Below are 144179 nucleotides of genomic sequence, written 5' to 3' on the forward strand. Positions count from 1 at the left end.
TTTTAGATCGACAAACTGTACTGTATATGATTTCTATTCAAACTGAAAGTAGGCTAGCCGCTGCAGTTTTCAAAGCAAAACTGTGACATTTCATTCACGGACGCTCTTCGATCAGCAGTGTTAAACCTGGAAGCGCATATACTTAATTGCCGGCAACCCACCAAAATAAAAGCTCACTGATTTTAAGTTTGAAAATGATAAATTCAAATAATAATAATCATATGGTAAAATATTAGGATTTTATTTTTAAGTTTACTATAAAATAATTGTATTTGTGTGTAATACTCCCCTTTTTATTTTAAAATAAGTATTATCACCTGATTATTTAGTTTATTTGATCTAAAAAAAACCTTGCAATAATATTATCACTATTAATTTATTTTTTATAGTTATATTTTATGGGTCACTATACATGCTGTGGCCCATGTGAGGACCAAACCAAATCTCTAGGTTCTCATATGAGAACCAGGCTGAAAAACTTATGTGCACCCCTGCAAATGGGGAATCTAATAAATCCAGACTAATAAAGCCATACTTTACATTAAATGTTCCTTATGCAAATTGCATATTTAAAGCTGCAGTCCGTAAGTTTTTCCTGTTGTCACCATCTCTGTTTGAAAACCTGGAATTGCAGCTGTGTGCGGAATTATCTTCCTTGTGTGGGTTGTACTCTGGCACGGCTTCAGCGCAGATGAATCCAATGTTTTGAGGTGAAGGTGTGGATGTTTACTGTACTTCACAATCACAGATTCTAGCCTGTGTCTTGGAATATATGACCAAATGAGAATTTTCACAGTATATTGCCATCTGAACAAGTAAATAACAAGTCTGCTACGTTTGTTCTGCCCAACTGAGGAAAAAAAGCATTACCATAAATCGTGCTTCCAATGGTGATTTAATCTAAAGATCAGTTAGCTCATATCGCATCAAACCGTGCAAAGAATTATTATTGCTATACTTTATTCTCAAATTATAAATGTTAACAACATCAGCATTGCATGACTGAGTATAGTGTGTATTATCATTTCAATTTCTGTACAGTCTAATATCTAGTTGTCATGCCATTCGAATTTCATATTAAGAAATTCTTTTAACCCAAAAAGCAAACTATGCTCCCTCCAAACGGGTTTTCTTTAAAATACAAATTTTATGTAATCTCAGACTATCTGTAATCAGAAGCACATTTAAAACTGGAATATAATTTAGTTTCATAAATGCATAATTCTTTCTGGATTACAATCCGCCATTAAAAATGATACATTTAATTATTCCAGCTGCTGTGAGAAAAGGGAAGTGGTGTGTGGCCAAGTATGGTGACCCATACTTGGAATTAGTGCTCTGCATTTAACCCATCCAAGTGTACACACAGCAGTGAACACACACCCGGAGCAGTGGGCAGCCAATGCTGCGGCGCCCGGGGAGCAGTCGGGGGTTCGGTGCCTTGCTCAAGGGTCTCACCTCAGTCGTGGTATTGAGGGTGGAGAGAGTGTTGGTTATTCACTCCCCCACCTACAATCCCTGCTGGACCTGAGACTCGAACCCACGACTTTCGGGTTACAAGTCCAACTCTCTATCCATTAGGCCACGAAAAGGCTAAACGATCTGCAGGATCCTTGCATACGATAGCCTATTAGCCGGGACAACTTCTTTTATGTTTACAGACGTGACCTTATGACGCAGTGCCATGCTTGAATTTCCCGCGAAAACCTACCCATACCACTCAAATTAGAAAACATTATTATAAGCTAACCGTTGTGAATCAGGCTAAAGTAAGGCGATAGTTTTGAACACTGGTTGGTTATGTACTTGCTGAAATATTGATTTCGAAGAATTTTTAACCAAAAAAAGTTACGAACTGTAGCTTTAAGTTTACATTTTTTTTCTTTAAGCATTCTGTCTTAAGCATTCATTCTGTCTAGTTTTTGTACATGTTCCTCCGGTTTCACAGACCAGGCTTGAGCCTAATCCCAGACTAAAATCTAAGTCGAACCCGTTTCAACTAAAAGAAGACTGCTCTGACTGATCTTAAAATATATCAGTGCCTTTTTTTTTGTCTCAAAATGCACACCAGTAATGTTTTTTTCTAAGACACATTTATAAAAATTACTTAATGACCTAATCCTGGTTTAGTCTAAGCCCTGTCTGTGAAACCGGGCCATAAAGGTACAAATGGAGACTATAAATCCAAAGGAATGTTTTACAAATGGGTTATATATTGGTGTCCTATGACTTTTTGAAATGAATCAATATGCATATCCCATGTTTTCCCATTTCACTTGTTCTTTTTTGACTGCTGCAATTATAAATCTTCTTGACTGTATAATTAAAATTATACAATAGTATCTGAATTTTGATGGCATTTATTGATTTTGCTAATGCTATAATTTGTACTTTTTTATACTCTATTTCTCCAAAGCAGCAGTTTTTAATAAGTGTTTACAGCTGGGAATGTCAAATACTGTCATACATGTGATGCACAGGTTCACAAGATTGTTTGCTGCTCTTTTCAGTGTAGTATATAATTTTCAACTGCTATTTAAATTTTGGAAATGCTTACAATTTTGACAACTTGTCTCTCTTCATCTGATACAGAATGCCAAATGTTCATCCTCTGAGTAAAAGAAACTCGTTTGGCTCTGAAATATTTCCGTCTTTTGTCATATTGAACGTTTGGATTGGTTTATTTGCAGATGTAAATATGGCAGCGGAGAGACGACAGAATAAAGCCAGGTCAAGCCCTCCACGCAGGTAAAGTATCGTTGGGATTTTTGCTAATGAAGACGACCTCTATCGAGAATTTTGGTAAACGTTTTTCCCTCCACAATGGAATTCATCGAAAGTTCTAAAATGCATAAATATCGTTGAGTGCACAAAAACGGTTCGGTCTATATTTCTCGCGGCTCTTCGGATTTTAGTTTGTTCTATTTATTTTCTATCCCTTTTCATCACTTTTAGTGGTGTAAGAATTAACTGAAATAAAGTTGAAAGGGTCATTTGAGTACGTTTCCCTTGGTGTGTCTTTGTCTAAACGGTGTGTTACTCAATCTGTTCACTTACTATGCACAGTTTTTCGAAATCGTCCACTGACATTCGCTACTTCCTGCTGGAGTCTTCGACACTCCAATTAACACTCACTTCAGAAGCTTGTTTAATATTAAAATGCATTGAAACATTAACAAAAACCCAATTATTTAATGTACTCAAGTGGGATGGAAACAGTTAAAACTAATTTAAGCAGTTCATTCAATTGTTGGATGTTATTTATTTTTGGAGGTTGGTGTTCCAGTCAATTCATCGTCACCACCTCAAAGAAAATGAGACTAATTATTTTGCGGTCGTGGAACAGTGCGGTTAATTGTGTTGGTTTATCTTAAAGCGGTTTTAATATTAAAAACTTGTGTTGCTTGCTTAAATACAAACACAAAATAATAAAGCTGACAAAATGTAATAAAAGTGCATTTTTATCCTGAAACCTGCTGTTCATTTTTCTTTAATTTGATTTTTGTAAACTAACGGATGGACCCTGGTTTTCATGGTTACTTCAAAAGATAATGTTCAACATCTTTCCCATGACATTCATTTTTGGAGAGCTATATTCGGAGTTCGCAAAGGTACATTTTATAAGAGAAATGACTTGAATTTTGCGACTGGCAAGATTAATTTTCGGCGCTACTCTCTTGTCTGTGGTCTCTGGCAACAGGACTTTGAAAAAAAAAAAAACTCTAAAAAGCACTTGATTTTTCTGGTAAAAATTTATATTTGCGTACAGAGTTCTTTGTTTTTACCATTTCACTAACATAATGTCTTAAGTACTTGATGGTAAAATTCTTTTAGCGAGTTGTCTAATAGAGTTGTTATTTTTGGGGGTTAAGTGTTTAGTTGGCATGTGTTGATTGAGTGTATTTTGTCTGTTCAGGCCAGCCAGCTCTTACGGGGACAGTCGAGAGCCCCGTCCCCGTTCTCGGTCCCCGGTGCATGGGCGAGATTCTCGAGACCACCGGGACAGTCGAGAGATGAGGAGTGATAGCCGTGAGCCGCGTCCCGGTCCACCTCGGGAGCATGATGCTAGAGGGCCGCCTGATGAGCGATACAGGGGGCCAGAGAGCAGGGAGAAAGATCCTTCCTACAGGTGCACTACAATGCATTTGAGCTCCTTTGCAGTTGTGCATTTATAGCTCTTGTTTTCCTGTGTTGTAACATCATCTAAACAACATTACTGTGCTTCCACAGAGATGAAGGGTATGATCGTTATTACCGTGGAGAGTATGACTATTATCGGAAGAAAGAGGAGCCGTACCCTGAGCGCTACAGGGAACCCTGGAACGGCAGGAGAGAGTCTGAGGGTTGGTTGAATTGTTTACAACCATAATATAAAGCGGACTTATTTCATAAAAAAATTAATCCTATTTTAAAGCTTAATAATTTTTTGCATTGTGACCGGAGTTATTAATTAAATTCATTTAAAAACATTTGTTACTTGAAATGATAGTTAACTGGAAAAAAAAAAAAACTAATTTAAACTAGTTGCAATATTTTAAAACCAAAAATAATAAAAATGACAAACAATTACTAAAACTAACTGTAATAGTGAAAACGGATATATAAAATTAAAATAAAACTGTAATATCAAAAGGTACTAAAAATATATATTTTTTTTAGAATAAACACTTATTCTTCCAAAGTTCTGTTATGCCCCTGAATATTTTTTTCTTCTAATTAAATAAGCAATAATAAGGCAGTAGAAAAAAATACTGCTGTAACACGTGTTATTTTTGCATTAAGATTGTGAATTTTGTGTGTGTGAATGAAAATATCACACTGCAAAAATCTTAAAAATCCTGTTCAATTCAATAAAATGAAATGTTATCTAAATGGAGTTTCTCCCAAGTACTGGTTACACTATTTGCGGTAGCACTAATGCTCTAACAGTCATTGTCAGCAGCATTGGTAATTCAGTTGGGTTAGTTTAAAGCAAACCAAAGTTTCACATGCACAGTATTTTGGTTGCAGAGGAGGAGTATATGTGAAAACTGTTTGGTGTTTGGCTCTGAATTTACAGAGGAGCGGGTGCGTCCTGAAGAGCGCCGGAGAAACGAACTTTACCGGCAATATTATGAAGAGCTGCAGAGGCGCTATGATGCTGAGAGACCAGTGGACTGTTCCGTCATAGTCGTCAACAAGCTGCAAAAGTGAGTCCTGTGACTATTCTTGAAGGCGGATTAAAACATCAATTGTTTTCTTGGAGAACTTGTTACATTTTCTGCTCCGTGTTTGTGTGCAGGGAATATGCAGAGACTGTGGGCAGGAAGGTTCGGGATCTGGGTATGGTGGTGGATCTCATCTTCCTGAATACAGAAGTGTCGTTGACCCAAGCTCTGGAGGATGTGAGTCGGGCTCGTACACCTTTTGCCATCATCATCACCCAGCAGCACCAAGTACACCGTTCCTGTACAGTCAACATCCTCTTTGGGACTCCGCAAGGTATGTGCCCTTCCACAAAGAGTTGATAATTTAAGACCGTTTACTTGCTCATCAGCTTTAAGCTGGGGAAATCCAATGCAATTAAACGCCACAACTACTCAAAACCAGCCCAGTGTAGGGGTGTGCGATATTGAAAAAAAACAAATCCCTATATTTTTAGGATTTTTTTCGATGACGATATTTTGCCAAGTGTGTTATTTTGCTGATATCTGACTAACGTGTGGGCATCTTTTGAATCAAATTGTTACATTTAATCAGTCAATTAGCATAATAAGACATTCAGGCTGTTACCAAACAAATGAAACCAGTATCAACAAAATGAATCTTTGCAGAAGTTGCATCTGAAGTGGCGTTTGTTTAATGCAGCTCAGAGGGACATGGAGTGCTTCAACCTGCAGTTACAAATGCATAATGTTTTGATATTTTAAACATAAAACATTGAATACTGATATTTGAAATTTATTTTAAAATGAAAAGATACTTTGAATGTAAAATTAAAATCGCCAGTAGGTGGCAGCTGTTAACAAGCGAGTCAGGATGAGTCAGTGCTGTAGCTGTTTGGAATTATTTTTTGTTGGCGAAGTGAAGTAAAAACAGGCAATATGGTGTCTAAAACTTAAGTCTCTTAATATTAACATTGATTTTATACAACAGTTCAATAAACACATCACATCACATTTGTAATCATGCTTATATTTGAAGAAAAAAACTGTTTTAACCACATGAAATGATATATATATATATATATATATATATATATATATATATATATATATATATATATATATATATATATATATATATATATATATATATATAAAATATACACACACTCACCGGCCACTTTATTAGGTACACCTGTTCAACTGCTTGGTAACACAAATTGATAATCAGCCAATCACATGGCAGCAACTCGGTGCATTTAAGCATCTAGATGTGGTGAAGACGACTTGCTGAAGTTCAAACCGAGCATCAGAATGGGGAAGAAAGGGGATTTAAGTGACTTTGAACGTGGAATGGATGTTGGTGCCATATGGGCTGGTCTGAGTATTTCAAAAACTGATGATCTACTGGGATTCACTCACAACCATCTCTAGGGTTTACAGAGAATGGTCTGAAAAAGAGAAACTATCCAGTGAGCAGCAGTTGTGTGACGAAAATGCCTTGTTGATGTCAGGAGAATGGGCAGACTGGTTAGAGATGATACAGAGGCAACAGTAACTCAAATAACCAATCGTTACAACCAAGGTATGCAGAATGCCATCTCTGAACGCACAACACGTCGAACCCTGAAGCAGCTGGGCTACAGGAGTAGAAGACCACACCGGGTGCCGCTCTGGTCGGCTAAGAACAGGAAACAGAGGCTACAATTCACACAGGCTCACCAAAATTGGACAATAGAAGTTTGGAAAAACGTTGCCTGGTCTGATGAGTCTCGATTTCTGCTGCGACATTCAGATGGTAGAGTCAGAATTTGGCCTAAAGAACATGAAAGTATGGATCCATCCTGCCTTCACAATGGTTCAGGCTGCTGGTGGTGGTCTAATGGTGTGGGGGATATTTTCTTGGCACACTTTGGGCCCCTTAGTACCAGCTGAGCATTGTTTAAACGCCACAGCCTACCTGAGTATTGTTGCTGACCTTGTCCATCCCTTTATGACTACAGTGTACCCATCTTCTGATGGCTACTTCCAGCAGGATAATGCACCATGTCCCAAAGCTCAAATCATCTCAGACTGGTTTCTTGAACATGACAATGAGTTCACTTTACTCAAATGGCCTCCACAGTCACCAGATCTCAATCCAATAGAGCACCTTTGGGATGTGGTGGAACGGAAGATTCGCATCATCGATGTGCAGTGAAAGAACACACTCTAAATGCGCACGCGCCCTAGTCGCCCTAGACTTCATCACGTAATGTAAGCGTGCACTCCATAGGTGTTCTGTTTGGCTTTTGCAAAATACTGTCAAATTGCACATCGTTGAAAAAACAATTGATATTATCGCAGACGATATATATCGCACACCCCTAGCCCAGTGTTGATATGTGATTGCAGTACAATGTTTCAGATGTTTGCACAGCCCTATATAAGATAATCAACATTTTAGATGACCACAGTATACTCTTGTTGCAGAGCACAGAAACATGCCCATGCAGGATGCCATGGTGCTGGTGGCCCACAACTTTGACTCCTTTAAAGTTGAACACCGTGCTAAAGAAAGGGATGAGATCGCGAGGAAGGCAGCCAAGATGGCAGATGAGGTGTTGATGAGGGAACCTGACAGAGAGGGTCACCCTGCCTCCGTTCTGACCCACATCACGCTGCTGTCCGAGGGCAGGTAGGTCAACAAATACTAGCATTCAAAAGTGTTTGGTCTGTACGATTATTATTTTTGTTTAGGTAAATCTGCATTTATTTGATCAAAAATACATTAAAATGCTTAAATATTTGAATATATTTTAAAATGTAATTTATTCCTGTGATGCAAAGATACATTTACAGCATCAATATGGGCTGTTCACACCGAGATGCAGCCCTCAGGAGTGTTTTTTAAAAAAGCGCAACACAGAATGACTCTACTATGTTGCCATCAAAAAAAAAAAAGATATGCGTGTGTATATGTAGATGTCTCATGAGTGACTGCTTCTATGGGCTGTGCTATGTAAGCCATCTGCCATTTTTGGAAGGGTCTGCGAACCCTCGAGCGCAAGTTGACTGTGTCTACTAGGGGTGTCGAAATTAATAATTTCTACAATGCATCGTGTTGCAGATGAGGATGATTCGGTATCGGTTCAGTAATAGACCATAACCGATTATAGCATACTGATGCTTTTCTGACTTCATTTAACCAACTACTTTAAAAGCCGACATCTGGGCACATTTCGGCTTTTATGCACAACCTGGTAAGCACGACCTGGAGAAGACGCGCTGTGTGTAAATCATGTCACGCACAAATAAAATATGCAGGGGGTAATACCACTAACTCGAGAAACCACATCAGCCGTTTTTACCCTTAGCTGTTAACACCTGTCAGTGCAAAGGTGGACCCAGTTCAGCCAAAAATGATACATTCAAGAAGCTTGCTTTCTTTGAGCAGGTGAAATTATAGGTTCAGTTCATATATCTGACTGCTTGTATTTATTGACAAAATTGTATACATGAAGTAAAATTGAATATTGAGGAAGCAGTGCATCGTGATATCAAATTCACCCGAATGTCACTCTTTTGGAAGTGATATTGATGAGCGGGGTGGCATGTAAAAGTTGAAATTTTTAACTTGAATACGCTGCAGAAAACACTAGATGCGAGCCCAGCAGTCAAACACGTCCATTTAGCATGCGTTTAAACAACAATGGAAAAGTAGCACATTGGAATGAAAAAACGCATTCTGTATAAACAGACCCAGTTTTCAGAGTCACACGATCCTTCAGAAATCATTCTAATTTGCTGAATTTTTAAAAAAAATTAACCAATGTTGACTTTTTCCTCTTGTAGAAATACATTATGAATACAAAGTTCAAAAGAACTGCATTTATTTGAAATGGAAATCTTTTGTAACATTATAAATGCCTTTGTCACTTCTGATCAATTGAATGCAGCCTTGCTAAATAAAAGTATAAAATATTACTAACTTGGGACTGTTAAGTGGTTTTTTTTGGTAACGTTTTTATTTAATAGCTGGAAAATATTTTAAATGGCGTTCACTTAAAGATCATGCCATTTGTTTTAATTTCGCTTAATTCAAATACGTCTTCAGTAGCATTTTTTTTTTTTTTCTTTTGCCGCATTATTGAAATTGGCATTGAAACTGGTGTTAAGTGTCAAATATAATGGATCATCTTTGCATCTCTCAGGTTTATGACTCCAGAGGAGTTGGCCAGGCTGATTGACTATCTGAGAGACAAACGTGATCGTCTTGTCCGAGGCAGTACTGACACCGGTAACTCCATTAGGTGTTTTAAACTCAAGTGTTGTATTACGCTTTACCCATCAAGATTTACCCTTCACTGTTTTTGTTCTCTCTAGTCGCACACCCTCCACCAGCGACCCTCGAGCCGTCTCAGGCTACACAGCCTCTATCTGCTTCAGCTCAGCCCGCATACACCAGCCTGCCCCTTCATTCCACCCACCTGACCCCTGCGTCCGCCCCCACCGCCGCCAACCAACAGCAGGAGCTCCAGGCTAAGATCCTCAGCATCTTCAACAGCGGCACGTCTTCAGTGTCCAGCCCTGTTCCAGCATCCCAAACGCAGGGTTACTCTTCCAGCCTCGGCCCTCAGACCGCCGGACTCCAGTCTTCTCATGCTGCCTCCACTGCCACCGGCATGCCCAAAATCGCTGCCGTCCAGCCGCAGAGCAGCATGATGAACCCTCGGCTTGCTTTGAGGCCTCCTGGCGCTCGAATGGCCGGGCCGACAGGCGCCCAAAGACCGGCGGTCACCACAGGCACTGGCATCAACTTTGATAACCCCAGCGTGCAGAAAGCCTTGGATACACTCATCCAGAGCGGACCCATTAACCACTTGGTGAATATGGGATCTGTGGGTCAAGGGACCCGGTCAGCACAGGGAATGGGTCAAAGCATGGATCCATCGCCCATGTCCCATTATTCCCGCCATTACTGAAATTAATAGATCTGAATCGAGAAGTTGGCATTGCTCTGAATTATCATAAATTATTATTTTTTTGCTCCTGTGTAATTTGTGATAATAAAGAGTTTTCTGTGAAGTCATAGTTTTCTGGTTTTACGGTTTATTTTATTTTTTACTCTGTGTAAGACGAAACCTTTACAGAGCATGATTGATTGTCTAATGCATCAATAAATAAGAGCATTTCTGTTGTTTTATATGGAATTGGTGCATTGTAGATACCAGCCAACTTCTGACTTAATAAATTCATTTTTAGATAAAGAAATTTCTGTCTCTCTTGAATTTGTTTCTTCAGAATAGTTGTGTCCTACCAAAATTTCCCCCAATTTGCAGTCTGGGCGCAAAGTTGTGGAAGAAGGCAAAGGCGGTTTACAGATTTTGTGGAGTTGAAGGTGACATTTCACAGAAAGTCATGTAGTGTATGATGGGCACAGATTGCTTTTTTAAGCTTCAGACTATGAATTTTAGACATGTTTGATATTTTAAAACCGATTTTAATTTGTCATGCGTCTACTGCATTCTTAGAATAAAGCTTTATTGGCATTGATGGTTCCATGATGAACTTTTAACCCACTCCTGCACCCACTCATCTGTAAATTCAGAACCAAACACTTAGCAAACCCCACCACTGGAAATTATGCAAACTTTCTCTGCACTCTTAAAAATAAAGGTTCTTCATTGGCATTGATGGTTCCATAAAGAACCTTTAACGTCCATGGAATCAATTCCACAAATGGTTCTTTATAGTGGGTTAAGGTTCTTAAGATCATTAAAATGTTCTTCAAACTAAGGGAAAAAAATGGTTAACTGTTCCTGAAAGGTGCTTTGAGAAACCCAAAATGGTTTTTCTATTGTATTGCTGCGAAAACCTCTAAGTTATTTTATTTTTAAGTGTATAGCAACAAGGTGCTTGTTTGTTGAGCGTTCAGAACAACTTAAGTTTAATAACGAGATTTTCTTTGCAGCATTTTTCTAATTGGCAAGTGTATGATGCTTAGTGTTTTAAAATCTGTTCAGATTCCAGCATGTTCTTTCAGGTCAATCAAAGTTTTTGCTTGGTATTCATGCTGCAGAAATAGCAAGCCATACTGTGTGCATGCAATACCCAAGACGACATGCTATATTTTCCTAAATTTATCCTATAAAACAGAGCATGCTGAGCTGGAAACTCAGCTCAGTGAAATATGAGTTGCTCTAAAATCCTGCTTGACCTTATATTAAATGGCTGTGATTGATTGGCATTGTGCACCATTTTCACTTTTGTTGCTGGAAATTATGCCTGGTTTATATTAAATGCCAAATTCAACTTTGTTGTTTAAAGGTAACCAAAAATTGGCAACATTAATTAAAACACTATTACTAGAGTGTGAATCTGTTTAAACAAATATAAACAATATTTAGTTCACAGAGGAAGATCTCAACACTTACTGTCTTTGCCCCAAAATCCAGCCACAAACGCTCTTTAGGAAGGCCAGAGGACTTCTGTGAACACTTTCCAGTGACATCTTGAATCGATTGACTTTACACCAATAAACAAAGAAATACTTCAAAAGAACTGACTTTAAGAAATGTTTCAGATTCCCCAACATGAGAGGGAACTGGGTTTAAGATGGTTAACTAGTCAACAGTGAGGTTTACTGGTTAGTCTAGACGTTTGTTTCGATATTTTCAGCAATTCCAGTGCTTTAGCTGACAGCTTTCACAGTAAAACCTCAGAAAAGTAATTAATTCACAGCCAGTTCAAGTCATGTGCTGCGTCCCAATGTGCCTACTTATACTACGCCCTTAAAGTGTGTACTCTTTTGGTGAAGTAAAAGTACACACTTTTGAGTGTGTAGTAGAAGAGTAGGCAAGCTTTGGGACATACTAGGACATCACACACCTGTTACACGCACCTTATCACTGTAAACTGGCCTGTCAATCATCCTGTCACTGTTAACATCCTTTCATTTCATACCGTATTAGAGAGAAAAAAGTAGCTGGTTGGTCTTTCATGCTGAGAACTCTGCTCATATTTTCTGCATAATGATGCATTTAAAAGTTAACGACCAAATGGATGGGACTTTTGGCATACTCTTTTCAACATACTATGCTTTGGGACACACTTATTTTAATCTCACATACTATTTAGGATGATAGTATGAACATTGGGACGCAGGGATGGAGTCTCTACTAATGAGCTGATGATATTAATCAGGTGTGTGCTAAAAAAATCACATCCAAAATGTGGTGTGTTGAAGAATCTCAGGAGCAGGACTGAGATTTTGAGCCTTTTAAAACCTGCTCGGAATGAAGACTCAATCATAGGATCCGTAATAAAATGGTATTCGTTTATTGCATTTTGTGCTGACAAATCTATAAAATGGAATGGGAGTTTTGCAGAAGCCATAGAGATAAAGCATTTGAAATGTAAGATAAAACTACATTATTTTCTTTATGTACCATGAAACACAATAGATAATACTCATTATTTATCTTTTTAAAATATTCAACTTACACTGACACAAAAAATAAACACCTCAACACTAACTAGTTCTGCTATATTTACAGGACCCACCTCCACCCTTGCCTGTGGTCCCAGATCTGCTGTGTGTCACTGCACACACACACACACAACTGAAAAACACACAGGAACACACTACATGGCAATATGACCATTAACCCTGAAACGCACAAAGAAAAGAAAAAGAAAAATCGCCTTTTCTCCACTACATTCCCTTTCAAATGTTCATACAAAATGTTTTCAATTCAAATGAATCAAAAACAAGCCTGAGGGATTCAGTCATTTTCTATGTAAAACTAATGTTCTGATCTAGAATTAACTGCACTATTGTTTACAAACCGTGAAATCAGTGAATTGCCTAAAGCGAGCTATTCAATAAATCACATTTTTGCCTTTCAGAGAAGCAAAGCCAAGACAAAGTGGGATTTTGTTTGTACATTTTTCTTATAGTCGTCTCGGATTGTTTACTTCAGCAATATCCAACAATCGCAGTTGTGCTGTAATAAAGCAATAAGCCATGCAATCTGCTTTTCCAATCAAATTAGTTGGGAACAACTCAATGTTTTTAAAAAATTAAATTGGGCATATGCATTTTCAGTGAGCAACACTGACATTTTATATTTTAGTGAATATTTTTAATCCTTTCAGCTTAATTGGAATGTTTGAAATTGGCCGTATAATTAAAAAATAGATTATTTTGTTTAATAAAATAATGATTAAATATATATTTAATCATTATTTCTCAAAATATATACATTTTTTGCATTTTTTATTTTTGTTAACCTATAGCTGCCAATTTGTGTATTTAAGGCATGTGTACAAACCAGTGTAAATAATGATTTTACTGCTAAACAAAACAAACCCTCAAGTTTCTTTTTAATTCATTCAGAATGACAGTTTGAAATAGACTAAACACACCCAGGTTAACAAATAACTTTGGTAATCAGTTCTTTAAATATATGAACTCAGTGATACTTATCTCGTACTTATCTGAACGCCATCAGTTCGTAGCAGTGAATGAAGAGATATCATATCGATCACAAGTGCAGTACGGAGTACCTCAAGGCTCAGTACTAGGACCGTTACTTTTCACACTTTACATGTTACCCTTGGGAGATATTATCAGGAGACATGGTGTTAGCTTTCTCTGTTCTGCTGATGATACTCAGCTCTATATTTCTTCGAGGCCCTGTGAAACACACCAAATTGAGAAACTAACGGAATGCATAGTCGATATAAAATACTGGATGACAAGTAACTTCTTACTGCTAAATTCTGAAAAAACAGAGGTGTTAATTATCAGACCTAAAAACCCCAAATGTAATAACCTAGAACACTATCCACCCAAACTCTGGAACAATCTACCTAATACTGTTCTGGTATTAGGTAGAGTTTAAATCTAGATTAAAGACACATTTCTTTAACCTGGCTTACACATAACACACTAATACACTTCTATTATTCAAATCCGTATAATTCAAATAATTAATGCAGCCTAACAAAAGGATTGTTAGGCTGCATTAATTAGATCAAACGGAACCGGGAACACTCCCCATAACACATGATGTACTCGTTACATCATAAGAGGAATGGCATCTACGCTGATATTTGTCTGTTTCTATACTGTTTCTCAGTCCGTGTCCGGATCAGATGGTGGATCGGCGCCGGGAGATGATGAATGAGCCCCGGGGATATATCCCCAGTCACTGCAGTCACCAGATCCAGTCCGTATCCAGATCAGATGGTGGATCAGCACCCAGAGACGACCTCTACAGCCCTGAACGTCAGCGGAGACCAGGACACCGAGATGAGCGCCAGAGACAGATCCCCAGTGAGGACCCCGCCACTTAGACAGCCATCGGGAAAGACCACTGGAACCAACTGAGCCCTTACAATCTGACACTGCTGCAGTTTGGAATTGAACTGCTGGTTCGTTTGGCCAGAGGAGAACTGGCCCCCCGACTGAGCCTGGTTTCTCCCAAGGTTTTTTTCTCCATTCTGTCACCGATGGAGTTTTGGTTCCTTGCCGCTTTCGCCTCTGGCTTGCTTAGTTGGGGACACTTCATTTCCAGCGATATCGTCGACCTGATTGCAGACACTATTTAAACTGAACTGAGCTGGATGATGACATCACTGAATTCAATAATGAAATGCCTTTAACTGAAAGTCTTTTTTTTAATCTTTTCATTTTACATTATTGACACACTATTTTCCTTTTTTGATATTGTGCAGTTGCTTTGACACAATTTACATTGTTAAAAGTGCTATATAAATAAAGGTGACTTGACTTGATAACTGTAGTAAAAGCAAAATGGTCTTTGTCTTGGCTATAAACTACCTATAGTAAAAATAGACCCCTTTAACCAATCAATATCCATTCACACTAAGATAGTTGATCTAAAGAAACCGTTGTGCACAAGAACACCAAACATCTGGTAAAAATAACACATTTACAATTAAATAACTGAAATAAACTGGCATGAACGTAATACTGTATATCACAAAACATTTAAATATTTATATATATTTATATATCAGCTTGGTCAGGATAATGTGCATGCGTTGAACAGGACAACGGACCCAGGTCCTGGCTCTATATCAACTGCTTCAGATTTCAACATTTGGACTTTGACAGAGTTTCACATGGTCATTGTTCACATGCATGAAGAGCTGAACTGTTTTTTTTTTTTTCTTAACGAAGTTACTGGAATGTCAAGAAAAGGTGGCCTCAGAGGTAAATGTCATGGGAGTAAACTCTCAAAAATAAAGGTTTGACAGTCTAATCCCTTTTTAAACTATAGTCTGGTGCTTAATAAAACCTAGAAAGCAAAACTGATCTGATCTGAAGAACCTGTAGAAAACATCAATAACTTTTTCATACAGCAAGAACCTAAAATGCAGCAAGCAACCTTCAATTTCTGAGAGTAGGATTAATAAAATGAAGTAAGATTCCCTTTTTTTTTTTGGAGAACATCCAATGGCGTGGGTCAGAACCAAGTACAGACTGTTATTTAGAGCCCTTTTTTGTTTCTGAGATGTGTCGAACGCCTCGATATTCCTTGGCGAAGGAATACACAATTTCTTTTTTGCTACACATAAGCCAGGTATTCATCGTGAGATACCGAAGAAAGGAAATGATTGTGAATGTGTCCACTGTCAGTTTGAATAGAGCCAAGCCCAGCAGTGGAAGCGCTTGTTTATAGTCTTTTTATACGGTGATCACATCGAAACAGTGCTTGTAGGTTCGGAACGATGTAGGGAGTGAAAAGTGGGAGGAATGGAGATGTTACCACATCAACTCGGTGATTCGTATTAGAAATATATCTTCTTTTTTTCTTTTTTTTTTACATCTACTTATACTCTTTTCGTCATTAATTACAAGAAATGCTAGAAATTCATGCCAAATAAACAGCAAACACACATTTTTTGTTTTGTTTTCTAGCATAATAAAATCAATCTTCAGGTATTATGTTACCGCAGTGAGCAAAACTCTGTCCGGTCTGCAATAACTTGGCCGAACGGCAGATGCAGTACACACTCTCGCCGCTAGAGGCATCAGCGCTGAAATGGATCTGGCATGCTCACGATTCTGGCAACTCAATCGTCACTGTCACCATGGACGTAAATAACGTTATAAAGTGCATTTCTATCTCAGCCACCATAGAACAGATGTGACGCACACTCTAGCATACGAAGCGTGCCGATGAACTCTACGAGAAGCAGACTCGTGTGCGAACTAGCAACTAAAAAATACACCATACGTACCGTTTCCAGTGGAAATCAATATTGCACGTTACCGTTAAAAACAAAAAATATTTTTTTTCGGTGTGTACTAAAAGCATCCTAATAAACACATCAGGGAACAACGACCCTGTAGCTACAGTGTTTCAAGAGCGATATTATGTACAAAACAAAAAACAACAACACAGTATCCCGCTAATCTAAGTTTACACGTAAGAACATTTTGCCATTGAGTCGCGACAACAATCTGAAAAAGCTGCCTTGACATTTTCCTAGGAACCGTTCTTTTCACATTACGAAAATCACATTTTTCCAACACACACCATGCAAACGAAGCGTATCGTAAGTGGTTTGTTAAAAACATCGTTGAGTGAACTAATTGTCGAAACGTCATCAGAGGCTCAGTCTACGCAGGCAGTATTGTTAAAAAATACGTCGCGTTTCGACGCACGTTTTGTTCAGATTCAGTGAACGTTGTCGTCACTTTAAGTTATCACTTTTAACAGAAAATAAACTAAATAAAACATGATAAAGCTGATTACATAAGGCTGAAGTCGTTTTCGATGCAAACGCCAGAACTGTTATGCAATCTTAGCGTCAGCACCTCCCCCCGTAAATATACCTTTAAATATTTAATCTTTCGCTTTATGTACACGCACAATCCATATCTATTCATACACTAGCAGCAGCATTCATCTTATGAGAGGTTTTCCCATGTGTAAACATAAAATAATCTGTAATATCTTCATAAACTACTAATTTACCAGTGAGATTGAAGTTATATATATTTATCTATATATTTGTGTTTATATATATATAAATGTATATATGCAGTTGTTGTTATTTCTGCTAAAAAAAGACTGTATAAAATAGCCTATATCTCTACAAAAATAAATAATGCAATGAATATATGATTTCCCAATTTCACATATGCTCTCAAAAATACACTTTCTGATCTACTTATCTATGATCAAAACATAATTTTGCAAACAATCTTGGGTTAATTTTGCATCTGAAATCTCATTTTGTTATTTGGCTAATGCATTACGGTCACGCTGCATAGAGTTCAGATTTCCATTATGCTTTATAACAACTCAATTTAATTCGGTGTTCACGTCACGTCAGAATTACCGTAATTACCAAACGACAAACGAGAATCTATTCTGAGCTGTTTATGGACCCAGAAATGATTAGTAACTATAGTGACGCCCAAAATGGATCCATATGCTGCTTTGTTGATAATGACAGCAATCTACTTTTTTAAAATCACACAAATTCACTTCTTACAACAGCACAGTAACACAAAATCACATCTCAAAGAAAGCGTGCGAGTTGAGCTGTAGCTTAAACTGCTGAAGCCGCTGCGATGCTTTTATGTAAAGTCGAGCAATTAAATAATTCAGAGTTTCCAACTTTGATATGAAGTTAAAGAAATCAAGTTTCAAAGTCAGAAACTCTGAGGTGAGTGCAGCATTTGTGTTTAAAGTGACATTGTTTGTTATCAATATTAGTTTCTATTGACAATTCACATTTTCTTTCACATGGCACGAGTGAAATCGAAGTTTGGCAATACAATCAGATACCATAATGCTCCATATATAGCTCCGTGACATTTCTGGTGTAATATAATATAGATTTTGTCTATGATATAGCTAATTCATACAGATTTGTCTGTAAATGCAACAAACATAGAGGTTTTCTTTATAGCAAAATGGGAAAAAAGAAAGAAATGGGCAACTTCCATTTGCTCAAGGATGCAGCTCGCTCATTCGCTCATGCAAACACACACACATTCATTTAATGAATCCACAGACTCATTAAATCATTTGTTACACAGTGGCTGTCAGTGCAGGTTGAGTGCTTGTTGAGGAGGGGAGTTTCGGTACCGTAGTACACTTCAAGCCGCCGTAGTGAAGCCTGTAGCCACCTAAAACACCCTGACCCTGTAAGACAACAGCGTTTCTTCACCAGAATCTTCGGTTATTTCACAATAAAAATACTACACTGATATTTAATAATGCCTTATACACTATTTACACTTCGGAGTGGCTGAGTACTTTTTTCAATGTTTTTTTTTTCATGTTCTTTCTCTAATTACAGTGTCGGTTGCACCGATAGACTATCACTCGCTGCTTTGCTGTCAAACAGCAAGTCGCACACCCTGCCAGCCTTGTTTTTTGGCACATATTGTGACTGTATTTGGCAGGGGGATAGCTAGGAACAAATAAAAACATGGAGGAGGTTGATGAGACAAAACAAACAAACAACAACAGATCTTTGTGCAGAGGAACCCGCTTAAAGTCAACGTGAAATGCTGCTCGCAAACCATTTTGCTTCCGTAATGCAAGCATTCAGAAAGAGAAGCAAAAAATGCACAAGAGATTTGATTGGGTGTTGAAAAATAAGAGTTTTCAGGAGCTATTTTTATATTTTGATTATAAAAACAAACTTTTTTCTTCGGAATAACATGCGCCGAAGCTTACATACATAAATAAGTAAATAGGTCTAAGTTGCATTTCACGTTGACTTTAAGCTTCACATTTCATAGTTCATATTATAGTATTAACTCATTATTAATTCACATTTAACCAATCTGCAGACCGAAAGGATCAAACCATCAAAATCTTTTCCCAAGGTTGTCAAGTCTTTACCAGAGCAGAAGTATTTCACAGCATCTCTGGTGTAGTTTTGAACTCCGATTCCTTGACTTTGCACATTCTGTTCTGGATCCTCTTCCTCAAAACAAATAAATAAAAACAAATCAAGCCCAACCCACCCGCTTCTCCTGATTGGGTGAGAGCGGTGACTGACAGATGATGTAGGAAAGCTACAGCAGACGGGGCATTGAACAAATACCCACTGACATCAACAGTGCACTTCATTGAACAGTAAAGTGTGGATCATGTCCATCATGAACGAGAGTAACGCCTAGAGCGATGTTTGGCAAACCAGTAGAACGACATTTTCTGTTGGATGAATGAAGCTGGTTGATTGAAGGGGATTCTGGGATATTGCTTGGGCCACACTGGGGAAGGAACGCAAATGGGGTGGGATGACGTCGACTAGTTTCTTAAGAGTAGATAGTGATGACCTCACGACCTCCACCACGCACGAGGAGGACCCGGTTGAGACCTTCAGTTAGAACCTCCATGAATTCCATGTCTGATTGACAGAGTCAAGGAAATGAGAGCTGTAAAAGATATGAAACAGACATGCAGATGCGTACTACTCGCACTACTTTTGCAGTATGTACTATATATGGTGAACAGTATGTAAAAAATGTTTTTTTAAAGAAGTGTCATGCTCACCAAGGCTGTATTTATTTGGTCAAAAATACAGTAAAATCCGTAATATTGTGAAATATGATTACAATTTCAAATAGTTGGTTTCTGTTTGAATATACTGTAAATGTAATTTATTACTCTGAGTCAAAGCTGTATTTTCAGCATCATTACTCCAGTCTTCAGTGTCACATGATCCTTCAGAAATCATTCTATCATGCTGATTTGCTGCATATAAGAATCATATTATTAGTATTGAAGTATTATTACTTATTATTAGTGTTGAAAACATTTTTGTGGAAACTGGGATACATTTTTATTTTCAGCACAGCATTTTAAAGATCACTTTTGAGTAATTTAATGCATCCTCATTTCCTTCATTAGATTAACTTTTGAACAGTGGTGTATTTGCATAGTTTCCCATAATGCAATGGACTCGATGTGACCATTTAAAATCTTTCTTGACTCATTATTGGTTTGGTCTACCAAAAATTTAGAATTTTTACACCAAACTGGAATAATACAAATAATGAAAGTCATAATAATTTTCTAAATGACAACAATGAGACAATGTAACACTAAAAAATGATCAGGATACAGTTCTCGTCGCCGCTCCTGTTTTTGGGTGGTCCGGGCATGTTGAGCAGGACTAGTTTGGCCTCCTGGGATTTCTTAACAATGACTTCGTTGAGTCTGAGTGCAGTGTGCATGCGCCTCACGTTGGACTGGTTTCTGAAAACAAAACCATCATCAACCATAAGCTCATAAACATTCATCAACATCAGCGAGTGTGGATGTGTGCATCGCTGTCTGAGATACTCACAGATTTTCCCACTCTCTGTGGCGTGACAGAGAAAGAATGAAAGACGAGTGTAAATGTGTGCAATGCAAAACTGAACCTAAATTCAAACCTTAGCAAATATCTATTTTAAATGGGTGCATGCTGCACTCACGGTTTCATGTTGAAGAGGTCTTTGATGGCCTCTGGTGTCGTAGCTCCTACAGGTTTGGCCTGCTCTCCATCACACTTCGCCTCGGTCCATGTCATCTGAACAGCTGTGCCGGGGGTCTCGGCGTCTGCGCTGGGGGACTGCGGTGTGGCCGGGGTCGGCGGGTTGGTACTCTTGTCATGAATGAGCTGTTCCTGTTGGGACGGGGACACAGGGACAGACTGAGAGGGCAGGACCGGTACATACGCACATATGGAGAATGTCAGGGCAAAAGAGAAGGAAAAGAAAACGTTAATGATCAGATTAAAAGAATTTCAAATGAAAATAAATATTTAAATGATAAATAATAGTAATAATAAATCATAAATTATTATGAAATAAAAATAAACAAATAATCACAACAATAATAACAAATGAGATTATGATCACAATGGAAATGACAATGCTTTATTATGAATAATATGAAATAAATCATTATTAAATTAAAATAATTATTAGAAATGTATTTTTATTTATTGACGATTATTTTCATTTTAATTATATTTCACTGTATTTCATTAGATTTATTACAATCACAATGAAACTGACCATGCATTATAATGAATAACATTAAATAAATCAATGAAAATAAAATAATTAATAAATATAAAACTAAGTAATTTAAAGTAATTTATTTATTTTAATTATATTTCATTGTTTTGACTTTTAGAATTAAATTAAAATACAAGTTAAAAATAAAACAAATTAATATTTAATTAAAATATTTTTTTATTTTAAAAATAAAATCCAAATCAATTAAAAACAATTAATACAAACTAAATGATTAAAATGTAATTTCTTATAAATAAAAATATTGAAAATAAATAACTTTTGAGAGAGAGAGAGAGAGAGAGAGAGAGAGAGAGAGAGAGAGAGATGGATACTGCCGTGTCCATTACTCTGAAAGGCATCACAAAAACACAGATATCAGACAAGACAGTCAAGCTGAGATCACAGCATGTTCAACACAAGCGACGTGGCTGTTATTGGCATGTAAAATGAAAACAGTAAAGCCATTGATTTGTTTCTGTGATATCTGAAGACACGATATCTCCTGGCTCGGTCGGTCATGCAGTACCTCCTCTTCTGGTTTCTCCTCTTTGCTGCTGGCCGCCGGTTCCTCTGTCACACTCAGCTGGGTCGTGACGGCGGCCGGGTTCTTACGGCGGATCGACCCGCGAGAGCTGTCAGTGATGCTCTGGATCTGAAGGGAGAGGAACGATGGGAATATTAATGAGAGGCGAGGCCCCGCCTACAAGCACCGATGTCATGCATAATGAGGTTCAACGTGCAGCCTTGCAGTACAACTGTATTTGTATCCTGTGATGTAATATTATTAAAATATTATTATATTCCATAAAGTACAGAGAAATACATAAAGTATTTTAACTCTTTAAAATTAAATGTATCCAGCCCCAAAAAAAAAAATGCTGCATTTATGCTTTCTAAACTTTTAAAATTGACTGACCACTTTTGTTATTAACATAACTTTGATGCACAAGTTTGTAGAGTAGCATGTCTGATCATAAGTACAGGTTGATGGTGAATGTTGTACCTCACGTTCACGCTCAGTCTTGGTGAGGTTGATCTGCTTCAGGATCTGAGATCTCTGCTCCATCACCAGGGTCTTCTCATAAGTGTACGCTGAGATATCACTGTCATGCTGAAGATACAGGAGAGAGATGCATATAGATGCTATAGTTTTCAGTAATTATCTGAGTTACTCACAGAACTGTACAGAAACAGTGAGAAAACAAGGAAAATATAGTCTATAATTATGGAATAGCTGATCCAAATATACATTTTTGTCATCATCTGCAGCTACTTTTTCTGGAAATGGAATGAAATTTCTGAAATTAAAAAAACAATAAAAAGCAAAACAAAAGTAGCGGCAAATGATGACATTTCTCTGTCTCTCTCAATTAAATTCAATTCAATTCAATTCAATATTGCTTTATTGGCATGACTGTAAAAAATACAATATTGCCAAAGCTTGAAATATATGTGGAGAAATATAATAACAATGAAAATATCAAAATAATAGAATAAAAAACATTATAACAATATAAACTTAAATAAACAGTGTAACAAATAAGAACTTGTGTGAACATTTCATACCACAGTGTTTAACATATAAACACACACAGGCTGAGGGTCACTGTGGTGGACAGTAGGGAAACACACCGAGGTCAGACATATTACACACATTACACTTTACCTGCTGTCTCTCAGGCTGTGGCACGCACACACACACACACACACGCGTTCACCTGCTGTCTCTCAGGCTGTGGCACACACACACACACACACGCACACACACGCACACACACACACACGTTCACCTGCTGTCTCTCAGGCTGTGGCACACACACGCACACGCACACACACACACACACACACACACGTTCACCTGCTGTCTCTCAGGCTGTGGCGCACACACACACACACACGCACACACACACACACACACACACACACACACACACACACACACGTTCACCTGCTGTCTCTCAGACTGTGGCACGTCCACACATATCTCGCTGCCAGTGCTGCTGTCTGTCCCTCTCCTAGTATTATCTTTATTTGTTCCTCTTCAGTCATGGCTGTAAAGTTCTTTATGATGTTTGTGAATTTGTTGATGTATACGTCTCTGATTGATTTAAATTGGTAACAGTGAAGTAGGAAGTGTGTCTCTGTCTCACAGTGAACACACACTCTTTGCTCTCTGGGTAAGCAGCTCTTTCTGTGTCTGCCGGTCTCGATGGCTAGTCTGTGCTCACTGAGCCTGTACTTGCTCAGGATCTGTCTCTGCTTTGTGTCTCTAACACTCTGGAGATATTCTTCTAATTCATAATTTAATTTTATTTAGAGTTGTAATTTACTTTGTGTTTTGGTTTCTTGATCCCAATGTTTCAGATATATATTTTCAGATTGTTTGATAATTTGATGTTTAGGTGAGAATCAGTGCGCTCTCTCTCTATATATAAATAATATATATTATATAATACATTAATATATATATATTATTATTTTTAAATTAAATATATGTATATTTATGTATAATATAATACACACACACACACACACACACACAAATAAATATTTTTCTTTTTTTCTTTTTAAAGTTGTTCAAATGAAGTTCTTAGCAATGCATATTACTATTCAAAAAATAAGTTTTGATATATTTATGGTAAGAAATTTACTAAATATCTTCATGGAACATGATCTTTACTTAATGTCCAAATGATTTCTGGTATAAAAGAAAAATCAATAATTTTGACCCATATAATGTATTTTTGGCTATTTCTACAAATATACCCCAGCGATTTAAGACTGGTTTTGTGCTCCAGGGTCACATATTGATTGAAATATTAAATATACCTCCCTAGTTAATTTCTGACCTTGATCTCTCACCTTCCTTTCACACAAACCCTGTAAGGTTTTCAACTTTTCAACTTAAACATCATCCTGTTTCTCTCTCAAAGCTGCTTTTGAATGCTAGTAGTACAAGTATAACGGTGAGCGGATGCATTACCATCTCCACCACCTCCACTGCGGCGTCTATGCGCAGGTGATACAGGAAGGTTGTCAGATCCTTCTTCATCTGGATGCTGTTATCGTCCATCTGGGCCACGGTGAAGATGCGCATCTTGCACTTCCTCCACACCTACAGAACATCATCCACAGATGTCAACACATGAGCTACAGTGCCTTAACTATAACGTCCTTCTGACAGAATCGAAGACTTAAAGCATGTACCTTGTGCTGGCGGAGGAGGAAGGGCAGCAGCATCAGCATGCCTCCATCATGAACGATCCACCACACGTCAATGTGACCCTCTGTGAAACGCTCTCCGTTTGACGGGAAGGCCGAGACGTTCTTGGGCACCAGCAGGGCTTTACTGGCAGCGGTGGTTTCTCTTACCAGCTCTGTAATGAAGACACGTTTATATTTATTATTTACGCTTATGAATACAGTGTATTATTTCTGAAGGATCATGTGACACTGAAGACTGGAGTAATGATGCTGAAAATACAGCTTCACATCACAGGAATATATTACATTGTACAATATATTCAAATTGTTATTTTAAAGTGTAATAATATTTCACAATATTGTGTATTTAACAACACATTTATGAGCATCAGACACTTCTTGATATTTAAATGAAAAATAAACTAATTAAAAAATATTACTGATACCAAACTTTTAAACAGTAATATGTGCAATATATAATATATACATAATATATAATATTTATATATTTTACGTGCATGAATATATATTATATATATATACAGTATATTGTTTTTATATGTGACCCAGGACCACAAAACCAGTCATAAGTAGCACAGGTATATTTGTAGCAATAGCCAATATTGTATGGGTCAAAATTATCGATTTTATCAAAATTATTTGGATAACTTTAAAAGCGATTTTCTCAATATTTTGATTTTTTTGCACCCTCAGATTCCAGATATTCAAATAGTTGTATCTCAGACAAATATCCTAACAAACCATACATCAATGGAAAGCTTATTTATTCAGCCTTCAGATGATGTACAAATCTCAATTTCAATAAATGGATCCTTATGACTGGTTTTGTGGTCCAGGGTGGGGTCACATATTTTACAAATTTATCCAACAAAAGGGCCATATCATTTGGATTTGCACTATATAAACCATTTTCTTGTTGAAGTTTCAGTAAAAGTCATTATATTGTCAAATATACAATTACTGGGACATAAATTCATTCATATTGAGATATAAGATATTGTTGATCCCGCTCATCCTTAATCGATTGTATTTACACAGAATCAATACTCGAGATCAGCTGATAATTAAACACTTGTATTCAGCAGCACTGTCTATTTCTGTGACTATTTTGGGATCCATTCCAAATCAGATGAATTAAATCATCGCTTGTTTTTTCAAATCCACAAGTGAACATCTGTGGTGTGAGACGTGAAGCTGCACCTGCTCAGTCTGGCTGCTTTAGAGCTTCAGTTTAGCTGTGATAACACAGAACAGACTCGCACCAACACATATGATGCAATGACTTTAACAGCAGCCGCAGCGCAGAGCAGCGTGTTAAACCTTACATACTGACTCAAGAGGTGTAAATCCAATCTCACAAAGCCAGAGGAAAATTATACAGCTCAGTTATGTTTTATATAGCAACTCTGTCTCAGATATATCTCCTCAAATTGGCACAAATGAGTCAATAGTTTTCATACAGTGAGAGTACAGAGCTATGAAATGAATGAGAAAAGCAGCTAAGATTATTGCTTGAGTTTATATTAATTTTGATTACAGACTATTTACAGGTATTTTTGAACACAATCTGACCAAAGTTTTGAACCTACGAGAAGGAGCAACATCTCCAAAGTCCACTTCATCTCATTGCTGTTTGGGATAAACTATAAAAGAGATCTCATTTGGGATTCTTTCCAACAGTCTTAAAAATAAAAGTTCATGTCCAAGTTTGATGTCATAGAGGAAACATTTTTGGTTCCTTTCCAGTAAACAGTTCTTCTAACAATTAAATGATCTTTAATGGCATTGCTTTTTTTCTCCATTGCAGAAACAAGCTTCATTTGAACATTTTAACTGTTTAAATGTTCACTGAAAAGTTATTTTGGGAACCAAAAATGTTTATTCTATGACATCACTGTGAAAACCACCTTTTGAAACCTTATTTTTTAAGAGTGTAGTTTGAGGAACATTCTTCCAAGCTCTAAAGACCTCTTGTTCACTATAAAGAACATTGTGAGGAAAGTAAAGGTTCTTCATGGAATCTTCAATGCCAATATAGAACCTTTAAATGAGAAGAAATGTCACTCACCAATGAAGTTTCTCCAGCTCCGATGATCCTCGGCCTGTTTCCAGTTACGCGGCCAGCAGGCCAGAACGGTGTTGTGTTGAAGACCTCCCAACCCTCCGGCCTGGACCAAATGTGACGTGGCGTCCCTCATGTTAGAAGAAATGACCACCTGACAGAAACCCTTCACCTTCTCCGCCTCCATGAGCTTCCTCAGAGACTTTGAGACACAAAACAAAGTATTATAACACATAAATAGCAAGATTAAGTTCCAACGTATGCTGTCTGAGCAGGTAGTTCACTAGCCATGCTGTGTTTGTGTGAATGTCACCTGTTCAGTCTGCTGTCCTTGAGGATGGTTTTCCAGGTAGGTTCCCTCCAGAGCTGTGCCCACGATGGTCAGACCCTTCCCAGCCTTCAGCTGACTGGTCAGAGACAGCAAACGCGGCTGCTCCACGTTCAGCTCAGAATCCATGTTGACCAGGACTAGTATCTGGGGTCTGAGGAGAAAGAATAAAACAGGAGAGAATAGTGTCAAAACTTGAGCAATAAGACCAGTAACATAAATACTGTACCTTTAAAATTCAGCACAAATATATCTAAATATAAATATATAGAACATAAATATCCAAATAATTAAAAATATGAATACAAAGAAACATGTATAAAAATATTCATATATAATTAAAAATACATACGTTTAAAATAAGTATATATTTATTGTCTAATAAAATATAACAAATACATATTTACATATTAAGTATAATCATATAATTATGAATAGGTATATTACATAAATAATACACCCACACCCACAAATTAAATCAAATATATTTTATGTAATTATATCAATAGTTGTATTAGCAGTTTTGATTTTAACTTTAGTTTTTAATGTTATAGCAACTTTTACTGTTTAAAATTTTTTTTTACTTCAACATATTTTATTCCAGTTAGCTGACCAAAAAACATTTCCATTTAGCTTTGCATTTAATATATTTATTTTATTTTTTATATATTTTAATTTATTTCAGCCTATGTCTATTGATGAAAAAAACTATTAATATAAATATATAAATGATACAATTATATACAGTGTTTATAAAAGTATTATTATAATTCATATATACGTGATTTGTATTTTTCTTCACCTCCAGTTCTTGGTGTGCGGTGGTCCCTCTTCCAACCTTATGAGGGCGAAGCGGGCCGCGCTGAGAGACAGACCTCTTATTCCATCACCCCATTCCTTCTCTGCCCTGTCAGCACAGACACACACACACACGTCTTTTTCACACACTCTGTTCAGAATGCCATTCTAACATTTTATTTTCACTATATCTGCATTCACAGAAGCTGTTTTATGTTTCTGCCAGTGAGTGTCCACCCTCCACACCAAAGGCGTCACAGATGTCTTGCAGATGCACACAGGGATATGCGTTTTCTTTTAATAAATTTCACATTGGCTGCATATGACGTTACTTATTACTTATCAGAGCTGTTGAATTTGGAAATTCACATCAGAGTCCATGCCAAGTCAGCATGCTTCTGACTTGATAAAACCAAATAATTCACATGTAAGATGTAATCAGATGCACAAGTAAACCGGATGAAATCCTTGTACATGAAGTAGAGATGTTTGCTCTAACTGTTGCTACACATTTACAGAAGAAATTAATTAATGTCCTGTTAATTTTTCCCAACTTGAATGCATACTGCCATATAAATAAATTATTCATGGAAGTATGAAATAAATAGTCAATACCATAAATAACAACAACGTTTACTTTTAAAAAAAAAATGTATCACTGGCTGATTTTGGGAATGGAACGAATGAAACTCCGGTAAGCCCAATAAGACATTTGTGTGTATTACGACCTGATGTGAGATCCACTAATAAGAGCAACGGATATTTTAATTGGTTCATATTAATAGAGAGTATCTTGTGCTTTTCCATGAGTGCTCATGCCTATGTCTGCAGTATATTGTATATGTCTATTGTTTTGCATACTATCTTTTGGATTGCATGCAAAACCTTGATGATCTAGTACATGTGCTGAGTACTGTATCCCACAATGCAATGCACACAATTTGACCTTGCAGTTTGACTCATTTTTTGACTCAGATTAGTCTAAAATGATGACGATGACGTATGCATACTGCTATTTACATTGTTTCTGTTTGTAAGAATACAGTATATACTGCACAGTATGCAGTAAGAATTCAAATCCGCACACAGCCTCAGACTCCATAATCCTGCCGCCAATTTTCTCCTCGTCTTTAATTTCCGGCGACAGACTCGGGTCACTGTTCGCCTTGACTCTGGAAGTGTTTCCAAAGGAAAGGCACTAAACTAATCAAATCCTGGAGCAGATTTTAGCTGTTCTTGGCCGGCCGGATTACGAGGGATCTAAAAATCCTGACAGGTCAAACGCCTGAAACTCAATTCTAATCCATCTCTTGGTTTTCCGGCCCGCCGGTCTCCCCTGACTCCGGGTCACAAGCCACTTACCCTCGGAACTCGATATACTTGTAGATACAGCTGGCGATTCCCATGGCAATGATGGCGTAGTACCAAGAACAGATGAACATGAGCGAGAGACAAAGGCTCATGCCAAGGAAGGATAGAGTCCTGTTGGAAAAGAGGAAGGCAAATATTAGAGTACAAATACGAGTAAAGCCACAGCAAACGGCAAGACGCGGTGCTCTGGAGCTCACCAGTGGTAGAACTTGAATCGTGGTCTCCAGTTGGGCGTTCTGAGCAGAGTCTGAACAGCACAGGCCAGATTCACAAACATGTAGCACATGAGGAAAAACCTGCAAACACAAGAGAGAAACAAACACGACAACATTGAGAAACAGAAACGGAAACCCGGGATTATGGCTCAAATGTTTGGATCACGCTTAAAATGTCTGATTGTTATAGTAAGAAAATATCGAATTAAATAACATGTATTGAAAAAAAAATTGCCCAAACACAGTTTTCAAGCAAAATGAAGACAGTATTTCTTAGTTTTTTTGTTTAGTGGATCATGTTGATAGTTAATACAGCAATATTGTTAACTAAAACTAAACCATAAACTACTAAAAATCAGTTTGGTTAATTTAAATAAAATATTGTTAAGTATTATTTAAATACTATTATAGTATTTAATAATATTTAGAATTAGCTTTTATTTTCATATTTTCCATTTTCTGTTTAAATTTTGTTCATCATTTGTTCAATCATTTATGTTTGTTAAATATATCAATATGTCTATTGTATATAATATGAATACAATTTGATAAGATAATTACATTAATAGTTAATTAATATTTATATTAACAGTTTTAATTAAAAAAATTTTTACGTTTCAGTTATTTTTTTATATATATGTGTGTCTTTTTGAAATATTTTTATTTACTTTTAATTTATTTGTTATTTTAGTCTAAGTTTTAATCATTTTAATTCTTCAGCATATTATATTCCAGTAATCTGACATAACCAAAATTTAAATATAAATTAGAAATGTTGCCTTCATGTAATTTTTTATATTTATATTTTATATCAATTTTATTTCAACGGACAAAAGCATTTTTGAATAGTTTTAATTTCAGATAACAATAACAACACTGATGAATGCTACTTTATTTTAAAACTGTATTATCTAATGCAATGACTATGTCATTTTTATGTGTGATTTGTGATTTTCTGAGGCTGTTGTATATCTGTATCGTCTCTTACATGGAGAGAATCGGAGCGACGTTATCCAGAGAAGCGATGAGAATTCCAATCTCACAGATACATGCGGTCAGGAGCAACGCCCAGGTGGGCTCCCCGTTTGCTTTTCCATGACCAAACACCTGCAACACACACACACACACACACACACACACACACACACACACACACACACACATAAATGCCCATGAAGAGCTAAACACACGGTCGGAGCTGGCAGCTCTTGGCCAGAATAAGTTACAATGTGAATCTGACTTTATGCTGAAAGACTAAACACTCATCACACGTGTGCACACTCACTCTGAGGAACGGCACGATGCCGTCTCGAGCGATGGCCTGCATGAGACGCGGAGCGCCCGTCAAGCTCTGAAGCCCCGCACCGCAGGTGGAGAAGAAGGAGCCGAAGACGATGACCCAGGGCGACGGCCACGCCAGTGTCCCGATCACCAGATTCCCCCTGACCGCCTCACCAAACCTGAGATGCACAAACATGCACACAAAGCACTATGCTGCCACTCAATAGTTTGGGGTTTTATTCAGCAAGGATGCATTAAATTAATCAAATGACAGTAAAGACATGTATGATGTTACAAAAGATTTCAATTTCAAATAAATGCTGTTCTTTTGAACTTTCTCTTCATCAAAGAATCCTGAAAATAAAAATATATCACAGTTTCCCCAAAAATGTTTTCAACATTGATAATAATCAGAAATGTTTCTTGCTATTAGAATGAATTCTGAAGGATCACGTGACACTGAAGACTGGAGTAATGATCCTGAAAATTCAGCTTTAATCACAGAAATAAATTATATTTTAAAATATATTAAAATATTTTTTTTTAAACTGTAGTAATATTTCACAACATTAGTGTTTTTACTGTATTTTTGTTCAAATAAATGCATCCTTGCTGAGAACAAGAGACTTCTTTTAAAAACATTAATAATCTAAGCAACCCTAAACATTTAAATGCTAGTGTACTGTATTTTTCATGAACTAACTCATGTGACAAGAGGCATTTTAAACACATAACATACTTATCCCTCAGCACCGTTCCCTCGATGCAGGCACCAAACAGAATCACGCTGGACATGTCTGAACACTTCAGTTAAAGAACACTGTTTTTGGATAAACATGTAACTGTAGCAGAAGCTTTGATTGTTTCTAAGTCTTTTAGCTTCTCCACAGAGTGATTACTAGGCTTACATAATGTATAGCTATTAGAACTGAGAAGACTGACTCATTTTAGTGAATCGGTTCACTTGGACAGTTCGCTCCAATGCCCTGCTTCAAAGACTTACCAAATATCCCACAGAATTAGTTTGTAATAAACTTTATTTTGCCAGACTCTTTGCAAACTGATTTGATTAAATCACTAAAATGAGTCATGTGATATCTGATCACTAGTGTGTATCATAATAAACTGTATTGCAGGAGGGTGTTATATCAGATCCTGTCCACCAGGTGGAGTGCTGTGTGTGTTTCTCTATGAGAGGATACAGATGATGGAGGTGGTGGTGATGGCCAGGATGGTGCCGATGGGAATGGACTTCTGGGCATCCTGCAAATCACCAGATCGGTTTGATCCAGCCATGATACCTGTTCAAAACAAGACAGAGCATAGAATGGGTGGCATGTTTCTTTACAACATCATTCCCGGTTATTTCATACACTGTAAAAGAAAAAGAAAAGTTGAGCAAACTTAAAAGTTTAAGGCAACCAGCTTCAGCAGATTTGTGAGTTTTCTAAACTTATTTTTTTAGGAATTTTTTTAGTTTTCTCATCGTTTTGTTGTATAAACTTAAAACGAGAAGTTGAAAAAACTCAAAAACCTGTTGAAGCTGGTTGTCTTAAAATTATTATTATTTTTTTTTATAGTGCTGTAAAAAAAATCTAAAGTTGAGAGAACTTAAATGTTTAAGGCAACCAGCTTCAGCAGATTTTTGAGCTTTCTCTACTTGTTGTTTTAAGTTTATTCAACAAAAAGTTGAGAACTCAAAAATCTGCTGAAGCTGGTTGCCTTAAACATTTAAGTTTGCCCAACTTTTTTTTTTTTTTTTTTTTACAGTGTAGTTTTGATGACTTGTATTCTAAAATGTGGAAAATCCAGACTTTTTATAAACTTTTAAACAGAAATATCCATTAGTGTCATTTAAAGTTCCATTTTAACCTTTCGATTGCAAAACAAATGTATTCATAGTGGACAAAATATTTAAAAAATGTTCTTTAAATTAAAAAAATGTTTCTAAAAAGGAAGATTCCTCAGGAAAACGGTTCTTTTTTGACATCGCTGTGAAAAGCCCCCCTTTAATTTAAGAACGTAGAATATTCTTATGCATTCTGATCCACGAGGGCAATTTTCACAATCATAAATGATGGATGAGACCAGGGCTGTCAAGAGAAAACTCTACCTGTCACGGAGGGGAAGTAGATGCCCACCAGCATGGTAAAGAAGGAGGTGATGTCTGCGAGCACGTAGCGGTTGGTGTTGGTCGGTATGGAATCGGGTTCGACTGCGGCGGGTAATCCCACTTTCTCAATAAAAGAAGCCTTATCCATATAATTCCCAAAGAGATTCTCTGGAAGAGAGAAATAGGGAAACAAAGCGAGAGAATATGAGAAATGTGTACATTTATTTACTTGTTCAGATCATTAACACTAAATATGAGCAATATTAATAGCAATGGTAAGCAGACACAGAGGAAAAGTTTGAATTGGAAAAAAAATAAACTTTATTTTAATATCCTCATACAAAAGTTCATAGACAAAAGTGAATATCTTCTGTAGGCTCACTAGCATTCAATAGTTTGGGGTCAGTTTTAATGTTTGTGAAACAAGTTTCTTAGGCTCATCATCCAATATGGAATTTTTTATTTTTTTTTTCTAGCCAAAATATATTTAAATATATGCTAAATATATGTTGTAAACAGTGAAACTCAATTAAAATGCATTTTTGAAATAAAAAAAATCATATAAATATATTTCAATTAATTTTAGTGGCACGAAAATACATTTCTAGTCTTACAGTAGCCTATGTTTAGGCTCTATTAATTTTTTATTTTTATTCAAATGTGTTAGGCAATAAAAAGATTTTCTTCAGTGGTGAATGTTTTTTAAGGGAGTCTCTTCTGCTCATCAAGGCTGTATTAATTCGATCAAAAATACAGAAAAAACAGTAATATTGTGAAATCTTATTGCAATTTCTAATATTGGTTTCCTATTTTAATATACTTTCAAATAGAATTTACTCCAGTCTTCCTTACTCCAGTCTTTGTCACATGATCCTTCAGAAATCATTCTAATATGCTGATTTATTATGAGTGTTGAAACTGTTGTGCTGCTTAATATTGTTTTTTGGAACGTGATACTTTTGTCTTTGATCCTTTGATGAACACAAAGCTAAAAAGAGCAGCATTTGTTCAAAATAGAAATCTTTTCTAACCATATACGTCTTTACAATTATTTTTATTTAACACATCCCCTCCTGAATAAAAATATTCATTGCTTAAAAAAAGAAAGAAAAACTGTACTGACCCCAAACTTTTGAATAGCATTGAATCTTGTAACATAACATTTCTTTTTTTAAATAAATGCTGTTCTTTTTAACTTTTTATTAATCAGAGTACCCTAAACAAAATATCACAGGTCCCGAAAAAAAATGAAGCAGAATAACTGTTACAGTTGTAAACCAAAGAGGGAAAACACGACAAGGCAGGCAGGACTTTACTTGCGAAGATCAACGAAGGGTGTAACACATATAATCACAGACACAAACTGAACAGAAAGGATGACTTAAATAGTGCAGCTGATGAGGGATGAACAGGTGACGGAAATTAACTAATCAAGGCTAATGATCAAATGAATACTAAACAGAACAGGAACAAAACCAAATAAGGAAACCCAGGAACAGATAGAAAAACCAGAAAAATATAGAACCAAAGTCCAAACTCCTAACAACAACGGGTTCCAACATTGATTATAAATCAGCATATTAGAATGATCTCTGAAGGCTGGAGTAATGATGCTGAAAATTCAGCTTTGATCACAGAAATCAAAAATATTTTAAATAATTTTAAAATATATTAAAATAGAAAACTGTTATTTTCAGTTGCAATAATATTTCACAAAATAACAGTTTTTTCCTGTATTTTTATACAGCCTTGATGAGCAAAAAAAAAAACACCTCAGGTTACGCATTCCTCGAAGGAACGAGACTCTGCGTCCAGTAAGACGCTTTGGGGAACGTCTCCAGCGTGAGCGGCTCTGAATATCATGTGTAATCAGGCCAAATGATGGGTGAGACGTCACAGGCGGTGTGACGTAATGACCAGCTGGTATAAAAGCACGTCCGATGCAGCCGGCATCAGCTTCAAGGAATGAAGCAATACGCTGGCAGGGATGCAGGAGGTGTGGCACCGAGACGCAGCATCTCATTCCTTCCAGGAACCAGGGTTACATACGTAACCTGAGGCGTTCCTCTTCAGGAACTCGAGCCACGTCCGGTAAGACGCTTTGGGGAACAAGATGCCCACGCTGCCAGACTTCCAAGTCCCTGCCCTGTGTGTATCCCTCAGGAGCACGACGAGGGCGAGAGAATGGAAGAGCCTGGAGTGGCCCACATATCGAGGCCATAAAACCTGACAAAGGACACCTGTGAGAAAGGCCTTGGAGGCCGCCACACTCCGAGTTGAATGAGCTCTGAATCCCATCGGCGAGGGGAGCTGAGAGGACTCAAAAGAAATGTTAATGGCATCCACAATCCATCGGCTGAGGGTCTGCTTTGTAACCTTTCTTAGGGGGACCATAGCAAGCTAGCAATTGGCCTGCCTTTCTCCAAAGGGCAGCTTTGTGGACATATGCAATTGTGCTTTTGCTGGTCAGGCTCCCGAAAAGGAGGAGGACAGAAAGCCTGTATTACTATAGGCTGTGGTGCTGAGGAGGGGACCTTCATAACATACCCTGTTCTAGGGTATAGAAAGGTTTTGGCCATGCCGGGCGCAAAGTCCAAATGAGTAGGGGCCACTGAGAGGGCCTGAAGATACACTCTCTTTAGAGAAGATATCGCCAACAGAAATGTAGTCTTTAGAGTGAGATGGCGATCAGAAATCTCCTCGATAACCGCCAGGTCCCAAGATGGCACACTCTCCAGATTTCCTGCACCGCATCTGGGTGAAGCATCCATTCTCCGGGCCTCGGCCCCCGTCTCGACAGGACGTCTGCCCCCATATTGAGATGCCCAGGGATATATACCGCTCTCAATGAGCGGAGTCTCCCTAGGGCCCACACAAAGATCTGGCGTGCCAGCCTGTCACGGGGGCACGAGCGCAGACCGCCTTGGTGGTTGATATAAGCGACCACAGATGTGTTGTTGGTGCGCACCAACACATGGTGATCTCTCAGGTCTGGGAGGAAATACTTTAGTGCATGCAGCATGGCCAGCATCTCTAGGCAATTGATATGCCACGTGAGATGGCGACCACTTCACAGACTGCGGGCAGGGTGGCCACTCATGACCGCTCCCCAACCGGTGAGGGACGCGTACCCCTTGCCTATCAGCTTTGAGGTTGTACGCAACAACTTGGAAGGCAAGGACGGAACCTTTAGAGACGACGCAACGTCAGGGGACAGATAGCTCTGTTCCACCCGAGGCATCGCTCTATAACCCTTTATAACCGCAATCATTCAATCCCCCCACATTACCGTAGTAATCTGAAGAGGGGATGAAGATGCGGGCCAAAAAGGGTCTTGTCCACGACCTCGACACCTCGTTGTGGAGATCGGGGAAGAACGGCAGGCTCCGTGTTGGAGATGATCACTTCGCTCGCAGAAAGCGTTCATCCAGTCTGCTTGTCTGCGACTCAGCTTGCTTCTCGACCAGCCAGTCGATCTTTAACTTGGCCACAGCAGGAGTCATCACCTCCAACAGCTCCTCATACTGGGGTGACTGAGGGGGCGGAGCCTCGGCGCGCTCTACATCAACCTCCTCAGAGGAAGATAAGAGAAGCGTCGAGTCCATTCCCCAAGAAGAAGTAACTGTCGAGCGGAGCCGACCGTGCGTGCACCGCTCCCAAGCAGACCACGCACAAATCATGTGTATCACCTGGGACCATGTAGCGTCCGCAGAGAGGAACACATGATCTAAAACGTGAGCTGCTCTCGCCCTCTTTCTTAGCGCGATCGATTAAATATCTCTTTGACATACCCGTCTTTCGGATGAGACGTTAAACCGAGGTCCTGACTCTCTGTGGTCATTAAAAATCCCATGGCACTTCTCGTAAAGAGTAGGGGTGTAACCCCGGTGTCCAGGTCAAATTCCCTCTACTGGCCCTTGTCTATCTAATAATCCCCATACACTTGATTGGCTCTATGACTCTCTCTCCTCTCCACCTGTAGCTGGTGTGTGGTGAGCGCACTGGCGCCGTTGTAGTGTGGCTGCCGTCGCATCATCCAAGTGGATGCTGCACACTGGTGGTGGTAGAGGAGAGACATGATTGTAAAGCGCTTAGGGTGTACAGCAATACACAATAAAGCGCTATATAAATGCATCATTCATTCACTCATTCATACTGCTTTCTTTTTTGTATGCAAAAAGATAAAATTGACCTTATGTGGAGCTTATAAAGTGGGAGGACAGACAACACTAAATAAGACTCACAAAACAGAAAGTATGGACAACACACACAGAACGCTTTTGCTGAATGACAAAAATGTGCTTTTATACCAGCTGGTCATTACGTCACCCCGCCCGTGACATCTCGCCCATCATTTGGACTGATTACACATGATATTCAGAGCCGCTCACGCTGGAGACGTTCCCCAAAGCGTCTTACCGGACGCAGCTCGAGTTCCTGAAGAGGAACTTCTTTAAAAAACATTTAAAAATCTTACTGATCCCAAACATTTGAGCGGCAGTGTATGTGAATGTTTTTTCTTGGACTGAAATATATGGAGGGAAAAATATATGTTTAAATGCTTTAATATATATATATATATACATTAATTAATATATTTTATATTAATTGAATTTGCATAAATATATTTTGAAAAATATTTTAGCAAATATATTTGTGGCAATTTTTTTTGCATATTCTAAAATATACAAAATAGTTTGAAAATATGTATTTTTGCTGTATGGCTGCATTTATAAAACCTGTAATGCTGTGAAATATTCTTATCATTTCAAATAACTATTTTCTATTTAAAAATATTTAAAAATTTATTTTATTTCTATGATCAAAGCTGAATTTCCTTCGTTCTAATATGCTGATTTGCTGCTCAAGAAACATTTCTTATTGTGAATGTTGAAAACATTTGAGCTTTTGATGAATAGAAAGTAAAAAAAACTGCATTTATTTGAATTTTTATTTGTAACATTATAAAAGTCACTTTTAATCTGTTTGCAATGCATTCTTGCAGAATAAAAGTGTTAATTAATTTATTTCCCAAAAAAAAAAACATATTACTGACCCTTTTCACCCAAAAACATGGTTATGACTATGATGTCATTTTGTGGCTGTATTTACCGCGCAGAATGCCACTCATAACTCCGGGGATTCCCTGCATTTCCGTGATGTTGTTGTTGGCGAAATAGCTGTCGCAGGTGGCGTTCAGGAACTCGGAGTCGCAGAAGAGCCGCCAGAGTTTGGTGGTGACCGTGGCATTTTCTCTCTCGATGACCTTCGCGCACACATCGAAGCCTTTCCAAATCAGAGTCCGGTTTCCCAGCACACATACTCTGTGGAAATCATTTCAAACTTAATCATTTCTAAAGGACAAAAAAACCCCAGCTTCAATTAGATATTAGGGGTCGATATGTGTTTTTTCAGGGCCGATGCCGATTATTACAGATCAAGTAAACCGCTAGGGCTGCACGATTAATCGAGTGCGATTGTCATGCGTATCTTTCAGTGTAGCACGGTTCTGTGATCAGTAGTAAATCTCCATCCAAAGGCCAGAGGCCGCTCTCATGCTGAAACTCCAAATATGCCCTGCAGAAGAAAGATAATGCACGTCGTTCCAGGGTTGTGGCTAGAAGGGATATTTCTGCTTCAAGAAACTAACAATGAAGGAGTAAGTTTACTGACAAGCTACGCAAAACCGCTTTCATAATTGCAGACGTTTTAATTGCGCAATTATGAAATCGATGAAATCGTTCTGCGATTATGAAAGCAGTTTGTGTAGCTTGTCAATGAACTACGGCTCTGTGTAGTAAATGCTGTTCCAACTGAACCCGCATCTGTATACCATCGAGCCTTTACCCAGCAAGTTTGAGTCGTTTATAGCGTGCATTTCAAAAAAGCAACATGTGCCAAACATCTTTCCAAGCATGAGAAGCATTTAAGAACCTCTTGTCTCATAAAATATCACATTTAATAACATGTTTTTATTCCATCGTACAGCCCTACCGACAACCGATATTTTGAACTGATATTTTTGTCTGGTGTAAAAATGAAAATTAATGTAAAAATTAAGAATAACAAAGGCTCTGACAATAACATTCTTTAAATGCTTTTCCATTATATTATTGGCAAATCGGTTTAGAAAATGACTGATACCAATAACCATAAAAATTCTTAATATCTGCACCGATAATTGGCCAGGCCAGTACTCAGTCGACCCCTATTAGATATCTGATATATGTGATTGTAATATTTGAGGCACATACGGGAAGATCGGAGGCTCGAAGGCGGTTTTGATCACTCCGGCGTAGACGGCGAGGATCGAGCAGATGACGCAGGCGAGGAAGACGAGTGCCAGCTTGTTCACGTACTTCACTCCTACAAACACCACAATGGCCATGAAGCTGAGCACCAGCGTGCCGTAAACACGCATGTTGTTCAGCATGGCGGCTTCGGCCTCGGCTCCCTCCAGACCCTCCATCTTAAAAATAGCTGCTTGCGGTACGATGTAAACCTGCGATAGGAGGAGAAAATAAGGTGGAAGGAGGAAAAATGAATTAAAAGGATAAAAGGGAATCAAAAAGAACAAAAATAATTAGGCCTGCCAATCAATATTCTGTGATAAAATAATTTTTGTCAGACTTTATGGACTTTCATGTTTAGGCATTCCGTCATCATTATTTTACTTTTTGCTTCTTAAACTGCCTCTCTGAGAATAAATTACCTATAAAGGTGTATGTCAAATTAAATTTTGTGTAAGTTTAGCTAAAAACTTCTGAAGCCATATGCCTTCTGCCATTTTATACTGTAATTGCTTTTCTGACAAAAAATGGTTCAGATCATCATTTCAAACCAAACAATATCCAAATGGACTATATTTGACATTAATCTTTCCAACAAGACTTAAAAGGTTATTGTTTTATTATATATTTATTTTTTATGTTATATACTTGTTCATAACAGAATCTGAACAGTCAAATATAATACAGAAACAAGATTGGGGAGGGTTAAAGGTGAGAATATCAGAAAAAGAGTGTACAAATGATAAAAACAAACCTCATCAAACAAACAAGATGAATCTAAAAATAAGCAAAAAACTACAAACAGAGCCAAAGAATAGCAAACAGACAAAGAGGGACAAAATAATGAGAGATGACTGAGATTCACAATGACACAGGCAGTAAAACGGACTAGCGCGAGTTCATTTCTACAAGCGCTAATTGAACTAGTCAAGCATGGAATTAATAGTGCAAATGGACTGCCATTAGTTCTTATTTGAGACCTGACCAAAATTATATTCAATGCCATAAACTTTTGGGTGCATATGCGCTGTTTTACCGCTCTAAGCACAATACATTGCATCGTTCATTAAACTGTTTCATCTTTTCCCCTTTATATGAAGGATAAAAGTGAGAAATTATTGGGAATCTTACGCAACCTGTCAAGATGTCTGGGTCATAATTCACCCCAAAAAAGAAATATATGTTATATTGTTATATTCCACTTTAGAAAAAAAGCATCTCATCTCATCTAAATGATCTTTAAATGAAAATATGCTTAATTGCCTCAAAAAGAAAAAAATCTGTTCCAAAAAATGTATGAAAAATATAATTTATTTAAATTTTTTTGTTTTTTTCAGGACATTTTCACATGACCCAGACATTTTTTCAGATGTTTCACCCATTTTATGCCATTAAATAAATGCTGTATAATATTAAATAAAAATCGGTATGCCATATAAACCATAAAGTCTTTAAAACAATTTATAGAATACGTTATATTATATTATTATTTTCCACTTTAGAAAAAAGCTTCTTATCTAAATGATCTTTAAATTAAAATATGTTTTAAAAAAATGTTCCTAAAAATGAATGAAAAACATATTCACATGACCAGAATTATTATTATTTTATTTTTTATAAGATTCTGTCTTTAAATAAATATTATATAATAGTATAAACAAATTAAATATATTTTTAAAAATGTTATCAATAATTTTATTTATATTTTTAAAAAAGTTTAAATATTTACATATTTATGATGATTATTATTATATTTTCATCAACGGTGGTGCTCCCTCAGGATTCAGAGCTCTTCATAGACTGTGTGTGATCTGCATGTGGGAAGCAAATAAGTGCTGTTCAACTGCTGAAACACACACATGATCAGCTAGTCGCTATGGTGACCTGTTAATTTTTATAATATCTGCTGGGCTACACAATACGGCTTTAATCTCAAAGTGCCGGCTCACTTTAAATAGACGACTTAGTGTCCTTCTGAACCGTAGGTTGGATAAAATTGTCACTCAAATCAGCACGTCGCTGACCTGCCGACCTCTGAGCGCAGGGAAGATTTTGCATGAACAATGGGAGCTAAGCCTATGTTCCCCCAGAAGAGAGAATTAACCCACAAGTCAGACACACTGGAGCCCCGACCAGCAATGCAATAAGAAATACATGAGCAGCTGAGAACACGTGTGTTAAAACACAAGATGAAGCTCGAAGGACACACTAGCGGTGCAATTAAACGCAGAGTCTGCATAATTACTTAATTACTCGCTCTAAGAGGAGGGGAGGAAAGCAGGACGAGAGAGAGAGAGAGATACAATGAAAGACTGATGAACAAGAAGAAATGAAATCAACTTTTTAAAAATGCATCTAGACACACATGATTTCAGTGTTTTTGTGTAACATCCTGGCTACTGTGATGTCTTGATCAAGTTGATTTTTAAAGGCCGTTTAGAACGGGTCCTTCACTGCCAGTGATGTTGTGTGCGTGCATTTAAAGAATAAAAGTCTTTAGATAAAGTTATTTTAGTTCATCCTCATGTCATCCCAAATCCATATTTAGACTTTGCTTCTCTCATGGAGAACAAAAAGAGAAGTTTAGCTGAATGTCCATGCTGCACAAAATAATAGCCTACAGTGACCAGTGTGCCAACAAGATCTCAAAAAGACAAAAAGCATCATAAAAGTACTCCATTCAACTTATGCTTTATATTAAAACGTTTTCTGAAGCCATGCAAGAGTAGTGAGAGAAACAGATTAAAAGTCTGAACCCTCATTCAGGTTCAAGTACCCTTTCATCAAAACCAAAGCAGAAATGTGTTCTTTTTAAAGCGATAGTCAGTTTTGGTTCCATTGACTTAAATTGTATTTTTTGTCCATGCAATGGAAGTAAATGGGAATCAAAACAGTTTGGGTTTCCAACATTCTTCAAAATATTATTTTATTAACTTAACATTAAAATTAATAAATGCTGTGTATAAGTATTGTTCATGTTAACTAATATAGTTTAATGCTAACAAATTAAACCTTGTTATAAATTGTTACCAAACATACCACATACCTCATTTTATAGGCTATAACAAAACAAAATCATAATCTTTAAAGTACTGCATGTTCTGTGATGCACCAAGTTTTAATATGCAGAAGCATGAATGAGATTTGACAGCTATGCCGGAGGGCAAGTTGGATGGACTGCTTTTTATGCTTCATTTATTCACTTTATTTCATGGTGCTCCTGAACACAGCATACATTCATTGTACAAAAGCGTGCAGTGTGAACATTCAAAGTTGTTTTTTCATTTGGTTTATACAGGTTTGGAATGACATGAATGAGTAATTGACAGTATTTCAATTAATACTTTAAATATTCTTGTTTATCTATAAAACTGGACACATGACAATTACGTGTTAAAAACCAGTCTATAATCGCTTGCCCTCAGAGATACCTTCATGCAAAAATCAACTGCTAGGACTAAAACTTTTCACAGCTGTGGATCATTTATCATTGCTTTGGCACAAAATGCATTCAATGACTACATCTTTAAAAATAACATCAATTCTTTTCTTATTAGGACACAACCATCGCCAAAAAACTTTGTTTAAAACATAATACAGACTAAGACAGAATTTTGCTACATTTATACAGCAATGATATACTGAACAATATCTAAATCTTAAAGTCTTAAAAAAGAGTCAGTCTTGCATTTCATCTATACAAAAAGATAAACTTCTTGCATTTGTATAAATTATGCAAAAGAAAGCAATGTGTAATGCTACTTCTTGTAAGTCACTATTTCGCAAATAATGACAACCTTCAACCTGAGTTGATTTGAGACATGCATGAAGTGTTTTGGCACTAAGTGCATTTGAAACATGACATGTAATGCTGTGCCAGGTTAAAACGGCTGTGTGGAGAGAAAAAATGACCTAAGTATTGAGAAATGTGTTTTAGAGACTAAGTCTGTGATTCAACACACTCATAAATCACAAAGGTTGTTGATCTCACCAGCAAGATCTCGATGCAGCCCAGGATGTACATGGCTCCAGCGAAGGTGGTGCCCAAGTAGAAGCAGATGCCTACAGCTCCACCGAACTCAGGGCCCAGAGAGCGAGAGATCATGTAATAGGAGCCTCCAGCTGTTGATGCAAACAGAAAACCCTCTCAGGAATCTTCCATTTGAGGAAGTGACGATCTGCTGGGATATTACCGAAGCATTCTGATGTTGACGGCTCAGAAAAATAGCACAATACAACCCACAATTACAACTTCCTTTTTCTTGGAAAATATTAAGCATGCTTATAGAGAGGCATTTAAGCACCATAGAGATAATAGCAGCTTATTGCTGACGAACAACGGATGGGGAACCGAACCCGGCAATTTCATCTCACCTCTGCTCTCCTCCAATCAGGAGATGAGATCGAGGCGGTCATTAGGACAGGACACGCTCGGCCAATTATAAATACATAAATACATCTTTGAGGATATTGCTGTCTGCTCATTGCTTGGAGTTATTGTTGCTACGGTGACCGCTTCCTGTTGCCAAGATGACCACATGCACATGTTAAGCTCTAGCAGGAGCTTGCTTACCTGGCACAACGCCGTTTGTGGCGATGGCACTCATGGAGATGGCAGTGAGCATCGTCTAGAAGAAAACAAAGAAGGAGAGAAAACAAGTGGATTAGGTGAATACGCATATTTTAAATGCATTAGATATATAATAATGATGATGATGGATGATACATTCATTCCTAACAACAGCAACTAATTACCAACAAAAACTTGATTATGATACTAGAAAATCATGCATCATGATTTTTGAGTTTGTATACAAAATAATGACAGTTTTGTTCTCAATAGTAAAAAACAAACATTCTGATTCATGAGCAAATGATTCCTATGAATCTTTTCAAAGGGAGTCATTCAAGAAGACTGTTTTAGTTGAGTTTGAATCAATCTGATGAATCCTTCACTAAATTAACTAAGAATCAACATCTGGTTCACCTACTGAAGTGTAGATTTCATTAATTTGGCAAAAGATAGATTCCCATGAACAGGTTCTTTAAAATGAATCATTCAAAAAGACTTACAGGAGTTATCAGTTTGAATAAGTAATGAATCCATTACTAAATTACCTAACTATGGATGGACGGACGGACGGACAGACAGACAGACATACATATAGATAGATCATCTTTTAAACAGCAAAGCAGGAGACTGTGAAAGCAGGAGATCTATAGTTGTGTCAGATCGCCTTGATTAAAGCAATTTAGTAGACCTGAAAGTACCAGAATAAATCTGATCTCGTTTGAAACCTCCTCTGTCTCCTTAAAGGATGAAATGTGTCTTTATATTGCTGCACTGAGCCAAAGCAATTGTAAAACGTCCTGGAGATTAAAGCCGTCTTTAAATCGGCACCAAACTGTCTTCAGAAATGCAAATGCATTTATTTTTGAGGAAAGGGAAAGAGCTGATGCTGTCAGACTGACGCTTCTTTAGAACGTGACATGCAACATACAGACAGAAACAAATATTGTGTAATGTTTCAATAAAAAAAAGAGAGAAAGATTCTACTCTATATTTCTAGGTAGAAGAAGTACCAGCTTTTTTTGTTTGTCATTATTTGCCTTTCACTGCCACACACAAGACGTCTTGTGGCTGATTGCTTAACTGAAAATGTGAACACATACATCACTGTCAGCAAGACGTGACAGATGCGTACACATGAATACAAAACTGTGCAAATCAAAATCATTTCTCCTACACAAAAACTTTAAACTTCTCAGAAGTTTCTCCTGGGAAAAACACCCCATTAATCTCAGGAGAAACATCTGAGACAAAGTCCACGAGCTATGAAAGAGTAACCTTTGAACAATACATTCTGAGAGGATTGAAGCGTTTCAGTTCATTAGGCTTTAATCAGTGTATAATCAGCAGTTTTCTCTCTCAGACTGGTTTGATAAAACACTAATTGAGACCAAGTGTTTTATCTTGACTATAACCAAGACCCATGTGAGATCTGGTCCATTTCCACACACACACACACACACACACACACACACACACACACACACACACACACACACACACACACGTGTCCAATGGCAATTCAGAAACACTCTTCATATCATCAGAGAACTCCATATGCTAATCACATGCTGGCTGTAGCCTCTGATTGGACGATATAGGGCACCACCTGCTTTAACTAGTTTTCCCAGCCAATCACACCATCTGCCTTCAGTGGAGTGAGCCAATAATATGAGACCATGAGACTATGACAACCAACCCAAAGGCTTAGAGAAACAATTGTGAATGAATAAATGGCCCATTACCTGACAGATTACATATTGTGTAGCTGACATTTACTGAGGGATTCATGACACATCACACAGAGTTATTGTTTAATTCGGCACATCTTCCTTTTGCACAAGGATCTGAGTGTGGAACCTCATAATGGCTGTAAATGTATACATCATCAACATTTCTCTCATTTTGGCTGCCATTTTTTGGAGCTTGAGCAATGCATTCTGGGATTGCCTTGCCTGCCTTAGAATTTGGCCAATTCTCGTTAGGTTTTGGACCGGAGCCACCGTCTCAGTGTTAAGTGTTAATTTGATTACATCTACATCACTGGATACACAACAGTCAACTCATATTCATGCATTAATGCATTCCCATGAATAATTTGATAATTTCACAACCGTCATGAGCCATGAATAACCAAAGCGCTGTCTGTCATCCGCCTGTCAATATTTCTGTGCCTGCCGACTTTTTGAAAGTGGATCAATGCTGTTGTTTGTGATTCATTTCTGCATTTCTAACAGCTTCAGTCTGTCTTAAAGAGGCGAGCTTCTCCATCTCTGTGATGCATGAAAGAATCAGCGTTTTCTCCTCCTCTCCATCTGTTGCCATGAGAGACCGAATACGATGAAAAGCAAGCGACGGCCGTCTGGCAATGAGCTGGTAATTTCAGATGACATCGATAGCGTCTCGCTACTTCTAATTATGATGCATATATGCGCTCATTCAGAGAACGCAGGCGGATGTTGAGGTGTCGCTCGCACCACCCTGGACCGCTGTCGATTCTGCTGACGATGTGGATGGCCAGATAAATCACACACGCCGTTTCAAAGGCTGGAAGTCATCGAGATGCACCAGGCAAACGTCATCTGTAGCTTCATCTGCAGAAAAGTCTCTGAGGCCACTTTAACCTCGATTTGAAGCCTTCATTATCTTTGAGCGTCTCTAAAGGCTGTGGCTTTTCACATAATGTGCTTGGGTTTTAAATGAGAAAACCTCAGGGTTTAATGTATGCATTAAATTAATGCTGCTGTCAATTAAACTGCCAGTTGCCTTTCATGATTTTCAACAAGAGTGAATCTCACTAAACCTGCAACATAGTAGCAAAAGCGTTATTAACTAAAGTTAGTAAACACCTCTTGTTAATTGAAATAAAGATGAAATGCAAATGTGGGACATGTAGGGCTGTAGTCAAGTCCTCCTTTGTCGAGTCCAAGACCAGGACTATCGAGTCCGAGTCAAGACCGAGTCCAAATAGGTTCGAGTCCAAGTCAAGTCCAAGTCCAAATGAGACAGTCAAAACAGAAAAATAAAATAAAAGCATCTTCTTCAAAACCACATACTTAACTATTGATAATTCATGTGACACGAGAGACAGCATATCTTCTATTCTAAGATAATGATTTTGCATTATTATTTGTGATCTAAAAGCATGTGCAGCAACACTGTAGGATCAAATTAAGGTATTTTATTTACTTTAGGTTTAGAAATTTCACTAAAGTCACATAAGCTGAAGTGCAACTTCACATTTTCAGCATTTTTATTATACTGTAAAAATCACATTCTGGGCTTCCAATGGAAAATATTACAAAGAACAAGCAACATAAGTCTAAAAAATAAATCAACATGTTCCCATTCTTGAACTTGTTACTTGTTCTAAAGCAGGGTGTCCAAACTCAGTCCTGGAGGGCCGGGGTCCTGCAGAGTTTAGGTCCAACTTGCCTCAATACACCTGCCTGAAAGTTTCTAGTACGCTTAGATTAGCTGTTTCAGGTGTGTTTGATAAGGGTTGGAGCTGAATTCTGCAGGACACCAGCCTTAAACATTTGTAAGTTTGTTATTTTATAACAAAATATAGCATTTTATGTAAAATATAGTCTTATAGCATTTGGTGTATTCGTTTTGTTAATAAAAGTCCCATGTTTATTGCAGCAAATTTGTCTTTGTAAGTTATAGATAAGCAATTGATGCGGAATTGCCCTATTGAAAGTGAAAGTAAAATGAGCACGGGCATTTATAAGCTATATAAAAGCGAAGGAAAGTCAGGTGGAAGAGAGGGAAAACTCCAACGAACTTTGTAAAATCAAACTGTATTATGCAACTCGCTAACATTGTGTCTGTGGCCAAAATAAAAATGAATTATGCCTCTGAGCAGCGCGCACACTCGGAGCCAGGCGTATGACGCAGCCGTGCATTTACCAGGCGACCAATGGCAATGCCCGTTCTAGATGGATTGTAAATTAAACCAATTACATTACCCATTTTCCGAACAAGCGAGCCAGATTAATGGTTTTGTTTTGAAAGAGAAAAAAAAAGCATATATAGAACATTTGGCGAGTCCAATGACCAAGTCCGAGACCAAATACCAACGAGTCCAAGACAAGTCCGAGACGACAGAAAAACGTCTTGAGTCCGGACTCGAGTACTACAGCCCTAGGAACATGCAAATTCAAAATCAACGCAAATTAGATGCTTAGATGCTGTGTGCGTGTTGAAGTATGATGTCTTTATTATTCACTGTAAATGCAATGATTCATATAGGCTGAAAATATTCAGATATAAGGTGAATCTAACTAAACCTGTTAAGAACAATGCAACCCAGAATCAAAAGTAGTATTGTTATCGTTAACTAAAATTAAAACTATTAAAAAAACATTTGATTAATTCACATAAACCTGAAATTAAATAGAAATATAAATATTAGATGAGAAAATAAAAAATAAACATATGTAAACAAACCGAAATTCCAAAATAAGTTTAAGTTGAAGTATCAAACACTGAAATAAACTAATAACTACAATTACTAGCTAATACTGAAAAAAACAAAACTATTTACAAATATTCAAAAAACTAATAAAAACTACGAATTGGCACATAAAATAATTATTATGCATAACAATTAATATCGTATGAAATAAGTTTAAGTTGAAATTACTAACTGAAAACTAAAACTGGAAAAAATAAACTATTTAGTAATAAAACGTTTTAGGAAAAACCCCAAAAACTAATAAAAATGAAAACATTACTAAAAATTAAACCAAAATTAAAACTAAAAGCTAATTCACAATATTAATAAAAATGAATAACTAATTACTATATTAATTATGATTTGCAAAACAAAAATGAACCTTAATTGTAATACCATTGAAATGTTTCAAATTGTGACAGATGTCTATTGCATGCTGTGTGACTGACCGTGGAGCAGCACATGAGCACGATGATGAAGGCCTCGATGACGCCGCCGATGCCCACCATCCAGGTCATCCTGAGAAACAGAATCACACCCAGGATGTTCTGCAGGCAGGGCAGGTAGACACCCATCAGTGTTCCCATCCGCGGAGCCTGTCGAGACACACACACACACACACACACACACACACACACACACACACACACACACAGCAGTCTGTTAGTACAACATCAACATCTGATTAGATCTGTTCTGGTAATCAGGTTCATGTTTTTTGTTGTTCAGCAAACATAAGATGTTCTGTTCTCTCAACTGAAAAAACAATAATGCAACTGCTGATGTTCTGATAAACAGAGGGAGAATCATGGAAAACCTGGAAATTTTATGTAATATTAAACTTGATTTCCGAGCCAGGATAATTAATATTAATGCATAACAATAAAATCATATAGAAATGTATACAGTCTGAATAGATCTTATTTTGTGCTCAGCTCTAAAAGATTTATTGGGTTCTTTTTAAGTGCAATCTCAATAAAATGATTTTAAAAACCCTTGTCCTGTGATCACAAATTATGGAAATGGGAAGTCATTGGTCAAGAGGTCTGTGAACACTAAATCTTCTATGCTCCAGACACGAATGCGATTGTGTGCTGTTTCTTTACTGATTAATTAGACGTGCCTTTTACCTGCTGGACAATAAAACAGGGAAGCAGAGTCACGCCTAAAAATAGAATATTACAGAGATTTAGAACACCCTAACAACCACTCAGAACATCCTAGCAACCACCCAGATCACCCTAGTGACTATTCAGAACACCCTAGTAACCACTTATAACACCCTAGCAACTATACAGAACACCATATCAACCACTCAGAACATCAAAGTAACCACTCAGAATGCCCTAGCAACTATTCAGAACACCCTAGCAACCACCTAGAACACCCTAGCATCCATGCAGAATGCTAGCATGGCTGTGAGTTTTGCATGAGCAAACACCGCTCACATTTAATTCAGAATAAAGTAATACAATTATTTTTATATGATATTTTGCAACATCTTAATGAGTCACATACTGTGAAAAAGCAGCAGAGCAGAATACACCCTGTGATCATGACTCTCCTCTTCGCCAATAAACACTCACTGTCATTGTGTTTGTTGCTCGCTTCAAGGGCTTTTAAAGATCGGTAAGAACCAATCTGATATTCAGAGAGAAAGTGAGTGTGTGTGTGTGGTCGGTAATTACTAACACATAGTGAGTAAAGGTCTGATAAATGGTGAGTGTGTGCGTCTAACTACACGGCATCCAAAAACACTCAACTACGTCCCGTCCCCGTTCAAGGACATCGTCAATAAAATGCAATTATCCCAGCGACCAAAAAAGGTCAGACAGGCAAAGTCGGCTCACCAGGCTGGACGGACCCACAGCGGACAACAGTGCTGTAAGGTACAGGACAACTGCACACACACGCACACACACACACACACACACACACACACACACACACACACACACACTCTCAAGGGCTGGTGAAAGCACTTTTCAATTCACACGGTTGATTAAATGTGATCTAATGGGTGTTTGAATGAATCCCACGTGACTCTTTGGAGTTCAGACCTGAAAACATGTACTGAATAACTGAACAGTGTTCACAAACTCACCGCACTTTAGCTATCATAAGAACAGTGTGCGACAAGGCTTTTACATTTTCTAAAGGAAATATTGAGTGTTACTGTGCCAGGCTGGTGATATGTGGTCGCTAAGGTACTCTGGGTGGTTGCTAGGTGGTTTTTTGTCCCTAAATGACTCAGATCCCATCTTCAAGTGTGTGTCTGTGGGATTTTTTGCAGTGGTTTTATTGTCCAGCTTATAAAAGTCTGTAGGCAAAATATGGACATCTAACTGAGCACATAAGTGTTTATATCTGCTATTTTATAGTGCCTTTGAATATGACTCATCCAATCAGAATGAACAGCCAGAACTATATGTTTTATAAATTAGAGTTAATTACAGTAATTGTCATTAACTATTATATTTGGTAGACAATCTGACATGCTGAAAGGAGCAAAGACAATGAGAACCGCAAAGAGAGAAGATGCTTCCCTCCAGCATATTTTTATCCTTCATAACAGACTGAGAATAGGGCCCTTTTCAGATGGGAAACACACACACACACACACACACACACACACTCTCACACTCACACACACACTCACACACCAGAACAAGTCATCCGTACACTCGAAGCAACAGCAGATGGCAAACTGGGAAACAAGACTTTTAATTTAATTAACCTGAAATAAATAAGAAGACCTGAATAATGCATACCATTCAATTCAATGCATACCATTAAATTGAGCCATTCAAATGAGCAATTCTGTGTGGGATAATTTGATTTCTGAAGCAAGGATTAATTTCCGTATTAATGTAATCTAATATAATGTGGCTTTATGCATCACGTCAAAACAACGGCAATAATTACATACTACGATAAGGTCCCAAATGAAGTGAACCTCACACACCAGAAAAATATATGTGCAAGTATTAAAAATTATGCTGTTTATGAAATCTGTATAACACATAATAATATAATTTTTAAATAAATTGTAATAATTACAAAATTTATGTATTTTATTTATTTATAATTTAATGTATTAAATTATAAAATAATTAAATAAATCATTAAATAATAATAATAATGATGATAATTTTTTCATAAATAATAGTAACCTTATAATGCATTTCAACACTTGCATAAAGTTATATCTTTAAGAATATAATGAATAATTCATTTATAGAGTTCTGATGCATTACATATTTTAAAGATATAACCATGGATAAGTATGTATTATATTGCATCATAAAAGTGGTTATAGGTACTTAGGAGAGCAAAACTGATTATAAGGCATTATGAATATCTTTACAAAATCATACACAGGTTTCATATAAAGTGCTACTAAACTAAGTTTTAGTAATCTACACCAAATGCAAACAGTATATTGTATAGAGGAGGCAAACAGAAAACACTGATGTCTTCTACAGTCAGTTATGATTAATTAGGTTACTGTTCTCAGACAGACTCCGATCAATATCCACAAACACTTGAACAAACTACAAATCAAAGTAACTACAGTTTGAAGCACATCTCTGGACCAGTGAGACTCGGAAGGAAACTCAAAAACTCTAACTCGGCCCCTTGAGGATAGTTACCACCACAATTTCATTAGTTATAACATATGCCACTCGCAATGTGTCGGCCGAGCATTAAGCATGTATACGTTTGTTTTTGCCTTTAAAAACTATTTTAAATGCATACCTCATCTTAGTGTGTAGTACTTCAGGCAAAGAGCTGGCAACTTCTAAACTACTTCCCTTCTACTAAACTTTGAGAAAACATAAGATGTTTTATTTGATTTTTTATTTATTTATTTATGAGTTTTTAGACAGTTACAAAGAAGAAGAAAACAAAGCAAAACAGAAGACAAAAGCAACTTAATAATACAATAGACAAAAAAGGGGGAAATAATAGTGTGGCTTAGGAAAACAATAAAAATAGTAATCAGCATCATACAATAGAGTTTAACTGATAAAGGAAAGCAAAAAAGCTAGAACTAAGATGCAGTCTATGTCCGACAGAGAAACAGGATCCCTGACATATTGCTTGAAAGGGCCCCAAACTTTATTAAACTGGTTAGATGAGCCTCTTAAGATATTTTATTTTTATGATTTAACATCAATTCAAATAAATTAGTATTATTTAAGCAATACATTCAAGACAAAAACTACTGTAGTTGTAAAATAAAATGATTAATATGGTATGTTTGGGTATTTTCTGTGAAGTCTATTTTACTTTTATTATAATATGCAAATGTTGCCCATACTGTCCAAAATCTGTTCTTATTTTCTTGTTCTTTTCAAGATTTCAGTTAATGTTTTTTTTTTGGGTAATGATTTAGTGGATTTAGTTTTAGTTATCGATAATAACCATGGCCTGTACTTCTTTATCTTAAAGAAGTCCCTTTAAGATTTAGCAATTTTGTTTTGAGTTTTTGTTTTTTTATTTAGCTTTTGTTTTTTAAAAATATGTCTTGGTTTTAAGTTTTAGTTTTATTTAATTTTGTCATAGTTATTTTAGTCCTTTAACTTAAACTAAATGTTGCCTTGATTTTGATATTTGACTTTTTAAATTTTTTTTTATAAATATTTTATTATATTTCAGATAATGTTGATTTATTTTAAGTAAATCTTTTATAAATTTTGTTTTCGTTTTAGTTGTCGATAATAACATGACCTGTACTTCTTTATCTTAAAGAAGTTCCTTGAAGATTTTTAAGGTTTTAAAGATTTTTTAAGATTGCCTTTTTTTTTTTTTAGCTTTTAAGTATTTTAAGTAACTTTTTTTTAATGGATTCAGTTTTCGTTAACGTTAAATCACCCTGTCCAGCAGCTGTCCCTCATTCCTCCACATGAGGTCCAGCCCCTCAAACCCACGAGCAGCACTCGTCTTGAACGCCACAGTGAATCCAGGTGGAGGAAAGCGGATCTTCTTTGTCATTTTGACATCCTTCTCCTCATGCTAATGTGCGGCACCTCTTGCCTGATGTCAGATGAATACTAATCAGATTTACTGTCTGTGCCCTGCAGTGTTTTCCTGCGCTCGCATCTCAATAATGTCTTTCTTTCTCGCAATCGTTTATCCAGCTTTTGACTTGATGACAGTGAAAGAATTATTTCTGCATATTTATTCATTCCATGACAGATTTTTGCATAAAACTGGACACCCAGATCCAGAGCCACACTGCCAGAACCAGAACTCAAATGAGCTTAAATCAAATTCAAATGTTGAATTGTTGAAATGACAAATTGTCATTTGTCTCTCTCTCACACACACACACATTTTTTTTGACCTTCCATGCATAGAATAAAAAACTTTACATAAAAATAACACAGAAATTAAATTGAAACAAATGTGCACAAGCCAGATCAGAAATAACAGATTAACATAAACCAGAAATACAATACACAACGTAAAACAACACTTATATATGGTATATAATTTAATATAAAAATAGATATAGGCCTATATAGTGTATAAAAGTATGCAACAGTGTGTTACTATTTATCAAATATTTATTATGTTCATATTTATGAAAATATTCATTATGCAGTGGCTATTTAACTATGTTAATATTAGTAAATATGTATTAATACATTAATTTGTATGAAAACATACATTATGCAGTATGTAACAATATATATCATATATGTTCATATTTATTATGTAGTATGTTACAGTACGCTAATATTTAGTAAGTGTTTTTATTATATTCATATTTATTAAAACATTTATTAGCATGTAACAGTATCTTAATTGTTAATACTATTATAAAATATTGCTTTACTATTAAATTAGGATTTGTTAAGGTTAGTGGAAAATATTGAAAACAGAGAATATAAAACAGGCAAAAAAGGCACAATATGATAGATTTGAGGTTAGTTACTTTTGAGTTGGATCTTAGCAACCTGCCACCTAGCAACCATTCAGAACACCTTAGCAACCACATATCAATGCTCTGCCAAATCACTTTTGAGTTTTGTGTTGCAAATGACGTTCAGGAAATGTAATATTTCATATATTAGAGTGCTTTCGTTTGCTATATAAGAACTGAAATGAAAGACAATGATGTGCAGAATGGCCAAGGATGCTCATATATCACTTTCATTCAGAAAATGTGTGTCTAGGTAAGATTACGCCTCACTTCTCACAATAACAATACAGCTGTGCTCCTGAAAGCTGCCTCAGCATCCATACACAATCAAAAGATACTACACCTCCTCTCTCATCCACTTTCATTGCATCGCTCTAATTATGAGAGGAGTGAGTGAGACGTGTCCAATCAGCAATTAGGAATAAAAACATGCTGTCGCCACAGAAACACTGGCTGTCGCTGGGCTGGAGTTTGCGGTAGAGATTTAATATCAGACAGACAATTAACGAAACAAGATACAGACACAGTCTTCCAGATGCTCCTAAACATCTTGAGAAATTACTGTATATAATTATGAGCAGAGCAGCTGGTAAAACAATCACAGCAGTAATGAAAATTACATATGTAATAATGAATTATTTAATAATACAGATCTCATATGATTTCATACATAATAATATTTAATATTTTATATAATAATAATAATAATAATCCATTTTCATTTAAATGTAACATTTTAGTAAGTTGTTTGTTTGTTTTTGCCATTTTTGTTATTTTTCAAAAATAATAATAAAATATTATATCATATGTAATAATGAATTAAATATATACTATACTATACTATAATAATATAATATGCCTTTCAGCAACAGTCTATTAAACTGTAGCAGTTATTTTAGTATCACTGATATGCTATTATAATTTTTGTTTATATTTATATTATTTTACTTTTATATTTTCTGTTTTCATTTAAATTGAAAGTTTTAGTAATTTTTATTTATGAATTTTTTAATAATAATGTTACGTGCTGTGCGCATAGGTGTGTGTGTGTTTTCTTTCTCGTCCCTCCCTCTTTTGCTATTGCTCTGCTGCTTGCTCTTAGGTTCCTGATTGGACTGTCGCCCGCTGATCATCGGTGTGACGTCGTCCTCTTCGTCCAAGCTGCTTCCGCCCTGCTGGTTTAAAGGTCCTCCCGCAAACATGGGAAGGAAGCTCGTTTGTGCTTGATTGGTGTGCTGTGCGTCTGTGTACGCTTTGTTTTGCTGAAGTCTTTTGTATCGTATTCTTTGATGATTTAGTTGGTTGTGTATTTCTTTTATTAGTTAGGTTAGGGGATTTGGGGAGCTTTATGGGAATTTAGTTCTATTTTTGTTTTTTGATTTGGGCGCCACTCAAGTTCCTTTTCCCTCTGTTAGTGGTAATTTTGTTTTGGTCATTTTTAGTTAATTTCCTTTTTTCTCTCTCTCTCTATTATTATACTCATTCCAGCAGTTGTAAATAGTGCATCCCATTCATATTCTTGTGGCTTCGGCTTTATTAAATAAATTATTCGCAATCAAGCTTTATCCTTGTTTATGGTCATTTCTCTGCTTGGTTCAATCTACCCAGCAATAATCTATTTTTCTAAGTGTTGTGAACTAACTCTAAAATTCATAAAGAATATTTTACTAAATGTTTTTGCATTCCTTTAATGTTTTTTGTCAACAATTGTTTTTCAAAAGATTTCTTATCCTATTAACCTGTGGGACAGAAGGAAACGTCTAATTTTGTTGAATGAAAGCCCCGCTGGGGATAGACCTCAACATGAACACTGACCCTAACAGAAGTCAATACAGGAAAGTTTTTTCTCATTAAAAGTTTGAGGTTGTGTTCATTTGAACTGCAGGAACACATTTAGCCACAGAACTCCAACAGGAACGCCATAAACCCAAAGGAAACCTGCCGTTCCCACTGCAGTCTGAAAACACGAGCCTTTAAATCGGCACATTTAAACCTCGGAGAATGATGAGAATATAAAAGCGCTCTTCTCCTCCTGAAGATTACCAACACAAATTTATCAGAACAAACAGAACATAATATCAGTCTTTTTTTGTATTATTAGTATTGGTGGCTAAAGCAAGTGATTAGATGCATGATTTTCACAAAATGTATGATAAAAATATAAACTTATAGTACAGTATATTGATGGAATAACCCTAGACATGTCTCTCGAGACTCTTTTGACTTGAGCCAGTAGGAAAGATCTGGCAATCAGCCAGGACAACATAGTACAACCAATCAAAATGCCTTAGCAACCACATAGCAACACCCTGTCATCCAATCACAGCATCTTTATGTGGCTTCGACTAGTAAACAACCACCTAGTAATGACAAAAGTGTTATTTATAAGCTGGGTTTATTTTAATGTTAAGTTTTGTTAGTGAAATGTTAACCTCCCCCCAATTACATTTTCACAGATTCTGCAAGGGGTTCACAAACTTTCAAGCAGCACTGTATATGCTATTTACATTATCAACTCAATATTAACATGTTACTCCAAGGTACTCCAAAGAACACCATGATATTACCACAGTAGGCTACTTTATTTGTATGAGATGTTTATCTGGGATATTTCAGTATCTGGCAGGCTCAGGGTGTGTCATTTAGCCAAAAGTAGGGCATCGACACCATTGGGGCTGAAATGAGCTCTCATTATGGAAGCTGCGGTGGCGTGTCGAGCGAGTGTGAACGTCTGAATCAACAGCGTTTGGCAGCGGTCACTCTTCAGCAGCCAGAAGACTCCATCACACTCGAGCTGGAGCAGGTGCCTAATCAAACCTTGCTCGTCCCGAGTGTGTGTGTGTTTATGATTTCCCACAGGTTGCTTCCAGCCAGCGAGATTCTCAGGTAAAGGCAGCGTAGAGCAGATGCCCAGCGGCCTCCTGGGACGGCCGTCTGCGGACCCTGACTGTGAGCCTCAGGTGTCTTGCTCCCACTGCGGATATTGACAGCTGCTCCAGCTATAAAAGCGCCGCGGACAGCACCACCTGCCCAGCTGCAGCGACAACATGTGAAACCGGTAGATAATGGATTCCTCTTTAGGAATGACAGAGCAGTTTTCAACAACTGATCTTCTGAAAGCCTGAAAAGTGACAGATTTTAAAGAGACAGTACACCCAAAAAACTGTCCTGGCATAATTTACTCACTCTCATGTCATTGCAAACCAGCATGACTCGCTTTTTGCTGTGACACCCAAAAGTAGATATTCTGAAGCAGGACTGTAACCTTCAAAGACATTGAGGGGGACGAATCCCCCCCAGAGTAATAAGTGGCCAAATTGTTCCCCCAAAATCTGAATATCTTTGAAAAGCTCTGTTTGTTGCTGGGATGCATCTGTTTGATTTTTAGGCTGGTCTGCCTCAGCGGTCTGACAGCGCTCGTCAATGTCAAAATGATTGAGATGACCAATCAGATCAAAGTAGGCGGGATTTACTGTTCACAGTAGCAGAGACTGAATTCCAGCGCAAAGTTTAAATTTTAATGTTGAAAGAGATCGAAGTATACTGAAAGTAGCAAAACATTTAATATTTAACAACTGTTTTCTGATAGAAATGTTAAACGACCAACAGTAATATCCAGATTACTCAACTTTTTTCTCTCAAATATGGCCATTTTGAAATTAAATTATGGTATCATTCATGTAATTCATGTAATTCCTAACTGAAAAGTTTTGCACTATCGGCATACAAATAAAAGTGCATGTGCCCATAATTGAAAATATTATTTACAAATGGCTAAAAATTATTACGTCCCAACTTGAACTACACCTAGAATTCCTTTACTGTTCTATTTCTTTATGTTTAATGAAATTTTTTTATTGAGTCTCTAACTCTAAATCATCCATATTTAAGACATTGCATGTATTTACACTTACTGGATCACAATAAGGGTTAAAATGAGCATTAAAACAGTTTTTATGTTTATAAAAGGAGTCTCTTCTGCTCACCAAGGCTGCACTTATTTGATCAAAAATACAGTAAAAACAGTAATATTGTGAAATTTTATTACGATTCAAATGAACTGTTTTCTATTGTAATATATTGTAAAATGTAATTTATATCTGTGATCAAAGCTGAATTTTCAGCATCATTACTGTCACATTAGTGCTTCAGAACTTATTCTAATATTTAAAAACAATTTACTAATACAAACAGTTATGCTGTTTCATATTTTTGTGGAAACTGAGATACATTTTATTTTCAGGATTCTCTGATAAATATAAAGTAAAAAAAAAGCATTTATTTGAAATAATTTTTTTTGTAACATTATAAATGACTTTACTGTCACTTTCGATCAATTTAATGCATCCTTGCTGAATAATAGAATGGATTTGTTTCTTACTGTGTTCTTGCTTTGCTCTGGCGGTAACAAACATCAGTACTCAAGGGCATGATTGAGTTTCCCTCAAATGTCTGTCATTAAAGCAGATGTTATTATTCAGAGAGCTGCTATAAACATGTTGACAGTTTCTCACTACAGTAATGAGATTCTTTTGCTATGGGGGAAAATGTGTTTAATTGCCATGAAAATAATATTGCAACACAAAAACGGTATATTTTGCACAGCATCAGGATTGAAAAACAAACTGATAACCGACGCCAGAGAGGCAGACAAGCAGAGGAGAAAAGCAAGGATCTTGTAATAGTCTCCTCTCGCTTGGCTGCCCAAACAGGAGCTGACAGCGTTAATGTGACTTAGTTCAGACGGGGTGAATTATTAAAAACTACAGCAATGGCAGGGGAAGGAAAAGGGCAGAGAATATCACTGTCAGCCCAACACGGATTACTGTGTGTACGCCAGCATGTTCAGAAATTACACAAATAACTGCTCTGTGCCCCCGTCCCTCAGAGCTTGACATGAATTAGCATTTTTCCTGTGACTCTCTCTCTGTGTGTGTGTGTTCATGTAGCGAGTGTTGGCTTTTGGTCCACAGAGAGCATATGGCAACTGTAACGACCACATGTCACCGCACGAACATCTGATAACCTCTCGTTATGAGGCAAAAACTACTTCATAGCTCATCTTACATCATCCTTCAGGAGAAAAATAACATTTTTATGCATGCAATCAGCCCACATCAATGCAGTAAGACTGAAATATTTGCGTCCAACCAATTATCAACGCAAGCAGTCGCAGAAACACAACATTAATGGCAAATTGTGCTATTACTACACCACAACTGAACAGCAAACATTACTAGATTTTTTGAACGAAATGGTGTAGTTTCACTTTGAAATCACTAGTAAATTTAAAAAGTAGCACTGAATTAAACATTTTTGAAGCTGAAAAACTGAAATAGTATTTTCTTATAAAATGTACTCCAATAATATTTATTTACAACTTTGAAAAATGTAAATTTAAAGATTTAGTTTTTTTGCCTGGAAAAGGAAGAGCAAACCTCTCTTGGTTTCTCAAAATTTGATCAAATCATTCATGTCTGTAGCACGAACAGCGGTTGCACTCAAGGTGTAAATATGCAATGTTATGAGTTTGTTCAGAGCTAGTAGTGATTTTTAACTTGATATGTTGTCTAAAAACGCTGTTATGTGCTAAAGCTGGAAAAAAACAAAAAACAATGAGATAAAGTGATGCCAAAGACAGTCATTTCTGCATAATTCAGCAATTTGAAAATTGTACAAATGCCCGAAGTGAATCCTTTTGTGTGTTAAGTACTTGAAAAGTAAATAGTGAAACTAGTACTAAATAGTAGGGGTGTCCCCGACTAAGGAGTTTCATAGTCGAATCGGAATTTTCAAATCTTGCCGATATTCGAGTGACAGTCGAATCATGTGTTTGGGGGCGTGGTCAAATACATCACCAAGAGACAGTCATAATTACTGATGTGAACACAGGGAAAATGTGTAATGGACACCCTGCAGATATAACAAATAATATTTATGTTTTGATTAAAAGATAGTTATCATTAAACGCCAGCAAAGCCCTAATAATTCAAAACATGTTTACAACAGTGCTCTCATTATAACGTTATGTAGGCTATATGACAGTTATTAATGTTCTGCATTTCTGTTTTGAGCTGCGCGCGCTGAAGATGACCAGTAGAATGAAGCATTTGATAGCAGTTTTTGAATCAGTGGGATTTAACTCATTTATCTAATATAGAATACGCTTCGTTATTTATAAAACATAACGCTAATATTACGACATACAGGCTATCTGCACAGAATGCCCCGAATGCAGAAGTGAACGAAACACGGCAACCAAACTCTAAGAATTCACAGAGTTTTATTATAATAGTGTTCTCATTATAATGTTATGTATATGACAGTCCCAGTCATAGTTATTAATATTATGCATTGTTGTTTGTACTGCTCACGCTGCTCATCAGCATTTGGCATATCACTGTTGATAATCACTGTACAATGATGCTTTATGACTGTGAGACTGGGAGTCGAATCAGGCTCCTCATATCAAAGCATCGAATCGTCGACTATTCGGGGTCACCCCTAGTAAATAGTAAACTATAAAAACGAGCAAAGGACACATCTGGTATAAACTACTTTTCAAAAGTTTGGGGCCTGTAAGATTTGTTTAAAGTGCCCCTATTATGGGTTATGAAAGGTTCATATTTTGGTTTTGGGAGTCCCCAACAACAGGTTGACTTGCATGCAAGGTCAAAAAAATTCACCTTTCATTTTCTTTTAATATGCATTTATTTTAGGGTAATTTTAATTAAGGTAATTTTCAAAAATCCATAATAGGGGCACATGTTTTTGGAAGACGTCTCTAATGCTCACCAAGGCTGAGTTCATTTGATTCAAAATATAGTAAAATCAGTAATATTGTGACATTTTTACAATTTAAAAAGCTGTCTTCTATTTGAAAATATTGCAAAATGTAATTTATTTCTATGATCAAAGCTGAATTTTTAGCATCATGACTCGTCTTCAGTGTCACATGATCCTTCATAAATCTTTCTAATATGCTGATTTGCTGCTCAACAAATATTTATGATTATTATCAATGTTAAAAAATAGTTTAGCTGCTTCATATTTTTGTAGAAACCATGATACATTTGATTTTTCATGATTCTTTGATGAATCGAAAGTTCAAAAGAACAGCATTTATTTGAAATAAATCTTTTGTAACATTATAAATGTCTTCATGGTAACTTCTGAACAATTTAATGCATCTTTGCTCACTAAAATAAAAAATTTGACCCCAAACATTTGAACAGTATCGTATATGCCACTGTAGATGTGACAATTTTTGCAATCTAAAGACGTCTTTAGAATGAGAGTCAGATTCATCTGAATCCTGGCGGTGTGATTGGTAATGAACGGACCCCCGGTGTAGAGCGTGTGTGTGGTTACATGAGGACATTTGCTGTTGGAGATGAGCGGATTGACCCTCTCAAAATGGAGGCTGATTGGAGAGCAGATGCTTTGCAAGACGAGCTAATTAAGTTGAAGTCGCTGTGTGAAACAAGAGGAAGATTATCGCTCTCCTTGATTGTGTTAAGAGCACAAATCCAATTCTCTATTTTACTCTCATTTCTCTCCCACTCGCTCTCCCTGTACAGCTGAGCGATGATGTACAGTATGACAGGGTTTCATCTTCACTAGGATTTTGGTTATTTTGGCTGATTGAATAGGGAAGACCAGAGGGGAATTATAATAGGAGATAGTTAAACACACGTTACATGTCATGCACATGCTCAATAGAGACTCTCTTTGAAAAAGAAAAATCGAATCAGAGTTGTAAACTAAATCTATTCAAAATATTTTCTGGTTACTGAAATAAATCTGAAATAATGAAAAATATAAGATGAAAAAACCTAATATATATACTGTGCAAATATATATATATATAGTACATTGCGAAAGTATTCATACGCCTTCATTTATTTCATGTTTTGTTATGTTGTTGCCTCATGTTAAATTGCTTTAAATTACTTTTTTCCCCACATCATTTTACACTCCATTCTGGCAAATGGCCATAATGGCAAACCAAAAAACTGTTTTTTAACATCTTTGAAAATTTATTTAAAAAAAAAAACTTAAATGATTCCATTGTATAAGTAATCAAACGCTTATCTGGGACAGTTGAAATTGAGCTCAGGAGCATTCATATTGCTTGTAGATGTTACTACACTTCAAGTGAAGAAAACCTGTTGTAAATTCAATCAAATGGGTATGATTTGGAATGGCACACACATCTTAATAAAATGCATATCAGAGCAAAAACCAAGCCCTGAGATCAAAAGAACTGCCTGTAGAGCTCAGAAACAGGTTTTCGTCAAGCCACACATCTTGGGAAGAGTTCAGAAAAAAATTCTGCTTCATTAAAGGTTCATACAATCATGTAGCCTTCATTAACTATAATGGAAGATGTTTGGATCAACTCCGGGCCAAACTGAGCAACTGATGGAGAAGGGCCTTGTCTAGACTAGTAACCAAGAAGCTGATGGTCACTCTAGTAGAGCTCCATGATCATATATGCAGATGGGAGAAACACAGAAGGACAAACGTCACTGCAACACTCCACCGATCTGGGCTTTAGAAGAGCAGAGGAGAAAAGCTGGTGTGTCCAGACTCAATCTTCTCCTCAGTGAAGACACACAAAAAAAAACACTTGGCAAAAAAAGCACCTAAAGGACCCTTAGACGGTGAGAAACAAGATTCTCTGCTTTGATGAACCTCAATTCCAAGCATAATGTTTGAAGGCAGGCACTACTCATCACCTGCAGAGTACCAGCCCAAAAGTGTGCTGGTAGCAGCTTCATGCAGTGGGGCTGTTTTTCAGCGGCAGGGACTGAGGGACTCGTCAGAGTAGAAGAAAAGCTCAATGCATCAAAATATTGAGTCCAGAGCATTCAGAACCTCAGACTGGGCAGAAGGTTTACCTTCCAACAGGACAGTAACCAACTTATAGACAGTAACACCTAGTGGCTTATAGACAACTCTGTGAATGTCCTTGAGTGGCCCAGGCTCAGCCTGGGATTGAACCCAAACAAATATTTCTGGAGAAACCTGAAAATGTGCGTCTGCCCCATCCAACCTCACAGAGAATGAGAGGTGAAGAGGTGAGGAGAAGAATTGCAGATAATTGCCAAATGCTGATGAGCAAAGCTTGTTGCATTATATCCAAAAAGACTTGAGGCTGTTAAGGTGCTTCTTCAGCTAAGTAACGAGTTAAGGGTTTGAATACTTATGCAATGTACTTATTAAAGTTTTAATTTTTAATGAATTCACAAAGTTGTGACAGTTCTGTTTTTGCTTCATCATTATGGTGTATGGAGTGAAGATTGATGCAGAGAAAAAAAGTAATTTAAAGCAGGTTAACATAAGGCTGCAACATAACAAAAAAGTTAAATAAAAAGAAGGGGTAGGAATACTTTCACAAGGCACTTTATATTTAATCACACGACCCTATTTATTTCAAAGATAGTAAAAACTCATGTATAACAATTGAATAAATAATCTGAAAATGAATAAATAATAAAACAAAACAATTTGAACTTGAGGAAAAAAATCTGTAAAATAAACAGATTTATTTAGATGGCAACTTATTTTTGTCTCTAATCGTATTATAGTATTTTTCGCAAACACTTCTTTAAATGATATAAAATGTATTTGTGAAATACTGACAGTAAATGAGAAAGCATTACAGTGTTTTGGCTTTCTGTTACTAATAATAGAAAAACAAATGCTATAATACTTTTTTGTATACTGTTTTGTAACAGTTCTAGTATATAATTTAATATTATATAGAGACAGCAAACTAATGAAGAGATGCATGCACTCCGGCACGCTCAACACTGTCAAAATAAAAGTCCTCACCCCGTCACAATTTCCACAAATTAAGTAACTAAAACAATTTGCCGATATATCGGTTGACTACTAATTGTAGTAATCTGCTGCAAAAATAATGTTTTTAATTTAATACTTAAATCTGTTTATATTATTTTAGTGCAAATGAAAGACTATTTATTTGTATATGTTATTAAAAGAACTCATTTTATCAATGTGTTACATACCATGACACCACAACTTGACTTCACTTACATCTGCACAAGTAAGACTCCCAGAAGTTGCTTATATGCAGAATTTTTTTTTAATAGTACTTTAATATGAAACACAGAGTTGGAAGCAAATTTGCACACGACAGACTGAGAAACAAACCGGGAAAGGCCAGCGCCATGAGGGAGGTTATGAGGCTGATCGAGGCCACTCTCTAATGAGCACGCTCCCTCTGGGATGGCGAGGGACCAAGGGAGATCAGGTCACAGGTCAAAAGTGCAAGACAGAGATGAGAGCTGTCATTTGCACACGGGTATGAGTCACATCCGAGATCTCGCTATGTTTATACGCTCTGTCTTGCAGCAGCCAATTAATTAACACCTGTAGCAATCGAGAGCTAGACAAAAATGTGTGATATCCGCTGCATTGAGAGCGTGCCGTAAGTCTGTGTGTGTCTACCTGGACAGGTTTCTTGCGTGAGCCTTCGTTGTTTTCCGCCTCCTCGTGTTCTTTGCTGCCCTGGGGCAGGTTTGAGTAGTTGGCGAGACTGCTGAGAAGAGACGATACCATGGGAATTGTGTCCATCTCCTCCTGTAGAGTAAACACACACACATACAGAACAAATATTGTAAGCATTAAATAATTCAAGTAGCTTCTGAGGAACATCTAAAATGTCATGTTTACATGGACAGATTACAAATGACTAGCCCAGAGGACAATTTTTGCTCAGAGTTTGCTTTTTAATAGCTGTTGAGACCCTCAGTTGTGCTTCGTAATCATGTTTCGATTAAGAAGCATCATATAAAAAATTGAGAAAAAATAAAAACAGAGACAAATAAGCCACTAGTTGACACAGTAAAGCTGCGTTCACATTACCAGCGACTGCATGTTGCCAGGGGCTGGTGATGAGGTCGCTAGTGGGCGTTCTAGCTACTAGTTGCCTTGACAGCAAATTAGGTTTCTTGCCCCTACATACAAACATTTTGGAGGCAAAATACTAAATATAAGATAAATATGAATTAAGTCCGTACATACAAACAAAAAGGAATGAGAAACAGAGCCTACTTCTTTTCCATTGAGTATGTTTATCTACGGCTGAGAGGAGAACGATTACGTGAGCTCAACCGTCTTCTTTCCAATAAAAACGTTTTATTTTGATTTTGTCCCTTTGTATTAAAAAGTTTTGGGCATCTCTGACTTATATTAATTAATATGAGGATATATAAAGGCAGTTTAAAGTATTTTTAGATGCAGTGCTTCTTGTGGACTTACATGCTGTTATCATCCACCTGCAGAGTTCAATGTCCTGGGGACTTCCTGCCCTTCAAACGCTAATTATCCTTATTACTGTCAGACTCTTTTATTCCGTTAATCACTATTGTTTGCATGCATGTACCTCACTGTCTAGCTCTAATGAGAGCTGAAATGTGCCGCAGTTGCAGGTTATCATTTAACGTGCATGCATTGGTGTGTACCTCAAACAGAGCCATGTTCTTGCCGTCATATTGCTGGTTCTTCTCTGGGTCGGTGCTGTTGATGAATGGACTGCTCTCCTTGGGGTTACCATCTCCTGTTAGCAAAAAACACAAATAAATCATCAGCGTGACAGCAGATGCCACACAACTCCAGGGGGCTTTGTGAGGAAAAATCAGCTGTGATGATTCCAGTTTTAGTTGCATATTTTAGGTCAAGCATGCATACTAAAAACAGATGAATAATGTGCCCTGTTACATATTGCAGAAATTGAATTCACATGTATGCATTTGGCAGATGCTTTTATCCAAAGTGACTTGCACTGCATTACAGCTCATGCATTCCCTAGGAATCAAACCCATATTGCCAGCGCCGAGCTGCAAGAAATGCCATTAGTTTACATGGTTCTTCTACAAAAACAGTAAGTATTACTGGTAAGGATACTAGTAAAGTGGGCAGAGATGCATACAGGTCTCACATGTGGAGTGTTTGAGATGGCCTGTATCTGTACAGGTAAGATGGCTTACACTGCCGGTGTGTTCATTCACCTGGGATCTTGGATCAGAGGGCAAATATTTTTAGTGCCTGGATGACTGAGTTTGAGTGCTGATTGGGTCTCTCGACTCCTTCACACCACAGGAGAGGAATTTTAAAGAGGTGCACGGTACACACGCTGCTTTAAAAAGGATTGCAAAGAAAAGTCTCAAGTATCAAACCTCTACGGCCTAATGTTGTCACATGTCTATATGTTGAATTTCTGTTTTGACCTAGTTTTTGCCTGTCTAGTTTAGTTCATCGTCATCACCTGTTGTTTATTAATTATCCCATTAGCCCCTGTGTTCTTAAGTCCTGAGTTCTCCCCAGTTCTTTGCCAGTTATTGTTTGATGTTACACGTGTCAAATTCTTGTGATTAAAGCCTATAGCTTTGGATATTCCTGCCTGCCCTGTCTTTGTCTGCCTGCCTGGAGTAAATGTCACAAATGTACAATGTTCATTTGAAGGAATTTTCTTCATTGATTATTCCCACATGCTTTACCTGAGAAGTTACCTGACCGTGTATTTTGAATTACACTTTGCATTGTCGAGTTAAAGGAGTGGAATGGAACTTAATTTGGAAAAGGTACTGGTAATTTTCTGCCTGGACATTATACCGTGAAATGAATTTTTACAATTTTTTATTTTATTTTAATGACGTTTTTATGACGTTTGACATGCTGAATATGAAAATCACATTACTTTTTGTGTAATAGTAATAGTCCTCGTGATTTTTTTTTTTTTTGACAAGCTAATGTAAGATGTATATGCTGACAACATGCTTAACATAAATAGCTACCGAAATGAGTCATCCAAAACTTCAGAAATGTACGTTGGATAATTATTGTCCTTTATGACTGGAATGTTCTAGAAAGCACTAGAATATTACAGAGTATTCCAGAATGTTCTAGAATATTCCCATCTTTGCAAAAGCAAAAATATCTTAAAAAAAAAAACATGCAAAATTTGTACAAAAATGTATCTGTTCTAAACCAATGTTTCATAATTAATGACAGAAGTTCTAAAATTGACCTGATCTAAATATTTACCCAAAATACTGATACTATGTGAAAATTTATAGTACAATAAAAATTAGCGCCACAGAATTACAGAAGAGCCATAAAAAATTTAAGTGAAACAAATTTACATTATACATTTTTCTACAGATCTTTTCTTACAGTGTACCTGTCTATCATTCTATATTTCTGTTATATTGCTCTCTCTGTATTAAAGTTATTTTTATTCAAAACACAAAAGAATAAAAGGTTAATTAAAAGGTTTAAATGTATTTCCATTTATCATTTGTAAATGCTGAAATGACCTCATGCCTGAATATGGCTATTCCTTTTAAATGCAAAACCACTTTTAATAAAAATGCTTTTGTTCTTTTTGATTGTCTCTTTAACTCTATTCAAGTTGAACCATAATATAGAACATGTTTTGTTTTACAATGAAAGCATACTGTATAGTGCAAAAAACACGATAAACTGTCTAATTGTGTGTTTTAATATTCAACCTTTGCTTGTTGTGTTTGACACATTAACACCAAAGGCGGTTTATGTATTTTTATTTTTTGTTACTATCTTTGTGTCATGTTGTTGTAATTATTTGTGATGTCAACCCCTAGGTACATATTATAGGGGGGAAATATACATCGTCTCAGGACCGTGGCCTTACAGACTGTCATTGTAATGTAAGCAGAAGTCCGCGGTGCGGTGTGATTTAGCTCAATGCAGCGTGACAGACTGACAGCCATACTGAAATGCTCCAGAGGCCGAAGCATCAATCAAGAGATGACAGCAGGCAGCCGCTACATCGCAGTCAGAGTGAGGAGATCAGCTGTCAGCTCGCACACTGGGAACAACCGCCGGAGAAATCAGACTGGGACTGGAGGACTAACCTGTAATCAGGACTTTGGTTTTTCTGTGTAGGAGTGTACAGGTTAGAGAAACTGCCTTTATGAAATATCACTGCTGACTTAATGTCAGATAAAAGGCTTAAAAGAAAAATCAGATGCTTCAGTTTCACATTTTATGATGAGAAAGAGCTGTGCAGAACAAATTAATATTGTTGTGTGCTTTAATGATATCACCCAGACTTGAACACATGCAACAGAAAATGCAAACCTGATCTAAATATTATATGCAAGTAACGTTAGAACGATAGATAGAATGAGATAGAACGATAGAATGACAGAATGACAGATAGATAGATAGATAGATAGATAGATAGATAGATAGATAGATAGATAGATAGATAGATAGATAGATAGATAGATAGATAGATAGATAGATAGATAGATAGATAAAATGATAGATAGAACAATAAATAGAACGATGGAACGGTGGATGGATGGATAGAATGAAAGACAGGTAGAATGATAGATGTATGAAAGGATGGATAAACAGAACAAATACAGATAGAACAATAGAACTATAGATAGAATGATAGATCGATATAACAACAGATAGAAGGATAGATAGATCACAGGTGCTGAGCGCTTGAGATCAGATATGTATTGTACTGTGTACTCAGTTGCACAACTGTAAGTAATTGATCCCTTCAATTACATCTGTGTGTAACAGAAAGGGACTCGCTGTCAGCTTTAATATTTCTTTCTAACACACTCTGTTCAGTGACACCGCTGGGCCGTCTGGAAACAGATGATTAAGTCCAGAAAATAATGCTTTGTTTGGTAATGCTTGCTGGCTTTTTTTTTTTTTTTACAAAAAAGAATAGACACATGGGAGTGTGTTTCTGTGGCAAAGTAATATCAGAGTTCAGCACCCAGCCCTGTCTGACAGAATGAAGACCCTCTGCTATGATGGAGCCGTCGAACACAGTCAAATCTGCTCTTTCATTGACTCAAATATTGTGACACATTGTCAGGGATTCATCAGTGTTGGTTACACGGGACAATGTTTCACAGGGGTCTATAAATAGCAACGACTGGCAAAAACCCAAAGCAGTCTGAGTCTCAGACGTCGCACAGACCACGCACACAAAAATAGCACGAGCTTTCTCAAAAACCTCTGATTGCTTGGCTTCATGCAACTTCATAGTGCACAGTTATTTTTTTTCTTTTTGCCAATTTTCCAATTTCCAGGTCTGAGACACTAGACAATATTTACGCATTTGGCAGATGATGCATTCAAACTCGTGAGTATCTTAGTGTTGACAGCATCTACAGAGAGAGAGAACGAAAAATGAAAGAACTTGCTATTCCAAAGCATTTTTCACAAGACCTTCTTTTGTGTTCTGCAGAAGAGACTCATACAGGTTTGGTATGACATGAGGGTGAATAAATTATTAACAATTATATCTTTGAATGCAGATTTACCAGCCACAAAATTTTCACAAAAGAGCATATGCTAGGTGTTTAATTAAAAATTCTCCTTCAAATTAATGTTCAACCAATAAATTACTTGATAACATTAATACCATAACAAGCATGTGGAGAAATCCATGAAATAAATGCATGTGGAGAAAAATGTAATGCAGCCTAAAATATAAAAATGTCATATTTAAATATAACTGTATAACTATGTCTCATATTAATTATATTATTATACTTTTAAATATAAATTGTATGAATTAATTTTACATTATATTAATAATAAAAAATTACAAAAAATTACTGAAATAATGTTTTTTTATTAATATATTATTACATTTTTACATTTTAATTTAATATGAATGTAAGACTGGTGCAATCTGTGATTCATGCAATCAAGTAATTGATAATTTTAATACTGCAAAATGCATGTGAAGGAATCCATATATATATATATATATATATATGAATTATTATAAAAAATTTGTAATGTAATTAAAATCATAGTGGCGTTCAGCTGTACTCGTCTCATTAATATGATCACTTCATGACTTCAAAGCAGGATAAGCAGCAATATTTTTTAAAATCTATTTGTTATATTATTATTATTTTTTTTTTTTGAAAATTGTTCAACTGCGCTTGTTAATATGGTCGCTTCAAAGCAGAAAAAGCTGCAAAAAGCCTTGCTAAATGAGACATCGCCACTTTCACAAAAGTGTGGCGTGACCTTCTCCTGCCAAGACCAACAAAAGCTTGCAGCAGGAACGACCTCGACATTGCAGGACCGGGTCTTGCGTCTCTATCATGAGGTTTTTATCGTTCTCTGACTAGACTTTTCAGCTAGCAGGGGATCTGAACAGCAACAGCAGCGAACACGGCGCACAGCAGACCCGCCATCTGTTGCCCTTGACTGCTGATCACAGACCAGTTTGATCTTTCCTCTCATTATGTTTGGTGAAGCACCGGAGAGAAGCTCTGGTCCTGCAGGAGCGCTAATGCACAAATCTGTCCAAACATCTCTGGGGTATGTGTGCTGCAGCGTCTGTGAGTGTTAATAAGACGCTCCGCTGTGGTGACCGGCCGCATGCATCTGAGCAGACGCTGGCCTGCGCTCGTAGATCGATGTTTCATCACTGCTGAGGAGAGGTTTGGTGACAAACGGCTGTACACTTCAGCTCACAGATAATGATTCATGTGGCAGAGGTGGCCTGAACCTCTCACAGGACCAAAACATCAGAGTGGGATCTCGAGGAAGATGTTAGAATCTAGATTCTGGAGAAAATGTGAGCGGTTTACTATATGTCAGTGCAAAACTGGCTAGAGTGCTTACTGGCTGGTCTAAGACAAACAGCTGCAAGGGCCTAGGATATTCTGGTTAAATGATGCATCAGAAATTCATATATTTGTAATTAATTATACAAATAAACAACATGTTTAGTCTTTTTAACTTCAGTAACAAATACATCAGTGCTGTGAATCAGTTCAAACTATTTCAAATGAATCATTTTAAATAAACTGATTCAAAACTGACGCGACAATAAATAAATAAATAAATAATAAAGGAATTATAAATTACTTATATACTATATATATATATATATATATATATATATATATATATATATATATATATAAACTATATAATAAATAATTTAATTTTTAATATATCTTACTTTGTATATTAATCAATGTAGTGATTCCTCTGATTAAAAAATCAAATCTTTTTAGCCATTTCAAATACATAACCGTTCTAAAGTTTGAGGTCTCCTTTGCTCACCGAGGCTGCATTTATATGATCAAAAATACAGTAAAAACAGCAATATTGTAAAATAATATTACAATTTAAAATAGCAGTTTTCTATTTGAATATATATTAAAATGTAATTTATTCATGTGATGCAAAGCTGAATTTTCAATGCTTTCTCACGGCAATTCGTACGTATTTTACGTGGTGGCTAATTCATACGAATTCGTACGACCTGACACACAATTTGTCTAAACCCCAGTGACGGGTAGGTTTAGGGGCGGGGTTAGCTGTAGGTCATTCTTATAAATTCATATGAACTGGCAACTCGTAAAATACGTACGACTTAGCAAACATCGTATGAATTTGTATGAGTGAGGTTGTACGAATTCGTATGAATTAGCCGCCTCGTAAAATATGTACGAATTGCCGTGAGATCGGGCTGGAATTTTCAGCATCATTACTCCAGTCTTCAGTGTCACATGATCTTCAGAAATCATTCTGATATGCTGATTTTGCTGCTCAAAAAACATTTCTTATTATCATCAGTTGAAAACAGTTTTTTCAGGATTCTTTGAAGAATAGAAAGTTACAAAGCTGCCTTTCGTAATGACACTACTATCATTTTTAATCAATTTAATGCATCCTTGCTGAATAAAAATATTAATTTATGATTTAAGTATAATTTTATTGACCCAAATAATGGTAATATATGTTGAATATTGTCAAAAGAATAAAAAATATTAAAGAAATATGAAATTGTTTTGGTTATATCGCTCAGTTCTACCACAAACACTGCAGGACTGAAGTTTATTACTTAGTATTAGTGTTATAGTCTAACGATGAGCAACAGTAATAGTGACGCTTGTCTTAGCAAACAACACTAATGAGACCAAACGAGAGGAAAAGAGACGGGAAGTGTGATTTTGGAAGAGAGGAAGTGATTCCGAAGGGCTCGCTGTTGGCTCATCAGGTCTGATTGAAGTGGGCTGTTGAATCATCTTGTCGGGTCGGGACAGGAGAGGAACACCGCAGGTGTTCAGCTCCACAAATTAAAGACACACACACACACACACTCAGCCCCGAGCACCGACCTCTGCTTCAGCCCATCGTGGGTAACAGCGATTGCTCTTCTGAGCCGATGACACCAGTCCATCTCTGACTCTCTTCACTTTTCTCTCTACAAACATCAACACTGTCTCTGCTGGTAATTGCTGACAGCTCTGACGCGCTCACAGAGTAAAAAAGAGAAAAATATACTGGGAGAAAAAAGAGAAAGCAGAAATACACCTCAAAGAGCAATGGAAAAGCGTGAAAAAGACAAACGAGAAGACGTGTGAGATCCGCTCTGAACAACAGGACGTGGAAAGCAGAGTAACTATAGTGGTTTACTGACAAAACCTTCCAACAGATTCATCATGCTGTCAAAATTTTTTAGCATTTTATGCTGCCTTCAACTCCTGTTTTATATTACGATATATTATATTTATGAGATGAGCATGCATGAACAGCACCAAAAGCCATAATAACCTCTGAGATTTCCTCGTGTTCAGGAAAATCTCGACAGCAAAAGCTACTCACTTCTTATCAAGTTTAAATTGAGACTGTTGACAGTTTCTATACATTTTGTGCTTTGCTGTCAACAGAAAAAAGCAATAAAACGTTCTTAAAATATGTTCTCGATGATTTATGAGGCAACGGTATTATGTGAAAAACTACATTACCCATCATTCACTGCTGCAGCAAAACAGTGATAAAATACATATGCATTACATAAAATTAATGAAATACATCTAATCTCTTCCTCCTATTTAATACAGTGAAAGTAGGTTTTGAAATAATTTTTCCTCAAAAAATCCTAGTAAATTTTACAAATAATCACAAAGAATCGTCAAGTAACACATTAAATGAAATTCTGAAGTAGAAAAACACCGAAAAGCAAAACCTACTCCAATTTACCACTTTGAAAAAACTGTGGGAAAACGTTGCAAAACATGTCTATTTAATTCCTAATTTTAATAATTTCTGAACTCGTAAGTAGTTAGAATTTCTCATGCAAATCCTAGAGGTGCATGATGAATCTGCAAGGGGAAATGATAAATATTAAACTTTAAATTAATTTTTAAATGATATTTAAATGTATATTACACAAAAGAAAAACCCTGTTCTTACTTGTTTAATTTTCCAAGAAAAATTATACAAAACCTTTAAACAAGATACATTTACTTGAGAAGCAATATTGCATTATTGCATTGCATTGGCAGATTTGTATTTTTATATTTATTTATATACAAGTATAAACAAGTTGAAAACAAATTTCCACCAGTGCAGTTAGACAAAATACTCTTAAATTCAAGATGCAATCCATAAAAAACAATTCATAATATCTTCTAAAGTGTTGCTTCTCAGGTAAGTTCATCTCATTTTAAGGACATTTTTAATTTTTAATAAGGATATTTTAATTAGAAACTAGTCAAAAAAGGCTAATTAAAAACTCATTTTGTACCTGAAAGTTAAGTTTAGATCATATTCAATCCAACTGGTCTGATCTGTTTTGCATGTGTTCATATACAGTGATTTTCCTCTTAATACATGCATGTGTATATTTTATGACTTTATTTGTGTACTGATGTTGGCTTCTTCTCTGCAGATGTCTGCAGGTTAAGTCTCAGTGAGCGGCGGCTCTATTAAGCTTTTAAAAGCACCAATTTTCAGTGTGTGTGTGTACAAGAGTAAACGGCACATTTTGTAATAAGTCTGGCACTTCAAAAGGACTGTTTGAACCCTGTGGAATGGCCTCGCCTCGCTTCCATTTGTAGTCTAATATCACCTTTTTTGTGCAGAGATGAGGATGGGATGAGATGAGAACACGCGGCCACAGAGATTTAGGATCAAACGGCTGGAAAATTAAGCCAATGAGGAATAAAGTTGCAGATTGAAACGTATTGGATACATTAAGCTACGCAAGCAATTCAACAGTCCAGCTGAAAAACAAACCAGCAAAACAGCTAAATGTGCTAAACCTATAGGGAACTTGTAGTGGGACATTTATATTATTCTATTTCCAAGGTAAAAAAGCTGCACTGAATGTATTTAGCTTAAAGTTTTCAAGAATATTCTGTTTAAAAGCTCACTAGAACAGGCTAAACAGGTAAATGTGCTACAGATTTAGCAAAAGTGTGTTGCAGCACATTTATTTTTTTATTACATTGTTGGATTTTAGATCATTTTCCATGCATTTTTACAAAGTTGATTTATTTATTTTGTTTCTCTAACAAACAAATAATGTGGTGGTATCACAGTAAATTGATGGCATCAGATGATAGTACCATGGTGCTTTGATATATGCCATGGCTGTGATTAATTACCATATTCAAATACCATGGTATTTACATGCCCCTCCAATGTGCTTCAAAGAATACCATAGTTTCATTAGTGAGCTTCATTGAAACGGTGAAAACATGTATTAGTTAAATTTTATTCCCCAAAAATGTCACAGCTACTGTAAAATTAATGATTTTTAATAAATAAAATATTAATAGTATTTCAACAAATTTCATGAAAAACATTCCCATTGAAAATTTTTAAGAATATTTAGTAAGTAAGAAAATAAATAAATATTTATGTCCTTTAGGGGTGAATAAAAATAGTAAAATAAATAAATAAATAAGTTAAAAAATTATAATTCAAAATTGTAAAACTATGCAAACATTATAATATATTATTTATTTATTCATCATTTTTGTTTTTCATGAGACTACAAGCAAATAGTGCAGAAATGCACATATGTCTAGGGTTAGTAGTTACTATGTATAAGAGACAGATGGTGAGGTAGATATTCTATTTACTGCTTATATTCACTCTGCCACTGTTATCACTGACTGGATGAGTCGTAATGCATGAGCACAACACGGATAAATGCAGCTTGATGTCACGCACCTCATGCATCAAACGGATGGGAAGCGAATCGAACCTCTCCATTCCAAACCATGACACAGTTACTGGAGATTTCCTGACTAATTAATCAGGATTAACTAGCTAATACGATTTGTTTAAGATAACATCTAACAATCAAGATAATATGGAGAAGGCAAAACTGCTGTGTGTAACCTAGATATGAAGAACTCTGGCTGAAGAGATAACAGGAGATAACTTTACACCAGTGTCAGCGGCTCAGATCGCTCGCTTCTGTTTGAGGTTTAGCTAATTAGCTCCGAAGCACCAGTTAGATATTTTCTCAAAGCTTCCGACTGCTGAAATCACCAAAATGCAAGCTCTTCTAGCCGAAGGCAAGCTTAAATGTGCACTATATTTTGTGGCCTTAGATATTACACTGACACCTACTGATGTAGATGCAGAATAAAGCAAAGGTTTTCAGCTTTATTGAGCCACTGATTGACATCATTTCAAATAACTGATCGAAATAATTTTAAATAAACAAGGAATAGTTCACACAAATGAAAATTTGCTGAAATTGTACTCACCCTCTGTTCATCCAAGATGTAGATGAGTTTTTTTCTTCATCAGATTTGGAAAAATGTACCATTGCATCACTTGTTCACCAATGGATCCTCTGCAGTGAATGGGTGCCGTCAGAATGAGAGTCTGATAAAAACATCACAATAATTCACAAGTGATCCACACCACTCCAGTCCATCAGTTAATATCATGTGAAGCCAAAAGCTGTGTGTTTGTAAGAGACAAATCCATTATTATAACGTTTTTAACTTTGAACTGTTGCTTCTGGCTAATATCCATAATATTGCATTCTCCAGTGAAAAAGTCATCTAGTCTGAATCAGGAGAGAAATTTGCATGGATCAAGCATCATTTAGAAGCCAAATGGTCCAAAACAGCTCTAAACAAATATGCGGGTGGATTTTGATGTAAGAGACAACAGGAGATGTACTTTTTCACGTGAGGAAGCGGTATGGATTATGGATTTGTATTTTAGGTAAAAGCAATGGTTGGAAGTTAAAAACATGTTAATAATGGATTGTTTCTCACAGACACAACTTTTCACATCACTAGACATTAACTGATGGGCTGGAGTGGTGTGGATTACTTGTGGATTATTGTGATGTTTCTAGCAGCTGTTTGGACTCTCATACTGACGGCACCCATTCACTGCTGAGCATCCATTGGTGAGCAACTGATGCAATGCTCAATTCTTCCATATCTGATGAAGAAACAAACTCATCTACATCTTGGATGGACTGAGAGTGAGTACATTTTTTGGAGAAACTATTCCTTTAATAGACAACTGCTCTCATCTAATCTTGGAAGCTAAACAGGGCTTAGCTTGGTTAGTACTTGTTTTCTTTGAATTTTCCAAAATGAAATGCCACCACCAACCACTTCTTCTCCAAGCATCTGTCAAACAGAGATAAAATCAATTCCGGATGGATTGATTCCTGTCAATTCCTGACCTACCTTTTTTCGTTGATAATCCTGTTTGGCTTTTTGGAATTGTGTCACATTATGGAATGTTATGAGAATTCTAATTCCACAGGATTCCCACATCATCTCTAATGAAGTGGTGTTTGGACTCGTGTGACGTCCCGTCGAGCTGTATTCGTCTACCTTTCATCTGATACATTATTATGCATGCCGTCACTGGTTTCCTGCTTATTTCACAGGCAATAACAAACAGACTCTCCAGAACATGAACATACACACACACAAAATGAGAATCAAATCAAAGGGAGACATCACAGACACGACATGCTTCTTACAGAAGACACGCAATGAAACAAAAGATAAAAAGGAAAAACAAAACAAATAAGGATCAATGACGTGATGCTCATTTTCTTTGTTTTGTCTCCAGAATCTAATAGCTTATTTAAAATGATGAAAATAAAATAGAATTCAATAGAACTTTTCTATGATTAATAAAATTAATTGTTGATATTTTTGTGAAAAATCACTTTAAAAAAAGCATGCAAAAAACTAAAATCTTAAAAATAAATTATTAAATAGGCCTAGCTTTGTTTTAAATTAGTTAAATTATGAGAATTACTATTATTAATATTTCCAAAAAAAGGTTAGTTTTGTAGTTTTGTAAAATTAGCAAGCTACAGATGTAGCTTTCTGATGCAAACGCATCATATCAATGCAAATAGTGCATTCTAAACTATTCTAAGCTATTTATAAACTACTATACTAAGCTACTATTTAACTATTTTTGGACATCCTATTTGTCATTGACCCATAAATGGAAATGCAACAACACAAACAGAAAATATGTGAATTTATAATACATAAAACTTTTCTTTCAAGAAAAGTCCAAGACAGTGAAGAACACACGACTACATACAGCCACACGTCACAGTGTTTTGCGTGAACACACGCGTGTCGCACGCACAACGGCAGCAGTCTGCCCGTCTCTCACCTTTCTTGGGTGGACAGGTGGTGTTGACCACTGGAGAAAAACGCACACAACACACATGACTTTAGAACATATTCACGCAGCATTCATCTACACACATCAAAGACAAAACAAGTATTATTAAAATTAAAGTGACTGTAAAATAACGAAAATCACACATTAATGGAAAATCATAATGGAGGTTAGTAAACGTGTTGAAGGGATAGATCACCCCAAAATAAAAAAATGGGCTCACCCTCAAGCCATCCAAGATGTAGCTTGATCCCAATCCATCAACTATCAACATTATGGATAAAGGACTTTATTTTAGTTGGAAGCAACAGTTTCAAAATTAAGAACGGCTTTTGATTTGTTTCTTACAATCACGCAGCTTTTGGCTTCACAAGATGTTAACTGATGGACTGAAGTGTTGTGGATTATTGTGATGTTTTTATCAGCTGTCTGGACTCTCATTCTGACGGCACCCATTCACTGCAGAGCATCCATTGGTGAGCAAGTAATGCAATGTCAAGTCAAGTCAAGTCACCTTTATTTATATAGAGCTTTATACAATACTGATCGTGTCAAAGCAGCTGTACAGTGTCAAACATAGAAATAGTTTGCCAATATTGCAAGAAGACAATAACAAAGAGTCAATTCATGATTCAGTCATCATCCAGTTCAGCTCTCTTCCAATAGTGTCTGTGCAATCAGTCAAGCATCCCCAACTAGCGACAAGGACCCAAAACTCCATCGGTGACAGAAATGGAGAAAAAACCTTGGGAGAAACCAGGCTCAGTCGGGGGGCCAGTTTGTGCAGAGGACTTGTCTGGTTCCCGTGGTCTTGTTCCTGATGCTATGTTTGCAATCCAATGCTGCCATTTCTCTAAATCTGATGAAGATACAAACTCATCAACATCTCGGATGGCCTGAGACTGAGTAAATTCTTACCCAAACTACAAATGCCAACAATAACGGTTGCAGTTAGGTGTATTTGCAATATAATGTTCAATAACATAACAAAAATATCAGTGTGTTTGCATGTGCACAATGAAAATCACCCAGCTGTATTTATCATTCAACTCATGGTACAAATGACAGAATTGAATGAGGTGAAACGTCGCCCGCCTCCTATGAGATTATGAACAGTATTTGAAAGGTGAGGCAAAATCAGTGTCAGTTTCTTTCCATTACATCACAGGTTACTCAGCAGCTGTCTGATACATCTAAAGAAACTACATCTTGATTTTTTAGCCTTATGATATTCTACATAAATCTCAAACATATATATTTTTTTTAAATCAGAGGAAGCATAATCTGCACCAAACAGCCCTTGTTGTCAGAGAGATTAAACATATTTAATGCAAGTAGTAAAACATTGAAAAAAATGTTCTTTACCTATATATGTTGTTCACTTAAACATTTTAAAATAAAATACTAAATGGAGACTTTGTGACTAGATAAATTGCTCATTTGGCATTTAGTAACAAATAATTAAAACTATTAAATATTGTTATCAAAATTAAAATAAATTTGTAATAAAAAAACAAATATTAGATTTAAAACTTACATTTAGATTTTGAATTAAACAAAAAAAAACTAAAATTAGAAATGTTTACTTGGCAACTAACTGAAATAAATTAAAGTTGAAGTACTAAAATTACTGAAACTATAACTGAAATAAAAACGTGTAAAAAAAACTTAAATGACAAGCACATAACAAAATTACTAAAACTAAAATTGAAATTTTTCCTTGGTAACTAATTGCAATAACTAATTGAAATGACTAATTGAGTTAAAATTTCTAAAATAAAAACATTTTTTTTAAATAAACATGACAGATACACATACATTTATTAAAACTTAAAATAAAACTAAAAACAAAAATTAATACATTCTAACCAAAACATTGAACTGAATAAGTAAGAATTTTTTTGGGGGGGGATTAAATAAATAAACACAAAACTAGCATGCTTATTATGGTCTTTATAAACTTAATTAGTCCAAAAAAATAAAAATAAAAACAGAAGTCATAATTAATTTACAAAATTCATTGTGATAAATGCAGTGTCACCAAAACCAGTAATATTTTAGATACGCAATATATCACCCAGTCATACACATAAACACGTTCAAACCCCCACGTGCAGTGAGCTGAACTTTCCCATGATGGTCTGCGGCAGATCCGAGATCCTCAGAGAACAGCACTCAGCTCCTGTCAGCGAGGCACTTCAGATCCTCCGTCCCTCCTGCAGCACGGCCTGACCCTTCTCAATATTCACTAGGGTCTTTGTGGTAATCAAGCGGCTCTTAGAAGCTCGGCTTATCTCCACAGTCCCGGTCTCTGCTCTCATTCTCTCTTTCGCTCCGGCAGCAGCAGGTAATGACAAAGGAACTGTCTCTGCTGCACATGTGAATGAAGCGAAGTGCTCACATCAAACCGAGCCGCTTCCTCCTGCCAATACCTCAAGCCTCTTTTAAGGCAGCTCTATTGTTTCGCCTCAGAGTCGATGACGTGGCTCTTTCTTTGTGCCGTCACACAATGAAGTGCTGTTTTTGCCTAAAAGACTGCCAGAGCATGGGAAACACTATAAACCTGCCATCATTTTCAGAGACGCCGCTTGTGAACTCCAGGTGAAGCATGTGATTTCTTCACTGCTAGTCCCAGCACAAACTCATGCTGCGGCTGAGCCAGAAAATAACATGTCAGTTTGTGGAGAGGTGTGTCATTACAGTTCCAGGCGGTCAGGATTACGACTTTCACCTGGTGAACGATAAAACGTGAAAAACTTACAGACTTACACTAAAGGAGGGAATCAAGCCAAAGACCAGAGACTCTTCTGATGTATACTAGTAAACAGCCCCTTAGTAACTACTCAGAACACCCTAGCAACCAGCTACTGTAGCAAATGAGGTTTGTGCATTATTCTGAATTCAACACCCTTTAAATTCCAATTCAGTTCTGGAATGTTAATGAAAGCAAACTGGATGAAGAATTGCTTGAATTTGAATGTAAGGAAGTAGCATTCAAAAGACAAACCTGAAACAAAAACTCATTTTTCATTTTTTTTTTTCAATTTTTAATTATGGTTTGACGAAGACTTGTTTGAATATTTTCAACATTTGTTTTTGAAAGCCTTATAGAATAAGGCATTACAGACAGAGAGATATATAAAACTATGCAATGACAGACAGACAGACAAGATAGCTATTGCCCCAAATGTTTAAGGCACTTGATATTATAGTTTCTGTTTAAATGTGAAAGGCTTGTGGATCTCAGGAGAGTGAAGCAATCAGACTGACAGCTCGATAGTCCACTGATCAGTCATGTGACACGTTTGATTGGTCAACAGATCACAGACTAGTGCTTTATATCCAGGGTTGCACATAAGTTTTTCAGCCTGGTTCTCATATGAGTACCTGGAGATTTGGTTTGATCCTCACACGGGCCACGGCATGGAGTGTGACCCATAAAATATAACTATTAAAATAATTATAATAGTGATAATATTATTACACTTAAAAAAAAAAAAAAATAATAAACTAAATAATCAAGTGTGATAATACTATTCTATTTTAAAATAAAAAGGGAGTATTACATACAAATACAATTATTTTATAGTAAACTTAAAAATAAAATGCTAATATTTTAGCATATATTATTATTATTTGAATTTTCATAATTTTCAAACTTAAAATCGATCTAAAGTGGTAATTGTGCATTAACAGCTGTCATCCATGTCGGTACGCAAATGCGCTGTCAGAACTTATTTACACAGCGCATTTTTAATTTTGGTCGCACATGCGGACCTGCGGACCACTTATGTGCACCCCACCCCTGCTAATCGATTATTTCTGCAGGCTGTGTGTGTTTGTGAGACAGAATAGACACACATGCTGAATAAAATATGAACCTTGACTCATAGCAAGTCAAGAGAGGCTGATGTGACTGATGTGTTGGCACACACACACACACACACACACACACACACACACACACACACACACACACACACACACACACAGAGAGAGACAGAGAGAGTCTCAGAGGGTTGCAGGACAGTGTGGGAATTAGTTGTTCTAAAGCTGCAGTTCAGAGCACGTTTAAACGCCTCTAATCCGTCTGATTGGACACTTAAACCAGCTTCTAACATGATCCAACACAGCTTCATCAAACTCACTCCAATCATCACCAACTGAGACCCTCACGGGATACCAAACTGCCATTCCAGCAAGCAACAATTTAACTAGAGTTTTATATTTCTCCTTTACTGTACAATTTCAGTAATGCATCTGGGATATTTTAATTAATAATTTCATTAAATTAAAATATAAATCATATAAAACTGGTATTAAAAATGTTGCATTGGTAATATATATATATATATATATTAGGGCCGGGACTCGATTAAAAAAATTAATCTAATTAATTAGAGGCTTTGTAATTAATTAATCGAAATTAATCGCATTTTAATCGCATATAAATATTTGACCTGGGAACAGTGAGAAGTAAGCTTTTTTATATGGATTTTTACATTTCCCATCCACAGGGCCAACCAAAGCGGTCTCATCAGCTTCTTTGTCCATGTTCACTGTGGTTTGTTTTTGGCTGTTTCTCAATATGCCTTCTTCAGCGATCTTGCGTCCTTGTGTTCTCGTTCTACGTCATCATTAACCGCCGAAGTTCAGTTCCAATTCTCAAGAACGCAAGTATAGAGGATGCATGAAAGTGCCCGGATATGTTCTTGAAACTGAGGATGCATCGAGTGCAGACTTGAGAGAATCAGCCTTTAGAAATCCCAGAAAACGCTGTGGGTGGCCGGTGTACGGAAGCCTGTAAGCTTTAAAGTCGCTCTCACAAATACTTAACGGCTCTTCAAGTTGAAAGTAAACATTTATCGTTTTGTTTTGGTTAATTTTAATAAAGTTATAAGACCCGGAGAAAGTCTGCATTTTTATTGGCATATTAAAATGAATCTTAACAGTAAAACATATAACGCTGTAAAATAAAACAATACAATTATATGAAAGTAATATCTATAATAGTATGAAATGTTTTAATAAGTTATGATATGACATTTTGTAATATTTATTGTTCATTGGCCGTTTCTTATGCTGAGACTATGCGGTCAGTTAAGCAGGAATGCAGTACATCTCAATTCTCATAAGTGTGCGTTCTGTGTTCTCGCGTCCTTCCGAGTTCGTTCTTCCAAGGAAGCTTGCCAAGACTAGGGCTGGGTATCGATATCGATACCGATACCTTGAGTTCGATACCGGTTCCTGAATGGTACTTTTTTCGATACCAGTTTTATAAAATCAGTTTTAATAAGATTACATTATCTGAAAAAACTATTTTTTTTAGCTTGTTGATATTTATACAGACTCAAAGTCTCATCTCCTGAGCCACTGCACAAAGGAACAAAATATATCCAACACAATAAATAAATAAATAATTTTAATAAAGTTCAAATTGTTTTCAGTTTACACATCTGTTAGGCTACGTTTACATTAGTGCATGTTCATTTTAAAACACATAGCTCAGACAGAATTATCATTTCTAGGTTGTTAAAGACTTCAAGAAATGTAAAACCTTCATCCACTTTCATAAGTGGGTGTTTTATTTTCTTTCACCATATGTTTTATTGTTATTAAATTCTGGTGTAGTATGTCTAATTATTTGAATGCATAAAAACAACTTAGTTTATTTAAATTTATTCTTAAAATAGCCTAATGAAATGTTTTATTTTTCCTCAGAAATTCTGTGTTCTGTATCTGGTTTTCAAATGAAGACATAAAACATTAATTTAATTTCTCTTTAAATTATTGAAAATCAAAGTTTATTTATTTTGGCAAACAAAGGGAGGTTACTATTAAAATTAAAACATGGAATAACTGTTGTGTGATCATTACTAAAAAAAAAAAAAAGTTTTAATAATTTTAATAGTAGCCTACTAGTAGCAGTATGTACTGTCTGCTGAACAATATTAATACCGTTAATATTAAAACCGAACTTTTATTTTGACGGGTTGCCTGGAATACCTTTACAGTTCTGTGTGTATATGAGATGAGTTAGTTTTACTCGAATCAAACGGTAAAATGCTCATGAAGTGACTTTCAGAGCAGGTCTGGAGATGTTGTTCATGTCCTCATTTAGTGAGGCGGCAGACGCTGAAATGACCGCGAATGTCACGCGAGCTTCAGTCTGTGTATAATAAACAAACCGCGCGATTTAAAGAGCTGACTGCTCCGTGCGCTTTCGAAACGCTCTCGCGGAGGTCAAACACTGATCAATCTGCACGTCGCCGTTTCTAGTCAAACACAGCTAGTGATGCAGGCTCACTGATGTGATGAGATTAACCCCTTAGGTATCGAAATTTGGTACCGAACGACAAGACGTTTTTCGATACTCGGTGGTATCGAGGCAATTCGGTCGGTGCCTAAAAAGTATCGAACTCGATACCCAGCCCTAGCCAAGACCGGTCTCCACGAACGCAAGTCCGTTCTGACGCTAGTTGGTGCTCCAGTATAATCGGTCTGCCGAAACTCATCCAGTGAGAAACGTTCCGCGGTGCAAAAATAAGTGCGATTAAAATGCGTTAAAAAAAATTAACGCGTTATTTTTGTGTAATTAATTAATCTAAATTAACGCGTTAAAGTCCCGGCCCTAATATATATATATATATATATATATAAAATGTATATACATATATAAAACAACAATCATAATAATAAATAACAATAAACAAAAACACATAAAATTACATTTTAAATTAAAATGAAAATTGAAAAAAATTAATATATAAATATTAAAAATAAATATAAAAGCTAATTATTATTATCCTTACAAATGACAATAGCATATAAATAGTTATAATAACTCATAAACATATAAATATATAATAAACATATAACAAAAAAAGAAAAAACCTAATCTCCTGAAAAAACTGGTAAAACAATTTTCACTCAGAAATTGCTACTTAATTTCACAAATAATTACAAAGAAACAGCAAGTAACACTAAAAGTGAAATTTCTAACATAGAAATACTATTGTACATATACATATACGTATATGGAGTGCTACCTGCTAGGACACATACAATGCACGCGCACACACACACACACACACACACACACACACACACACACACACACACACACTTACTCGCCCCACCATGCATTTTATTTGTGACAAATGGGAAGGGCATTAAATTGTTGAGGCCAGAAAGCCGGAGCGATCCATCAGAATAGTCCTGCAATGCAAACACTCTTGCATACATCTTCCTCAGAGCCGAATGCAACAGAGAGCAAGCGTGTTTACCTCCGACAGACATGCAGCGCTGCATCACAATCACACAGGTGAACTCATGTACAAAAACACTCATGACATCCTGAGTGACATTTTCACTAGACCTCATCCCGAGTGAATATGGCTAAAACTGCTCAACACGGCTTCTATTCCCAGAAAAACCTCTGAAGATCTCATTTGCAGCTACCAAGGTCTTACGGTTAAGGGAAGGTCAAAATTATCATGCATACGGTTGCAAAACAAATGAATAATTTGCAAAAGACAAACCCCCCACAAACAATTTTTCACCTTTTTTCTGCAACAGATTTTTGGCAGAAATTCATTTGCAATTCTGAATATGTCGTGTATGACTCTCATGAGACTTTTCTCAGAACAAGGATTATCATCCAGACAAAACAAACACATGGCTGATCAAACTGTCAGAGCATTTTCATGTCTTATAATCCTATTCTCATTTTCAAAATCCAAATGAGTCACTACTCCAAAATATATAATATCACAGTAAAAATACCATGGTATTTTGGATTACACTACCATTCAAAAGTTGGGGTCAGTAAGATTTTTATTTAAAGAATTTAATACTTTTATTCAGCAAGGGTGCATTAAATTGATCAAAAGTGACAGTAAAAATATTTATAATGTAAAAGGTTTCTATTTTAAATAATTGCTGTTCTTTTGAACTTTCTATTCATCAAAGAATCCTGAAAAATAAAATGTATCATGATTTCCACAAAAACATGAAGCAGCTCAACTGTTTTCAACACTGATAATAATCAGAAATGTGTCTTGAGCAGCAAATAAGAATGATTTCTGAAGGATCATGTGACACTGAAGACTGGAGTAATGATGCTGAAAATACAGCTTTCCATCACAGGAATAAATTACATTTTAAATTGCAATAATATGTCACATCATTACTGTTTTTAATGCATTTTTGATCAAATAAATACAGTCTTGGTGAGCAGAAGAGACTTTCAAAAACATAAAAATCTTACCAACTTCAAATTTTAATATAATTCTGACTTCAGTACATATATCAAAGTACAACAGCATTGGCATCACTGTGCTGCAACAGAACTGTGTTGCGAAGGCGTTGTGATGGAATTCAACATCAGAGCGTTGCGTAATGGTGTATCTGGGGCAGAATTCACCACTTCCACCCAGACGTTGCATAAGGTGTCTCTACATTGCCACGCTCCGCTTCTACTGCGGGATCAAGCAGCTCAGATTTCTAAATCCGTTCAGCACGGCACAGACAAAGCCTTCACTTATTGACATACTTCATTTAATTTGCTCTGTTTAATTAGTCTTTTATTGGGCGCTGCGTGTTTTTAAGTGCCAGCGGAGCAAGGTCTCAAACAATGAAGCTTCCTCATGTCACGTTCACTGGTGTGCTTTTTAAGAAAATCGTGTTTCTTATGTACTCCAAAACATCTGCTCATTTCACCAGCTTATTTCTTGAGCAGCAAATCAACATATTAGAATGATTTCTGAAGATCATGTGACACTGAAGACTGGAGCAATGATGCTGAAAATTCAGCTTTGATCACAGAAATAGATTACATTTTTACTATATATTCAAACAGAAAACAGTTATTTTAAATTGAAATAGTGTTTCACAATAGCACAGATTTTTACTGTATTTTACTGATTTTAAACCTTGCTGAGCATAAAAATCCTTCTTTCAAAACATTAAAATAATGGTTAGAGAGTCTCAGGCCGGCAGGGATTGTAGGTGGGGGGAGTGAATGTCCAGCGCACTCTCCACCCTCAATACCACGACTGAGGTGCCCTTGAGCAAGGCACCGAACCCCCAACTGCTCCCTGGGCGCTGCAGCATAAACGGCTGCCCACTGCACCGGGTGTGTGTATTCACTGCTGTTCACTACTGCTACTGGGAGGCCGAGGAACTTAAAAGGGCAATTGAAAATGACCCCATGACACTTCACATGACCTCATCTATTCAAGTGTTTTTAATCAAATGCATCTATGTGAATCCCTGCTGCTTTAGATGTTTTCCTTCTCAAATGCTGTCGCTTTCCCTTTTATATATTTCATGAACCGAGGCCCTTTCTGCAGTGGACAGACCATCAACAAGGATGCTCTAAGAAAAAATGCATGTGCAAGATGTGCATCAGTGTTTGATGGGGAAGGAGATGAGATTCAGCCATCTGCGCCGAGCTGTGTATGCAGGCGCTCTTAAAGAGGTGTCTCATCTTTTCCCACACAGACGACAGATGTTCATGGTGTGATAAAGCTCGGATTGGATCCAACCGCTCTTCCACAGGTCATGGAGGATATCTAGGGGATCAGAATCACAGGCTCTGTTAATGAAGTGTCAAAGTTTAAAGTAAATGCACCGCTGGAAGAGATGTTTACTGAGCCGTTGCATTTTGGCTCTTAAATGTAATAAAAAAACCTTGATATCGGAGATCGCACAGACATTCAAGCCTTCCAATAAACCCATAAAATGCAGATGACTTATTAGTATTCTGTGATGCAATAGTGATGAACATTAAGCACTGCACTTGGATGTGTAACGCATTTGTGCTGAAAAAAAAATCTTTTTTTTTTTTTACTAGCAAATTTACTAGCAATTTCTGAGTGAAAATAGCTAGTAAATTTGCTAGTAAAAAAAAAATGCTATTAAAAAAAGAAAAAGTTACATGTTGAATTAAATGTGAAATTTAAAAGTAGAAAGACTGAAATTGTATTAAAATTAAAGGCTAGAGATGCTGCACTGCATTGTTTGTTTACTGCATATATTATTTAGTCTTTGATTTGCTGTTTTTGATCAAATATACAAACTAACAGCTTCTCAAGGGTTAATCTGCATGGCCTGATTGTTTAAGGATAACATATTCAAAACTTTTCTCAGCAGGTTAATCCTGCAAGTCTTGGCTAAAATTGCACTGTTAAATGCAAGACTTGGCCTAACAAGTGTCCAGTCTTAAAATTAATAACTGCTGATTAATTATGCTTCAATCACACAGGAATATGACTGTGATTTTTAGCTGATCAACAAACACTGTGAATTTCTTTTTTCAAAGCTGTAAAAAAAAAGATAATTGGAGTCTGGAGTAAAATACTACTTCAATCTTTTTACATCATAATTTCATGTTTAATCTAAATGTTAACTGCAGTGTCTTTGAAATTCTTTGGGAAATTACTAGCAATTTCTGAGTGAAAATAGATTCAAAGTAAATCCTACACCAAATTTTACACTAAATTTGGATAATGAAAAACATCTTAGAGAAGAAAAAACACAAATGAGATGTCTTTAACATCTCAATTGTTTGTACTAATCAATAATGCAATTAACTGGACAGCAAATGAAGACTTATGTCTCCTGCTTTTCAGATGTTTCAGGAGATCTCAAACTGTTCTCAGATTTGCCAAGATCCAGTTAAGATGAACTCAAGCATCATCTGAGCTGCTCTCCACATGCACATTTTACTGTTAGTGCATGAAAACTTTTGACGCATTTGTGTCTCTTTTTATAATCTGGACAAACACTCATTTGAAAGCCCTCTGTTGCTCTTCCACAGTTCTTCTGCTGCTCCTGCACACAATCCTCCAGAATCTCCTCATCTTGCGCTGCGGTAATTCTGTCCAAATATTTACGGATGTATAGATTAGAGTCGAGACGCTCTTTGACAGACATTTGGCCCAGAATGTTTGCACTGAGTATCACAGCGAGCGAAATGAAAGAGAAAACACACAAATCACTTATGAATAAATCAATCTCATAATCTTTCAACGTTCATGACAACATACAGCGGCCTGATTGTATATATAGTATAATTATGCATAACTAGATTATATGTTAGATTTTAAAAACAAACTGAAGCAAATTTACAACTACAGGATTCTAAAACCAAATATAAGATTTTAAAGTCAATATCAAATCAAAACATTACATTCTTAATAGACCTTTCTGGTCTTTTTGTGCATGTTATTCCAAAAAATTACATTTTGGTCTGTATTATCTTTCATCTAACTGTAATAACCTCCAAAACAACTTCAAAAATCCCTTTTAATTTCCATTCTGGCATGAAATGTGCACTTTTCAATTCCTTAAAAATAAGTCACTCTGTCTATTTATTCTCACTGAATATCATGTTTCACTCAGAAATATGCCACATTATACAAGTTAAATGAATCGCAAACACCTTTTCATATTGAATTAAAGCTATTCTGCCCAAATATTCCCAGATGCATAGATTAGAACTGAATATATGAATATGGAATCAAAACATTTCTGCTCTTATAGTTATCACTTTTTGTGCATGTTATTCCATTATTTTATCTTTATCTATCTTAATCCGAACCAAACCATACCGATAACCTAGAATCCCGTGCATTTTTCATTCTCTCGTGAAACATCCATCTTTCAGTTCCTTAAAATTTAAATCTTTTATTTATACTCACTGAATATCCTGTCTCACTCAGAAATGTGTTACATTACAGAAGTAAAATGGGCTGCAAAAAGAAAACCAAATATATGATTTTATATTCAATATAAAACCAACATTTGATAAAACTGAAAGTGTGCACTTAAAATAAATGTTATTGTGCATCATTGTAGATGCTGATATAGTTATCGTTATCATTATAGCTTTCATTCTTGCTGGGAACAGGCCTTTTTTGTTATCATTTTTTGTTCATGTTATTCCAAATAAGAACATTTTTGTCTTTATTATCTTTCATCCAAATGTAATAACCTCCTCCGCCTCCAAAACATCTTCAAGAATTCCTCTAAGTTTTTATTCAGGAATGAAGTGTGCACTTTTCAACTAAAATCAAGTCACACCCTCCATTTATTCTCACTGAGCATTAGAAATACGTCACATTATATAGAAGTAAAATGGGTCAAGCAGCTTGAAAGCATCTCGCTTATATAAAATGCATGAAAACATACCAAGCCAAACATCTCCTAATCTAAAATGTTAGCATCAATAGCTATAATACAAAACAATAACAAATTTTTACATCTTCTGAAGCAAACGTAAGTGATGCTTGCATGCACCAAACTAACTGCTACTATGGTACACAGGTGCTAGTGCACTTCTAGATGGTTCCTAGGGTGGTTTTTAGGTCATATCAATGTGAAACATATTAGGTTGTTGTTTGTAGGTGTTTTTCAGGTCATATCGCTGAAAAATGTATTAATAACTTGTAACTGCTACAAAAAAATTCAGTGCTACTCAGTGCTACATACATACAGTGCACACATAAAGTGATACATGCTATATAGAAAGTTTGATTGTTTATATCATATGTAAACCATCCTATCACCCAGCTGCAAAACTGCAAAATGTGGACAGTTAAGAGTTAAAAAAGTTAAAAAGCTAGCAATCTGCAACATAAATCCTACACTTCTACACAAAGAGCTTTTGCAGTGTTTTAAAATTATAAGAATAATACAGCCCTATGAAAATGTGTATTTTTTCCATTTCCAAATTTTGTGGTTTCTGTTTAATTTTTTCTATATTTTGTTTTAGTGGTTGAATTAAATTTTAATAAATCAAAAATAATTTCGAATCAAATTTATGTAGAACGTTTTATCTATTTAACAATTTATTTATTTTTAAATTTAATGAAATCAATTAATTAATTAATGAAATTAATTAAAGAAATCAATTAATCAAAAAGGTTATCTAATCCACCAAATTAATAAAACTTTAACAATTTATTAATTTATTCACATGTGGCCAATGATAAATGCTTTATTTACTATTTAAAAAATAAATAAATTCTGTGTTGTCTCATTTTTCTGGATTCTGGGTTTTATTATTTAATAAAAAAATTTTCACCATTTTATTGTTATTTTTTCAAAAACACGTCTAATCAGTTGAATTAATAAAACTTTAACCATTTAATAATTTATTTTAAAAAGTGCCCTATGAAAAACATTACCTTTTGACACTCAGTTTAGTGACACTCAATGTTATACAACAATTTCCCATTTTCATGACCTGGATTCTGTACGCGTTTTCCACATCACAGCAATCACAGGAGCCTAGACTAAGGATGTAGACAGACGCTACCCACAATTCCCAGCAAGCACAGTGTAGGCCTGAGGCTAGGTCAGGTAGAGCTAATGTACACACACGAACACTGACATATGTGAGAACGCACACAGTCGCACTGGAAATTCTTCATAATGTGGACTAACAGTAACATTTATAACAATTTGGGACCAAAAAATTATTCAGACACTTTGACCGGACCATGTTTTTCAATAATTGCTAATGCAACCTTTTTATACCACAGACTGAACAAAATTAAGCATTGCTTTAAATTTAACAGCTGACATATCTTATTACATATCTTTCTATTATCAAGATGAATTTGTTCTGACACAGTTTAACTCTGAGTTCTTGCCATATTTTATTACCATTTTCTAAACTATAGAGAATAAACTGTGATAATGTGAGAAATGTTGAAGGTGTCTGAATAAATTTAGGATTGACTATATAGAATTGCACATTATTGCATAATATTCTGAAAACATTTCACCAAAAGTGAAAGTATTGGTGTGCTATTCCGATTTTTCAAGTGTGCATCTGTGCATGCTTATCCACTATTATTTCCCACATCAGATGTTAATACTGGATATACCATGGTAACATTATACATGGTAATTCAATTATACCATTGTATTTTTTTGGCAGTGAAGCATACATGATATTCCAAAGTACCACAGTATAATGACGGTGCATATTTATCATGGTACTGCGACTCTAGTACCATGGTATTTATGTAATACAGAAAAGTAGGCCTACTTCAGAAAATACCATGGTAATACCACAGTAAATGTCCAAAAACCCATGGTAATTCCCAGTGGTACTTTTTCAAAATAAGCGATATAACCATTGATCAGTGGTCGTTTCGAACTGAATGAATTTCATATTCATATGCCATGATATTTCTGTTGCCTTTTGACTTTTCAGGAGAATATGAAGTAGTTTTTCAATGCATGACCTTAAAAGTGAATTTAGCAACCTGATAATGCTTGTAGGCCAATGCAAAGAGTATGCAACTATAGGAGGTCTGTGGTATCAAGATGCTTTTGTGCACAGTATAATTATGTGAATTGGGCTGAATATTGTGCCTAAATATCGACATTCAAAATGATCATGAGTCTTGAGATTGAAAACATATTAAAAATATCCTACACAGTCCAAAAAGATGGGAACCATGGAGAACTTGAATACTATCAATGAGCTTTCTCCAGGTATTATAGACATGCTTGTTCTGCTTTTAATTGAAGATGGACAACAGTCATTAGAAGTTAAATTATGAGCTTTTAATCATTATAAGCGGAGCTCGTGGACAAACTAATGTTGCAATGCCTGATATGAACCCTTTAAATGGCATTTCCGACGAGTTATTTGTGAGAATCTCTGACAGATCGGGTGTCTCGAGCACTTAAAGTGTGAATAGATAAAAACAGCAGGTAAGGAGGAATGCAGAGTCACGTTGCCATGGCAACTGCCTGCTCACCAAGACAAAGGCTATACCTCTTCACGAGCGAGAAGGCGGTCGGAGGCGATGAGGGCTGACACGCAAACACAGATACATGCTCGCTTGCCAGCGCGGAGTTCATGTGTTCGCCAATCCAATCCACCTCACCGAACATGACTGTAGTGAGGATGTGCGTCAGTATGCATCTCAGATACGTTCAGTTTCCAAGCACAAACATCTTTGATGCTTGTGAAGGTGTTAAAAAGTTAATAGAACTCGCCAAGAACATGTTCAGACCGCAGTTTACCTTCAAAGCAAAAATAAAAAAGTTATTCTGCATAAAGAATATGAAGACCAAATTTTCTGCATTGTGACATTATTTTTCTAATTAAGCACGTTTCTCCAAATAGTCATTAATGTGATAATACAATTTATCAATTTATCAAAAGAAAAAAACTATTATTTTAATGGTATTTATGCATCATTATATTTGTTGTACTGACTTTAATCTGTTTAAATGAAAAACATTTTATTACATCAGGAGAACCAGAATAATAATATCAATTAAATGTATAATTCATTAAAAAACCTAAAACATCCAGATGCATAATAGTAATAACAATATGGAAAGAAAAATGTGCCTAATTGTCATAAAATAATGTCACATTGCAAAAAAAATTTAATAAATAAAAGTTATTAAAATTACGCAAATAGTACCTTTTCCTTATGATTTTGAGGTGAGCTGTGACCTGGACATTTTTTCATACCCTAACTAGTCTTCTTAGCTGATTGTTCAAGATTAATATGCATTCCATTTATATTCAGTCACTGATGATAATTCAGTGTCAGTTTAACAAAATGTATCTAGAGAGCTCCATCCTGCTCTGAAACCAGCTTTTCTCACTGAAGCTGTACAGAAGCAACTGAACATTCGGTCACGCTACAAATACGACGTTTGCATACTGAGCAGCTCAATGGACAGACAGTGGAGAGGAGAGGGGAGAACACCATTGTATAAAGCACATTCTATTCGTTTTGTATTTTTTTGTAAGAAAGATACATCGCCATCTTGTGCAACATTTACTAAATCTTCAATGTTCATGTAAAACCTATTAAAAAGGTTTTTCTACCACATCAGATGCTTAAATTGTTTTTGGTTTAAAAGTAAGGACCAGACTCCAGCATTTAGTCTCGAATGTGTGAAATCTTCCAGCAGGCCTGGACTGTGAGATCAGAGCACCGATCTTTGCTTTGGCCAGGGTAATAAGAGATGATATCTGGATGTTGTAGCCTGAGGATAAACTGGTAGAATTGATCCCTTATCTGGAAGGCTGTGAGAGGGTTCCCGGCGGTTTGGGATGCATCCAAACTGCTGGAGCATAAGTGGATTTAAAGCTCAGTGTGTCAGTATGACATGCTGTAGTGCAGTTGCTCTTCAGAACAGGGTTTGTGGAGTAAACATCAGCTGTCCTTACTGCAGGGCTAAATTAGAAGTGCATTTATGTAATTCTGCTCAGTTACACCGCATGATCTGATTGCACTTATAAATAACTTTCACTTAGTTAATGCATATTAAAAAACGGAAAGGTAAAGAATCTCTGAATCATATATATTCACTTCTGAATGTCTGTAACTGAATTGTTAGGCATTATATAATGTTAATTTGAAGTCATTAATCAAACATGGCCTTTTGTGTCTACGCTTCGATTTATGTTATCAAACTACACTATTTCCAAAATGCAGTGATCAATACCTCAAGCACAAGTCAGAAATAGCATTTTTACTATTACAATGACTTCCAATACCACTGTACATTTGCAATTTATACATCTGGCAGATACTTTTATCCAAAGTGATTTACAAATCTACCGATTTGATCAGTTTATGCATGTTCTGGGAATCAAACCTGAGACTTCACCATTGCCAGCGCTATGATTTACCAGCTGAGATACAATAACGACAGTGTTTGCATTGCACAATTACAAAATATCTGGTTCTAAGACCAACACATCATGTAGTCTAGTTTGGACTCCAGCTGTTGACAATTATTCATAAACTTCATCATTAAAGGAAGAAAGTCCCATTTAACAAAATCAGAAGTTTGACTTCATTTGATATCTACTGTTCAAAAGTTTGCAATCAGTCATTTTTTTGAGAGAGAAATTAATACTTTTATTGGATGCATTAAATTGATGAAAAGTAAAAGTAAAAACATTTAAAATCTATTTAAAATAAATGCTGTTCTTTTAAACTTTCTATTCATCAAAGAATCCTGAAAAACAATGTGACACTGAAGACTGGAGAAATGATGCTGAAAATTCAGCTTTGATCAATAAATGACATTTTAATATATATTGACAGTTAAATTGTAATTTTTCACAATATTCCTGTTTTCAAATAATAAAATATTGTGCCTGATTCTTGGGAATGGGACTGTGCCTGATTATTAGTGGATTCTTGTTTGATTCCTTTAGAATTGGATCTAAATTATGATAGACTTTCCTTAGCGTTCTTCTGGAATTTTTGGCCTAAGGGGTCCTGTATATCAGAGCTTCTTAACTGTGAATTTGCAAATGGACAGGTACCTTTATGCTAGTCCTAGTGTAAGCGGAGAGCACTTTCACCCTCTTAAAACGTGAAACAGGGAAGCGTGACAGAAGATTGGATCCCACTTTAGAGGGTAGACAGCGAGTGACAGCTTCTCCTCTCTGAATGTAAATTACAGCTTCACCTGTCACTCAAAATCAACCAAAGGACATCGTGAGAAAGAGAAACACAGAGAGAATATTCTTGCTCCTTCTCTCCAGCCTCACTCAGCATGATGAAGTATTTTAAACATATGCTGAGGAAAGAGAGTCTTTGAAACATGATGGGGCTCCCACAGGGCCCTCAATCACATCTGCTCACACATTCGAGTGGATGCAATCATTCCACGTATTTAATCACTGCAGCCGGGCCGATTTCTTAATGCTCCTCTAATACAGTGATGACAAATCATATATTTACAGTCTTCAGTGCTTCAGAGTTAACTAGAACTTGACTGGCATTGAACATGTGAAAGCATTCACAATCACACAGAAAATCACACAAAAAATGATTTGCTTGTTGACTTGCTTGCAAGATATGAAAGACTTGAGACGCTGTTTGTGCATAAAATATGCAAAAAAATATGTAAAAACACTGTGAAATGGTTTCACGAACACAATATTCTTTCAGTCTTGTTATATATACTGAAACCGGAAAAGCAAGATTTGAGCATTTACAAAGATATTAATACCTATATTAATTGGAGAAACAGTTTTTTAAGAGGTTATGCATGCATGTATAATAAACCTGTTGTTCTTGTGGGAACTACTGAAGTCTGACTGCTGGAGATGCTTTAAGACTGACAGAAATAACTGAATCACTGAAACTCCTCCTAGCACGAATTATTCACACACACCATTAGCTTTTATTGTAAGCGCTCCCACAAATCAGGAGATTTAGAGAAGTCTCATTTATAGCACAGCCACATCTGAGAAACAGAAAGAGTTTTATCCTCCACCAAGAAAATAGGTGAAAATAGGAAAAATAATACTTCTAAAACTGCAGTAGACATTAGATAATCCATGTTTCCTCCAGTGTACAGAAGTGTACAGGATTTTTTTTATTTGTTTAAAAATAAATCCAATTTTAAATGTGCCATGTCATCAGAATCTAATTGAACTGAAAATTAAAAATGTTAAAAATTTAAAATTATTTTTTTTATTAAAAATTTAAAAATGCTTAAAAAATGTAATATGTATGACATACAGTGGGGGAAAAATTATTTGATCCCCTGCTGATTTTGTATGTTTGCCCACTGACAAAGAAATGATCAGTCTATCATTTTAATGTTAGGTTTATTTGAACAGTGAGAATAACAACAACAACAACAAAAAAATCCAGAACAATGCATTTAAAAAAGTTATAAATTTATTTGCATTTTAATGAGTCAAATAAGTATTTGATCCCCTATCAGTCAGCAATATTTCTGGCTCCCAGGTGTCTATTATACAGGTAAGGAGCTGAGATTAGGATCACTCTCTTAAAGGGAGTCTCAGTTTGTTACCTGTATAAAAGACACCTGTCCACAGAAGCAATCAATCAATCAGATTCCAAACTCTCCACCATGGCCAAGACCAAAGAGCTGTCCAAGGATGTCAGGGACAAGATTGTAGACCTACACAAGGCTGGAATGAGCTACAAGACCATCACCAAGCAGCTTGGTGAGAAGGTGACAACAGTCGATGCAATTATTCGCAAATGGAAGAAACACAAAACAACTGTCAATCTCCCTCGGACTGGGGATCCATGCAAGATTTCTCCTCGTGGAGTTTCAATGATCATGAGAATTGTGAGGAATCAGCCCAGAACTCATAGAACTATAGTCACCAAGAAAACAATGGGTAACACAAAACGCCGTGAAGGACTGAAATCCTGCAGCACCTGCAAGGTCCCCCTGCTCAAGAACGCACATGTAAGTGAAGTGACATACTGCCAAGTATGGTGACCCATACTCGGAATTCGTGCTCTGCATTTAACCCATCCAAAGTGCACACACACAGCAGTGAACACAAACACACCGTGAACACACACCCGGAGCAGTGGGCAGCCATTTATGCTGCGGCGCCCGGGGAGCAGTTGGGGGTTCGGTGCCTTGCTCAAGGGCACCTCAGTCGTGGTATTGAGGGTGGAGAGAGCGCTGGACATTCACTCCCCCCACCTACAATCCCTGCCGGCCCGAGACTCGAACCCGCAACCTTTGGATTACGTACAGGCCTGTCTGATGATTGCCAATGATTCAGAGGAGAACTGGGTGAAATTGTTGTGGTCAGATGAGACCAAAGTCCAGCTCTTTGGCATCAACTCATCTCACTGAGTTTGGAGGAGGAGGAATGCTGCCTATGACCCCAAGAACACCATCCCCACCATCAAACATGGAGGTGGAAACATTATGCTTTGGGAGTGTTTTTCTGCTAAGGGGACAGGACAACTGCACCGCATCAAAGGGACGATGGACTGGGACATGTACCGTCAGGGCAGAGCATTGAAGCCACCCAGGACATTGAAAATGGGTGGATGGGTATTCCAGCATGACAACGACCCAAAACACACGGCCAAGGCAACAAAGGAGTGGCTCAAGAAGAAGCACAGCAAGGTCCTGGAGTGGCCTAGCCAGTGTCCAGACCATAATCCCATAGAAAATTTGTGGAGGGAGCTGAAGGTTCGAGTTGCCAAAAGTCAGCCTTGAAACCTTAATAACTTGGAGAGGATCTGCAAAGAGGAGTGGGACAAAATCCCTCCTGAGATGTGTGCAAACCTGGTGACCAACTACAAGAAACGTCTGACCTCTGTGATTGCCAACAAGGGATTTGCCACCAAGTACTAAGTCATGTTTTGCGAAGGGGTCAAATACTTATTTCACTCATTAAAATACAAATCAATTTATAACTTTTTTGAAATACATTATTGGGATTTTTTTGTTGTTATTCTGTCTCTCAATGTTAAAATAAACCTAGCATTAAAATTATATACTGATCATTTCTTTGTCAGTGGGCAAACATACAAAATCAGCAGGGGATCAAATAATTTTTTACCCCACTGTATACTTATATTACAACCAACTGATTTCATACTTTTATTTTTATGGACAGATATCACTCTATATATAATTAAAAACTATACTATAAATGTTTTCCCATGCTATTCTTAAAATATGAAAATACTAAAAATATAAATTAAATAATTTGTTAACCCAAAAGTTGAAGATACATATTTATACAGCATGGTATGTATATTCTAGTCTAACGTATTGCAACGTATTTACATTTTTATGAAACAATTAATAACTAAAAATAAATACTAATTAAATTACATGTAAAATTATATAAAGAAAATTTTAATATAATTAAACACATAATAAACACACTCACACATAAATAATGAAATGCATAAAAATCATGTTTAAAATTATTCTCTGAATTATACCACATGTTTTTAAACCACAAGGTTTGCATCACCAGTGCTCACACGACTCTGTATATAAACATATATTCATCTCTCAGTTTTAGCATCAATACTAAGCCCTGCTCCCTCATTAGGCTCCATGTGAAGTATGTGTGTGGCGTAATGGAGAGTTGGGCATCAGTCGGAGGCACGCCGATTTTGATCCTTCTCTCTCATGCTGGCCAATTACCCAGAATTCCTTTAATTCTCCTCCAGTAGCTCCATATATCCCTCCCGTCCGTCTGTCATCCAGCTGTCCCCATACAACACCAATTACAAACTGCTCTTATGGATTTAGACGGGACTATTTTTGACTCCTGCTGTGGGAGGACACACACTTCAGACTGGAGACATCTCTGCTGATGCTTTCCCATCCATCAGCGAACACATCTCTCAGCAGCTGCTGATTAGCCGGTTATGTTCAGATGGATTCATGTGTTTGAGAGACTAACTAACTAAAAAAACCTGATCAGACATTTTTAATGATGGCACTGTATGGATTATAATAGCGTGTTTAAAAGCCATGTACTCAAATTTAGCATGCTAACATGCAAAAATAGTTTTCAGTAATTGAAATAAAGCTAAGATAAAATATGAATTAGATGCAGAAAAAAATGTTGCCTTGGCAATTCATTGAAAATTACTAAAACTAAAATAAATGTAAATTAAAGCTATATATATATAATTTTTATTATGTTATACTATTTATGTGCTTTTGTACTAGTTGTACTCTTGCACCACACTAACTGTTGCACGCCATCTCAGACTACAATTCCCATCATCCATTGCACTGACGACACACAGCTGATTGCACTGATCACACACCCTACATAAACCATGGACTTCCTCTTCCTCTCTGCCGAGTATTGTATTGCGTTTATCACTCCCCTAGTGTTAGCTGCCTTACCGAGCCATTCTGTGTTTTTCTGTTTAGTTCCAGTATTGTTCTGCATTTATATCTCTCCTAGTTTTAGCTGCAATACGGAACCCACTTTGTTGTCATAGTCTTGCTTTGTGTGTTTTTCTAGTGTTTTGATTCTTGCCCGTGTGTCCTGGATATATCCCTTTGCCTTGCCGTTTGGACTCTGTTTGCACTTCTCTTGGACTACTGCTCGTATACCTGGATTATCTCTCTGCCTTGCCCTGTTGGATATTGTTCACCGATCGTCGACTCTCGCTAGTCCTAGGATTGCTCTGTGTCTTGCCCGTACCATTTCTGTTTGCCGTTGTTTGACCCTGCCTGTTTATTGACTATGCTTATAAATAAAAGCTTGCACTTGGATCTGCACGTCTCTCGTCTCGTTCGCCCCGTTACACATGCAGTCTCTTCAAACTGTTTCCCTCTGAGAGCGATGTACCAACATCAAATGTTCAACTACACTGATATTCTATGGTAAAAAAGCTCCTTGAATACTGATTGTTTTTTGCTTCTTGAATCCATGGAAAGAAGCGGGAAACCCTTATATATCAGGTATGATTTACTTGTTTCACTTGTTGAACAGAATCTGTTGCAGGAATGAGTCAAAGTCTGTTCACATCTCTGTGGTTAGATCAGTGTTCACAATAATGTGTCTTTGAGCTTCATTATGAATGTTTTGATTATACTGTGTTGTAAATAAAATACAAATAATAATAAAAAAACATTTTTTCAATCTCCTCACATTCTCTCTTACCTGCCTCAGTCACAGTCACACTGATGGGCCATTAGGAGATGGCCTTTTGTCTCTCAGGTGTGAATCACTAAATATTCATGGCCATTGTCACTCCCTTGCATAAAGCTTGTCTATCCCAAAACATGTCTTACAAAATTTAAAACAATATATTTTTTTCTGTGAATAAGTAAGCAAGATGATTTTCACGTAATTTTGACATGAATATTCTAGCCTACAAGACTGATTACGCAAAAGTCTTATTTTGAACTATTCAGTATGTTATTTCAGCTACATTTTACCCCCCAAAACTTACTAACCATGCATAATCTTTTTTTTTCTAAAAAACACAAACATATACATTAATTTTGTTCACATATTATTGTAGCAAAGTTTGTGCTGAGTAAAAAATAAAAATACATGTTGGCCAATAGTATGTCATAAGTAATACAAATGTCAGGGCATATCAAAACATCTCAAGGGCCCCAAAATCACTTCAGACCCCAAATTATCTTTGAAATATACAGGCGGTATTGTAGTCAGATCACAGTATGTGCTCAGTCTATGTTAGGAAGTCTGGGTTGGATGGCAGCTCACATTCACGAGACGTGGAGAAGTCACAGCAGGAACGCATCAAAACAACTGATGCATTCATGCCAATCATTCACTTAGCACACACCAATACAAAGAAAGCATGGGAATATATAATTAAGCCAGTCCTGATTTGCACACAGGCACACAATTCAAATCAGCGACACACTTCCGGCCAATTACACACGGACAGATATCCACAACATAAACACACACAAACACACCTCCACTATCATCCACAGAAAAACTGAGCACTCAGACAGAGATAGAGAGGAAAGAAAAACAGCATTGTCCTGCATTGTACAGCATAATACAGACACGGCGCCGCTGCTGGGGAAATGATTCTGCGCACTCAAACCCATCTGCACCGAAGTTTTCTTCCAAATCGACTGGGAAGGAGGCGAAGGGGGCGCAGGGAAGACGATGTTTTCCACCGCAACACTGAACGAGGTTAGCACAGAGACCCACTGGCGCCCGTCCAGCAATGGGTAACCATGGAAATGAATATTAGCTCCATCTGAGGAGACGCAAATCGTTCTTAGAAGTGCATGTGCACCCACAAATGATGGAGGTGGATCGGTTCAGTGTCATTAGAGGTGCTTTCTAAGTTCTAAGGCTGCATCACTATATAATCAAGCAAAAGTCAAATTAAATACATGAATCCTGCAGAATTAGAAGGAGGGAACAAAATCATAAATAGGCCTACTTTTGAGGCAGCATGCCAAGGCGAGAAGGCATAAATGCACGTCGGAATCATAATTCTGCTTCACTTCCTTTCTCCGGAGGTACCTTCTTCTGATTAAATTTTGAAGGCAGCATAGATGTATCCTTCACTGCCTTTGATATCCCACAATTCTGTGCGTTCCATTCCGTGATGGATGAAAAAATAAATAAAGATGGCATCTGAAAGTTGCGTTTGGTGGTCAGTTTGTGTGTAAATGTATATTTCTGACTAACTTTTTGCACTTTTGACGTTGTTTCTAGCAAGAAATCAGCATTATAGCAATTCAATATTTGTTTAGTTATCACCAAAACTCGTTCTGTTTTGTTGATCATTTTCATGAGGTGCCTTCATGCACAACCGCTGCCTGCAAAGTCATTGCCTGATAGGGAAGCTATCCTTTCGATAAATACTATATTATAAAAATAATACAAACCTAACACTGGCATATAGCAGCACCCTGGTCTTGCACAAGCCAGTCTATTTTCTTCAGTTTATTGCTGTTGTCAAGATCCATCCTGATCAAGTTGTCTTCAGGTTTTATTAAATTGGCCCAATTCTTAGCTCACTCCCCTGACCACAACATGCTCTCCAAAACCCTTCAGACATCCTAATGCTACTTGCAAGCAAATGTGAAACTTGTTTTGGGCCCAAAATCCCAATATGATTTAACAACAATCTAATCCAACTTAACTCACGTCAAACTGGCATTTCTGGACTGGTTTGCTAGATTTGTATCAGAGGGAGAAAGAGAGGAGTGTGGGTGTTTGCAGTCATAAAGCATACAGAACCCTTCAGTAATTAGACTCGGGCTCCGTGAGACACTCAGAGCTTTAAATGACATCTGCGTGTTACACAACTGTACAAAACACTTTTTGTTCTGCTGTTCTAATGATGAGAGTGAATCATATCATATAACCTTGAAATGCAAAAGGTCCAACTCATTTGCCGGAGTCTCTTGATTAGTCGCTTTGTGCAGAGCAGTGAGAAATAAAGCTGGAAACACTAGTACGCAAACACTTCATACATAGCTACCAGAACGGTTGCTTTCACATGATTTCTAGCTGGTCTAGGCTGGCCTTTAGTTCTGGTCATTTCCTAGTCAGAATGTTTGAGCTACGAAAACACAGGTTTTAAAATGCTAGATTGGTGAATGTCAAAGTTCCAGTTCATATTTCTCCTTAAAATTATGATAACAATAAATGGAATATATATATATATATATGTGTGTGTGTGTGTGTGCATGAATACATTATTATGTTATATTATATATACACTGACATTTTTATATTTCAGAATGTCTGATCTGGTAGATTGGTGAATGCCAAAAAAACAAACAAACAAAAACCCCTGTCCAGGTCGCATTTTCACCCCAAAATTGTGATAATAATAATATTATAAAAATTTTTTTTTTTTCTATACTACTACTACTACTACTACTAATACAAACATCCTTAAAATAGAAGGTGCAAATGATAATAATATTTCATAAATAAATAAAATAAGCAAACATCAACTTAATTAAACAACAGCAAAACAAAAACAAACAAACAAAACACATATGACCAGGCCATTTCATACCCATGGTTACCCACTCATATTTCAATGCCATAATAATAATAATAATACATTAAAATAATAATGACACAAACACTATTAATGATTATAAATAAATTAGATATTTGTTGTTCTGTCTTTAATCTTTAATCATGCCAATTGTACCAAAAAGGTCCTAAAAATCGATAAGTAAATGAGTGAGTGAGTAAGCAAGCAAGTAAATAAATAAATATTTTTTATATAACATACAGTATGACATTTCTTTGGGTATTTACCACCTGGTTAACAATGGTAGAGCACCAGCCACAAACCAGCTACTGTACCACATTCTAAAAACACAGCTAAAGACCTTACCAACAGAGCCGAGACATGTTGACATTCCCATTACTCAAGAGCTGACTGATTTTACTATGGTAATCACTGTAGGCATCAAGTGTCATAACAGCACTTCCTGTGCAGCATGTGAGGGGAAGCACTACATCACAGTGATGCCATTTATTATTCAGCCTTTTGGGCCACTTGTTTATTCACAGTCCTTGTCGACCACCTCATTATTTCATTCTCTAGCTGTCTTATTTCCGCTCTATTCAGTTTGAAATGAGTCTCCTGCACTTTTGAGCAAACACATGCACTCGTCTTGGCCTTGATGGTGAGCAATGCAGTCGGCCGCTCCGTTGCAACAGCGGTAACTATGGCGATAACCCTGAGAAGAACTGCAAAACATCTCTCCTACATCCTCGCACCTACAGCCACTGCAGTTCTGTGAAACACCACAGAAACATGTCCAGGGCATATTTCACCCCAAAATCAGAGGAAAGAACCACAAAATTATAGTTTGCATAAATTAAACAAAGCCTATTTTAGGGTCATTATGGGTTTGTGTCATTATTTTTTAATGACAATTAAGCCAAAAATTCACATTATCTTAATACATTCAGACATTTTATGTAACCATATTCTTTCTCACTGACTCACATTACTGTAATACAGTATTTTTCTACTGTATTAGATGAAAAAAATGCTGCTAATAAGCATTTAAAAACAAAGACCTTGCAACAAATACAATTATGACAAATATAACAATTAAATAATTTGAATAAATGTGCCATTGTCTAATTACAGTAATGATATTTTGTCACAACATATGAATGCAATACAAAAATGTGCTCTATTTTTCTTTAGGATTTGAAAATAACAATAAATTTAAATAAAATAAAATACTCATATTACCGTGGGCAGTCTGTCCTTAAGCTTCTTAACAAAATGACAAATCTCTACACTTTCCAATTAAAAATAAATCTTATGGGTTATGCATCATATGGATAATGTATCATTGTCTAATTACAGTAATTATATTTTTGTCACACACCATTAATGAGAATTTAGTGCAGAAATGTGCTCCAGTTATCTGTTGGTTTTGGAAATAAAATAAAATAACTTGAAACATAGTGGGCAGTCTGTCCATAAGCTTCTATACAAAACAACAAATATTTACACTTTCCACTAGAATTGTTTTAAATGCTTTAAGGTTGACATAATTACCTCTGAATTAGTATTCATTATCATCACCTTTACTGTAGGGCTCGTTTTTAATTAAAATAGACTTTTTTCCATTCAAAGCCATTAGCCATTTGACATGTGGAGTATGCCGTCCTATTGCTGACGATAATCACATCATTTTGAATCACATTTAGACACTCGCTACAGCAGCCCCAAAATATATTTTGACACTATAAAAATGCCAGAATGCCACTGCAATATATAGAAAATGTCAAACAAATGCTTGCAGGACTGTTTCTCTCACATTTCTTCTGTTAATCAGCTGGTGATTTAGTGTCAGTTCACAGCAGAGGGGCCAAACATTAACCATCAAACACAAATATTCATTGTAACACTAGACCAATTGTTTTAGCATTCGAAACTGGAAGTGAATTACATCAAACGCAGACATTCATACAGTTTAAGCGGTTCATTGCTCATTAAACACCGGGGCTCCTGTGACGCATTAGGAGAATCTCTGCTGAAACACCCAGCCACTCACAGCCTTAACTAAACATTATTAAAGACCTTCAGCACACATAAAACACTGCAGAGAGAGTGTAAGAGAGACAAAAGAGAAAAGGGACAGTCATTAACCCCTCGATGAAGAGGATCAGAGCAAGTGAGGACAAAACAGATAAACAGAGAGACATGTGGACCCAGCAGGACCTAAAGAAAGACATCAAATCAGTCTTTCTGAACTCTGACATTACGATTCTATCACATCTCTCTCGGTGTCATCTATCTTCCCTTGAAATATATTTCCAGACCATTTCTGCTATAAACGTGAGGGTTTGATGAGGAATATCTCAGTAAAGATGCCCTAGACATGATGTTAAATGTCTGTATCGTCATACAGGACACTTTGCACAAATTCAATACAAATAAATGCTGTTCTTTTGAACTTTCTATTCGTTAAAGAATCCTTAAAAATCACAATTTTCGCAAATTATTGCAGCAGCACACAGTAATAATCAAAAATGAGCAGCAAATCAGCATATTAGAGTGATTTCTGAAGATCATGTGACACTGAAGACTGGAGTAATGATGCTGAAAATTCAGCTTTGCATCACAGAAATAAATTACATTTTACAATATATTACAATAGGGAACAGTTATTTTAAATTGTAATAATATTTCACAATATTGCTGATTTGACTGAATTTTCGATCAAATAAATAGCATAAGAGACTTTCAAATATTTCTGTAATTCAATCAAATAGCTTCACTATGTGTTATTTACAGCCCAAAAAACATCCATATGTTGTTGTAAAACACTGTCTAGATTGTCAGCTCACCAGGAAAAGAGCTACAGGCCTTCATAAGACACTATATATAATGCCCTTTCACGCTATATATATTCTTTCTGATTTTGATCTTTTTTTCAGCATGTAAACCCTTCTAAATAAATTGTAAAGCCTGTAACAAAGTCTAAAATAATTAACAGAGCGGTATCTCATGAATATGCCTGAGCGGATGACGCAGATGCATCCTCCATGCCTTTCATCTTAGTGTAGTGGGACAGCGAGATGCTCGCCTAAATCTCCTGATAATCCGCCTCAGCTTGTAATGAAAGGGATAAATCAGGACCCTGGACAGCACCAGGCAGTACTGACTGAATGGCTGGATTCAGCACCATGGACAACGGCACATCCACACTGGACCTGACTCTAGCTTTGGGTTTACAGGGCATTATACAGACCTAACAGGTATAAATCTGTGGCGGCAAGAGGAGAAACACTATAGGTTGGCTCGCTATAATCCACCGCTCAAGAGGACGACAACACACAGAAAGGCATGTAGGGAAATGACATTAAACACTGTCCCCTAATCTGATTTGTGCCACATAACTGTGTGTGTGATGTATGTGCTGCATGAAAACCTGCCTCCTGATATGATCAAAGAGTCTAAACACACACCAACTGCTGCTGACGCACTGATCAGATAGTCACGTCTGAAAATCTAAAAGTAATTGAATGGCATTTAATTGTCCAAGGATGGGAGCAGCAAACGTTGACTAACCAGGCGAAGAACCACAATGATATGGTTATAGTAATGGATATTTATGCAATGTTGACCAGAGAGATGAGATTATACAGTCACGGCACTTTCCTACTGGAATCCCTCAGAGTGACACCAAGGAAAAAATTAAATGACATAAAACAAAATAATTGGAATAAAACTTTAAATAAAATAAATAACATCAAATAAAAATGAAAAATAAATAAAAGGAAAAGAAACATAATAAAAATGAAAATAAATAAAATAAAATATGAATTTAAAGTAATTAAATAAAAATTTAAATATATAAAATAAAATACAATATAAATAAAATTAAATATACAGGACCATTACAGTATTAGGTCACAGCATTCTCCAACTTAACTCCTTTAAAATGACAAGAAGAATAATCAAAAAATAATAATATAATAAACAAATAATAAAAAAGGTCATGAATAATAATAGTAATATAATGATAATAAAAATACATTAAAAAACATGTAATTTTCCTCACAGACCTTAAACAGCACTAAAACAGCCGCAGGATTATGACGGCATCTACGTTCTTAACCAGAGGAGTTATGACTGTGTATGACGGTAATGAGAGGTTCCCCTTCCATCGCAGCTTTCTACATTTGTGTACCACGCTTCAAAACACTCAAAGGCACACGGTGTGGCTCGCTACATGAACACACACAACTACAACCTCCTATTACTATTCCACTCACAGCAGCCATGCAGTAAGACAGGAGAGGACCTGTGGTGGGCAGCAACAGCAGAACCTGCGGCTCAAACCCTCCCTCCATCTGTATGGACCATTCCCGTGTCAGCGTGAGTGGGTGTGTGCGAGCGCTCGAGCGTGGATGAGAACGCCAGAGATTCCTCCACTCACCCTGACTGTTGGCGGCCCCCTCTGCCTCCTCGCATTCGGTCAGGTTGTTGACCATCCTGCCTCTCCAAATGCCCTCGCTCCCCCAAAACTCTCCTCCGCTCAGGGGAGAAAAGCAGAAGAACAGCCAAACGAGAAGATGTGTGAGAAAAAGATGGAGCGATCTGCGCACCTGCCTTCCCCTGCTGAGAGCCCAGAGGAAATTACCGGCCAACGGAACGAGAGATGCACGTTTTTCTCCTCCGATTCTCTTCTTCTCACGCTCTCCTCTCCTCTCTTGGCTGTAGCGTGACTCCCTCTCTCTCTCTCTCTTGTAGGAGGAGGGTACGACAGCTCAGAGCGGCTGGAGTTTACTGGATGATGGAACACTCTCTCTCTCTCTCTCCCACTCGCTTGCTCATGCACATGGGTATCCATGCACACATGCTCTCTTGAAACAATATTCACAAAAAAATACAGTAAAAATAAATGAATAAATAAAATAAATAGAAATATTGAGAAATTGTAAATATTGTAAAAAATACTGTATTGTAAAAATAAAATATTGTATAATTAAATAAATATATAATGATATCAAATAATATAAATATAACAAGTATAATAATTATAAAATAATACAATAATTAAAATGAAAAGAGTGTCTTGTTTTAAGTAAAAATATCTAGGCATCCTGAAAACCAAAGACACCTGAAAAGCTAAATTATATTAGATATTAAAGGAATATTCTGGGTTGATTATAACACCAAAAAATGTCTACAATCTACTGTAGGTTGGTCAAAATCCTCTTTCAGTTATTCATGTCACCGAACAACTGCATTCTATGCCTGCAAATTTGTTTTGTAAAACACAATCGATGCGATCAACGGTTCACATCAGTGAAGGCTCGGAGCAAACAGAGACGGGAAAGAATAGAGTGGAAAACAGACATAGAAGAGGCACAGATGCAAGCTGGAGTCTTTTATCCAAACACTGCATTCACATCCTTGCCTGGATTGTCCAGCCGAAGAACAGAAGCACAATTCAGAATCAAATTCCAGGTAGCCTGCAGTTACACAAAATCTATTAGGTGTGGGCACGGAAGATGGCGAGAGAAAGAAAAAGGCATTTCGCCACGAGTCACAAAAACAATCCACATGCTTTTGAAAGACATTAAAGTGTCTACATGAGAAACGGCCGCCGCCGGTGAAGACGCAGGGGATTATTTACAATTACCACACACACACACACACACACACACACACACACACGCACACACACACACACGCACACACACACACACACACACACAAACACACACACACACACACACACCAGAGCTCACAAATGATTCTAATATCTGGAAAGCCCAGCAGCTCTTCTTCTGAAGTGAGACTATAGGTCTCATGTATATGTGTATATGCTGGGTCCCGATGCAACTGAAGTGAGAATGAGATTGAAACTGAAGCGGTAACAAGATCACCTGATTTGTTAATCTCAGGTGATTTCAGTCAAGGCACCGGTGTAATCTGCATTCTTCATTTTCTACAGCGGGTAACAGATCCATATCCATGATGCATGCTTACTTACTTACTTTTTACTGCTTTATTATTGTTTTTTTTTTTTTTTGTTTAGTTTGAATCTTAAAAAAAATGTTACAAAACACACCGTTAACAGCACTGCTAATGAGAGAAAGTTCAAAACGTACCAAAATAGGATCTTTATTTCAAAGGGTCATGAGATGAGAAATCAAATTTGCCTTGATCTTTTGGCATATAAGAGGTCTTTGTACCATTAAAACATCCTGTGAGTTTCATAGCTGAAAACATTCTCCTCATTATAAAGAAATCATTTATTTAATCAAGCTCCAAAAACGGCTTGTTTGGATCTGAGGTGCATGATGACATCACAAGGGCACCAACATTTGCATAAATACTGCCTCCAGAGCAAGGCATCAACAAATAGTCTTCTTCTCACCATAGGCTTTGGTTCACATCTTTGTACAGATGCCAGAAGGATCCCAGCGTAAGAACTAAGTGGATAGTTTATTTTTAATGGCACCCCGGATGTTACGTGTGTGCTCCTCCGAAGGCAAGGCAGGACAAGGCAGGCAGGCAGATATATCAAACAATGACTTTTACTTGTAGAAAACGTAATGAGTAACATACAACAATAGCGGACATGGGAACAAGGGAGAACTCAGGTTATAAAGGTTCAACGTAATCACAGGGGAACAGAAACAGGTGCGGGACTAATTAACTGATAATCATTGGCAAAACTACGAGGGCTGATAGAGACTGATAGTCTCTTTCAGAGGATTTTGTTTTGTAAATGAGGCACAGTGTCATGGAGAAAGAAACATTTGTTGAAAGATGAAGCGGTACTAGATCTGACTGCAGCTGTGTCACAAACCTTAAGTAAATGATTTCATAATGCTTTGTCTGAAATGTTTTGATCATATTGTCAAAACTCTCACATGCAACAGTGAGGGGGCGGGGCATTGATACTGTTTCCTATGTAATGACGTTAGCCAATCATAACAGTGGCCGATTACTGACAAGCCTTAAAGGCCCTGCACTTTAAAATCAGGTCGTTTTAGACAAAAGGTCAGAATGAGGGTTGGAAATAGTCATTTTTCAACATTTTGTTTTACATTCACATCTGATGGAAGTTTGCGAGATGTTCTCTGAACGTCGTGTGCCACTCGTTCTCAATTCCACGCCACCGTACAAGACGAGCCACTCGGGCGACTCAGCTGGAATGGGGCTATTTTTGGGCTGAGAGCTGTCAGGAAGATAACATAATGGTCTGTGACCTGTAAGCACTCAATTACAAAAGCTGTCAGTGCTGGGCTCTTCTGAATGCACCTCTATGACACAGCCAGCTCGGAAACCAAGTGTCTCGGCAGAGATGGAGAAGAAACAGGCACTGTACACAAGATCCTTACGTACGGCATGTTTTTTCATATGCGTGCAAAAGTCACCACCATGATGCCGTAGGTGGTTGCCATAGTGTAACCTGAAATTATCCAATTATAATTTAATTTATGAGCCAATTTAAAGCTGTCATATCCAAAGCATATTAAAGCATACAGTACTTTAACAACACCAAAGGAAAAAAGTTCATATAAATCCAGTATATGAAAAAATAAATAAACGCGTAAAAAAATGTTTTATATGAATTTATATAAATGAATCAGAAATAAATATAAATTACATTTTATATTATATCTGCCAGATCCATTCATTTATAATTCTTTATTTACAGACATAAATTAAAAGTGCAATAATATCATAAATATTATTTTATATATCACATTATTATTATTATTAATATATAAATATAGATACAAATATATATTAATTAAACCCGAATTCTGGACATGTTGGGACGGTTTTTAAATTTGAATAAAATGAGCACTACAAGACTTTCAAATCACATGAGCCAATATTTTATTCACAATATAACATAGAAAACATAACAAATGTTTACCTGAGAAATTTTATACACTAAATGAGCTCATTTCAAATTTGATGCCTGCTACAGGTCTCAAAAATGTTGGCACGGGGGCAACAAAGGGCTGAAAAAACAAGAAATTTTGAAAAGATTCAGCTGGGAGAACATCTAGCAACTAATTAAGTTAATTGACATCTGTAACATGATTAGCTATAAAAGGGATGCCTTAGAGAGGCAGAAGTAAAGATGGGCAGAGGCTCTCCAATCTGTGAAATAGTGCGTAAAAAATACATTAAAAACAACGTTCCTCAATGTCAAATTGCAAAGGCTTTGCAAATATCATCATCTACAGTGCATAACATCATCAAAAGTTTAATAGAAACTGGAGAAATCTGTGCTTAAAGCCACTAAAGGGACATGGTTAGCTCCTTGCTAGCTGTAGCCTGCTACATTACAGTACATAAGATTTCACTTACCACATAAACAGAGTAAGGAGAGATGAGGATGATGGCGAATGATTTACAGATCCTGAGCACCACTGACAAGCATCTGATCTTGTAAATGTGTGGTAAGTACGGTCGCTTCATAATATAAACATAGTTTGTGCGATCGCATATCTTGAAAGTGAAACTATAACGCAATCGACTGATTGTTCAAAAGCAGTTTCAATGCCTCGCATATTAATAACGGCTGCCCGCATTTTATATACAGTATAATTACCTGTATAACTGCGAGAGAAAGTATTTAAATATATATTTTCCTCCCGTCCTTCTTGCTGATGAGCCGCACTGTGAAACAGCCAATCAGAGCAGAGCTCATTATTATTCATGACCCTGGCAATAAGGCAATATCGATGTAAAATCTTTCTGGAGATTTTCTGCCCTTACCTAAGCCACATATCAGAGAACAATTTAAAATACTGTATCAGTGCATTCTATGGCACCTTTAAACGAAACATTTGTCACGAACTCTTCAGCAGCTGGAAACCTATATCAGGCAAGAATGGGACCAAATTCCAACAGCAAAACTCCTGAAACTCATAACCTCGATGCCCAGACGTCTTCAAACTGTATTGAAAAGAAGAGGAGATGCTACACCACGGTAAACGTCCCAACTATTTTGAGACCTGTAGCAGGCATCAAATTTGAAATGAGTTCATTTTGTGCATAAAATTGTGAAATTTCTCAGTTTAAACATCTGTTATGTTATCTATGTTCTATTGTGAATAAAATATTGGCTCATGTGATTTGAAATTCTTTTAGTTTGAATTTTATTCAAATTTAAAAAACGTCCCAATATTTCCAGAATTCTGGTTGTACATATAATTATATTATATAATGTATTATATTATATGAAAAGCTGCCCATTCCATTCAACCAATGGGCTGGCAGCTCAGGTCCTCATCAGCTAAGCTGCTAACCAATCAAAATCTATTTAAACATATGACACAGCCAATGACATCTATGACAGGGTGAGCCAGAGAGGCGCAGTGCTCCAGGTGAGTTTGTCTCCCCCAGGGCTTCAACCAAGCACTGAGGATTGTGGGTCAGTAGTGAGAGTTGTTGTACAAAGAGCAGGGCAGGATCAGGTGGTGTCATCACACAGCTGGGTTGGTTTGGGAGCAGAAGCACAGAGGTGGTACACACACACACGGTGACAGAGCAACGACACAGGCCTGTTACATGACGCCGTTTACACACCTGACTGCCCTGCGGTGCTGACTCAGAATCAGAGAGCACTTGCACAAGGACATTACAGTCAATAGGATAGCAAGAACTCTCATGTGGCCACATATATTCACATACTGTATAAGCACACAGACAGTCAAAGACTTTTTCCCCAAATTTTTCACATTGATTTTGGAGAAAAATCAGTGGAATTTTGGAAATAACTCTGCAAAGTCTGACATATAAAAAAGAAAAATCTAAACTGTTTACATTTCTTGAATCACCTCTATTGGTTTATTTATTATCCGAAACAGTAGTTTAATACATAAAAGACAAAAACTAACATAAAATATGTGAGTGTTTGGTGCATCGGTGCAATGCCAGAAAGCTCATTAAAGCTCTCATTACTGCGCACTGGCGCACATGCCGACGAGAAAGACCTCGGTGATTGAAATAACCATCGCAGCCAATCTTAATTAGCGAGCGACTGACAATAAAAGCTCAGGGTGCGATTCTAGGATCCATTCTTTCCGGGTTGAGATTCTCTGAAGTCGATGACTAAGCGGCCATATTAGAGCTCAAGGCTGCTCCTTATTAATGAACACGCTGCCTGACAAACACTCCACATACCGCAACGATGGGCGGCCATGTCGTGTGGAAATTGAATTAGAGAGCTGAGGAGGAGGGTGAGCTCAGTGAGGGGGAGTCAATGCCCACCTACCCTTGAGCCGCGGCCCTGGGAAATCAAACAAACAGAGTGTGATAAAGCAGCAAACAATCGTCCATCACAGCCCCCGCTATTGCATCTGAGGAGCGGAGAGAACGCAGCATGATAGCTTCTCTCCTAATGACTTTCCTCTTCATTAGATTCATCTGAGCTTTAGTCGCTTAGCACTCAAAGTCAGATAATGTTTGTGCCCGGAGCACAAAACCCCTTCATTAACCTTTAAAAGGACTCACACTCACCCTGAGATACTGGCTTACGGATGCTAAAGCACAGTGAGAAGTTCAGTGTGAGAACTGCATCAAATTTGCTGATTCCCCTCCAATCTTTCATCTAGCTGTCCGTCTGCTTACCTATCGGTGAGTTTAATCGAATGACGGAGATCTGTCTGCAGCGCAAATGGTTGCCGAGGACTGGCGATCTATGCTTGGTAAATGTCGGAGAGCCTCATTGAGACATGTGCGAGTGCTTTGTACGTGGTAAGGACTCCGTTTCATTACTTCCCCCTTGTACTGAAGAATTTCCGGCATATTATTGCACCCATGGATAATTTATGCCATGAATAGTGTACTATATTATCTATTAAATACTCACTGTAAAAATGGATATAAAGAACACACACACACACGCACACACACACTTATATATATATATATATATATACATATAATTTTTTATACAATTTTAAATGTATTAAAATAAAACAATATATAATTTATAAAAAATATATGGATTAATTATCTCTCTAAATATATAAATATATAATAATATTATATTACTAATTTATTTATACTTCTAATGATAACTAAAAATAAAAACAACTTTGTGTATATGTGTGTGTACATATGTTAATTATAAAGATGTGTGAATATTTATATATAATAAATGATAAAATTTAAAATATATTTTATATACATGTTATATACACATGTAATATATAGACAGTATTATATGCACATTTATTTTCGTAGTAAAATTAAACAACAACAGTAAATAAAATATTATTGATTATATTAATAATTATATAATAATTACATTAAATATTAAACATTTAAAATATATATATTTTTAATAAATTCTTTATATGTATATGCAAATTTATTAAAAATAAATCAATTTATTTTATATTTATTATAAATATGCGTATGAGCTTATACTGTACACACATGTATGCTGATGTACTACCTACAGAAATGGTCCTTTCACAAACTAATCTAATAAGCATGTGCAAGTGTTTCGTACATGGTAACAACTCTGTTTTATTACTGCTACTGTACCTCATCCTTGAGGCACACTGAAAAGCGTCCTGCAAATTTAATTCACCCACGGATAATTTATGCCATGAATTCTGCAGCCCCATAAAGGCGTCTTTCTCCAAAGCAACTCAAGCTGCCCGTGAGAATTACTTTACGTTGTAAGATGCAAAGGAGCATGAGAGTACCTGGAGGCACTGACAGCAAACACAGCTGCTCCAAGTTCAATGAATCTCTTCCCAGGCAAAGCGGTCCAGAGCGCAGCATCATCAAACGAGCGCCGCATCCTTTCTTCAGGCCTCAGCCTCTCAAAGAGATCAAAGTCCAGATGGAGTGCTACGACACGGCCGACGCTGCTTTGTGTACCTATTAAACACGCTTGATCCACGCGATCAAAATGAAGGACAATCCAATCTCCATCTTTCTCTTCATCTCACACTGAACAACGAACAGCTTCTTCCAGGCCTGCCGGTGCAGATAGGAGATGTGTGCCGAGTTTAAAGGTGAGCTTGACAGAACTATAGCAGGCTTTTTCTGTCTAAAAAAGCCTTTGGGATGAGAGCTGATGAAGGCAGCGTTGGGAATCTGGATGCAACAAGAATTCGATACGTCCTGACAGTTCAGGAAAACAGTGTGCTGACATCTCAGTGGTCGATTAAAAGATACAAGGAGTAGATACACATTCTGTAACAAGACAAACTGAACACTGGTTTAGTTTAATATAATGGATGCTCCACTAGCCGCACCAGACTGAATTACAAAAATATACTTAATTCCCATTAATTCCAAACAGGTTTTGCAAACACAGTGACTGCAATTGTTCAGACAAACAGCATCTCTTCAGAAAGAGAAAAAAGGAGAAAGTAAGACACTTCCACAAGCATTTCCATCCATATTTTGCATCTCAAATTTTTATTTTAAAAAGCATTAAATTACTGTACTAAAATTTGGCCAGATTTTTTTAGCAACAGTTCTAATGCAAAAAACAAACAAACAGTAACATAAATGTGTGCAATATATTTACAATATTTATTTAATATGTATTCATAACTTTATATTTCTGAGGCACTTCAACACTTCTACTGGTTTATTTATTACTATATACATATATACACTTGTATAAATGTAAATAAATAAATGTGGAGGCCTGTTATATAATACAAAATATATATGAATATTTATAAATATTCATTTTTAAGCATATCAATGAACTATACATATATTATAAATATTCATATATTGTTTATTATTTAAAATTAATTAACTATTTATTTATTTTTAAACAAATACATGGAACATTTTTAATTATATATACTGTATATTAATTTATAAAATATAAAAATATAAAGTAAAATGATATATGTATTAAATATATCATTTTAATTAATATTTAAGTATTATATATTATAGAAATTATCTATAGTATAATTTTTTATCAGGAAAATGTGTTGAAGTAAATGGGGCAATTTTGATTTCATGTTGAATTTAAGGTTTATTATTCATTCAGAAAGGAAAAAAAAAGAAATTGTCATTTAATCATTCATATCCAACCATATAGACAAGAACTGAAATGTCAGTGCAGTCTATATCTGTTGATTGTTATTTGTTTCTATTCGTGTGAGTTTTCTCCGGCTGGAAATAGACAATGGCATGAGTTGACCCACTTTTCGCCCTACAGAAAAGAGGGCAAGGAAAAACGATAAAAAAAAACTGAATTGTCAGCGGAGGATCCGGAGAAGATCTAATGAACTTGTATTTGCATATGGCATTTGCATGTAGAGCGGTAATAAAGGGCATTTTTGGCCCTGGTTGAGCTCAGGGGGATGTGTAGTCATTATAAGCTCTCAGATATCTATACAAATGGGGCTCCTGTTCAGACAAGCAGCCTAACCTGTGGGACGCAGGTATTTTGACCCGTCTTTACTCTCATACTCCCACAAATCGCACAGCGAATGCATCAAGAAACCAGCTGTAGGGTGTTCGCTCGCATCGGAATATGGCTGCACTCTCGCTCGTCCAAACGTGTTATTTGCTAATTACACTAACCATCTCTTGAACGCTTCTTATCCAGTCACCCTATGCATTAGGACACGTTGCAATCAGCTATTTGTACAATTACTGTGTTTGGCTATTAGATTTGGAGCCGTACCAAGCATTGTGAAACCTTTTCCCTCAAGGTGCTGGAAAGGAGGGCAAATATCTGTGTCTCACAAACGCAGATGTGGATATATGGCACAGGAACGAGCCGCTCACAGACTGTGTGTTTTTTCCCGGATCAGACGCAAGGGCAAATATTATGACAGCAGAGTAAACCAACTGTTTTTTTTTGTGACCAGAAGTCACAGTTTGACAGCAAATAAATTGCACAGCAGTTCAGGCAATTAGTATCGAGCTTGGTGGAGCTTATTGGCAGAAAAAATGAAGATTTTGGCTTTGATCAAGGGCTAAAGTGCAACAAATTAAGACTTCGTAGTCAATTCTCTAACAAGGTGCCTATTTGAATTATAATAACAAAATGAGCCCAGTCTGAGTAAAACTAATTACACTTACATAAAAAAAATTTCAAAAGTAAGGTTTTCTGCAAACAGAAGTGCAATGGAACAATATTTATTTAGGCACCATGTGGTATATGAATTTTAGTATAATGAAAAATAAATTGCTATATATATATATATACACTCACCTAAAGGATTATTAGGGACACCTGTTCAATTTCTCATTAATGCAATTATCTAATCAACCAATCACATGGCAGTTGCTTCAATGCATTTAGGGGTGTGGTCCTGGTCAAGACAATCTCCTGAACTCCAAACTGAATGTCAGAATGGGAAAGAAAGGTGATTTAAGCAATTTTGAGCGTGGCATGGTTGTTGGTGCCAGACGGGCCGGTCTGAGTATTTCACAATCTGCTCAGTTACTGGGATTTTCACGCACAACCATTTCTAGGGTTTACAAAGAATGGTGTGAAAAGGGAAAAACATCCAGTATGCGGCAGTCCTGTGGGCGAAAATGCCTTGTTGATGCTAGAGGTCAGAGGAGAATGGGCCGACTGATTCAAGCTGATAGAAGAGCAACTTTGACTGAAATAACCACTCGTTACAACCGAGGTATGCAGCAAAGCATTTGTGAAGCCACAACACGCACAACCTTGAGGCGGATGGGCTACAACAGCAGAAGACCCCACCGGGTACCACTCATCTCCACTACAAATAGGAAAAAGAGGCTACAATTTGCACGAGCTCACCAAAATTGGATGGTTGAAGACTGGAAAAATGTTGCCTGTTCTGATGAGTCTCGATTTCTGTTGAGACATTCAGATGGTAGGGTCAGAATTTGGCGTAAACAGAATGAGAACATGGATCCATCATGCCTTGTTACCACTGTGCAGGCTGGTGGTGGTGGTGTAATGGTGTGGGGGATGTTTTCTTGGCACACTTTAGGCCCCTTAGTGCCAATTGGGCATCGTTTAAATGCCACGGCCTACCTGAGCATTGTTTCTGACCATGACCATCCCTTTATGACCACCATGTACCCATCCTCTGATGGCTACTTCCAGCAGGATAATGCACCATGTCACAAAGCTCGAATCATTTCAAATTGGTTTCTTGAACATGACAATGAGTTCACTGTACTAAAATGGCCCCCACAGTCACCAGATCTCAACCCAATAGAGCATCTTTGGGATGTGGTGGAACGGGAGCTTCGTGCCCTGGATGTGCAACCCACAAATCTCCATCAACTGCAAGATGCTATCCTATCAATATGGGCCAACATTTCTAAAGAATGCTTTCAGCACGTTGTTGAATCAATGCCACGTAGAATTAAGGCAGTTCTGAAGGCGAAAGGGGGTCAAACACAATATTAGTATGGTGTTCCTAATAATCCTTTAGGTGAGTGTATATATACTGTATATACACACACACAAATAGTATACATGTATTTAATGTATTATTTCAATGCAATTTCTATTATTCTATTTCTTTCATTTCAAAAACTAAAATATATAAAAAAAAGCAGAAATAAAATAGAAACAGTAGATGAAAAATCATGAAAACTGAACTTTTTAAAGCTATTATTAGCTTAAAATATTAATAAATACTATAAAAGTATATAAATACTATAAATAAATATATGTAAATAAATGTATAAAAACTGCAATGCTGAAATTTTATTTTTGCATGAACTATTCCTTTAGGCTAACAAAAGGAAAGACAGTATATTACTCTATGAAATGATGCTAAATGTATATAATAAATGACCATTGTCTTTTCCCCCAATTTTAAATGCATTTTGTTAGCACTACTGTTTTTGTAATCAATTACATGTATAAGTACATGTAAAGCGCTCCCCATCTGTCCTAGACATATATGCATTAATTTAGTGCGCACAGAGTGCAATAAAAGGCAAAGTCATTACTGCTGCCCATCAGATGTAATTCTATAATACATTGACCTTTCTTATTAACTGCGACATACTCAAGTGGTTTTTAGTGCAGCAGAGTAAAGAGTTTTCACAACCAGTTTAAATGTCCAGCGCTACGACAAAACAACCCGTTCTATTTCACAACAACACATAACAGCAGTGAGTTGAGCAGCACCAGACAACTGGCAGAGAGACGCGACTAACATGGCAGAAACTCAGGGGGCACAGAAATTATTTCAACAAAAACAGTGTTGCTGGAAGCGGGAGGTTTGACACCCTTAAAATGATGAGGCAGCTCATGAACTATACACAAGTCAGTGACGGATACCTGAGTGTGGAGAACGTGCTGAACTCTAAAACGCTAACTAGTCACTCGCTCTCCAATGCAATGAATGGGTGCCGTCAGAATGAGAGTCCAAACAGCTGATAAATGCATCACAATAATCCACACCACTCCAGCTCATCAATTAACATACTGCATGTTTATAAGAAACAAATCCATTATGAAGATGTTTTTAACTTTTAAACCATTGCTTTCAGCCAAAATACGAGTCCATAATCCATAATAACCCTTCCTCCAGTGAAAAAGTGATTTTATCTGAAACAGGAGCGACATATGCACAGTTCAAGTACTGTTAACAAGTGAAAACAGTCCAAAACAACTCTGAATAAATATGTGGGTGGATTTTGATGTGAGAAACAACAGGACTTTTTCACTGGAGGAAGCGTTATTATGGATTATGGAAGTGTCGAAAACGTCTTAATGATAGACTGCTTTCTTACAAAAATGCAGCTTTTTGCTACACAAGACATTAACTGATGGACTGGAGTGGTGTGGATCACTTGTGGATTATTGTGATGTTTTTATCAGCTGTTTGGACTCTCATTCTGACGGCACCCATTCACTGCAGAGGATCCATTGCTGAAATGATCATCCAAACCTGCTCTGATGAAGAAATAAACTCACCAACATCTTGCATGGCCAGAGGGTGAGGACACTTTTAGCAAATTTTCATTTTTGAATGAAATATTTATTTAAAAAAAATATACTACACAAGTAACAAAGCAGAATTGCAGTTCATTCTGGTCACTTAAAAAGGAAGAAATTGTTTCACCTGCGTGTAAAACAACCAACGAGTTGTTTTATGTCCAAAAAAAGCTGATATGAATAAGTTTGCATAAAGGCACACAGACAATAGGGTCAATTGGTTAAGACATGAATGATCATGTAATCCAGGTACAAAACGAGTTATGTTTCATTGGATTTACCATTTGCAATTACATATATGTAAAGGTTAACCCACAATCAAACTGACCATCAATCTAAGGCCACCCTGCAATATAATGGACAAACTCAATAAAAACACTGAAAATATCAAAGGATTTGCAGTCACACGGAAGAATCAATAAAATGAAGATAGCCTGAAAATTCTAAAAATGCCCTGAGGATAACTGAACCAAAGCCTTTTTATTCCATTCTACGTTTTATATGATTTGTCATTTTATCGAGGAGCTTTTAAGTGAGAGAACTTATGAAGTCCAAAGTGTAAAGTCACACCTGACTGCTATGAACAAATCTCTAATCTTTCAAAAAGCTTGTTTAGTATCTTATTTCGTACCTTTCATACCCAACAATTCCTGACGTCAACACAATATATTTAGGCATCGGCCAACTAGATTTCAAATTCCTGTCCAATTCTTCTTCTTTTGTCACATCTGTTATCGTTTCCATCACATTCTGGAGATGTTGTAATGATGGCTTGAATGCTGCACTCCTGAGACAGGACAGCCGTTACAGTAATGCTTTCATTGCTCAGAGCGACGAAAATGCATTTCAGTATAATTCAATTTATAAAACTCTAATTAGACGGTGACATTTACGCACGCTGAATGATATTGTTCATTACTTCAGCCATCGAGAGCAGACAAATACAGGATAGAGAAATGGCTGCTCAAATGTATTAGAGCACACATCCACATGTTTGAACATGTCAGAAACACCACAAAACTGTCACGACAAATCAGCTCAATCAAAACCCACCGGACTCCATCAGGACAGGACCACCGAGTGAAAATTGAATGAGTAAGACAATGGATCCTGGGGATTTACGGGATGATGCGTCTTGGCAAGCACAGCGACTGCGAACAACATCTCTGAATCCTGAACATCTAAACAAAATCTATGCTTTTGGTCTGTTTCTCAAAAGTCTTAAAAAACAATTAAAGACACTGCATAACAGCAAAAGACGTTTGTGTTTTTAATAACATATTTAAAACACAATTTAAGAAAGCTAATGTCTGAAGGTTGTTTTTTTTTTTACAGTGCAACCTGTCAAAAATAGACAGTAGTAGAAAATATCAAATAAAATTTACAAAAGTAATTGGATATACACACAAAGCATATTAAATGCAAGTGTCTAATGTTTAAAAAAGTGGAAATTTTCATTCAGCAGAAGAGATATATTTATGTAAAAACAAAACAATTGAATTATTCTGATCTGTACTTATTGAAATATATAAAATAATATATTATCATACTAAATTGGTGCAAGAAAAAGGTAACAGTACCGATCACCCATCAAAGTGTAACATGCGTATCTGAGGGAAATGGGGTTTGCAGAGAGCAGAACGAGTGTCTGCGGCGTGAGCATCTGCTCGGGTCAAACTGCTGTGCAAACGAGGGTAAGAACAAACTCTAATTAAAAGCACATTAATCGAAACTAATTTACCAGCGAGCAGCCAGGCCGAGGTCAGCAGCAGTCCTCATGTGTTATGATATGTCTGTTGTCTCAGTATCTTCCCATGACCCTTCAGTCTTGCCTGACTGCACTGAGTGAGCTCGGGACCCACGGGTGCAGCTGGAGGAACAGGTACTAATGAGACACGGATGACAAAAGAGGAGTTCAATAAGCTGCGCATGCTTTAGAGCAAGAGTTGAGGAGTCACGGACTGATTCACTGATTCATTTGAGTCTATACATACTGTGCATCAATGCAAGAATTACACTGAGACAATTTAATAATCTCAACATTAAGATGAATGACTTTAAAAGAACAGTGGAGGTAAATCAAATTCCTAATATTGTGAATATTCATGCTGAACTGAAAAAAATTGGGATTACGAGTTGAATTGTTCTCTTTATGAAAAACAATTCTGAAGCCTTGAAACGAAGCAGTGACTTCACACCAGTTTCGCCTGCTTAGCATATTTATATTTTCTTTTGCAGCATTAATTAACATGAAATGAATTAGCAGCTGATTAATTTCAAAGGTTCTGGCAACCCAGCAGTGCACAGACACTATACATGACTTGTAAATGTATGTCTGCTTTGTTCTGAACTGTATATCCTCCACAGCTACACTCAATCAGCCTGTTTTAAAGGCTCATATAATGAGGAATCTAATCTTCCCTGATCTTGTGCAAAAAGAGTTCCTGTAATTGAAAACATACTGTAACTTTAAGAACCCAAAACCTTATTCTTGCATTCGGTCTGCAGTATTTTGTATGTGTTCATCTACATACACATGCGTCAGATGGACGGCCGCTGTGTTGCATCTTGCTACTTTTCCATTGTTGAGAAATATGTTTTCAGACTGAAGCATATGCTTGTTTTTATGCTGTTGGTTACAACCTTTGAAGTTTTATGACTCAATGCATTCTAAACAAACATGCAGACCTGTAGGCAAAAAATAATAATACAATGATAAATAAAAACATATGATGTCTGTAACACTTGAGCTCAATAGAGTATATCTCAGGGACATTTCTATTGTGCAGAACCGTTTTATTATGCTCTTTTATTCTTTTTCTTTTATGCCAAAAATCATTAGGATATTAAGTAAAGATCATGTTCCATGAAGATATTTTCTCAATTTCCTACTGTAAATATATCAAAACTTCATTTTTGATTAGTAATATGCATTGCTAAGAACTTCATTTGAACAACTTTAAAGGAGATTTTGTCAATATTTAGATTTTTTTGCACCCTCAGATTCCAGATTTACAAATAGTTGTATCTCAGCCAAATATTGTCCTATCCTAAACTAAGCATCAACAGAAAGCTTATTTATTCAGCTTTCAGATGATGTATAAATCTCAATTTCAGAAAATGTACCCTTATGACTGATTTTGTGGTCCATGGTCACATATATTTACAAAATTACATTTACATTTTCCCAAAATTTATAAATATTCAAATGATTATTCAAAAATATAATGAAAAGTAATAATCCACAATATGAATTCCACATATCAACATAAGGTACTTTTGCATATTTTGTTTATTTAATTTTATATTTCTATGTAGATATGTAGGCCTATATGAGTTTGTCTTCCTCTAAATATTCCACCCTGTTAGAATAAATAACAGGAAAATATAATTATTATATTATATTACCTTATATTATTGAATAATAATATAAACATTTTTAAAAAGTATTTTTTCATCCTATTAACTTTTTCTTACAGCCTAATAACTTTATCTTTCAGAGAAATATTATCATACAGGCATGTTTTTTTGGTAAGTTACAAAGTTCAAAAGTTCTGAATAACAGGAATGATGTCTGACCTTTTAAACTGGAGGATAATGTGCGAGCTTCACACTACAACATGCCTAGTGAAGATATGAAAACACAGATTAAGAACAACACAAAAACAGACAGGCTGCTAACCCATTTTAGGGGAATGTGGTACAAGGTGGGTGATGTACTGGAGATCTGTGCTTCTCAGAGGCTCTGTGAGAGTTTATAAATAGCCGGAGGAAACAACAGATCGCGCATCAATGAATAATACGGTGAGGAAAGGAATGGCTGGAAGAGAGAAGCTGGTGCTTTATGCTCACATGCCACGCCACAGCGCTTCACTACACATGGATCTGCATCTGAACACACACACACACACACACTACGACACATTACTGCATCATCACGACAACAGACAATGCTACTTTACTGGAAATGGAGACTTCGTTACACACTGACCCTTAGCAGGGAACCAATCTAATTAACTAATAAACTGAACTAAAATGGATATTGCATCATTAGCTCAAATTTGCTTTCATTAGCTTTTGTTTTGTATTGTTTTTAGTTTGGAACAGCTTATATGCTTGCAAAATAATCAAATCAAATAATCAAAATATATTAATAATTTTATTATGTTATACGCACGCTAACAGTAAAATAAACAAATAATAATAATATTTTTTATTAATAATGTCTAGCCATTTGTTTGGGTTGCACCAAGTAGTTTTTTGCATTTTATTTTTAAATAAAATAGCTTTTCTTTCACTTGGACCACCTTGTATACATGCAAAAACTGAAATACACAAATAATAATTTTATTAATAATGTCTATTTAATTTGTTTAGCTATACAGCTTGGTGCAACAAGTTGTTTTTTGCACAGGAAAAAGTTGCATTTTTAAATAAAATAACTTTTTTGGACCAGCTTGTACGCATGCAAAAATTAAAACACACAAAGAACAATAACTGTATTAATGTCAATTATAAACATCTAAATATAATTTTATTAAAAATGTCTATTCTGTTTCTTTAGGTATAAAACTTGGTGCACCAAGTAGTATTTTACACTAGAAAAAGGGTATTTTTTTCACTCTAAGGGTGAATGCCTGGTGTTTACCAGCTAAATGTGGCTGGGCTATCATCTCTGGTCACTGAGGGCATGTGTGTGTGTGTGTGTGTGTGTGAGAGAAATGTAGCTGTGGGTTCGGTTTACACAAGCACTTGCACAGCTTATGTCTCAGAAAGCACTTGCGCCTTGGGCTCGCTGATAAGAGGCCGCCATCAGCTGTGATAGAAAACACGCAGCCAGAGTCACTGGCCTCAGAGAAGACGAGTAAGGCTAAAGAAAAGTCTATTACACTCAATAGGCTTCTCTTAGACGCCTCCCATTCAAAAGCTAAGCGACAGACAGAAAGAAGGAGCAATAAAAATACGGGATATTGTCCTGCTAGCAAATTGATTTTTCTCTCTGCAATAAGAAGCTGATGTGGCTGGGGTTTTATACACTGTGATGGTAGTGTAGTAAAATATTAATAAATGAAATAAAATAATAAAACATTTTAGTCAACAGATGTGAATTTAAAATAATAAATACCCTTTGACAACGAAACAAAAAAAACAAAAATAAAATGAAGTTTAGGCATCAGTTAAAATAACAAATCCTTTGACAACTGAACTATACTGAACTAAAATCTCAAATTAAATACATTTTAGGCATCAGCTTAGATAAACTAAACTAAAAGATTATATAAAATGTAATTTTATTGTCATTTTACAAGCACAGAGCCAATATAATGCAATAAAATAAAATAAAAATGGGCATCAGTTATGGGCTTAAATGATAAATAATAATAATAATAATAAAAAAACCTTTGACAATGGAACATAAATGAAATAAAATAACAAACAAAAAAAGTAAATAAAACAAAACAAAACTGTATGAATAAATTAATGAATGAAAAATATGATTGAATGAATGAATATGGTGCATAAAATTATAAATACCCTTTAACAACCGCTTTTAAATAATAAAATATATATATACAGTATATAACCATTTGCCATATAGTGACAACAAAGGCAACACACAGTGAAAATTTCATAAGCAATTCATATGTTGCTTACATAAAAGCTTATTTCATCAGAATACAAGGTCAATTTATGACAATTAAAGGAGAAATATGCTTTTTGGCTACATATTTGGTTTAATTGGAGCCCTTTGGTTCAAACACAAATCATGAAGCCAAAATTAGTTTCTTTGAGCCAACGGAAACACTTTGGGTTACATTGAATCTTGCACAACAGCAAACATGCAAGCAGCCATCTTGGCAAATGGCACGCTGAATAAGCTAAGGTGCAAATGTGCAGGAACCTGTGAGAACAAGAGCAAAAATAAATAACGGCGGATCTGTGAGGATGGGGGTTAAAGAGAGAGAAACGAAACAGCCGCTTGATTTCCCTCAGGCGACGGAGATGTGTTGATGGTCTGTGACCCTGCGGTCTCTCCCACCACATAAATAGCCATTACTGCGAAGAAACAGGTTAAGTGGGAATGTTATGAAACTGGTGTTTGTAAATAGGATTCACCGGCCGTACTCATCCGTTCCACGCATACAGTATTTAATGCACTACTTCACATTTACAGCTTTATGTTTTCCGATAGACAGGCTGCGATGCAGTTGTGAATAAAACACCACGCTGAGTGCAAAGTGAACTCTATCTAATGGGTAGGCCGTCTGTTTATAGTTCACGCATAAGACTGACGGATTCTGAGAAATACGACTTCTATAGACGGAAGTGAATGCATTGCTCTTAAGCTTTCAGTTTCAGTGCTTTCTGTGAAATAACACTGCTAAGGAACTAAAAGCATCACTATTACTACTGCTGAAAAACACTAAAGCTAGTTCTGAAGACAGGACTTGAGCTATTTCTACAGACCAGAAAATCCCTGAGAGTTCAGAGTCGCCTCTTTTGACTTGAGTCATCACATAACCACCCAAAACAACCATAACAACAATTAAATCATAATAAAAAAAGAAATAAAATAAGTCAAAAGACAAATAACCACCCTAGCAACCGCCTAGAATACCCTAGCAACCACCTAGAACTCCCTAGCAACTGCAAAGCAAACCTAATCAGTTTTACATGCACAACAATTATTAAAATGCAAGGCTGTTCAGATGATCTGCTCCTCAACAGACGTCTTAAAGATATATGTGTGCCCAGTGTGCAAAAGTCCCTTAGCAACTGCATAGCAACCACACCTGGTAACCTCCCACAACACTGACTTTTTCACAATCAAACACTTCTCAGATTTTCTGCAGCAGTTGAAAAGATCTACACTCTTAGAAGAAAAGGTTCTATATAGAACCTAAAAAGGTTCTATCAGGCGCTTCATATATGGAACCCTTAAAAGGTTCCATATAGAACCCTTTAGGGTTGTAACGTAATAAAAGTAATATTAATATGTAATTTAAAGAAATAGTTTAATTTAGCTCAAAGGGAATCATTTATGATTTTATAGAGATTTGAACAGAATCAGTGTTACGGCGATTCACTGAACGAGCCGTATAACAAACTCTGCACGGGACATTAAAATACTAAATATAGTGAAAACACTATTTTAATAGCACAGTAACAAAATCGGCAGATTAAGACATTAACTTGTGAGCACAAAACACAAGATACTTCTCTTTTCAATATAAATCAGATTTTATTTATATAAACCTAAGACATAAACTAATCTAACACATGAACACAAGCATTCACACGTTGCAGAAAGAGAGAAAGTGAGGAAAGGATGAGTTTAAGAGAATGAAAATGTGAAATCCCAAGTGTACAGCAATATGTTCAATTGCATAGACCTGAAAAACCATCAATCACTTATTTAACCCTCGCTTTGAGTTTCTCAATGAGGCAAAAATTTATATTAAATACACCAATTCAGTTAGAACCTGGAGGTGTTACTTGCTTGCATTGCCTGTGTTAAGGGGTTTCCTTTGTGTCGTCTTCGTTGCAGAAAGGGGGTTCCCCGAAGTGTTCGATTGGTTGAGAGATCAGTAGTCGTGAAGTGATGTCTTGGGAAGCCAATGCAGTTGTGGCTGGTAGAAGTTTTGAGGCGGTCACAGACTCCAGTTGAACTCGGAGACGAGGCGTGGTGGCAAAACTTAACCAAGTACACGAAACTCACAACGGAAAAGAAAATAAAGTAAAAGAATAAAAGGATGTAAAAACTAGGTTGGTTTTCTTCTCATTATGGTAGCAGCTGGCACGTGGGCCAGAGCACGCTCAAAGAGCAGCGTCAAAACGCGGTGGCAAAAGAGAAGAAGAGGAGAGAGAGTGACTAAGAGAGTAAGAGAGCATTTTTAAGAAGAAGAGAGAATGACATATAAAAATGACATAACATGAACTCTCGCCAGCATTATTAATCAATTCACAACAGTTTTTATCAAGATACTTTAGGGATTCATGTTAAAAATGACAAACCTCCCGGCGGAGAATTGCACAGGCCTGGACAATGCGATAAACTACCTTTCTTCTTTTAGCTTCTTGAAATAAACGTGTAACGTTAGGTTAACTAAAAATGACAAGGGTTTAGGTCAAAGTAATTCAAATAAGCTAAAATGAATTAATTTTCTCACTTACCAATGTAACCGTCGTTCTCCCGTTGAAGTTTAAACAGTGATGCTCGCGTGCTTTTAAGTGGTCACTCTCGCGAGAGGCGCGCGACTTAAATGCGCCGCTGTGCAGACGGGACAAAACTGATCAGCGCATAGACACACATTCAATGCTGTTAATGTCAAAGATCGTTTTATGCATTTGTTTGGAAGGATGAGTTATAAGAATAGCCTTTTAGACATGTTGCTTGTCAATAAAAGAGCTGCAGGGCATCTTACATGATATATAGAACTCGCAATCGTGTTAGTGTGCTGATTAAATAGAAGACTAGCGTGTACCTATTAATAGATAAAACTGTCCAGATTGCTATACACTGCTAGAACACGTATTTCTACCTGATCAGTTTGTTGATTTTATAATAGGTTGATTCAGTGCAGATGTAAATTTTAAGTTTATTTTTTTGGGGATACAGGTGTGTGAAAGTAAAATTGAATTAAAAGCACACATATAATGTAGTATAATAATTTTAAATAGCCACACATAAAAAGCATGGTTTAGCCCAAAGAAACCTTTTGTTCCATAAGGGTTCTTTCTCCTTATATAGAACCTTTTTGGCTGAAAGTGTTCTTTAAAGTTGAACCCTAGGGTTCTATATAGAACCCCAACGAATCTTTTATTCTAAGAGTGTACTTTATGGCAATACAACAGCAATAAAAAGAGCAGCATATGGAAAACTGCAGCATTAACCTGAATGAATGTTCATAATGAGAATTTATGAGGGCTTTATGATGCTTTAGTGATTGAGCTGTCAATGATCTGATAATTTGAGACTATTACATTTAGAAATATTGTTAACTGAGTGACTCAGAGAGCTTGTAGAGGTTTAGAAGGCTTTAAAAGCTCTGTGACGTGACATCTGAAGGGCCTTTGAGACATTCTAGTCCACCTGAAGGACGTATTCAAAAGACTGAACCGCCTTCATGCTAAAACCTGACAGCACTTAAATCACATGTGGACTATTATAATAAAGTATATATATATATATATATAGTATATATATTAGTGCTGTCAAACTATTAATTGTGATTAATTGCATCCAAAATAAAAGTTTTTGTTTACACAATATATGAGTGTGTACTGTGAATATGTATTATGTATATATAAATAAAAACACATGCATGTATATATATGCATGAAAAATATTTTATGTTTATGTATTAAATATATTTATATATAATATGAAATATAATAATATAAATATATAAATTTAGATACATGTAAATATTTTCAAAATATATACTGAATGTGTGTGTATTTATATATAATATATAAACACAGTACACACTCATATATTGTGTAAAAAAAAACTTTTATTTATATATATTTAAATATATATATATAAAAATATATACTAACTGAGACGTGTTATAGCACTTGTATATTATTGCTCTTTTGATTGCTTCCATTGTCCTCATTTGTAAGTCACTTTGGATAAAAGCGTCTGCTAAATGACTAAATTTAAATGTAATGTAAATAAATAAATAATCAAACAAATAAAACAAACAAGCAAATAAATAAATAAACACAAACAAATAAATAAATATGTACAAACTAAGCTGCCACTGCAGATCTGGATGAAGAACATGTAAAACTGCACCAGATGCTGTAGTTTAGTTCTTTTTAAAGAGCTGGAATAAAAACAAGGATCCACATTTGCATGTTGTGTCTTCCTGTGCCTGCGGCGGTGGTTGTGGTTGGGCATCGCAGCATGGATGAGTCTGAGCCCGCTGTATCTCATTCTCTCACAGATGTCTAAACATAAGCAAAATAAGCCTTTTTTTTGTCTTGTACACAATGCATCTAGTACACAGATTCTAGGGAAATACCTCTCTTTTGTGTACGCAGAAGGCCAATAAAAGCACCCAGATTTGAGCAAATAGTAAAGTGATGCGAGCCTAAGCAAACACCACTAATGATTGTTTTCAGACAGGTTACCACACTGCAAATGAGCGACATGACAGGACATGACAACACACAAGTACCATCCCTGGCAAATAAGTAATAAGACAGACAGATGAATATTATATGTATTTATTTTTCAAAATGTTGCAGTCTATTGCACAACAAACTCACAGGTCAGTGTTAGCGAACAGTTTCCAGTGTATGTAAACAGACAAGACAAACATATGCATGTCAAAATATCAGATCTGTGCAAGAATCTAGTGTTATGGTGTAAAGGCAATGCAAGAACTGCACATGTAAGCGAGACACGGGAGTGATGATCGCTACAGTACTGAAGGTGAAGATGCAGAAGAGAAGACACCAGAGCATCTGATACACACTAAACCACAGCCAGCGGCTCACGCAGAACAAGAGCCAGGCAATGAAAGCTGATTGTCCGCTGTCCCCGGGGTGTTTGACGGTAAGGGGATGGTGCAGTCTGTAATGAAGATGCAGGCAGTGTATCAGGAAAATGGGAAAAGAAACGCGAGGTATTTGTGGAGGCCAGATGTGAGCCGAACATCAAATCATCTGCAGCGATTCCACTGGAGCACTGCTCCAAATACCAATCACGGTCCTGCTGGTTGCCCTGGCAACAACACTCCTCTCCAATATAGTGAGCAGCAGGCTTCTAAAGAGATGCTTCTCTTTTTTGACATCCTCCTTTTCGTTTTGAGCCCTTCTTCTCAGTTTAGTCCTCCTCCTATCTGTCACCCTGTCGGTCTCTCTCCTTTTCACACCATGGGTCTGACCAAAGATCTGGAGCGGTGAGGAACCTCTAGATGGACTCTAGATCCCTGCTGATGAACTTTCCCCTGCGGGACGCACCTTCACATTGAATTTCATGCCTCATGTGCTTCCTGCATGTTTGAGGGTCAAATCTAAGGTTGTTTACCTGCAGTGGACAAGGGTTGAGCTCAATCCACAACATAGTGGCATAATGTTGAAAAAAAAAGTGAATATGGCCAACACATATGTGTTAAAATCAGTTTCAACTGAATGGAAAAATGGCTTACTAACCTTTTCTGTGTAACAACTAATTCTGTGTGTCAACTTCTTTAATTGAAAATATTCAATTATTATATTATTTGGGAATTCTTTGTGAAACCACTGAAACACTTCTGTAGCCTCTTATCTGTGCTCTCTTCCCTCATACCTAGACTTCCTCTCTGTCTGTTCTCTCTGTCCATTCTGAAAAACAACATGCTGTTCTTTTACACTCTGTTGGGTTCAGAACCACCAGACCGGCCTCTTCCACTCCACTGACACCAGCCCTCAGACAAACACACACACACACACACACACAGCAAAGCTAGCACATATTCAACTGCAGGATACATACTGTTCTGATTCACCAGCATGTTTTGTTATAATGTGAATAATATAGAAATGAATTGAACTGCTTTGAACGCAAGAGTCTGTTGAACCGTGGACTTCACAGTTCTTGCATATTCATGATTTAGATTAAAGTCAACATGAAATGATTTTTGCAACCCCAGACCCGGCTTAGCCCCCGCCATGACGTTCTGAATCCTGCCCTGCAATGATCCATGCAAACGCGACTATTGCAACTGTACTGTCAGGAGCTGGGTTACACAAAAACTACCCAAACACTAAAATATGTTTAAATAAATGTTGAAATAAAATAACCATTATTTTTTATAGTAGCCTGCAATGTGAGCACTATAAAAGCAACTGGTGCAAGCTGGTAATCACTTAAGTTGGTCCACGTCCACCAATTGCGCGAATACTCCATTACCTCTCCCTCCTCTGATCATTTGATCAGTCACCCCACTTTGTTCCAGGACCTCACAATTCACAAAGTGAGCACTGCCTCCAAGAAGTCGAAACGCGTTGATTGTAATCATTTAACCATTTCCCATTAGGGAAGTCGTGGCCTAACGGACTCTTAATCCAAAGGTTGCGGGTTCGAGTCTCGGGCCGGCAGGGATTGTAGGTGGGGGGAGTGAATGTCCAGCGCTCTCTCCACCCTCAATACCACGACTGAGGTGCCCTTGAGCAAGGCACCGAACCCCCAACTGCTCCCCGGGCGCCGCAGCATAAATGGCTGCCCACTGCTCCGGGTGTGTGTTCACGGTGTGTGTGTGTTCACTGCTGTGTGTGTGTGCACGTTGGATGGGTTAAATGCAGAGCACGAATTCTGAGTATGGGTCACCATACTTGGCAGTATGTCACTTCACTTATCACTTATTTGATGCGGACGATCACCGGTGTATTTAGGACATTCACAAATTCAAAGGTGCTTTCGTGCTTTGTCTGGCGCTGAGCCAGAAATAGATGCGCTCAGTGCTTTTAGCCTTATCTCACAATGATTCAGTGTTTTCAACCACATAAAATTTGGTTTCAGACATTTAAATGAATTACTAGTAAAAAAGACTTTTGTTAAATAGTACACACTGATGTTTGTAAGTTTGTTAAATGTGGTGTGTAAGGAAAGAAATTTAAATCTGACGGCGTGTTTTATATAGAATACCCCCCCCCCCCCCCCATAATTTTTTATGTTTTGAAAGAAGTCTGTTATGACCATTAAAGCTGCATTTATTTGATAAAAATTACAGTAAAAACCTTAATATTGTGAAATATTTGTACAATTAAAATAACTGTGTTCTCTGTGAATGTATTGTAAAATGTAATTTATTTCTGTAATGCAAAGCTGTATTTTCAGCATCATTACTCCAGTCTTCAGTGTCACATGATCCTTCAGAAATCATTTTAATATACTGATCTGCTGCTCAACAAACATTTCTGATTATTATCAATGTTGAAAACAGTTGCGGTGCTTCATATTTTTGTGGAAACTGATACATTTTATTTTTCTGGATTTTTTGATTAATAGGTTTTAATGTTACTTTTGATCATTTTCATGTTTTACTGCTGAATAAAAGTATTACTTTCTTATAAAAAATCTTACTGATGTGAAACCTTTGTACTATATATCCAAGTGAAACTGGATATTTAATGAGGGGAAAAATAGCTTATGATACCTCTCAGCCCCACTTTTCCTGTGTATGCTGTGGTCACTTTACTATCCCTGAAAAAAGTAGCAAAAGATCAAAAATATTAAAAGGGAAGTACAATTATTAGGCAGTGATGACAAAAACTGAACAGTTAAATACCACTGAAAGACCTTCTAGACTTGGGCCATAAATTGAGTGGTATTTAATTAGCAGGATATCTAAAGGTATCCATGCTCTCTTTAAATCCAAAAAGCCCAATCCTCCTCACAAGAGAGAGCTGTATTTGTCTGCAGTGCCCTCTATAGTCAGAACATACATCAATACATCAATCACTGAGAGAGCGAGAGATCCATTATCACAAGAACCTATAAACATCAGAACAGCTTTACTGCACAGACGTGTTCAGTGGTGAGTCTGAAATGCATTACCAACATACAACACCCTGCACGGCACTGGGAACGAGAATGAATTCAATATTTGAGTCACATAGAAGTATCCACCACATAACAAGCGCTTGATTAATAATGACTCACATTTATGAGCACACATAATCTGTACTCTAACAAGCACAGAACTTGCTTCTACGTGATGTGTTCAATACTAAATGCACTTTCTGCACTGATGACTTCTGCATATATCACTTGTTTCATGCTCTAATGAATATTTGCTAGTATCTCAGCAACATTGTGTTCTCCTCTGACTATAACCACAATCTATTACAATGAGAGGCAAATACATTATTCTGATGAATGATGGATGCTTAAAAAACATCCAAACAATGGTTTCTTGATGAATATGAACAGGGATGTATAAAATATCAATGCCATATCAGCCAATGCGGCCAATTTAAATAATCCTGATGAAATCCTTTTAAGGACAATACACCAAAACATGAATTTATTTCAAAATAATTATTGGTGTACTGGCCACAATTGCAATATTGGTGCATACTTGTTTTCTTAATTGTGGTTAAACGAACAATATTTAATATATTTTTGAGTAATAATTAATTTCAATACAGGAATAAATATAATTTGCTTAAAAATGTTACCACCTAGCAACCACCAAGAAAACCCTAGCAACGGTAAGAAAAATGACTTAATAACAAAAAACCTTAGCAACAACCCAGACTGCTTAGTATTGATGTAACGGGGAAAAAATTAAATAAAGCAAATGTAAAACACCTCAACAAATTCTACCATGACTGTCTTAAATAACAGAACAGACAAGAAGTGCTTGCAGACCGAAGCTCTGGCTTTCAGGAAAAGATTGCATTTTAATGACATGCATTAGCACTCAGGCTATACAAAGAAGGCTAAATTGCCTCTGCCCTTCATGTCACAGCCAAGCTACAGTTCTATGAAATCATTCGCAGAGACAATCCCATGCAGATGTTGGCGACCGCTCATCCGACATGTCCATGTGAAACACACCAGTGTCTTAATCTAATTTCACAGCCAAGCATATTTGCCCAACAACATTACAAAGCAAGACTGTCGAGCGTCACAAGAACCACCCGAGACGCCCAATCAATGCAACCAGTGCTAAGCCTCTTACAGAGTCCTGAAGGATCGATTTATCCCACACATGTGACTGATGTCACACTTCACAAATGGTATCTTCAACAAGATTGGTATTTATGTTGCATACAGGGAACAAAAGACCTACAATTGTAAATTTTTTCAACATGCTCATGGGAAAAAAAAGGTTTAACCTGTTGAAGGTGGTCCACCAGTTTCATCAATATGATCTACAGGATCAACCTTGATCCCATAAATTAGCATTTATTAATATTTTGAATATTTTGTAATTTTGTCATTATGTGTTTTTGGCGATTTTGTTCCTTTTTGTTATTGTAACATATTTACTTAGCATATTTAATCATTTTAGTACTTCAACTTCGACTTGTTTTGTTTTATTTCAGTTAATTTCCAAGGAATTTTTTTTTTTAATTATAATTAAATTTATTTAGGATTTATTTCAATAGATGAAAACAATTTTTAATATATATAACAATAACAAGCTTAAAGCCCATCAACCAATTGATCTGGAATATTTAATACTCTTTTTAGGAGGTTAATGATTATAATTCAATTAAAAAAACAAACAAACCAGAAACTAGTTAAAGCTGGATTTTCTAGCAAGGTAGTACTTGATGAGTGTCTAAAGGTATGAGTTTGGCGTAGCGCCACATGACGAGTGTGGGGCTGCGTCCAGTTCATTTTTTAAGCCCTTCACTCGCAAACTTCCTTCCGTCTCGTTTATTCAGATGTCATTGATTACATTGCATGAGTGCACACTATGCACACCCTTGGGCTGAATCAGAATACCCTAAGCCCTTGATCACTTAGAATCCGCTATAGAGCTGGTTTATTGTTTACATTTTTCCCCTTACGGATTTGTTTGGTGCCGCATTCTATATGTATGTAGGTATGATTGGGCTGTTATATATGTAAAAAAAATCATTTATCGAGTTGTTTGGGGTGAGGATAAATTAAATGCGATCTGCGATGACTTCACAACTGTGTTGCATTGTGGTCTATGGAGTGGCCTGAAGTGTGCATATGAAGCAGACTCGCTCCCTTGGTCAAAATCCAGAGGTCGAGGGTCTGTCCATATAAACTTCCCTCGTCCACTTCACGAAGTGGAACACACTTCAAAATGGCACGAGGATTCCCCTGAGGGCAAGTGCTTAGGGAAGTTTGCGAGTGTGTGGCTAAAAGTGGAGTGGAACGCAGCCTGGGTCAGGGCCACTTGATGAGTGTCCAATGGTATGAGTTTAGGGTGGGGCTACGTGATTTGCTGACCATTGGCAGATGAGGAACTGTCTGAATGGTAAGGGCTTATGTTTTGCTTTCTATTTTAGTGCTGCTAATAAAATGACTCAATTACTTCATCTTGAAGCTCTCACAGTGTGATCCCCTGTTCTTTGGCTTGATAAAGTTTTTTTTTTTCCTAAGCGTGTCTAGATAAATGCAGAGTGGGAAGGATTATGCTAATGTGCCCTATGAGTAGACGAGATGGAGACAGCTAAATGACACCCGGGCGTTTCAACGCGCCTCTGTTGAATTCGATTTACCCTCGGTTTTAAAACTGAAAAAGATGCGGAGGCAAAAGCAGGAAGCGAGGAAGAAACACAAATTTATTTTCCATGAAATTGGAAAAAGCCTGGAAAAGTAGTTTGTTTGTCTGTTTGTAGCGCAGTATTAAAGTCAAAAAGATGTCCGATACAAAGAGCAAGAAATGAAAAATACAGCAGAACAAAAAAAAAAACACGATTTATCGGTTGAATACCAACCAAAATGCACAGCCCTATTGTATGCAAGAAAAAGACAGATTGCTACAAGCTTCCCTTCCTTGGATGTGATGGAAATGTGATCAACACATTCACCAGCAAAAGCAACTCAATAAAGCGCAGCTGTTGCTTCAATTGGCCTGGCCAAATTCAATTAGAGGTGAGCGCTAATAGGTAAGCCGACTGTGGGCCATTCAATTCCCAATGACACATTGACAGCGATGCTGCCGAACAACCATTTTATGCTGCTATTTGTTACTTCCGCTTCGGGAAAGAGACAGATAGAGAGAAAAAGAGCAAGCACTTGTCTTCCCACACACAAGAGTTACTGTACATCCTCAACATGAGAAAGGAAATCTGCAATGCATGCCCACACTTGTCTGTGTGGAAAACAGAAGAGGTGAGAAATCGAAACTGGAGGAAAATGCAAAAATGCAAGCGTGTAATTTGAGGAAGACCTGGGAAAATGTTCATCGGCACAGGTGAAATGTGACAACTAGTGCATTTTCAGAGGCATCCGAGTTGGTTTTGGATGATAACGGGAAACTTGCGCTTGACGTGTTGTCTCATCTACACCCTGTTCCCAGTAGGATATCACAGCCTGCTTTCAATTTGACTCCAGACACAGGCCACTATTAGAAATCTGGGGCTCTGCACACCTCGTCTCGAGCTATTTATTCTCGCTGCTTTGCTTTGTCACAGACAAAATCGATTTCAATTAAAACGACTACTGTGCTGAAAAAGTCCCTACTCCGATGAAGAAGTCCCTCGTGATGCAGTAAAGTTTGGGAAATTTGAAGTTAATTTAAGCTAATAATTATGACTTTGCTGAAGTCTTCTGAGCTCTGAACTCTTATTGTATGAAAAATATGGACATCTTTGCATCTGTTTTGAGTTGATATACTTCAATGAAACACCAACAAATATCAAAAGCAACAAAAGAGCAATGTCTGAGCAATAAAATTTTCATCCGTCTGTAAGAAAGAAAAACACAACTGAGGTTTCTCATTCATCTAAAATGTTAATAAACAGAATTAAAGCGCTAAATTTAATACTTCATGGTAACAAACTAAGAGCTTCATTAAACCTCTAGAGCAACGTCTGAGCAATGACTTTTTTATGTATATGACTTTCACTTGTATATTTCTATGTGTATATGTGCATTCATGTTTTCTATTTACCTTATGTAAGATATCCTTGGGTATTTGAAAGGTGCTATATAAATAAAACGTACTATTATTATGTTAGTGTGAAAGAAAAATACAAAGGAGGTCTCTTTAATACCTCAACTGTTTCTCCTAGACAGAGACCAAATGGAAACTTTTGAAGCCTTTGGAGCGCGTTCTAATCTGAGCTGCCCTTCACATGTATTTTTTATAGCTCTGTACTCTTCTTGTATGAAAATTATTGTCTCGTTTGACTCTCAGAAACATCTGTGACCATGTGATACTGATATTAAAGCTATACAAAAAGCAACCAGAGAGTATAAAACCCTCCTCTGGGAACAAACACACACGTTTAGTTCAGTTGTAACTAATGAATGCTCACTCATGCATGAATACAGCTCATGCCAAGGGAAGACAAGATTTTGACTTGTGCAATTGCACCTTTCCTCCTACAAGGAGACGCGTCTAAATTCAATAACCATCAGCCGGTCTTCCCACAAGCGCTCGTACCTACAGGAAGTGTAAATCATACATATTCTGACACCTCTGTGCATGGGAGGAGCGGAGCTCTTTTGTCTTATCTTGAAGGCATTCGATGGGACAGCCGCTGTCAGTGACTCACTGAGGTGCGTGCGCACATACGTGCAAGCCCTGTGACAACAGTCCATGTGCCACGGGACAAGTGTCTTCCTCTCTCTTCCTCTTCATCCATTTCTCCCCATCCCCCTCCCACAAAGAGCGTTACATAATGCGTGCATGGAATACTAAACGGAGAGGATGCCTTGGATTTCTCATGCGTGGGAGGGTTGCACTAAAATAGCTCAGATTATGCACTAGTGGCAGCACTACTGAAATGGCATTTGACTTCCTCCAGTAAATTGAACAAGTCTTTGCATGCTTAAAACAGTTCGACTCCGACTGCTACGCTCTTGACCTCTTTTTCTACTCACAGCATGAGGAAATCCTCGCCTGTAAACCGACTGTTGCCGCAAGACTTTTAATTAATATGAAACAGGATGGAGTCCAGAGCACTGAAGATGAAGGCACGTTTGTAAAAAAGAGAGATATTCTGACATTATTTGCTCAGCCTCATGTCCGTCCAAAGCGTGTATGACTTTTTTCTTCTGTGGAACACAACAGGAGAAGTTTAGCAGAATGTCTGATTCCTCCTTTCAATGAAAGTGGCTGTCAAGTTCCAAAAAAAGCAAGAGGTTGCTATGACATTCTGGAGACATATGATAGCTTTGTGTGAAGAAAGGACTGATATCAAAGTCTTTATTTATTGAAAAGCCTACCTTGGAAGAGATATGTCTTCCATCCACTTTTATTGTATGGAAAAGATCAGCTTGGACAATCTGCTTTTGTCTTTAATGGAATGTTTTAATTCATATATCATATATACTATATATATATTTTTTTTTTTGTGTGTGTGTGTGTGTGTGTAAACTATCTTTAAAACAATAAGCTTTGCATTGCTTTTATAAAATGGCCAATACAACAGCATAAAAAGACAACATTGTTCAATGAAATAAATTGTAAGAATTATTTCAATAATTCTTACAAAAAGTAATATAGTTCATAGCCTTTTTTTGTTGATAAGAGCAATGACTTTAAATATAAATATGTAAATATACCAGTGTAAATATATATGTTAAAAATGAAAAAGAAAAAAAAAAAGATTAAAATAAATAAGTAAAAATAGATTTCAAATTTTAATTAAACTGATTTTTTTTATTTAATAGCATTTTATGAATATAAATACAGTTTAGATTGAATAAACATAGAAATGGGTGAAAAGGTAAAAAGTGTAAATAAATATAATAATAATATAATATAATATAAATATAATAACTGACCCTAAATATAATAAATAATTAAATGGAATAATGACAATAATACTAACAATTATAATATAATATAATATATGACCGAAATGTTCCATAAATAATTACATGGAATAATAATAATTATTATTACAATAAATATAAATATATAAAAAGTAACATATATAAACATAATCAGAAAAGTGAAAGTCCCTGAAACATTATGAGGTCTGAAATAAAAATCGACCGAACTGCCCACCATCATTTCCTCACTCATACAATCATTCGGCCTGTAAATATTACAGTTATGGCAAATATTGCCATAACGCAGCACACGGTCTCTATGAGATGCATTAAAGAGCCACACTTGTTTCCACCGCGTCGGGTTACTTTCCAGCAGCAGATTCCATAATGAATCCGAATGCCTTTCAGATAAACAGGGTTGCAGCCGATGCAAACAAAAGATGCCAGATGCCTAAATCAGGCGGCTGCTGCGTAAACATCCCATCTCCATTCGAGACAGAGAAAGCAATAGACAAATTTTCTCAAAATGCAGAGAGAGATGCATTTTAATCTTGTGATGCGACTGTTCCAAATTTATTACACGGTGGCGATGATTGAAGTCAAGCCCTCAGCGAATGTGAAGGGGGTCGGCCTGCTTTTCCATAAATGGCATCAGGGAGGGCTGATAACTCTGTGGTACGTATGCAAATACACGACGGAACAAATGCATGGGAGTCGTTTCTATTTCTCCTCATTTAGTAGCGCGTAAATACTTTAATATTTTTGATATGTAAATCTGCTGGCTACAGATTTTTGCCATTACAGCTCTGTTACTAAATTGCTCAAACGGTCATTTCCGATTCATGAGAAAATGGGAGAAATAGCATGAGGAGAAAGAAGGAGGCTGTCACTGAGCATTAGCCATGCACATCTCGCTCCATGCATCTGGCCTTTGTACTTTGAACTGAGCGAGGAGGTCTGGGGGCGTTCAAGTGCTCATTTGCTTCCCATTATTTCATAATCATTACTATTACTTTCCACTTCACACGTATCTACAGTTTGTCAACGTGCTCTTTTTCATTTTGAGAAACAATCATCACCTATATAAAACCATTAACAAGAGGAAATGATGTTCGCTTTCGGGAAATTCCTTGCATTTGCACACAATTACTAAGAATAATATCAAAGCGAGAGAAAAGATTCAATGGCTCAAGCCATGCCCGCATCCTTTCATGTGCAGAGAGAGGAATGTTCTCTCAAACTTACACATTCATTGGTGGAGGAAACCGGATTAAACTGGAATCAATATTTCCCAAAGGAAATTTTTATTCCTCAGATGTTGCCCTTTCATATGTGAGGAGACATAATGGAGATATCAGTTTTGTTTCTTATAGGAATCAATTTTGTACCAGATGTTTCTCCTGAAATATCAAAAATTAGACACAACAGAACAGACACAAATGAGAAATATATGTCATAAAGTAAGAGTACAAATCTACAAAACGATTGTTTGATGAGATATGTTTGAGTTCATATAAGTGCTGTTGTGAACAAACTAAAAATTGTTTTTTAATTACCTGAAATAAAGCTAAATTAAAAACACAATATAGATAAATATTAGATAAAAACTCAAAAATTAGAAATGTTGCTAACTGAAATAAAATTAAATTAAAGGTATATAGATATATTTAATAGATAAAAATAATAAAAAAAATACAAAAGCATTTAACAAATTTACTACAATTTAAAATAAATTTGAATGAAAATAAAAATGCAAAAATAAAATATTAATAAATACTACAACAGCATATAACTAATAATAAAATAATACATTTCTGACCTTTGGTTGCTCTTTTAGCCACTTGAAACCCTTTAAATTTCAGTAAAAATTTTACTTGTGCTATTCACATTCTGCTTATTTTCTGTTATCCAAACATTTCAGACAAGGTTATGTTTTCGTAAAAACTTAAGATCCTGACCTCTACATGGAAATATACACAGTATGTGCAAAGCAACTAACATCCGGTAGAACAGTCATATATTACTAGTCAAAGACTCAGAATCACCTGTGAAGGGTGTTTTAACCAGGTAGAGAGTAAGTACTGCTGTAACACCAAACGGTGACTGTGAAGCCCTTGGTCTGGCAGTGTGTGTGTGTGTGTGTGTGTTTGTTTAAATGGAGATAAAGGAGACCTTGAGCTGTCAGCGCTGACCTTTAAGCTTGTGGGCGTGCGGCAGATAACAGCAGACCTGCGCTGATTAAAAACCTACAGCAGAGACTCAACCACTGCAACTATATCAACACTCTCACTCGCTCATCCATCTCAGCGATACCCGATAACTCCTCCAGATGTGAAGATACCACCTGCTGTTCGGTATGCACACGTCATGACCGCTGCTGAGCCTGACAAACTATATTCAGGTTAAAGTTTTTCACAGTTTACTTCCCGTAATGTTAGCAGTGTTTCTGATTAATTACCAAGATAAGCGTTCTAGGGTTGAAGACGTCAGAGAAGTATAAAAGACAGGTGTAACCAAAGCAAACGTTATGCATTTTAAAATGAAAATGCACTAGTGTAAACGTAGCCTTAGTGTGCTTATCAAATGCACTTATCAAATCAAAAGGATATGATTAATTAACGTGTGGTTCATGATCTGCTTGTTTACAATGAACTCCATCTTTGCTTGTCCTGTGAGTTTAACATGCATTTTGGGAAAACAACAAACACCAGGTTTGATTTTCTTTACAAATCTAGTAAAACACTGTAAACTTCTCTGAACAAAAAGTTAGAAATCATGCAAATGTGAAAATAAAGCATTTGTAAACCTGTCGTCAGAACCAAAATAAAGCTTGTGGGTTTAACACTTGCAAGTAAAGAAATTAATACATATTGTCAATTCACGACTGTAGTACAAAATAAAATTATTCATATTATTAATATTTTTTTATTTTACAGTGCACATTTATTACAATAGTAACATTTCTGTCTTTTAAAATTTATTTTTTATTTCAGTTAGCTGCCAAGGAAATATTTTTTATTTTCATTTAGTTTAACTTGATGTGCTAAAATAACTAAAACTGACATAAAAATGAATAATAATTATAAAATTATTCTAATTGTTCGGCTTCTAAAAACACCAGGGTGAATGTAGAGTGACTTGGACCCTAATCCCAACTAATGACAGGCTTGAACCCACTTTAAAGTACAGGTACAAGTCAAATAATTATTTTATTATTATTATTTTAATATATATAAATTTGAAGTATTTTGGTAACACTTTACAATGTGTCATTTGTTCACATTAGTTATTGTATTAACTAACATGAACAAACAATGAACAATACAAAACAAAATGTTAGTTAATAAAAATACAATCATTCATTGTTAGTTCATGTTAGCTCACAGCGCATTAACTAATGTTAACAAACATTAGTTTTAATAATGCATTAGTAAATGATGAAATTAACATTAACTAAGATTAATAAATGCTGTAGAAGTATTGCTCATTCTTAGTTCATGTTAACTAATGTTAACTAATGAACCTTATTGTAAAGTGTTACCGGTATTTTTTTTAAGAACTGTTCATCTTTCCTGTAGCTCACACAGTCAAGCAAAACAACACCAAGGTCATGGGTTCAATTTCTAGGCAAAACAAGAACTGATAAAGTGTACCTTGAATGCAATGGATAAAAGCCTTTGGATAAAAGCATCTGCCAAATGCACAGAAATTAAATTTTTTAAAAATTTGTTCACTGAAATGGACTTGGAGCTCTTCATTTTGCACCAGACTGATGCATTTAACTTTAAAAAGCAGATACTTAAAGGTCTAATGAAACCTTCACCTTGATCACTGCTTAGCAAGACACGTGATTTGAAGAATAGAGCAAATGCTGCAGGACGACGTATGCTGAAGTTTGTTCAGATCACTAACCCTAAACATGAGCAAAAACAGTGCAACTAATAGTTCATGTTGCATTTTTCACACATACCGAAAGCTTTGATAAATTAGTCCAGGAGTGAACCAAAGAGTGAATCAGAGTCGCTGTGGCTTTCCAGCATGTATAAAATACTAAACGTAGCTTCTTGAACCCTAAGCTCTTTGAACCCCTGCCAACAGACTCATTCGCGTCTCAGTCCATAAGAGCCAAGACTCATTCATCACTGCAACTTTTTCCACGGCTCGATGTGTATTTCCAGGCTCATTCTTTATCATTAAAGTCCTCCTCCCAGGCAAATAATGTACTACAATGATAAACAAAGCACTCGGGAATGAATCGACGGGAAACTACAGCGGGAAATGACGGGAAACTACAGCGGTCGGTTAGTTTGAGGAAAACATTCCATTCACCTTTTTGACTTTGCGCCAATGGCTCATATTGCAGTGTTTGGTTCCCTTGGTCTGAAATAATCTGAGGCCCTTGAGGGGCTGCGATTAGTTGTGATAACCGCTGGACATGAGCTGAGATCAGCCGGATGAATGGGACGGTCGTGAACTGCAGCCGCTGGGGAGCCGGAGCCGCTACAGGGACTGATAGAGGCCTGAGATTTCAGAGCAACATGTTTATATCACAGTCCGTTTAGAAAAGAGCCCGGAGCAACAGACTCTCACAGAGAGATAAAAAGAGAGAAATATAAAAGAAAGAGGCAGGGTACAGAATTAACACACGGCAAGTGCTAAAAAGTCACTTTTTTGTTAGTAAATAAAATTAATAATGATTAATCTTAAACAACTTGACATCATTACAAACATCTAGAACTCAAGCTTAGATATTTGACCAGGGTTTTAATAGTAACTTCCTAGCAACCCATATAACCCACAAAACATTTTTAAATCCTCAACACCCTAGTAACCACCTAACAAAACCCTTGTAACTATTTAGAATACCCTAGCAACTACATGATCCACAAAACCCACTCAGAACCTCTTAGCAACCACTCACAACACACTAGTAAACACCTAGCAACACCCTAGCAACTATTTAGAATACCTTAGTAAACACATAATCCACTAAAAACCCACCAGAAAACCTTAGTAAACAAAAACAAGACTCTAGTAACCACCTAGCAATACCCTAGTAAGCACATAACCCACTAAAAACATCAGAAGCAAATATCCACAACACCCTAGTAACCACCTAGCAACACCCTAGCAGCTATTTAGAATGACTAGCAAAACCCAACAAAACCCCTTAACAAACACCTACAACACCCT

At 36.5% G+C, this 144179-nt stretch overlaps 2 protein-coding genes across 6 annotated transcripts in view; one reads left to right on the forward strand and one right to left on the reverse strand.

The window, feature by feature from the left end:
• LOC306844604 (nuclear receptor coactivator 5-like) overlaps positions 1-10394 on the forward strand; it is a 14454-nt gene extending 4060 nt beyond the window's left edge. For 3 of the 5 annotated variants that reach the window (XM_079376858.1, XM_079376855.1, XM_079376857.1), the window contains 8 exons: positions 2691-2748; positions 3917-4129; positions 4231-4343; positions 5060-5189; positions 5282-5481; positions 7617-7821; positions 9338-9423; positions 9510-10390. In XM_079376858.1, coding sequence (XP_079232984.1) covers positions 2699-2748; positions 3917-4129; positions 4231-4343; positions 5060-5189; positions 5282-5481; positions 7617-7821; positions 9338-9423; positions 9510-10108 — 1596 coding nt within the window. In that variant the 5' untranslated portion in view covers positions 2691-2698 and the 3' untranslated portion in view covers positions 10109-10390. Of the gene's footprint in view, positions 1-2690; positions 2749-3916; positions 4130-4230; positions 4344-5059; positions 5190-5281; positions 5482-7616; positions 7822-9337; positions 9424-9509 lie in introns of all 5 variants that reach the window. The other 2 variants (XM_079376856.1, XM_079376859.1) reach the window with 2 other exon arrangements.
• Positions 10395-18146: 7752 nt separating this feature from the next.
• Positions 18147-107379, reverse strand: LOC306844556 (solute carrier family 12 member 5-like). Its single transcript, XM_079376779.1, has 26 exons — positions 107069-107379; positions 65338-65432; positions 64322-64453; positions 48360-48506; positions 43455-43509; positions 42873-43003; positions 38846-39093; positions 37704-37915; positions 32592-32759; positions 31681-31779; positions 31218-31275; positions 30483-30657; positions 30186-30304; positions 29180-29278; positions 28974-29093; positions 27616-27720; positions 26799-26967; positions 26492-26687; positions 24406-24575; positions 24182-24313; positions 22202-22309; positions 21725-21850; positions 20611-20828; positions 20481-20495; positions 20256-20389; positions 18147-19538 (listed from the first exon to the last, which is right to left on the reverse strand). Exons 1-26 carry the CDS (start codon positions 107121-107123, stop codon positions 19447-19449), a joined length of 3378 nt encoding a protein of 1125 aa, XP_079232905.1. The 5' UTR covers positions 107124-107379; the 3' UTR covers positions 18147-19446.
• Positions 107380-144179: the final 36800 nt, after the last annotated feature.

Source organism: Barbus barbus (genome assembly GCF_936440315.1).
Source record: "Barbus barbus genome assembly, chromosome: 25".
In the NCBI taxonomy this organism is placed as follows: Eukaryota; Metazoa; Chordata; class Actinopteri; order Cypriniformes; family Cyprinidae; genus Barbus; species Barbus barbus.

Bases quoted from the DNA above. Each gene is read 5' to 3' on its own strand.
- LOC306844556 (XM_079376779.1), bottom strand. From the start codon at position 107,123: ATGGTCAACAACCTGACCGAATGCGAGGAGGCAGAGGGGGCCGCCAAC. The intron at 30,305-30,482 runs GTGAGTGTGCAC...TGTGTGTTGCAG, and splicing joins GCATCGTGCCGTTCCTCAGA to GTGTTTGGTCATGGAAAAGC. The intron at 22,310-24,181 runs GTAATGCATCCG...CTGTATCTTCAG, and splicing joins CAGTGGAGGTGGTGGAGATG to CATGACAGTGATATCTCAGC.